Genomic DNA, 141,989 nt, shown 5'->3' with positions numbered 1-141,989 from the left:
TTCATTCACAAACATAATAACACTTATCAAACGAAAAGAACTACGTAAAATATTACTTACGTTAACGTATTGAGCTATTGTTTTCTTTTAATAAAAGTATGAAATGATACGGAAAAGGTATAAACTACCGGCTCGGCAACAGTCAGCGGCTATTCGCATCCGTAGCAGTAGCAGTTTCCAAGATTTTTGTTCTTCCCCGGTAAAGGAGAAAGGTTCTTAATTCGTTAAGAATGCACAGGAAATGTCTACCTAAGCAACGGTCTCTGTACCTTGCATACGCTTCTGTCCAGGCACCGCTACGTAGTGTGCCCCAGGTCCCAAAATGGCTAAGCTGCAATTACATGGGGGTTCTAAAGTACGATGGCACAGCATTACCAGTTGAACCTTTTCATCATATGGATTAATGTTATCGAATTTCCTTGTATGCTGAACGAATGTCAGACAACTCGCCCCCCAGACAACCAGCCCCTAGCCTGCGAGCAGGCTCGCCTTGGGGCACGCTTGAGAGTTACACGGGAGCGGCGAAGCCGCGAATTCGCCCCCCAATTTTGCCTTCGAGTCGTTTTGCTAACGAACAGTTTGCAAAAGTTTCTTTCTTTGCACACACTTAAAGAACGAGAAATATTAAGGTTTTCATTCGGACTGCTGTATTTTAAACTGATTGTAGTCTAGTAAGAAGATAAAGATTTCAGTTTTATTATTTTCAGCCAGAGAACGTTTTTTTTTTTACTATTGTGATTTATCCTGGCTGTTGCCCTTCCAAATTTTCATAATTTTATCAAAGCGAAACCGCCAAACGGCCTTTTGGAAACTCCATTACGAGAGTTAGCGACTACAATGTCAGCTTCAGCGCTTTTTTAATGGTGCACAAAAGAAATTAGACGGCATCTTAGAAAATACAAAAAGTACATTTCAGATATGTAAACGAATACAGCTGTTATTTATTTTACATCGGAAACACATTCTCCGATTGAATGCACATGTCCCTAGCTTCTTTACCTTGCTTTTGTATGTTGCCTTTAGACTAAGTAAAGTAATAACCACAATATAATGGGCCAAACCATTAATTGGTTACGATCGATGTCTGCACGAGATACGTTTGTCATTAAAACTAATGCCTAATAATTACAAGCCCTTTTCACAAGTAAGGAGTGGGAAAGTTTCCGTTTTTTAGATCATGCAAGTCTTGGTCATCAATGATCGCAACAATTTTCAATATTTTTGAACGGCAAAGCCAATTATTGCGTAGTCAGTACGACAACAGTCGACAAGTTTTTGTCTTAGCCAAAACAAATTCAACCTTGTCACATCGTCGAAAATGTCCGATATATTTTCAATTTTTGGAATGACACTAATTTTACCGTTCTCTCTCCGACAGTGTCAATGGTTTCCTTACTCCTAATAACAACAGTAATTTTTTACGGCACTTTAATATGAGAGTGACACAACAAATAACTGAGTAGCAATTAGATTTCCTTGGTAATCGCCAGCGACCAATCATCGTTGAACGCAGACTTGATGCATCATTAAAATTGTTCTCCACTTCAAGTCGGTAAAACAAATAGAGTGGCGTTGACTTCTAAAAGATCTAGGATCAGATGAAACTGAACTTGGAAGAATTACAAATAACTTGATAAAAACGCGACCCCCAAACGTAAGTACCAGAATGTCGACAAACACAACGATGAATGGAACACGGCCATCTAGCTGCTTCAATCCAAGGGCAGAAAAAATCGGAAAAACCTTCGCTTACTGCGCCCTTATAGTTGTTTCGCTAGCAGGGAACACCTTAATCGGAATAATTGTCTACAAGACGAAAACCATGAGGAGACCCACCAACTTTTTCATCGTAAACATGGCCATGTCCGATCTGTTGTTTCCGATTTTCCTGTTTCTGTGGATGTTAACAGGGTTGTACACTGACTTCTGGCCTAACAGTAATGGTCCGCTGGGCAATGCGTTGTGTAAACTGTATCCTTTATTACCAATAATCTCCTTTACTGTGTCTATTCAGAGCCTAGTTCTGATAGCAGTGGATCGATTTGGAGCTGTGGTTTTTCCCTTTCGTTCCCCACTCATCAGTTCAAAGCTTTGCCCGTTCTTTATTCTCGCCACTTGGATCGTCGCATTAGCTTTTTACACTCCATATTTCTTCGTTTTTAAACTTGTTGAATATCCACAAGGACTGGTATGTGCGCTGCAATGGAATAAAGTCTTTGGAAAGTCATCGTCTTTCAAAAATTACGTTTTAGCTATATTTGTTACATTCCTTTTTATCCCTGTGATGTTACTAGCCATTCTTTACATTACCATCATTTTAAAACTCAGGTCGCAGACGGTTCCAGGCGAGCAATCAGTCAAGAACGAACAGCAGCGTGTGAAAAGGGAACGTAATGTGCTGAAAATGACCATTGCCATTGTGTTATGGTTTGCAGTATGCTGGCTGCCCTACAGCGTTATTGACCTACTGCATTTCTTTGAATGGGATAACACCAAGCTGTCTTGTAGCATCAAACACCTTCGTTATATTACCAAGTTTCTGCCTTACGCAAATTGCACTATAAACCCTTGCATCTGCTTTATCTTTAGTGGAAATTACCGTCAGGGTCTCAAGAGTCTTCTTAGATGCCCTTTTGTGCACTCTAAGCGTAAGCAAGGCACCCCGAGACAAGTTCGTAACAACAATCAACAAGAACTTGTCCTTACTAAGTTTGTACAGCTGAACAAATGACTTCTCGAAATGGCAAAAAAACGTGTACTTGGTAACTTTTTTCCTTAGATACAGTAAAAACCCGCGCTTAAGAACCTGCATTTTCTCAAGTTAGCCTAAACAGGTTCTCGCCGAAGTGGTTTTTAGCACAAACTTAGGGTATTTAAGTTCTTATTTTCCGAAAAAAAATACATTGTTGCTGATAGAACTTTTAGTGATATTCAGCCTTTCTTGTTATATGAAATTTGCAAACCATTTTTTTTATATTTATGCAATGATGGAAATCTCCCTTTGCAGGATCCCCTATATAGATATAGGTATGGGCTTGTTTTCCCGGCCTCAAGATTCCTCATGGGTCCGATGAGGATAAGTAAGTAGTGAGTATTTTTTTTTTTCAGTTTTCTATTCTCGCTCGACTATCTTTCAGGGTATAAGGATTTCTTAGTATTAGACTACTTGAATTCTTACGAAAGGCATCCGAAAGCACTACATGGAAACGTCTTCATGTGCCCTAAACTGCCTCAAACAATAAACCTTGAGACAGAACCGCGAAACAACACTTTGGAAATTTCATGGCAAGATTTAACACCTGCCATGTCAACTACAGCGAAATGAGTTTTTTTTAAGGTGCACTATGCCATTAGCCGGCATCTTAGAACAGACAAAAAGTCCATTTCAGATATGTAAACGAATACAGCTGTTATTGATTCTACATCGGAGACACTTTTCCCGATTGAATGCACTTGTCCCTAGCTTCTTTATCTTGCTCTTGTATGTTGCCTTTAAGACTGTGTAAAGTTACCGCAATAAATTGGCCAAACCATTAATTGGATAGAATTGATAGCTGCAGGAGATGCGTGTGTCATCAAATTTAATGCCAAATATTAATAAGCCCCTATTTCACAAATAATAAGAAGAAAAATTGCTGTATATCAGATCATTCAAGTCCTGGTCGTCAATAATCGCAACAATTCTATTTTTTTTTTCAACGGCAAAGACATTTCTTGCATAGCCAGTACGACAACAGTTTGACTTACCCAATACAAATTTAACCTTGCTACATCGTCATAAATTTCCGACATATTTTTTACTTTTTGGAATGATGCTAATATCACCGTTCTCTTTTCGGCAGTGTCAATGGTTCCCGTACTCAAAATATCAACATTAGAATTTTTCGGTAGCGGGCCGTTTTATTTGTTGCACTTTTATAAGAGAGTGACACAACAAATAACTGACTTGCAATTAGATTTCCTTGTAATCACCAGCGACCAATCATCGGTGAACGCAGACTTAATACAACATTAAAATTGTTCTCCACTTCAAGTCGGTAAAACAAATAGAGTGGCGTTGACTTCTAAAAGATCTAGGATCAGATGAAACTGAACTTGGAAGACTTACAAATAACTTGATAAAAACGCGACCCCCAAACGTAAGTACCAGAATGTCGACAAACACAACGATGAATGGAACACAGCCGTCGAGCTGCTTCATCCATACAGCAGAAATAGTCGTAAGAAGCTTTGCTTACCGTCCTTATAGTTGTTTCGCTGGCAGGGAACACCTTCATCGGAATAGTTGTCTACAAAACGAAAAACACGAGGGAACCCACCAACTTTTTCATCGCAAACATGACCATGACCGATCTGCTGTTTCCGATTTTATTGTTTCCGTGGATGTTAACAGTGTTGTACATTGACTCCTGGCCTAACAATGGGCCGCTTATGAATGCGTTGTGTAAGCTGCAACCTTTTTTAAAAGATATCTCCCTTACCGTGTCTATTCAGAGCCTGGTTCTGATAGCAGTGGATCGATTTGGAGCTGTGGTGTTTCCCCTCCGTTCCCACCCATCAGTTCAAAGCTTTGCCCGTTCTTTATTCTCGCCACTTGGATCGTCGCATTGACTTTTGATACTCCATATTTCTTCGTTTTCAAACTTGTTGAATACCCTGAAGGGCTGGTTTGTGCGCTGCAGTGGAATGAAGTCTTTGGAAAATCCTCGTCCTTCAAAAATTACGTTTTAGCTATATTTGTTACATTCCTTTTTATCCCTTTGGTGCTGATAGCTATTCTTAACATTATCATCAATTTAAAACTCAGGTCGCAGACGATTCCAGCCGAGCAATCAGTTAACGCCGAACAGCAACGTGTAAAAAGGGAACGTAATGTGCTGAAAATGGCCATTGCTATTGTGTTATGGTTTGCAGTATGCTGGCTGCCATACAGTGTTTTTGACCTACTGTACATTTTTGTTTGGGACTACAACAGGTTGTCTTGCAGTACGAAGCACCTGTTTTATATTATTAAGTTTATGCCTTACACAAATTGTGCTTTAAACCCTTGCATCTGCTTTATTTTCAGTAGAAATTACCGTCAGGGCCTCAAGAGTCTTCTTAGATGCCCTTTTCTGCATTCTAGGGGTAAGCAAGGCACCCCGAGACAAGTTCGTAACATCAATCAACCAGAACTAGTCCTCACTAAGTTTGTTCAGCTGAACAAATGACTTCTCGAAATGGCAAAATGTGTACTTTGGAACTTTCGTCCGTAGATACAGTACAAACCCGCGAGTAAAAACCTGCATTTTCCCAAGTTAGCCTAAAAAGGGTCTTATATAAATGGTAATAAGCACAAATCTAGGCTAATTAGGTTCTTTTTTTCTGAAAATAGTTAAATTGTTGATTAAAGAATTTTAAGTGATATTCAACCTTTTCCTCGAATGAAATTTGCCTATCTTTTTATTTATATTTATGCAGAAATGGGAAACTCTCTTTGCAGGACCCCCTATACAGATATGTGATTGTACTAATAATAATATTTTAGGATTTTCAAAATTGGCATTTACATCTCCGCTTTTTATTTTTAGGATATTTTAAATTCGAAATTAAAATTTTTATAAGAACGCTATTACGTTTTTAAGCTTTTTAATTTTTTAAACAGTTTTGCGGTTTATTTTTAAAGTTGTTAGTTTTTTATAGATGTTTAGCACATCGAGGAGTCCGAGGAGTCCAAAACACGCTGTTTATTTTGATGAAGTTTGGCAATTTACTTGTAGGATATTTATTTGTTGTAATATTAGTCTTGTTATCCATGTAACTTTTAGTGTACTGTCGTAAAAAAGGGTTACTCCATCAGCTTTTACAATAAAAACTGTTATCAATAGAGGCCCTAGTAAAAAGTAAAAAGTCGCTAAAAGCCTTACAGTGTACCTAAAATGGAAGTTAAAAAGATTAAAATATATAAGAGTACTAAGGTTTAAGCTAAAATTATGTTACATTTGTATAAAATCGAAAGATTAAAAAATTACATAGTATTTTGATAAGAGTTATAAATTTGGCAACCGGAGTAATAAAAAGACTTTTTCGCGGCTTCTGTCCGTACTTTAGGCAGATGCAATAAGTCAGCCTGCCTTGTTTGTCTTAGTGCTACATCTCTACTAAAAGTAAAATAATTTTTAAAAAATTGGGTGACTTTAAAGAAATTTGAAAACGCCGAGTAAAATGTTTTTCGGCCATTTTAACCCGGGTAAAATTGAAAACGATACGCTTCATTGCACGCAGAGTAACAAGGAGCACGATCGAGACATCCGATACGCCCATACCTATGCCTCCGCCGTCCCAGAGCACCCCTGCAACACCGGACACCACCCGCCTTGGAATGAGGAGACAGTATTCTTGGTTTTCATGTTACGTCATAAATTTCTGAAATCAAAATTCACTAGGCCTGCTAAATTTTCGTTGTCATTAGGCGAAAGATATATTAAAGATATATATTTTTGCAAATTTCCAGATCGATAGTGTCATTCGTTTTTAAAACAGAGCATTTTGAATATTTGAGTTCTCCGTCGTATGTGACATCAAGCTGAGTGCCGTGACAAAGCTGTTTTGTTTGAAAAAAGGCCTTTCCTTTCCATTTTGTGCAGAATGAACATTTCAGATATAATAAGTGGTGTTTATGTGAAAGTGTACTAGCTCTTAAGCCAAGGATGGCCGCTGTTGTAAACAGAATTGAGTTCCAGATGGTTTCTCTGACATCACGGCGGCCATTACTGTGTCCCTCGGCAGGACACAGTTATGGCGGCTCCATACTAAGCTTTATAAATTTGCGTGGAAAGGTTAGGGAAATAACTCGCGAACGGTACACCGCACAGACCCGAAACTTGGAGAGAGTGTTTATCTATTTATCATCTATAATATTTGAAATTCATAGCTTCTGTAGTTGAATGGTTTCGAATTTATTTTTTGATTGCGTGACAGTGAAAACCAGCAATACTGATCTTGATCCTCACTGGGGCACATAAAAATTCATCTCAACAATTTCAACAGGAATAGTAGAATATCGATATTGATGCCAATATCGAGAAAGAACAAAACGAAAACTGTGCGACAGCGAACCGCCGACGAAACAATCATCCGTATCAGCGAGAATAGAAATGCACCAATCACGTCTGTTGAAAACCAACCAATCACAGCAGATCATTGTGCATAACCAGTCGATCAGAATAGCAGTATGAACTCGAAACGTCGCGATTCACATCACAAGTGACTATATCTTGAGACAGTTGATGATGCTTTATTACCGTTGCACTTTATCACAATGAACAGTAACCCTATTTAAATAAAGGCTTTCTCTTCTCTCTCAAATTTTCCCGGGTCAGTGTGGACGCGACCTAAAGCATTAATTGGATGCGATCGATGTCGGTACGAGAAACGTGCTGCACTGAAACTAATATCTACATCGAGCCCTCTTGACAAATAAAAAGTTCATTCATTGTGGTCATGAATGATCACATGAATTCCCAATTTTAGAGACGTTTGTGAGGTAAAATAATTTCTTGTATACCCAATATAACAATTTTTGTTACCGAATAAAAATAAAGGCGAGCTATATCAAATTAAAGCTAGCTATATCCTGGAGCCTGTCCGGTATATTTTTTCACTTTTGGAATGATACTAGCTTTAACAAGTCTTTCCAGCAGTGTCAAAGATTTTGATGTCAAATACCGATTTTGAAATTTAATGTTTCAGAGTACCGTTTTATTTGACAACATTTTAATAACTAGCTGAAAGAGCAAATAAATATCCATTAGATTTCAATGGACATCGTCTAATAACCGGAAAGAGCAGCCTCTTATAGAACTTTTAAATCATTCAGTCCTCTTCCGGGCGGCAAAATAAATACTGCAGCGTTTGTTGCGTTTGTTCAGATAGAAGAATAGCAAGCAAGACTTAGTAATAACTGGATAAAACGAAACGGAACAGAAGAGTGACAGAGCAAACAAATATCCATTCGATTTCCCCACTAATCGCCAGCGGCTTATAACCGGAAAGAGCAGCCTCTTATTGAGCATTTAAATCATTCAGTCCGCTTCCTGGCGTCAAAATAAATACTGCAGCGTTTGCTGCTAAAAAATCATTTAGAAAAATAACTCGCAAAACTTAGGAATAGCTGGATGAAACGTAACTACAAGAATGTCGACAAATTTAAACACAACAATGAATGGAACACAGAGATGGAGCTGCTTCAATCCTACAGCAGAAAAGATTGGAAAAACCTTTGCTTACTGCGTCCTTATAGTTGTTTCGCTCGTAGGAAACACCTTCATCGGAGTAATTGTTTACAAGACGAAGATCATGAGGAAACCCACCAACTTTTTAATCGTAAACATGGCCATGTCCGATCTACTGTTTCCGATTTTCCTGTTCCCACGAACGGTAACAACGATGTACGTCGACTCCTGGCCGCCGATCAATGGTCCTCTTGGCCGTGCATTGTGTAAGCTGCTTCCCTTCTTACAAGATATCTCCCTTACCGTGTCTATTCAGAGCCTGGTTCTGATAGCAGTGGATCGATTTGGAGCTGTAGTGTTTCCCTTTCGTTCCCCACTCATCAGTTCAAAGCGTTGCCCTTTCTTTATTCTCGCCACTTGGATCGTCGCATTGGCCGTCCACTCTCCAAACTTCTTCGTCTACAAACTCTCTGAATTTCCAGAACTTAGGTGCATTGTGCAGTGGGATGAAGTCTTTAGAAAGTCGTTGTCCTTAGAAAACTACATTTTAGCTTTATTTATTGTATTTCTTTTTATCCCTTTGGTGCTGATAGCCATACTCTACATTATCATCAATTTAAAACTCAGGTCTGAGACGATTCCAGGCGAGCAATCAGTCAACGCTGAACAACGTGTAAAACAGGAAAGGAAAGTGTTGAAGATGACCACTGCTATTGTGTCAGGGTTTGCAGTATGCTGGCTGCCCTACAGCATTATTGCCTTACTTTATTTTTTTGCATGGGACCACACCAGTTTGTCTTGTGGCATCAAACACCTCCGTTACATTACCCAGTTCATGTCTAACGCAAATTGTGCTATAAACCCTTGCATCTGCCTTATTTTTTGTGGAAATTATCGTCAAGGTCTGAAGAGTCTTCTTGGATGCCTTTCTGTGCACGCCAGAGGCAAGCAAATTACCCTGAGTCAAGGTCGTAACAACAATCAACCAAGTCTGGTCCTCACTAATTTTGTTCGGCTGAACCAATAACTTCCAGGCAGACATGGATGAAAAAAACTTGCTTCGTGGACCGATTTTTAAGATGCAAGAAACGGATGTAACTCAAAACATAATTAGGTAATTATATACTGTAAATATTCGAATTCGCACTTAATGGCACAAATTAAACTGAAACGAGGCGAAGATATTATCAGGTGCCTACTTTTCGTCTTTTCTCCACTTATTCTTTTAATAAAAATAATAATGTTAAAAGCTGCTTTAAACTGAAACAGGAAGATCAATTAAGATCTTTTTAAGCAAGGTTGTGCTGTTAATAGTAATGCATAAAGCTCATCATGTGGAACTACCTGTCATTATTTGGCGGTTTAATATGTAAGAAAGACTTCAGATACCCGTCAAGAATACTTCACTCGCTAAAATTTAAATTTGAACAAGGCCAGCTCTCTTGAGAAGCCAAAGTGAAATACAATTTTTTTTATAATGGTTTCCTTTTAGACACTTCTGTAAATATAGATGACATCGATTTTACAGCGTAAACCCTTTTTGTCCTGTTTTTAAGAGCCAAGCTGCAAAACGTGTGCACTGATAAATTATATTTGTACACTGAAAAAATGGGGGCACTTATAAGGAGGGTCACAACAGTTTCCAGCTCTTATATTTTGATGGGTGAGTACTATCTTTAACAGTTGCTGCTACAATAATTATATCAAACAAATGTTCAATTATTGCTGAACAAGTTGTGGTTATTTTCAAAACGTCACTGGTTACCGTAGCAATGTTAAAACCTGTTAAAACACCCTTAATTCCCCTTTTAAGCACTTTTACTCAAAAATGAGCCAGGTGAGACCCATTTTTTATTAATAAGTAATGTTAAGCACTAAGATATATACAACTTTTAGCTAAGTCAAGAAATTTCTCTGGAGCGGTTTCTTCTAGCACAAAACTAAAAACCTCAGCCTACCACAGCGGTTTTGCTGCCGTTTCTCGGAAATAAAATAACGGAATACACTAAAAACATCTTAATTAGTAATTAATTAATGATGCTTTATTCAAATACAAATAAAAAAATAAGTATTTGAAAAGAAGGGCCATGAGGTTAGCACCTATTATGGTCCCCTGACTGTAGCTAATTAAAATAGTTTACAATCTAAAATGTTAAAATCTCAAACGTTCAGTAATGGGAATTTACAGTGGCTTACCATTTCATTCAACTGCGTTATCTTATCATATCATTTGTGAATAATTATAAACCCTAGTGAGCTCACTAGATATGATAAGGCAACAATGTATCTAGTTGGTATAAGTTTTTATTCAACTGTTAAAACCGGCGGAGCAATAAAATTGGTTTCCTTTCACAAAAATCGAGCTTACACCAGTACTCTTCAGACACTTTAAATCAGCAGTGGAGCTCCTGAATGAGAGAAATGAGGAACAGAGGAAAAATGAAAAATTGCGAAAGCTTATCAGATAAAAAAAACTGTGTGCCGAAGTGACGAAGGCATACAAAGAGCTTAGCCAGATACTTAAAAGAAGGAAATGTAAATTTCATCGACAAAAAAGACTATAAAGCTGTACATTTCATTACAAAAGATATAGAATGTACCAAAAACATTAAGGAACATAAGTAACATTTTAAAGGGCCTTTTAACTTCCACGTGTAAATATTTCAATCATTTTTTGATGTACGATTTAAAAAACTCTATTGTTATGTAAAACCCTCGTTTGATTATATTTCCTAAGAAACTAAAAACTTGTAATGTTAGTTCCTGCCTGTACATTGTAAATAAGTTTCCAACAATTGTATATAATATTGTAAATAAGCTTGCAACAATTGTGAATTAGTTTGAAACTGCTGATTATGGTACTTTCTTAATTACTGCAGCCATAGTGATCCTTAATCATCCATAGCTGTGAACCACCGACCAGTGTACCAAAGTTAATGGCACCACTCATAGCAAACGTCATATCCAGAAATTAAGCCTTTTAAATGAAATACTTTGCGTCGCTTACTTTGAACGCGTAACTTCCATTTAAACCTTTTTCCAATTTAGCCTTTCTGTGTTTGTATTGTATGTAATAAAAGAAGATATATTAGTATTGTAGCGGTATTTTATTGTAATGTAACGTAACGTAAAGGAGATGTCTCAGTATTGTAATTATAAGTAGCGGAAGCAATTTTACTGTAAATGTTGTTAAAATCGTCTTGTAACATAAGTATTGTCAGTAGTTTAAGGGCCTCTTCACATGAGCCCGGTTAACGGGCTGTCTCGGTTACCAGGACAGATTTTGACGTCTGTTCATATGGAAAATTTTAACCCGGTTGACGGGGATAAAATTCAAGAAACGAAACCAAAATTGCGACAAATGAAGTTGCATCTTTTGCGACTATCGTAGCTTTATCGACCCTTGTAACTTTACTTATAAAGCTAATTCGCATATTTCTAAAGTGGAAATAGATACAAGGCAAAATTATGCCATTTTGACCGCCTAGTTACGAAAGGGAAGCTATTTTTTCAAAAAAAGTTGCGTCCCGGCGGCCGGGCTGGAGTGTTCATATAGGAAAATTTTCTTCCCGGTTGCCGATATCTCGTTTGCAGAAACCGAGATATCGGTAACCGGGCTGGCCTGCCTTCTCATATGAACACATCAAAAATTGTACAAAGAAAAAGGAGTGAGCCGATATCTCGGTAACTGGGCCAGCCCGGTCAACCGGGATCATATGAAGAGGCATTTTTCTGTGTTGCAATAAAAAAAAAAAAGAAAAAAATATATTAACTTATGATGTACCAAGCAGGCAAACCAAAAAATCCTATTTATCAAAATAAATTCAAATACTAATTTCCCGAAATTATTTCAGGAGCCGACGATAAAGTTTTATTTTCTCCGAATTTCACCACACAGTTTGTCCAACTGAACAAACGGCCGTCGCGTCACTGCTTTCACAGAGATTGAAATCGATTCTTGCAAACTTGCATGACAAATGTCATTCATTTGTACAGCATGTAGAACTACTCAAATTTTTAAATCGAGACGTCAACGCTAGCTAACGCTCTATTCAACATATGTAAAAGTAAATGGCTTCACGAGTGAACAAAATGAAATTTTACTGTTTTTTACTCGACTGACATTTTATTGTGTAAAGTGAAAAAATGTTGTCATCCTCGCTATATCTGGTACGTTGTGCAGTTTAGAATGTCTTCCTTTGCTGGGCTTACGTGCATTTATTTCCCAAATGGTACTACCAAAACTCCGGTTGATGCCGTAGAGGAAATTGTTTGAAATATTGTCCCGAGCGAACTCCGCCACGCACTTTTACGTCTGGAGACATATGGCACGGCCGTTGCTTTCCTTGTTTTTACACAGTTTCGAACTTCTCTTTCACTATCATCGCTGATATTTACTTTCCAATTTGTGCTGTCACAACTACTCAAGCTGAAAATGGATGCAATCGAAGTTAATTGAAAATCCAGCGCCATACAGTCAAAATTCAGCATTGATGTTTTCGTGGCGAACGAAACAAGTTGAAATTTCATTGTTCTGTACTCGACATTTCATTGGCTGAAGAAAAAAAAAAATGCTGAAATTTACTGCTTCCGTTCTGCCTTGTGATTGGTTAACTTAGTCTGGGTGACCCCGGTTACAGTAGCCGCACTGTAAAGAAGTAGCTCACACACATAGACTTGCTAGGTTGGTTGGAGGCAATCCTTACAATATGATTTTCAGAGCCGGAAAGGGAAGAAGCCTAAAAAAAACGGCAGTACGTGTCTGTCCATCTGTGGAAGAACTATTGAACAAGTGATGCTAGCAGTGATGTTTTGCCTAGTTATTTCCTATCTAGAAGACGCTTACAGAACAACAGTTGTTATTGCAATATCAATTATAAAGGCAAAGAACATTTCTTTGATGCCAAACCGTATGGCAACAGGAAATATTAATCAGGACCATTTATCACTTTGAAAATCTATGAGCAGCAGGCCTAGGTGATTCAAACATTTCTTTGATGCAATAAAAAAAGCAGAAATAAGGAAACATGATAACAGATATACATTTCGCCGATAAAAGGTTAAAAATAAAACTTAAGGTAAAAGCTGTTAAAAATTGATTCTAAACGTTTTCATCTGTTCGATCATCATCAGAGTGAAAAAATCTGCATACGCTCATCGTTCTTATAGTTCAGATAACACCAGTTATGTAATACCCGTTCCCATTGGGAACAAGGTGAGGTCCAGTGATTGCACTTGTTTGTTTAGTTCAGGGTGGTAGCGTGCAATGTAGAATGCTTCTTTTATTCTTCTTTTTAACCATGAGTGGGCAGTGGTTAAAACATTCCACGTGAACTTGTGATTAGGGTGTTTTCTGATGTGCTTGGCTGGCTCTGACTGCTTATTGACATCTGAATGTTCGTTAACACGAACCTCGAGGTTGCGTGCTGTTTCGCCAATGTATGTTACTCCACAATTACACTTGCCTTTGTAGATGACGTGTGACGGGTGTGTGATTTTGTCTTTTAACTTGAAATATTGATTCCGTCTTGCGTGTTTACCACATTATGAAGAAGTTAAACCTCCATTTGGTGTACATGTTAAGCTTCTTTAAGAATTTCCTACTTTCTATTTCATTTGTTCTGCAGAAAGGGATGCGAATTCCAAGTTTAGGTCTTTCATCGAACCAGTGGACAGGAATTATTGTTTCGTCGCTTTTTGGGTTTTCAAAATAGACAGATCGAAAACGTTTAGAATCAATTTTTAACAGCTTTTACCTTAAGTTTTATTTTTAATGATAACAGATAATCGGCGGAATGTCTATTAATTTGATATTAGATATATTCGTCTCACTTGGCTTAGCATGTCTGATTAGCACACTGGTGTAGGTATTAGGATAGGGAGCGAGATGAGGGGGCTCAACGTTCATTCATCACTCACACCCTAGCTAACCAACTGGGACTAGAAACCTCAGTAAAGGAAGATATTCATCCATCAGCCTTTGGAGGACAAACATCAGCTGTTAGACACCTTCCTCTGGCTACTGTAAATGTTGTGACAACTTATGGTGAAAAAAATCCCACTCCTTGTTTTAGTGGTAGAGAAGATAGCTACACTGCTTCAAACCCATATCCACCAATGTATGGAAGACCTCCCTCACCTTAAAGGACTAAAACTTGCACATCCAATTACATCTGATGAGAGCTTTGAAATGTCACTCCTTATTGGTGTGGATCACTACTGGGATTTGATTGAAGATCATGTTATCCGTGGACAGGGACCAACAGCCTTTGCAACAGCCTTTGGTTATCTCCTTTCAGGACCATAACAAGCATCGTCGAGTCTCCCTTCAACTACTGTTGTGAACTTACTTATCTACAAAGGAGGATGAACTTGACCCAGAAAAAGTTTGGTCTCTAGAAGCTATGGGCATCTCTCCACAAACAGAGAAGAATGATCATGAAGTTTTCCTGGAAAACTATTATGGTTTCTCGTCTTGCTGTCACACCTCAACTCTTGACTTTTATGGGGACTTCAAAACTGAACATAAAGCACGCGGATTCATTGAGAGAATTGATGATGTCCAGCCTACAGACAAAGTGCACTATATCCCTCACCACCCAGTAAAGAAAGACTCGGCTACAACACCAATCAGAATTGTTTATGATTGCAGCTTCCACTCTTTACTTGACGCCCCTAGCCTGAATGATTGCCTTCTTGTTGCCCCTCCATTCCTTAACAGCATGTGTTCGATTCTTCTGCGGTTCCGTACCTTCACTTATGGTTTGTCAACAGACATCGAAAAGGCATTCCTCTATTTTGGCCTGGATGAAAGTGACAGAGACTTTACCAGATTTTTCTGGTTATCTTACCCTCAGGATCCGGAAAGCGAGTTTTAAATCTACCGCTTCAAGACTGTTCTGTTTGGCTCTGCCAAGTCCCCATTCTTGTTGAATGCAACACTCCACTACAACACACCTGTGGCTGAAGACATGAAGGAGAATATCTATGTTGACAATGCCATCTCAAGTTGCAATCAAGAGCTAGAAGCCGTTGACTAATATAAGGAGGCACAGTCAATCACGAATGACGCCCACTTCAACCTAGGATCCTGGTCCTCAAATAGCTCATCACTCAGGGCACAAGCTGCAAAGGATGGTACTGCTGATACAAATGAAATCGTGAACATTCTTAGCTTGAAATGGGACCCTTCTACAGATACCCTTACTCTGACTTCAAGCAAAAACAAGCCCGCACAGCAGTTGGTCACCCAACGCAGTGCATTACAAGTCTCATTCAAGGTCTACGATCCTCTAGGGCTCTTGTCTCCAGTAATCATAAGGGCCAAATTACTGATCCAAGAATCCACAGAACCACTGGGACCAACAAGGAATCGATCAAGAAAGGAACAAAGTGTTGGTCCATAACGAGGGTCCCAGATCATCCTGGAAACAAGCCGTCATAGAGGAAGTGATAAGAGGAGGTGTTAGCCTTGTTCACTCAATCATTGTGTCAATAAATACCGTAAGCAAAATTTAGAGCTGGTATTTTAAAAGTGACTTAAGGTACAAGTAATAATTTAAAATGCAATAGATTAATTAATACATGTATTTTTATGGTAATCATTTTTGATCACTGTTTTGTGCTTTTCTTTTCCTTTACAGTTGGTAAATATTTTGAGTGTAGTGGGTGGGGGCACTCTTGCAAAGAGTGTACCTCACTTCAATTTGACAAGTGCTTTTGAAAGCAAGGATGTTGCGACTGTGCAGGCCATGGTAGTCATGGAGTACCCATGTCACTTTGCAATTTTTAAAGTTTTATTTTTCTTTTCATTTCTTTTATTAGTTTTAGTTTGCATAACATTTTACATTCCAACAAGAGTTGATTTAGTTGGAGATCAGTACTCAGAAATATCGATCAAGAACATAAAAGGGAAAGGGAAAGAAGAAGCGTTTCTGGTAAATTAGCCGTCGCCATTGCTAAATCCCAGCAATAATGTCCATGTCAATAACAAAGTACTTGTCATGCTGGAGCAACAGATTGTGTCTTTTGAAGTTCCATTCTGAGGAGCGGTTAAAGCAAGAATATGACTAAAGATCAGTTGTGTAATCTATGTTACCCATGGCAACAATTGCACCAAGCTAGTCGTCATGGATGACAAATCACAGCAACTGCATATCGACCAAGAGGAAGCTTATACACAGCTTTTTCTCTGTGTCACGCAAATCTTTACATGACCATCGAAGGGTCGCCATAGTCTCCTTGCATACAGATGTTGGAGCGTTGGCATGTCAACACCAATCAGCCATTCCTGCCTAACTTATCTTAATAAGTGGAACAAGAAGTAGATCATACTTGATAAGCATTCCCAACTGTGCAAGAAGCTGGGTCCCAGGATATGCCGACTGTGTTGCAATGTTCTAATTTGCAGGCTTGGACAAAAAAGGGCGTTTGAAAGTGTCCAAGTTTTTAGAGAGATCATTCCCTCAAGCGGGCAGAGCACAAACAAGTTGGACCTCCGTTGGAAGAAGTACCCTATTTTGCAGATTAAACAACGATAATCAATGCAAGCTGGTCAATGATCTCCATTACAAGATGTTTTGCAACAGCAAAACCCTGCAGTCTCACCAACTCCCGCCAACAAGTGCTGCCCGCCAATATAACCTTAAGCAAGCCAAGTACCAAGCTTTACTCTGGAAGAAAGGCTTACAGCTAGAGATTGGAATCATTCAGAGACACTAGCATGGAATTTCTACTCTATTAATCTGGATGTTAAAATAAAGATACTTAATTGTTTGATTGATTAAAGGTATACAAATTATCACATCAACACTGAACAAGTTGCAATGTTCTGATGCGTGCTGGCATAAAACATTCCTGATTTACTATACTCAGGCTTTTATATATAATTACCATTAAGCAAAGAAATAAAAAGTATCAAGTTTACAGTACGACAGGGAAAAGGAAGAAGAAAGTGATAATGATGATGACGATGAGAGAATTAAGTGAAGAAATAAGGAATTAATAAGTTTACTTTTTGACGAGGAGGAGGAGGATGAAAAAGAACATAAGCAAGAAAGTGATTGTGCTTATTACAAGGATGATGACATTGACAATGCGAAGGTGCTCCTGATGATGACAATGAGGAAAAGTGAACAAAAAGGGGCCTTAAAGCTCTATTTACATGTAATAAAACGGCACAGAGACGAACCAGATTACGCCGAAATATAAACATTGGCTGGTTATTCAGCAAAATCGTTAAAGCTTTTGTAAAACAAAAGTTCCGTTAGAAGGCGTTAGAGATTCGTTTTATTAAAATTAAATGTTATTAAGAGTATTTTTGTAAATTAAATTAATAAGTTTTGCATTTAAATGAAAAAAGTTTACAGGAATTCTAGCAACTGTTGTTAGAGTTCAAGTTTTAATAATCATTATTGTACTGTTGCTTTTGCCTGAAAAAGTGTTTGTTCCCTGGTAAGTAATTATGAACAAACTCAAAGGAACAATGAAACTGATTGAGTGAAACAGAATCCTTGATCAGACTCATTTTTAGTTTTTTCCCACATCATGCAATTTCGAACACATAAACACAAAAGGCAAAGCTTAGTTGTGAAGAAGGACTGGAAAAATGCTTTGAATAGAATTGCAAATTTCAAAAAGAAAGTAGGAAGCCATTGCAGTACAGTCAAGAATTTTTAATAAAAAATTAGCAGTCCGATGAAACTGACAAAAATATGAAAGCATCTCTGTCAACACAAATTAAAATAATCAAGTACCTTGTTTTCAGCCTGCCTGTGATATCTTTGCCAGGCTTAACTATCCTGTATTTGGTTATTCAAAAAGTACAAATGTTTTCTTAATTTCTTTACAACCTTTCAGATGATTGGTTAGAGAATACGTTATTGTCCCATTCATCTTTTATTTTTCTGCATATCATTACTTATACATATCGCCTGTTGTTTTTGGTAACATGGCTATTAACAGTTTTTGTTCTGCATTACTCTTGGAAAGTTTACATTCTTTAAGTGGTTCAAGTGCGCTATATTGGATAGGTGCGCTACATTAACTACATTTATTTGTTATTATTTTTTGTATAACTGCATTTTAAATAATAAATACACAACATAATTTTTGAACTGTTAATACTTATTTCAAAGGAACCATATCATTTGCAATGGAGATGAAAAAACTATCATTATTTTCTTTTCAATTTTTTTTATTAACTACATTTATTTGTTATTATTTTTTGTATAACTGCATTTTAAATAGAAAATACCTTTCAAGTAAAAGTGACTTGGTGCAGTACCCAATGCTGTCTAACATACTTGAGAACAATGAAGGCAGACAATGAGTTGGCTCGTGCTTTGTTACTTTTGTTGGTTAAGATGTGTAACCCATTTGGCAGTTGATGGACTTGGCCCAAGTGCTAAGCAAGTCAATTCTGCCAGGGACAAGGGACAAGACCGAGTTACTTGTCTTGAAGGCTCGTCATCGTCCACTCCCCCCACTGACGTCTATTTCAGTCTGTGATGAGGATATTGACCTATCATCTAAAGCCAGAAACATTGGTGTAATTTTCGACACATCTATGTCCATGGAAAACCACATTACTGCTATTTGCAAGTCAGCTTTCTATCATCTTCGGAATATCAGTCGCATTAGGAAATATTTAAGTTTTCATACTGCTGAAATGCTGGTACATGCATTTGTATCCTCCAGATTAGATTTCTGCAATTCACTTTTGTTTGGACTGCCTAAACAAACTTTAAAGAAGTTACAGCATGTTCAGAATGTAGCAGCCCGGATTGTGACACTTACGCGAAAATGTGAACATATTACACCGGTACTTTATAACCTTCACTGGCTACCTATAGAAGAGCGCATAATATTTGAGCTGCTTCTTATAACATTCAAGTGTTTGATGGGCTTAGCCCCAACTTATCTGTCTGATATGATCAAGAGATATGTTCCGAGACGTAATCTACGTTCCATGAATGGCCATCGCTTGGATGACGTCGCCTATAATTTGCGCAGCTACGGATTTCGAGCTTTTTCTGTAGCCTCGCCACAACTCTGGAATGCCTTACCTTTAGAAATTCGATCGTGCAATGGCATTTCAGAGTTTAAGCGCAAACTAAAGACACATCTTTTTAGGAAAGCTTTTAGTTAGATATTTTTATAATTTAGTGTATTTTTACAATTTACTTAGGTGAATTAGTTAGTCTTTTTATTCGTTTTAATTCTTTTATTGATCTTTTATTCTTTTTATTATATACAAATTGTAACTTTTTTTAATATAGATATGTAATTTTTAATTGTAAATAACTTGTAAAGCGCTATTGGTTAGAGATAGAAATAGCGCTATATAAATAAAGTATTATTATTATTATTATTATTATTATTATTATTATTATTATTATTATTATAAGGCAGTTGTTAGAGAAAAGCGATATAGTTGCAGTCGGGCTATTGGGTCAGAGACCTTAAAGCTATAACAAGGTCTGGCTTGCACAACAAGTGTTTTAAATGTGGACAACTTGACATTTTAGAAGACATCGCCCGTTCAAAATAACAAACAAAAATCAACCCCCACTCAACTTTTAATGTGAAGTCCACAACTAAATTTAACAACAGGGTGTGGTACCACCCCACCACAGCCTTACGTTACATGATTGGTTTGAATTACAAAAACATTACATATGTATTTCTCTTGCAGTTGATAATTTAGATCCTTAAACAACAAACTAGCAGTCAGTTCAATGGTTCAATTTTCGAAAAGGTGACATCAATGGGAGCAAAGCTCCTCTTGCTTTAGGGTGGTTTGGAAGCCCCAAAATGAAAACCTTTTGGGAAGACAAAGACAAGGGAAGGACCATAACTTCAGACACCGTCAAAACTCAACTGGTTATGAAATTGTGAACTATGGGGGAGAAAAGTACCATTGTAACATATATTTCCAAGTTCCTTTCCAAAACCTTAATCCTAATAGCAAGGTATGCGAGACTGGAGTTCATACAGTCAATGATGACAATGGAAATCTATTTTAAAACTCCTCTCCAGATGTATTAGTTCAAACAAATGATACAACTGCAAAAAAGAGGTAGGAGTTGTAGAAATTAAGGGAGGAAAACCAGTACCTTACAGAAATGTTTCCATCAAGCACATTCCACAAGTAATGCTAGAAATGCACTGCCCAAACACTAAATGGTGTCATTGTTGTATGGACTCCAGCTGGATATAGTATATACCTAAATAACTTAAATACTTAAAGCAGTTCTGGGATTCCTCATATGACAGAGATGGAACTGTACCCCTCGGGCAAACTGATGCATTTAACTTGAAAAAGAGAGCCGAAGAAATCTAAAAAAAGAAAATATTCATTAACACAAATATTTTATATGGATCTATTTTGAAATTTTCAAAAGGAAACAAAAAGTGACAGTAAAGAATTACCAAGAAAATGTTGAGGCTGATAAGTGGAAGAATGAAAATGTAGATTTAATCCCTGCGAACAAGACTAGAAAGGCTAAAGAACAAAAAAAAAAATTATTTGCCAAGCCTCAAATTTCATATCAGCCATACACTCATTTAGAAATACATACATCGATAAAACGATTATGAATTTTAATTAATGTCAATTAATTATTTAATTATTATTATTATAATTATTATTGTATTGTTATTATTATTATTATTATTTTAATTCGTACAAACTTGAATCTTCGGTGTATCTGGTTAAAAAGAAAATATACAAATTTTGTTTTTCCTTAAGTTTTTCCCATGAGATAATTATTATTATTATTATTTTTATTATTATTATTATTATTATTATTATTATTATTATTATTATTATTATTATTATGTCCTTAAGCTTAGCATTGATTCACCACTAACACTTAGGGCACATACAACAAAGAAAATGGAAAAGTGTATTTAGCTGAAGGGAATCACCGGCTTGCTGTTGCAATGATTGTAGAGTTTCCTTATTTCCCAGTACAGGTTACCTCAAAATGGCACGAACGCAATGAATCAGGAAATCATTTAGAGATGTCGAGAATAACTGAAGAATTACTTCCCGAACATCTTGGATTCAATGTTAAACAAAACAAGGCTGTGCAAAGAAATCCAGATTGCACTGTCAGTTTAATTTTGCTATTGACCATGAAAAGATGGTAGAACGTAATTTTTAATTCCATTTTGAGACTTTTAGAAACAGCCAACTAAAGTTATAGTCATCGCCACAGCTGCTACAGGAAAAAAAATTGAGATCAAAAAGTATTTCGTTTGGACTTTTTCTTTGACAACTTTGCTTACATGTGTTACAACATCTATGTCCAGAAATTTAAGATATGATTCAGTCTATGCATACTCAAAGTATGATTCAGTCTATGTATACTCAAAGTATTTAACCTTGCTGCTTTTGCATAAAGCTTAATCCTTGGTTTATGATTTAGTGTCAGTCTGATGAGTTTCAGTATATCAAAATCGCAACTCAAGTGTAACAACATGCTTGTACAACAAGTTACATGCTCGGCAAACACATTTTTGTTGCCAAAAATTTACAGCCAAGGTTTGAGGTTACTGTTAGACAACTGTCACTTCTGCTTAAATTGAAAAAAAAAAAAAAAACATTGGGAAGAAGAGAACCGACAATCCTTACTTGAGTCTTTCCAACAGCAAGGATAATCTGATAGAAAAAGTGCCGGAATCTGTTAACTCGGCTGATTTAGACGTTTTTGGTAAGGCAGAAGGTGAATGGTTAACTTCAAGTGAATATGACAAGCATTATACAACAACTGCTCAGAAAAATGGGGGGGGGGGGGCTCAGACTTTGTGTTAATGATGTCATCATTACAAAATTAGTAAAAGGACACCACAACCAAACATGGCCTAAAGGCATGGCGATATTTTTCGGTCAAGCAATGGAACTTACTACTCATTTTGCTGAAATTTTCAATGTTATGGAAAACAAATGGCGAGAGTAAAACACATATCAAGGCTCAGTTTGTCTGCCAAGGTTTTCGAGAATATAAAGGGTGGAAATTCTTACTTCATTCACATTACAGAATGCAAAGTAAAAGTAAACGCCATAGTTCTTATTTTGGTGAAATTTTTAATGTTAATAAGGAAACATATGGTGAAAGTGAAACACATATCAGGTGTTCAGTGTGTCTGCCAAAGTTTTCAAGAATATAAAGGGTGGAAATTCTCACTTTAAGAATTTTCCTGGCCTAGGGCAGCACAAAAACTGGGTGCAACAAGAAAAAAATATACAGTGCCTTTCCAACCATGGCTGGAAACAGTTAAGTGGTATGTGCCTGTCCACTGGGTTTTTCTTTTCTTTTAGGATAATGTGTTTCTGTTTAATGTGCTTTATTTAACAATTATTCGCCGAAGGCGAAGTGATTATTCAACAATAATCACTGAGCCTGAGGCAAATAATTGTTTTAGTATAATTTTTAGAGGTGATCATTAAGAACTTAAAAAAATAACGATAGCAAACAAGAAAACAGCAAACGTGTTCGCTTGCATACGGTGTAAACCAGAATTTATTTAGTTAAAGCAATAAAATGGAACAAAACAAACACAATGAGAAAGATAGATGTCCGTTACCTTTTTATGAGTGTGGATGACTTCTAAGCGAATGTGCGAATCCTCTCAAAATGAGTAGCTCCGGTGAGAAGAGAACTAAATAATGTTTGCTCAATCGATCTGACTGAGTTTCTCATCGATCGCCAAAACCGCCGTGTTTACGATCATTTCTAATGCCTTGAGAACCATCTCTTGAAAATATTTTTGGTCCAAAAGTCTTGGTAGCTAATTTGAAAAATTCCTAAAGTTTAAAATATCCAGGACTTGGACTGGTTTCTTTCAAATCAAAGAAATTTTCATTCAGCAAAAGCGGCCATGTTTACTTCCCTGGATGTCAAAGGTGGCGTGGCTAAGTAACCAAGCCTTCAAAGCTATAATCACCTCGCGCGGGGTGATTATAGCCTCATAAGCCGAGCTTCTCGACCAATCAGAATGCTTCAATTCTTATAATCACCTCTGAAATTATACTAAAGCAGCATGTACTGTTATGTTTATATTTTTCAATATGAAAAAAGTACTCACCAGCCGTAAAAAGATGATGAAAGGACAAAATTAATACTTCACGTTTTTACCTTCAAGTCTTTTTTTTTTTTCAATTTTAATGAATTTTACTAATGCACATACCTTTGACAGGACAGGAGACAATACACATTCACTCCGCTTGAGCAAAGCAGCCCTTACTGACCTTGTGTCCTAGGTTTCCTTTACTTTGTGAAGAGAGGGGCCTTCAATGTAAGTCCAATCAATGCCTCACAGGAGACGACGTCAACAACAGGGACAGGCCAGTGTAGAACAAGAAAAGTACAGGGTGTCCACCATTACTGGTGGCAACACTGGACAGGCTGTGGTAGAAAAAGAAAAGACCAAGGTGTCTACCACTACTGCAGGCAACACCGGACAGGCTGTGGTAGAACAAGAGACGAACAGGGTGTCCACCACTACTGGCTGCAACACTGGACAGGCCGGGACGAACAGTGCATCCACCACTACTGGCGCAAACACTAGACATGCCCTGGTACGACCCGGGACGAACAGTGCATCCACCACTACTGGCGGCGGCAACACTCAACAGGCTGTGGTAGAAAAAGAGAAGAGCAGGGCGTTCACTACTACTGGCTGCAACACTCGACAGGCCGTGGTAGGACACGGGACGAGCAGTGAGTCCAGCACTACTGGCACAATCACCGGACATGCCCTGTTAGGACACGGGACAAGCAGCGAGTCCACCACTACTGGCGCAAACACAGGACATGCCCTGGTAGGACACCAGACGAGCAGTGAGTTCACCACTACTGGCGCAAACACCGGGCATGCCCTGTTAGGACCCAGGACGAACGGTGCATCAACCACTTCTGGTGCAAACACCGGACATGCCCTGGTAGGACCCGCTACTGGCGCAAACACTAGACATGCCCTGGTAGGAGCCGGGACGAACAGTGCGTCCACCAATACTGGCTGCAACATTGGACAGGCCATGCCAGAAAAAAGGAAGGAACAGGGTGTCCACGGTGGCAACACCAGGCCCACTGTTGCCGATAATGACAAAATTCTTCTGTCAACCAAGCCAAGAGGTAAAGAGCAACCCTATGTAGTCAGCAGCCAGGACACCAAGAAGTTTGACTGTCATATCGAAGCTACCGATCAGCAGATATAACATTTATCCGAATGCTATAAAATGACATGAAATTCCCCACGTCATACATGTATCAAGAACTACCACCACCTTTCTTTGCAGGGATTTGCCACATGATTTGCCATTGTGAGTATAATTGAGAAAGGCTGTTGATACAAAAACCTGAGTACCAAATTATTGAAATTCTAGTGTTATTAGTGTTGTTTTCTACCCTTTTTACAAGCTTAAGATGTAATTGATTATTCTTGATAAAACCAACAGTCAAAAGACAGTTACCTTAAGGACGGTACTTCCTATTGTTACTGCGCACTTGTTCTGCGCATCACGCAATGCATTGAACACACTGGACGCGCGCGCTTTTGAATAATTTGCTCGCTCAAAATGACGAATTCAACTACGTGACCAAGCCCGTGACTAAAAATCAAGAAAGATTTCTGCTGCAACGAAATCCAGTTTATGGACATATACTAAGCCAGGTACAGCGGAAATGCAACATTTTAGTTCCCATTGACCTCTAAAAATGGATCACATTAACAGTCAAAAACAAATCGCTAAGCGCTCAAATGTAACTCGCAAACTGCTAACTATATATGGCGTGCGCGCGCGAGATGCAAATATTTTACTCGCTAGGGAGGGGAAAGGAAAAATGTAACAGACCCCAAAAACGATTCGATAAAGCTTGAAAAGAACTTGTATAACTTTTAAAAACGCGTGGTGACCCCTACTTTTTATTTTATAAAATGGAACTGGAAAGTCTATAGAGCGCTTGTTTAATTTGTGGTTAAGTAAAAAAAAGTTAGGCCAATTTTCTGGCCGTGCAAGTGAGAGCTGTTAGAGTCAAAAATTGCTCAAACACAATTATTTTGTTAATAAAATCGTGGATCACGCAGTTTCAAATACATTATTTGTTAGTTGTTTTAAAAATTGTTATATTTAATGTTGATTTTGTTCATGAAAAACCAATTTCAAATGGAATTTGCAAGAAAATTTTATTTTATTTTACGTTTTTTTAAAATGCCACGTCAGCATTTTTTCCAGTTTTCAAACTTAATTATCTCGAAAATTTGCGTGGCTACCCCCAATTTTCTTTAAGGATTTTAGTAGCCCTTGATAACATCTACATTTCTTGCATAGTCATCGGCCGGGCCAAAAAACCTCGTTATTGGTAGGCACCGTCCTTAAACTTAAAAGTTAACGTAACTTAAAAGTTGAACTTCGAAGCTTATTTTTACACCCGCTTTCAGTGTTACGTGCATAGCTATCTTTCTACAGCCATCTTTCGACATCATCTTTCGACATCGTCTTTCGACGTGCTGTTTGAAATGAGCCAATCAAAACCTATACATACCGTTGTTGGTTTCATGCAAATGTGCGAAAAGGTCAGAAGGTCATGCTAGTGGGCTGTGATTGGCGGATTTCGATCCGTGTTGTTTGTTTAGCACGTCGAAAGATGGATGTCGACAGAAAGCCGCTATGCACGTAACACTGAAAGCGGGTGTAATGTTTGGTGTTGTTAGAAATGATTTCATTTGATGAGATATTTGAAACAGCAACACAGAAACTTAAACAACGCACAGCTCAAAACCGAATTGCAAGCGACCAAAAACCGGGTCAAAGAACTGGAAGTCGAAAATGACGATCTTTATGAAAATATGGACGCGTTAGAACAGTACACAAGGAAAAATTCTTTAGAGATTGAAGGTATTCCAGAAAATATTTGTGACGACGAGGAAGCGGTTTTGAAACTCGCACAGGTCTTGAACGTCAACATGAGACGAGAAATTATCGACATCTGTCACAGGATTAAACGGAAAAAGTCGAATCCTATCATAGTGAGATTTATAAGCCATAAGATGAAGAGGGCATTCTTCAAGCAACGAGTAAAACTAAAGAATATCAGTGGTTCGCAGCTGTTCACAAGTGCTCCGGCAACGGCAAGACCATCCTCTGACGGCTCATCGCCGAAACCTGGTGTGAAGGGCTAACGATATGAAGCAAGATGGAATTTTGAAAGGAGTGTGGACTGTAGACGGGAAAATTTTTTTCAAGACTTCACCTGAGGGTAGGCCATTATGAAAATACAGAAGATGATTTAGATGAACTTTAAGTAAATAAATGTTGCTGGCAGGTTGTATTACATTTATTATATACATAGTCTAAACATGAGGGAAGTCTCTAAGAGGACTGAGAAGGCGAAGCGAAAGCTTAATTTCTTTATCTTTTCGTTAGTTTACTTTTTGTATTCATAAGTGTTTGTTTTGGTTTTATTTTTGCGTGTTTTTTTCTACAATTACATTCAAATGCAAAACACAGAAACTTAAGATGAAAATAATTTTGGAACGTAATTTGAAATATTGAAGCTCAACGTCCTGGCAGATTCCATCTTAAACACGACTCTTCATAAAGAAAATTGCATCATTGGTATATCATGTAATTTGTTTAGCCATGCAAAGGAGTCCTGGCACTATACAGGGATCGTACTCTTTTGAGCTTTTGAAATTCCATGACTTTCCATGACCTTTTCCATGACGTAAGTTTGATCATTTTTCTTGGGAAATATCTTGATTTCGGGTACATTTTTTTTTTTTTTTATCTTCACAAAAAATAACCTGCCTAATTTATTATGGACAATCAATGACCCACACTTAAATTCCATGACTTTCCAGGTCTGGAAAATCCAGTAAAATTAGCAACTCTGATAAAAGGAGTCAATGTTCTTCAGGCAAACCTGGCCATTACTCTTAAGATTCCAATTGGTCGTTCGCTGCAAGAAAGGGATGTTTGAATTAAAGCCATCCCTTCCCAAATATTGCGAAGTGTGGGACGTTAAAGTTGTGTTAGATTGTTTGAAAACTTTTGAAGCATTAAGTTTAGTACTGCTTAAGGATCTCACATTGAACCTAACTATGTTGCTGTGTCTCACCACTGGAGGTGTGACGAGCAATAATATTTCTTTTCATTTAAACATTAACTGCAAGTTAGTTGATCATTTTATTGATTGAGTAATCAAACACGTGATTTTTATTCAATGCTTAGTTGTATTCGTTCTCAAAATAGCTCAGACTTATCACACGCGGACAGCAAATAACCTTTCAGACAATGTTTTTACAGTCAGTGATCTCCCAGATCCCTACGGACAATTCAAGTTTTAGCCTTTTTTTATTCTGTTGTGTTTAAGTCGTTCTAGCCATTTTATTGTAATGAAATCACCTTTGTAATACGCCCCAAATATGATCGAAATGTAAGCTTATAAATCCTTTATTTGCACCTTGATAAGTCAGTGAAGTGGTGAAGGTGTTTTGGTGGTTGCTTGAGGAGTGATATTGTAAACTTGTATCAGATTGTAAAAATTTAAAAAAGAAAGAAAGAAAGAACAATGCTTTAATTGTTTGAGTTACGTTGCAAAAATATTTCAATATTTAAATTTAAAAAATAAAGTTCATCCAATGATTATAATTTGTTTTATTAGCGACATTTAGCACCAGGTTTTTTTGAGAGTACCGCAAACCGCAAACCTCAGGAAGTCACGTGACTTTGGCTTTGCCGTCACGTTTGTCGTCAGCGGTTCACGTTTCGACGGGAGAAACAGCTGCTTGCGGTGAGTGAAATACGGCAGAGTTTTTAGACTATTTTTATTTTACAATCCCACGTTTACGGATAAAAATAAGGTTTTTACATTCTTTTTCTCATTATGTGACAACTTGCTAGCATTCAACGACGAAATCTTTTCGAGTTTCAGTCATTTGAACTGAAGGCGTGAGAATGAATGAAAAACAAAATGGCGACTGTCTTTCACGTGTTTGTGGTTACGGCAACAACCATTAGTTTACTTGTCTATTGTCCATTTCATGCAGCTTTTGAGAAGAAATGCAATGAAAATTATACAGTGTTGTTGTTTTGACATAAATATGGCTCCATTTCACTGGCCTACTGTGGCAAATAATCTTCAGCTGGCAACAGAGGTGGCAGCAAGGCGACCGAATTCTCCTTCGGATTGGGAAGTGATCGCTGTAGTCCTCAGCCAAGCCTTCTCCACTGATGATAACCAAGTGGAATTGTCAGGAAGGGCTTGCCGAGAGCGAATGGACAGACTCCACACCAAATATAACGAAGAGGACAAAAAATCACTGAAAAAGTAAGCTTTGTATGACTTCGTATGGTTTGAGTGTTTGCATGTGTGCTTGTTGATTTCAAAATCCAACAAAATCGTGATTCCTTGCCTTGTCAGACAGCCATCATTTCACAGCTTCGTCACTGTACATAACTTACATAAATTATTTCCTATTTTGATACACATGCACACAAGTATGTGTGCAGTTAACTGAATTTAATTATTGCTTCTCAAATTATTTATGTTTGCTATAAACATCAGCCTCACTTTGCCCTCTTGCTATTCGCTGTGTTCGACGTAATATATTAGAGGGAAATGATTTTTTTTACTAAGGAAACATGCCATGACATGTATCCCCAAACAAATGGCCCACAAACCAAGTTTTTAATATAAAATGTGCCATTTTGTTGTTGTTTTTGGCTGAAGTTCGTCATTCAATTATAATTTTATTTTCTAATTTACCTGGTGATCAGATCTGGAACCGAAGAATACAGCAACCTCATGCAGCTTTTGGAGGACATCTCAACTTATACAAGAGACATGCAGGACCAAAAAAGAAAGAAAAAAGAAAACAAAAAAAGAAGGAAAAAGAGGAGAAGCAAAAAGCCATGGAAATGCGTGCAGCTGCCCTTAATGGAATAGCAAGTAGGCATTTTCTATTCTGTTCTTGGTTTGCCTGTAATATGAACCCATAACAAATCAGCTAAATTTACATTGCACAAGGAGCATTCGACATCTATTTTGTTGGGGGGAGGGGGGAAGGGTACGAAGGTTTGAAAAAATTGGGGGCATTCTTGAAAATAATGCAGGGTTTGAGAGGAGTCAAAAAAATTTGAAATTTATATAAATCAAGGAGAAATCTAAAAATTTACATTGATTTTATAAACAGAAAGAGAGTGTAACAAAACTTGTATTTTCAGTGTATAATATTGCCCTCCCCTGATGGTAGATAGTAAAACCCTCACTTATGTAACATATGTTGTAAATTGCTCTAGAGAGGAGGAACAGTGTCATGGAAAGTGAGGATGAAAGCAGTAGTAGCTCTGGAGAAGGTTCTGACACCACCATTGCTAGTGCCTGTCCTAGCAGCAGCAAAGGCAAAAAAGGTGAGAGAAACATTGGAGGTTACTCATGCAAACAGCTAAATAAATGCCTGTCTCAATGGCCATGTTTGTCAGGCATAACTTATGAAAATTATACACATTAATTTAGGGGAGCTGCATTATTTTGCAGGCTTTAAGAAATTTGGTATTATGATGTAAAAGTTATATTGAATAATAGTGATTAATAGTGAAAATGTTTGCAACAAACAGACTTTTCAGCTTTTCCATTGATTTTTTTTGCTGTATAGGGCCTAGAAAGAAAATTCAGCATAGAGCAACCAAGCAGTCAGCAATGGAAATGCTTGCAAACAAATACAACCAGAAAGCTGAGCTCAAAGAAAAAGAACTTGAGTTAAGGAAGATGGAACTAGAGTTTCAACAGAAGAAGTATGAGGCAGAGGCTGAAGAAAGGAAGGCTAAGATACATCTTGAGCTGGAGGAAAGGAAGGCCATGTTAGCACTTCTTAAGGACAGGCTTTAGCTTTCATATGTGTGATTTCTCATTGCTGAGTGCTGAGTTGTCCAGGTTTTCTTCATGCTTGCTAACATACAATCCTTTACAATAATCCAGCAAATGAGAACATACAAGTCTGCTCCATTTTTGTTTTGAGGAGAATTTAGGTCAAATGAAGTGCAGTTAATTTTGGCCCATTTTTAGTAGCATTTGTATTGATAAAAGAATCTCTATTTTTGAAGAAGTTTGTATTACTTTTACTTGGTATTTATTGATACCTTAAGGACTTACAGGTCTTGAAAAGTTGTGATAAATAAATTTGGCCTTAACTGGTAAATCCTGTACATGTATACTGACCACATTGCTATTGCATTTTCCACAATTATGTAATTAACAACTACCTAGACCTCAAGTACAGTACCACATGAAGTGGAAACATATATTGGCATGAATGAAATATCTTTAGTTTTCAAAAAAAAACTGCTCATTTAAAAAAGTTGCTTACAGCAATAAGTAATTCATTGTTTCCAGTGTATTGTTTGCTTGAAAAATGTATCCATTTGAAATGGTCTGGAAGCAACAAATCATTCACTGTCAAAAAGTAACTTTTTTAATCAGAGCACATCGAGGCATTATATTTTTACAGCCTGATTTAAACATTTACAATATTGAGCTGTAGTCTTTTCAAGAGTTATGAAACTTAAGTCAGTTGTGCAAATGAGTAACAAGAACCAGTTTTTAAGGTTATCCTTGGAGGTGATAAATAAAACCTTGGACTAACGATTCGAGAGATAAGTCTCCAATAAGGGGGGTTCCAAGTCAAAATAAGTGCTGGTTTGAGAGCCATACAAACAAGTGTGACAGTTAGTTAAAATAGTAGCAACCAAGTAGTATTTGGCAACAGGCTGAAGCAGGACTTTCAAATTTTTTTCGAAATCTAAACAGGCAAAATTTTGGCAAATTTTGCCAAAACCCCACTCAACACTCACTCTTAATTTACTCATCCGGGCATTAAATTCCTGCTGATCATCTGTTAAATTTGCCCCCCTAAATGGGGATAGAATATTGAGTGCAAGCCCATATGCAGGATCACCATAGATTACATATGGCTCTCCACTTGGCCTTTGAAATCTTCGCAGTTTGGTAGCCAGACCACTTGCACCCAGCATAAATGCGTCATGCCTCCTGCCTTCTATTGGCCCAAACATATGGGCTATTAGCCCATTGGGGGCTTGGACTGACTGTAAAAAAAAAAGAGTCACACTCATGTTTACTTGATTTTTTCGATTAAACAAATATGCTATATGTATTGATTGATTTAAATGAATTCATTCAATGATATGTTTGATTTCATCTACTATGACTCTGTTACAGTGTCCTTAAGTTTCAATTTTAAGCAACTGGGAGAAGGAGCAGGGTATAGGTGGAGTCATGATCATAAATCAATCTTTTAACAGGGATGAACATCAATGAAAATCTAGAACATAATTTTTCATGCACTTCCTTAAGCTTCATCAATATATTGATAAATGCATTATGATACCTGGAACTTTATACAGTGAGTTCTTTTATGGCCACTATACATGATATGCTGACTGCGGGTTGGGCGGGCAATAGGCCTCGGAGTGCCGTCAATAAATCCCCAGCACTGTTCCAGAGGAGCACCTTTTGTGTGTATAGTTTGGGAAAAAAGTTCTGGATCAAGCCATACAAGATCTAAAGTATCAAGCAGATTACTGAAGCGATCGTGAAGGTCATCAACAATCTAGAAAAGAATCGATCATATTATGATTATTTACAGTCGTTGTAAGTCATGCAACTATGATTAACAGTGTATTTTCTGATTGCAATAAATCACCTTGTTAAAAATAAGACTAAGTTCAGATTCGGTTCTTCCAAAAATTGTCACTAGGTCACACCATCTATTAGGATATGCAAGTCTTCCCAAGAGTATCATGAGTGCTTCCATCCCGGTTGCATTGGTTCTTTGGCTACAAATATAGTATTCTGGTATTTCCAGCGCATCGAGGAGGCGTGGCATATCCTCTTTTTGAAACCTAATGAACACGAGCAGAAACAACAACAACAAATAATGAATTTTTAAAGAAAACGTGCGCGAAAAACAAGTGGCATCAGCTCACATACCTAAACATCCGTTCACACTGGTCTTCGCTAACGTCCTTGAGGTTGAGTTTCGGGACGTTATCACCACCGGTTTTCAAAGGAAACAAAAAATCAAATAAAAGTAAATCGAGGTCATCTTCATCGCTGCTTGAACTGTCGTCTGAATCATCGTAAAACATAACGGTCATGATGTCATTTAAATTCCGCCTGTGGAAAAAAGTCGTAGTTAGTTTATACTGTTATTTTTGTTTTAAAAAACGTATATTTTAAGCATGAATCCTATAAAAACCTTCAGGCCAACGTACCCTGCTGCGGCCGCCATTTTCCTTCAGATTACCCAGAATTCCATTTTTGCCGTCACTTACGAAAACGCCAAGCTAAAAGCCCAAAACCAACTGTACCTCTAACGGCAAACGCCTAACCGCAAACTGCAGTTTGCGGTTCGCCGTTCTCGGAAAAAACCTGGTGCTAAATGTCTATATTATCTACAAACTAACTGAATATTAGCTATGGTGTAACCAAAGTTGATGATTCATTGTTTGTGACAGCAGCATAAACAAAAACCCATGCAAACTCAAAGTTGTTTGACTAATTTGCCGATCATTTCGTAGAAGTAGAAATTGCTTCATTTTTAGCATTAAGTAATATACGTATAACAGGGCTCTATTATACTGTGACAGAGCAATTTTTTCGGTTTTGCTTTGTGGTTGTTTGTTCCCAGGGTAAACCTTTCTTTTTCGATTGTTTTGTGGTCATATGTGTTACATCAAGCTTTGCCAAATTCCTCCCTTGTGATATTTATCAATACTTAAACAGGAAGACAAATAATTAAATCTATATTGATTTCTTTTCATGAAAAAGGAGCGGTAAAACGACATAAACAGTGTCAAATTGTTCTAAAAAAAAAACAAGTTCACGCAAATATGTGTCTTGTTCTTTCTCAGTTCTCTGACTGCCATTACATGTCAGTAAATCTTACTCATACAATGTACTTTGTGGTGTTTACCAGATTAAGCCTCCAACTTGAAACACAGACTTCCTTTTTAAATACTCTTAATTTGTAGACAGTTAGTCTGTTATGTGGCAATTTATAATGTAGATAACACGTAAACCTTTGTACATCAGTTATTCCAAAATTTGACAACTTTTCTTCTTCTAATAAATATTTATTTTTTGTTCACAGAAGAGAAGATAGGAAACCAAGTAAGCATTCAAGGGTTTGCCGTTGTCACTATCATGATGGCAAGAAAGGCAATGGCCTGGGAAACTACACCAGAAATCAGGATAAATTGTTCTCTGCTGTTCCGTCGACAAGGAGATTTACCAACAAAGAAAAAAAGAGAAAGAGCACTGAACCAAAGCAGTAGTCCTTGCAAGAAATAGTACAAAGTGCCAGGTCATAAAGTAAATCCGAGAACAACACAAGATTATCCTGTAAGCCAAAATGGAACTAGCCAACAGGGAGCTCCCTCCTCTACCTCCCAGAAGCTGTGTTATCGACACTTACAGTAACATGACAGCTTATCTGATTATTATGGATAACAACAATATTTCTTTGGTGTTTTAGAATGAAGTTATTTTTTTTAGTAAGTTTATTGTGTTATGTTTCTTGTCCTGGAGTATTTTCATGTATATTTAAATAAGAGTATTTTTGAACTTAGTCAAGAAAACCGGGTTAATTAATAAAGGATGTCTTGCATCCCACACACTGCCTGGCTTATTGTGTTTTGTAATTTACCATATTTTACTTGACAATTTGTTAAGAGCAACCTTTTTATTTAAGTACTGCAACATCAAAGGTGTCTTATTGTGTTGTTTTTGAATAATTTTTATGGGAAAAGGATTTGGATGGATCATCAATTGCCCCTGCAATTGGTCCAACCATTCAAAAACTACAGAAACAAAAAAGATGATGATGGTCCAAACCTTTCCAATGTCTTGTCAGCAGTCAAGGCCACTGACGACAATGAGCTCATGTACCAAGAAAACAAAATGAACAACTGTAGCAACGCTTTCAGATAAAATTTAAAAGAAAGTGTATGTAAAGGGCAAAGGGCTAAATGACAACATAAATATGAGGTTTTCAAAGACACAAAGAATGCCATTTGCTGGTTCTGATTATGACTGGGAAAAAGCTGTTATTGACAAGGAACAAACGAGTAAACCACCTAAAAAACCCTGTCAAAATTCAGCAATACCCAATAATTGTCCTCTCCATCTGGAGTTTAATAGGGAAGCACCATTCCCCATTCTAGTATTATTTGTGTTAGCAGAGATCTTGCTGCTGTTTTAAGAGGACTTGTTGAGTTGAATGGTTTAGTTGATGTTGATCTGTGATATTCACTTAAAATTTTTAAACTTTAAGGAAATTGGTCTCCTTAACTTGTCAGCGCCAGCAGGCAGTGCCTGCGGCATTAGTATTGTAGTATGCGCGCGCATGTTTTCGCGCCACATGTTCTGTATGTTTTATATGTCAGCCATCTTGGTTGCATTAAAAACTGCTGTTGAAGTTCTTTCGTTGTGACGTGCGTTCTTGTCTCTTAAACATTGGCGTGGTGGCAGCGACGATTAATCCACGTCCTCAAGAGCCTGAGTGTCGTCTCGCTGGTCCAAGCAACAACGAGTCTACCTATCCTATGGTCGAGTGAACTCTGAACAGCCGTCTCATCGTAAGGAAAGTATAACCTCACTGTTCCTTACTGTTACTGTGTTAAACATGCATTCAAATAGAGCCCCGAAACAGTGGTCCCTAACAAAGAATGAAAGTATCACATCATTTGAAGCCTGGCGCCAGAATCTTCAGTATTCCCTGTCTTTAGACGCTAATTTCGCCCCGTTTTTAGCAGACAATTTTACATGGCAGAAAAAGTCGTCCACTGCCCCCAATAGAGGGCTCACTACCGATGGGGAAGACGTCCCATCAACTCGCCGACGTACCGCCGCACAGAAGAACGTACACCTTGAACTCATGTTAGGTCAGATAGCAAATTTTTGCCCCGTTATTTCACGCAATACCATTGTGAAGAATACCACTTCAGTCAAGTCCATTTGGCAAGCAATAAGGTCCCACTTTGGCTTTCAGTCCACGGGTGCTCATTTTCTAGATTTCTCTAACATTAAACTCGAAGTTGATGAACGCCCTGAAGACTTGTTTCAACGGTTAATGTCCTTCACTGAAGATAATTTGCTTGTTGCAAATGGCAACATAACCCACCATGGGGAAGTCATTACTGTTGATGAGGAACTGTCACCCACACTTGAGAATTTCGTGGTTTTAACCTGGCTAAGACTCATTCATAACGATCTACCTGCCCTTGTCAAGCAGCGCTACGGAACTGAGTTAAGATCAAGAACACTTGCTTCCTTAAAACCTGAAATCTCGCAGGCGCTAGACTCTCTTCTCGATGAGATTCGCTCCAACGCCGACACCAAAGTTCTCCGAACCACTGCTTCACGGTTCAGGCAGCCACCTCCTCGCCCCTCCGTTAAGTCTTCTGCACAACCATGGCCTCCGAGGCGACCAAGGTCCTGTCCTTTATGTAAACAAGCTGGTCGCAACGACCAGCACTTCTTAAGTGCATGCTCATATTTACCTCCGGAGGACCGTACTTACCTTTCTCGTTCTCGCCTTACCTCTACCCTTGACGACGAGGAACCTGACTACTCAGACTATGTGCCCTCAGCCTTCCCCGACGAGGACGACCCCCCTCCACACACTACAGCTCGTACAGTTTCACGCCGTGTCAGCACTAAACAGTCACCCCACTTTAAGGCTTTTTACAAACAGCATCCACTCCGACTGACCCTAGACACAGGTGCAGAGACTAGTATGATCAAGTCATCCGTGGCCCGTTCAATTGGTGCAACCATTGTAAAGTCTTCCCAGCAAGCTTTACAAGCCGACGGCATGACTCCCTCAGCTGTAGCCGGGGAAACTCACCTCATCTTATCCCGAGCAGACAAACAACTCGGTCTTGACGCCCTCGTTGTTGACGACTTAGACGTAGACGTCCTGGCTGGCACACCCTTCCTTATTGCTAACGACATCACCGTCCGTCCCGCTTTGTGCCAAGTACGTATTCAGGACTCTGAGGTCATACATTATGACCCCGATAGTGATTCAACTGGCTCTCATGCTGTGCGACGTGCACAAAGTTACCTCCTACGCGCTTCCTCCTCCGCAACCGTTGTTTGGCCTGGTGAATACTTGGAACTGGACGTCCCTTCCGACCTAGGTGACGATTGCGTACTAGCACTTCAACCGCGCACAGACACCCCAATATCGAAACACACCAAACCCACCTGCATTTGGCCTGAACCTCAAGTTGTAGAAGCTGTCGGATCCAAAATCCGCTTAACCAACACTTCCAACGAGCCGAAAGCCATAGGTCGCCACGAGCACCTCAGCGAGATTCTACCCACAGCAGAAACACCGTCACCGACCCCCAACCCAGCATCCACCACTAAGTCAATTCCAGTGAAGCCACACAGTCTACCTCCCTTCTCGTCTTCCGTGTCCTTAGACCCGGACAAATTGCTGCCAGATGAAACCCGTCTCAAGTTTCAACAGCTGCTGCAGTCATACGACAGAGTCTTCAACCCCGACATAGCCGGTTACAATGGTGCTGCTGGTCCCATCCAAGCAACTGTGAATATAGGCCCCGTACAGCCTCCACAACGGAAAGGCCGCGTACCTCAGTACTCTCGCAACCAACTGGTAGAACTCCAAGCTAAGTTTGACGAGCTGGAACAGGCCCAGGTCTTCCGTCGCCCCAAGGATCTGGGCATAACCGTTGAGTATCTTAATCCTTCATTTCTTGTAAAAAAGCCTTCAGGTGGTCACCGACTCGTGACCGCATTTGCCGACGTAGCACGCTACAGTAAACCGCAGCCATCTCTAATGCCAGACGTCGACACAACCCTGCGCACTATCACACCATGGCGCTACATGATCCAAACTGATCTCACCCGAGCATTCTACCAGATACCTCTCTCCCAGTCTTCTCTAAAGTACTGTGGTGTAGCCACCCCCTTCCGTGGAATCCGTGTATACACAAGATCAGCAATGGGGATGCCTGGCTCCGAGACCGCACTCGAGGAAATGATGTGTCGTGTTCTGGGTGACTTAATTCAAGAAGGCTGCGTGGCTAAACTCGCAGACGACCTGTACTGTGGCGGCGATACACCCGAAACCCTCTTGACCAACTGGAGACGGGTACTGGAGGCGCTTGATCGTTGTAACCTCCGTTTGTCCCCTACGAAGACTGTCATCTGTCCAAAGTCTACCACCATCCTTGGCGGGATCTGGTCTCAAGGCCGTCTATCAGCCAGCCCTCATCGTATTGCCGTCTTGCAATCATGCCCTCCTCCCCAAAGTGTGAAAGGCCTACGTTCCTTCATTGGAGCCTATAAAGTCCTCAGTCGCGTACTCCCAAACTGCTCGGACATAGTGGACCCCCTCGAGAGCACCCTCACGGGCCTCCAGTCTAACGACAAGCTGCTTTGGGATGAGAACCTCACCTTCAGGTTCAAGCGTGCCCAGGAGTATCTGTCCAAACACAAATCCATAGTCCTACCACGTCCTTCTGACACTCTTTGGATAGTCACCGATGGCTCAGTCACCAAGAGAGGCCTTGGTGCTACATTGTATGTTACCCGTGAAAGTCATCTTTCCCTTGCTGGCTTCTACAGCGCCAAGTTGCGGAAACACCAAGTCACCTGGCTCCCCTGCGAGGTCGAAGCATTATCTATTGCTGCTGCTGTCAAACACTTCGCTCCATTCATCATTCAGTCGCAACAGCCTACGACTGTATTAACTGACAGCAAACCGTGCGTTCAAGCAATTGAAAAGTTATGTCGCGGTGAATTCTCGGCCAGCCCCCGAGTAACTTCCTTCCTCACGACTGTAAGCCGTTACCAAGTCAGTCTTCAACATTTGGCTGGTAAAGCCAACCTTCCGTCTGACTTCACCAGTCGCAATGCCCCCGACTGCAGTGAGCCTAAATGCCAAATTTGCACCTTCGTCAACGAAATGGAAGACTCAGTCGTGCGTAGCGTTTCGATTCAGGACATTCTCGACAAGAAGTCCAACCTCCCGTTCACCACAAGGTCAGCATGGCTACAGATCCAGAACGACTGCCCCGACCTCCGAAGGGTGCATGCCCACCTCAAACAAGGCACTCGCCCGTCAAAGAAGATCACCAATATTCGCGACGTTAAGCGGTATCTCAGCTGCACCTCCATTGCTCGTGACGGAGTCCTCGTAGTCAAACACTCCATGCCATTCGTTCCTGTTTCCGAAGCAATTGTTGTGCCCCGTTCTGTACTGGATGGTCTTCTAACTGCCCTCCACATCAAACTAAACCATCCTTCCCGCCATCAGCTCCAAATGGTGTTCCAACGACAGTTCTTTGCCCTCGACATGAGCGATGCCATTTCCTGCGTTACATCTGCCTGTCACACGTGCGCTTCACTCCAGTCGTTTCCGAGCACCTTGGTATCCCAATCCTCTGATGACCCTCCCGAAGTGATAGGAATCTCCTTTGCCGCTGACGTAATCAAGCGCCACCGTCAGTTCATCCTTGTTCTTAGAGAATGCTCCACGTCACTTACTGCATCTTGCTTGATACCGGACGAAAAGCATGACACTCTACGCGATGCCCTCACAAAACTAATCGTCGGTTTACACCCTCTTGATGGTCCTAGAGCTGTTATACGTGTTGATCCTGCTCCTGGTTTTTCATCCCTGAGCAACAACGACTCGCTCGAACATTTAAACGTCTCAATCGATGTCGGCCGTATTAAGAATAAGAACCACAACCCTGTCGCCGAGAAGGCAGTCCGCGAACTTGAAGAAGAGCTCCTCCGACAAGAACCAGGTGGAGGACCAGTAGGCGAAGTTGGCCTCGCTCTGGCTACCGCACGTCTTAACTCCCGCCTTCGTTTCTCGGGTCTTTCTTCTCTCGAGTTGTGGACCCAACGCAACCAATTCACCCATGAGCAGTTGCCGTTGTCTGATTACCAACTCATACTCGATAGGCACAAACATCGCTCTACTAACCACGCCTATAGCGAGAAGTCCAAGAACCCCCGCGGTCTTGTCGCAAACACGCCACCTCTACAAGTTGGAGATATTGTCTACCTCTTCTCTGATAAGGACAAGTCACGCGCTCGTGATCGCTATGTCGTTGTCTCCATCGACACCCCTTGGTGTTTTGTAAAGAAGTTTCGTGGCTCACAACTCAGAGCCACTTCTTACAAAGTCAAGCTGTCCGAGTGCTATTCCGTTCCCTCTTCCATCATTGTGCCCAGCCTCCCAGGTCCTTCAGCCCCTCCAGACATGGACGTCGAGCCTCCAGTAACTCCTGCGGTGTCCCCAGCCCCGGTACATCCTGTGTTACCTCCCCCTGCACCTCCAGAACTCATCACCATTCCGTCTGACGAGGAACAAGTCCCGTCCTTCACCAGTGATGACACACCACTTGATACCATCAGTCGCTCACCTTCCCCAGTCGCTGTTCAAGACGAGTCAAGCACAAGTGTTGCAGTCACAGATCAACCATTGTTGTCTCCTCCCAACTTTCCTGATCACCCAGCTTCAAGACCTCAAAGGCAGTGCAGACCTCCTTCACACTTGCAGGACTATGTTAGATTTTAACCTGCGTGTGGTACCTTTAGATCCACAGTTTAGTTTTAGGTTTACACTTTCACAAGGTACTACTAGAGACTGAGACATTTGGTTAGTCTGTCTTAATTGACATGCAGTTTTCGTCGTTTAAGTTCATATTTTTATTGCCCATGTATTTCAAGCCTGTGTACAACTACAGTTTGTCAGTTCGCTACCATTTAAAGGTGAGAAGAGGTTGCGCCAGCAGGCAGTGCCTGCGGCATTAGTATTGTAGTATGCGCGCGCATGTTTTCGCGCCACATGTTCTGTATGTGTTATATGTCAGCCATCTTGGTTGCATTAAAAACTGCTGTTGAAGTTCTTTCGTTGTGACGTGCGTTCTTGTCTCTTAAACATTGGCGCAGCTGTAACAGAAAGTTTTCATTTCTTTTTTTCCCACATAGAAAATAAACCAACGCATGAGATTATGGAAACTCTGATAAAGCGTGGATACCCATCGGTCAGGCGAAGAGCCACTCTGTGGATATACTGCCCGAAGTGCCATTATTATTATTATTATTATTATTATTATTATTATTATCTTCTCAGATATTAAGTCTGTACAGCAGAAGATTAATACACGTTACATAACCATTTGACGAGGCATTGATTTCTCACTGAAAAGGAATGCACAAAGAAGTTCAAATATCTTTTTGGGGGCCACTTTCTTGTGCCCCTCAAATTACAGAATATATTGGTAATGAATAATGGAAAACACTTTTTTTATTTGAATATTGTATGTTTTGAAAATCCCTAGGACAAGCCCATGAACACCGGAATGCTGGGGAAACATATGAAAACCAGCAATTTAAGAGCTGGTTTTGAAGCTGTCCAATTCTCGCATCGAAGTTATAGATCAGTGAGTGAAACAGTTATGCAAATGCTATAAAAAGATGAATTGGAAAGCTCAAGACATATGTATCAACCACCACCACCACAACAAAATATCATATCTCAAATGCTTTCTTTGCAGGGATTTGAAACAAGATTTGTGATTGCCAGGGCTATTGAGAATGGCGGTCGCTTTGATCAACAGCAGGTCGAACAACCTAAAAGATTAGGGGGTTGGTCAGAGAAATCGAGTGTGGTACACCTATATATCAAACGCATCATTGAAAAGTATGGTGACAGTTCTGGACTACTGTTACCAGGTATTTATGACTATTTTTTATCCCCTTTCATGTATATCAACAGGACTGATTGATTGAACAAATAACCGAGAACCTTTATTCCATAGGACTAAGAGACCAAGCAACACGATAGGCCCAGCTAAGGAGCATACCATCTACATACAATTACAGATTGGAACCACCACTGCAAAACATTAATTAATTAATAAAGGATGTCTTGCGTCCCACACACTGCCTGGCTTATTGTGTTTTGTAATTTACCATATTTTACTTGACAATTTGTTAAGAGCAACTTTTTATTTAAGTACTGCAACATCAAAGGTGTCTTATTCTGTTGCTTTTGTATAATTTTTACGGGAAAAGGATTTGGATGGATCATCAATTGCCCCTGCAATTGGGCCAACCATTCAAAAACTACAGAAACAAAAAGATGATGGTCCAAACCTTTCCAATGTCTTGTCAGCAGTCAAGGCCACTGACGACAATGAGCTCATGTACCAAGAAAACAAAATGAACAACTGTAGCAACGTTTTCAGATAAAATTTAAAAGAAAGTGTATGTAAAGGGCAAAGAGCTAATTGACAACATAAATAGGAGGTTTTCAAAGACACAAAGAATGCCAGGCATGCTTCGTGTTCAGTCTTTCCCTTAAGAGGGTTGTCATTTGCTGGTTCTGATTATGACTGGGAAAAAGCTGTTATTGACAAGGAACAAACGAGTAAACCACCTAAAAAAACCCTGTCAAAATTCAGCAATACCCAATAATTGTCCTCTCCATCTAAAGTTTAATACAGAAGCACCATTCCCCATTCTATTATCATTTGTGTTAGCAGAGATCTTGCTGCTGTTGCCATTTCAAACAGCAGATGTAGATCATGGTTTCAGTAACCAATAATTAATAAAAGCATCCCTGGGTAATACAGTTGTAGGTTGGGGGAGGATTCCTTGGACCACTTAATGACAACAATTTATTTCACAAGGGACCTCCTTTGTCCAAATTTGATTAATTTCATGGGCCCACCTTTCAGCTATGGCATAACAAGAAAAGCTGGAGTGGACAAGCCACACTCATGACTCATGGAGACTTCTTTTCCATGCCAGTTAAAGGGAGACCAGTCGCTATTCCCATACAAATTCCTCTTTAAAAAATCACTTTCCATGGCGCCATATTTTATTTAACTGTGTTACTATATCCATGTTTTGGCAATCAGGGCAAACATTTAAAGCTTGATGCATGAATGCCATTATAATAACTGTTTTAAGAGGACTTGTTGAGTTGAATGGTTTAGTTGATGTTGATCTGTGATATTCACTTAAAATTTTTAAACTTTAAGGAAATTGGTCTCCTGATCTTCTCAGATATTAAGTCTGTACGAGGCTGTACAGCAGAAGATTAACCATTTGACGAGGCATTGATTTCTCACTGAAAAGACTGCACAAAGAAGTTCAAATATCTTTTTGGGGGCCACTTTCTTGTGCCCCTCAAATTACAGAATATATTGGTAATGAATAATGGAAAACACTTTTTTTTATTTGAATATTGTATGTTTTGAAAATCCCTAGGACAAGCCCATGAACACCGGAATGCTGGGGAAACATATGAAAACCAGCATTTTAAGAGCTGGTTTTGAAGCTGTCCAACTCTCGCATCGAAGTTATAGATCAGTGAGTGAAACAGTTATGCAAATGCTATAAAAAGATGAATTGGAAAGCTCAAGACATATGTATCAACAACCACCACCACAACAAGATATCATATCTCAAATGCTTTCTTTGCAGGGATTTGAAACAAGATTTGTGATTGCCAGGGCTATTGAGAATGGCGGTCGCTTTGATCAACAGCATGTCGAACAACCTAAAAGATTAGGGGGTTGGTCAGAGAAATAGAGTGTGGTACACCTATATATCCAACGCATCGTTGAAAAGTATAGTGACAGTTCTGGACTACTGTTACCAGGTATTTATGACTATTTATGTCCCCTTACATGTATATCAACAGGACTGATTGATTGAACAAATAACCGAGAACCTTTATTCCATAGGACTAAGAGACCAAGCAACACGAGAGGCCCAGCTAAGGAGCATACCATCTACATACAATTACAGATTGGAACCACCACTGCAAAACATTACAACAGTACAGGAAGCGGAACAGCTCTATAAAGGGGAATATGAACAATTCCTCAGAAATCACAAACGTGTTTAAGATGCTGTTGGTATGAGCACTGACATTTCATGTTTAAAGGATAACATATGCCCACATAAGCAAAACATTCTTCAGCTGATTGGCTTATAAATAAGGAATCCATGCTGATAATAAAAATATTTGGACAAAAACCTGAGTAACAAGTTATTTAATTTCCATTAATTAATTTTGTACCCTTTTTACAAGCTTAGATGCTTTAAATTACTTGTGATAACACAGAAAACAGTTCATCATCAGAACCTGAAACAACGAATTTTAACATTTACAAAAACCAGTTAGGTTATTTTTTATGCTTGGTGTTGTTAGAAATGATTTCATTAGGTAAGATATTTGAAACAGCAATGCAAAAAATTGGCAATAACAGGAAAATAATTTTGGAACATAATTTGAACAATTAAAGCTCGATGACCTAAAATTACAGGAGCCGACTGGGCCCTCTTTCAGTGGCCAAGTTTTATAAAAAGCCAGCACCAGGTGTAATGAAATTGGTAAATCAACTGTAAATTATGATAATTAATCCTCATTGTGTATGTCTTTAATCAGAGTCCTGTAAGTCTCAAATTCTTGGAATAAACAGGAGATCACACACAGTTTAGTATAATCTATATCTTTGAAAGCTGGTGCCAAACCGTTAGAAACAATGTCCAAGGCAGAATTGAAACACTTCAAGGCAGTCAGGAGATCATACAAGGGACACTGAAATCAAGGTATCAAATGTCAAAGCCATCTCTGGCTAAGACTTAGGCTCCAGAGATCACAGAATGGAAAGCAATTGCGGAGCAACTCTCAAGACAATTAGATAAAATAAAGACTATGAATTCTGTGATCTTGAACGCCTTAGGAAAAGAGGAAGACATAAACAAAGAAACAGATCAAACTCTGACATTCCAAGACAACATCCATTATTGGAATCTGAGAATAGCAGAAGTTTAATATCTCAGACAAGTACTACCATCTGGTGAGTGCACTCCAAACCAGCAATTTTGTAGAAACCAAACCAACACCTAGAGTCCACATCAACATTCCAAAATTGCATATCCAACCCAGTGAAACCAGGTTCAACAAGCCTGCTGCTGTGAGACAGGGCCCACAGTGGTTGGTAACTGTTAATTACAGCACTGGTCTTTTTATTCTTTTATTGATCTTTTACTTTTTAATTATAATTATACAATATGTTAAATTATATCAAATTATACATTATTATAATTAAACTTTTATTTAGATATATCCTTTCAATATTGTGAAATAATTGTTTCCTGTTTATAATATGAAAAGCGCTATTTGATAGCAATAGAAATAGCACTATATAAATAAAATATTATTACTGTTGTTGTTGTTATTAATGATGAGAACAAGCTATGCACCCCTGACGGCAGTGTAACACCATAAATTTTAACATAGTGTGTAATTTGTTGTTATTGCAGCTGACAATAAGGCGTTCCCCAAATTAGATGGCCTGCACAATCATCTGAACTGTTGCCACTTGCCAAAGCGGTTCGAATGCAGTTTCTGCCCATACAAAACAAATTTGGGTGGGCATTTGCAGCACCACCAGAAGACGTGCCACGATAGTGCAAATCAACCAACTTTAAAGAAATGGCGTCATGAACAGTGAAACAGTACTAAAAGGGCTCCTTGAACATCATTGTTTTTTTTCTCAACAAGAACCTCCCTTGTCCAATTTTGATTTTCATGGGGCCACCTTTCAGGTATGGCACATGAAAACGAGCAGGAGAGTGGACAACCCAAAATCATTAGTCACAGAGTCTTATTTTCCATGCCAGAAGAAGTGAGACTAGTCACTATTCCCATACAAATTCCTCTTTAAACAATCAAAATTTTCATGGTGTCATATTTTTATAAATGTGTTATTTTATGTTTTGGCAATCAGGGCAAACATGTAACACTTGAAACATGAACGCCATTATAATATAAGATCTGTTTTAAGAGGACTTGTTGAGTTGATGAGTTGAGTTGATGTTGATCAGTGATGATTACTTGAAGTTTTTAAAGAACTTAAGGAAATTGGAACGTAACAAGCATATTTGTCTCGCGGATAAATATGGCTGGGATACTGTAGAATGTTATACGGCAGAGCCACTTGCTAGCGACTCCGGAGATGAGATACGCATAAAAAAGGCGATAAAGGAAAGTAAACTATTGAGAGAAGAGAAGCGTAAGTCGGTGGCCCAAACGAAGTGGAAGAACAAAAAGATTCCCCAGCGGGACGATCGGTCTAGGCGCGTGGTTCTTGAGAAATCCAGTGGCTATGTTTCGGCGGGAAAGTCCCTCAACAATACAGCACGTGATTCACAGCAAGTCTGTTTTCGTTGCTTCCGAAGTGGCCATTTCGCGCGCGAATGCCGAGCATCCGTTGTGGGAAAAACAACCGAGTGGTCCCGAAGTACGGCACAGTCTTCAGGAAATCAACAATAGGGAACTTGTTGCTACCGAGTGCGAAGAAGATAGTTATTGTTCTGGTGAGCTTGATTGTGTTGAATTTAATGTTGTTGAAATTGAATTAGCCTGTGCTATCCCTGTGAAAGGAAGGCTGAGGGAGAGACTTGATTTTTGGAAGAGTATTGGGGCCAGCAGGTGGGTGCTCGATGTGCTAAGTGATGGCTATAGTTTACCTTTTATTTCTCTGCCACAGAGGGCATTCTTTCAAAATCATCATAGTGTTGCTGAGAATGTAGATTTTGTCAGTCATGAAGTGTCCAAGTTACTTGTTTCTGGCGCTATAGATGAAGTCTCTAGAGAAGATTTGTTGTGGCGGTCGGCATGGCATGGCTACCAGTGGTGTGTGAGAACAGCATTTAAGAGCAGGATTTGATGTGATCCAACTTTTACATCGAAGTTATCAATATCGTTATCGATCAACTTCACACAATGTATCAACTACAACCACCACAACATAAGTTGACATCTCAAATGTTTTCTTTGCAGGGATTTGTGATCGCCAGGGCAGTCAAGAATGGTGGTAGATTTCATCAACAGCACATTGAACAACTGAAAAGATTAGGGGGTTGGTCGGAAAAATCAAGTGTTGTGCACCTGTACATAGAAGTACAGTGACAGTTCTGGGCTACTGTTACCAGCTACATAATTATTGCCAGGGAAAAAATAAAGTGTTATTTCATTTACAAAAGTGGGAGAAGCTTGTAAAGGATCTTAATTATTGTTGATGTAAAATCTGTTTGTGGTTAGAAATCTGCTTTGTACTTAGATGTATCTTTCCTTTTCATTGTTTTTGTTGTTATTGTAATCATTTTCCTTTTTTACACTAAATATTTAAATCGTAAATCTAATAGTAGTTATTGTTTGTAATTATTATTAATATTGATAACATTTCTAATATTTGTAACACATGTTTATCAATCAATAAAAACTATTAAAAAATGTAATTTTTGACTCTGTGTATCCACTTATATTAACACTGATTGATTATACAAAAAAAAAAAAAAAAAAACCTTTCTCAAATTCCATAGGACTAACTAAAGAGACCAAGAATCAAGGGAGCAACGGCTGAGGAACATTCCATCAGCATTCAATTACCAATTGGAACCATCACTTAAGAATATCACCACAGGGCAGGATGCAGAAGAGCTTTTCCAAGAAGAATATAAAGCATACATAACAAATCACAAACGTGTAAAAGATGCTGTTGGTATGAGCACAGACATTTTATTTTTAAAGGATAACAGATGCCCACATAAACAAAACTTCTTCAGCTGATTGGCATACTAAGAAGGAATCCAAATTGCTGAAATCGAGTGATAATAAATATAAAATTATTTGGACAAAAACCTGAGTAACAAATTATTTAAAATCCATTGTTATTTTTCACCCTTTTTACAAGCTTAAGATGCAATAAATTATTTGCGATAAAACCAACAACAGTTTCTCATCAGAACCTGACTTTCAACGTTTACAAGAACCACATACAGTAGCTCATGGCACTCAATCAATAATTTAAATAACTGTCTTTCAGACCATGTACCAGTTGAATTTCCCAAATTATTTTTGATGCTTGGTGTTGTTAGAAATGATTTCATTAGATCAGACATTTGAAACAGCAATTAATGCAAGAAATTGGCAATATTATATGGCATAAAAGAGTAAACCAAGGGACTGCCGTTAGCTTTCCGCTAACTGAAGTGGATATTGTAACATTCTGAGTGGCGTTATGTAGGGCAGGATTCTCTATGCAGTGAATTAGTGCAAACATCTACACAGGACTTCGTAAGAGGGTAGGTTGCATTTGTTCACATTATAACATTTGCTTATCACAGGAAAAAATGGTCAGTTCCCAACTTGGGTCTAACTGTGGTGTAACTTGGGTTATGAGAATTCCCAACTTCTGACATTGGGTTCTTTTAGGGGCAAAGTTGGGTATTTAATTTGTTAACAAAAGTCAGGTTCATATTTCCCAACAAGTATTTCCCAATATAGATCCAAAATCAGGTTTATAGTGGGAATAAATTGCATGGGGCTAACTTGGGTTGTTGTGAATAACAGTGGGACTACTTTACCCCAGTGTGGGTCAAACCTGGGAATCATCCACCCCAACCACTATTCATTTTGGGGTGTATTTGGGGGCACATTGTATTTAAATTTTTGAACAAAAACACATCAAAATTTAGAAAAGAGAATTTCCCAAAATAACCCCAATCCTGTGGAATAATTGGGATAGCTTTGTTTATACAAGTTGAATTGGAAATCCCAAACTTTGGATAGTTTTGAAGCAAAACAACTTTGAGATCACCAAGTGCAATTTATCTACAGTTACAAACAGCAAACTTATCAAATTGGTGCTTGGTTTTCAAAAACTGTCTGCTTGCCCACTGCTAAAAATCACAAAATTTTCATTGTTCACTATGGGTCATGCTTGCCTTCCTTTTAGTTTCTTAGGTATGATTAATTTAGTCCTTCTGACAATGCAAGGTGTTACCCATCAGGAAAGCCACTCCCAGCAGGTTCCAGAGTGCCACCTGCCATTTGCTACTTGAAGTATACTGTCCCAGTGCACAACTTCAGCTGAGATTCTTAGCCTGGGCTCTTTCATGTATAAGTTTCGGCCTGGCCATCGTGTACTGACTGTCAATGGCTGTACTTTAGCAAGTTTTTTTCCTTTCAGAGACGGATGTAACTTGCCCAAACCATTCTTCCCCTTCCCCAAGAACTTTGACCACATCATCTTTTTCAGGAAAGCATGGTACAATTGGGGTACAAGGAGTGGTGGGGCGAGAATAGTCCAACACAACAAAATGGTTTGGGTATAGCATAACTTTGCGCTTGATTTCGTCTAGTCTGAGAAAAATAGTTTCAGTCGGGTTTTGAACAAGATGAAAACCACTCCAAAACTTTGTCTGAACTTCACCATCCTCCATTACTTCATGAGAGACTTGACCCTTGAGCAGTGAAAAGTAATGGTCATTAGCCAAAACACTGAGAAAGCTTTTAACTTTTAACAACTTTTCTTCTGTTCCTTCCACTTGTGGTGCAGCCTCGATGTCATCAGAAGATACTACTCCATTACAAAAGTTCTCAGGGCATCTTGCCGGTAAGATCCACTGAGAATCTGGATTCCAGAACCAAGACAGCTCTGAAAAGCGATCTCCGTCCCAAATTTCTTTGTTTAAGAAATGTCTTTCATTGTCCACTGAATCCTGACAATGCTCTCTCTCCAACCTTTTCCTCCCAATGAGCCATCAATTTCTGGCACATTTCTACGTCATCACACCAAAGCTTTATTTTGGTCTCTAGTCCAAGATAGTAGTACTTGATTTTGCCTTTTCTTCCACAGTGTTTACAAGTTTGCTTTTTTCCCTCCATGATGTCCCATTTTCCACTGTAAACATGTTTCTGTCCACCAGATTTTCTGCCCTTTGCTTTCTTCCGACAAAAGCAAATATAGTACTCCCTGGGATCCTCATATCCCGCCCTTTTAAGTATGATCTGGGCCTCTTCCCACGAACTTGGCCAAACAGCATTGACAATGTCCATATCACATTCTTCCCCAAGGCCCTCGCAGAATAACTCTTTGCCAAAATTAAGTATATCTTCAAAACTGTGATGTGAAGATTTAGTATTTTCAGTTAGCTGCAACGCTTTAAGAACTGCTTTGACCACTGTCTTCTCCAATCGATTTGATGGAATTTCATCTTCATTTTCTGAAGAATTAATAGCGCTGTCTTCGGGTTCGAGAGTTTTGAAATCCTCAGCTCTTAGTTCTTCATCATTGGAATGGAAGATTGCATTGCTGTCTTCAGTAGCACCCACGGAATCAATTTCCATGTTGCTTTCGTGGAAGCTTGAGTTCTCACGTGAATTTGACCTCAAAAGCTGATTGCGCTTCCAGTGCTCGATTTCGACTTTTCTCGAGGTAGCCTTTCCACCACACTCTTCACAAGGACAGTGAACGTGTCGATAAGACTTTTCCGAGCAACTGCAAGCGAAAATATCTTGCCGATCCCAAACCACTAATTCAAATGCATCAGCGAAAGTTCTTTTTCTTCCACCTACTTCCGCCATCTTTGCCACCATTTTTCAACTTAGACCGAGAGGAGTCTGGTACCGAATTTAGTCAGCGCATGGTCACTAAGCTTTTAGAAGCACAACGCTTCGTGGAGAAAATGGCGGCAAAAGATCGAAGGGTGAGCCTTTCACCAAAAGTTACTGGACCTGCAGACCCTGCCGATGCAAAACCACTCGATTCGTGGGACGGCGAAGACGTGTATTGTTTTATTGGTCAGACCTTTACAGAGGCAATCGCTCTTAAATTCAAAGGTACTGTGTAATTCGGTTTTCCCGTGCCTTCAATTTCCCGCCTTTTTGTTTTGTTTGGACTGCTTGAACAAATTTCCTTTTGCAAAGAAAACTCTTCCTTTCTAAAACCTGATATCTTCCTCTTTTACAAGAGGGATGTTAATTTAAACATGCTGAACTTTTTGTCCGCCGTGGAAATCGCCTTAAAATTGATTTCCACTTATTTGTTTTGCAGACGAAGACATAGATGGTAAAAGTATGATACGGCTTAGCAAAAAAGATGATGAAGACGCAATTTTTTCAAAACTTGGATTAACAACTTTTGGAAAGATTGTAAAATTCAAAAACGAGGTGGAGATTCTTTTGCCAGCACATCTTAAGAGGTGCTACACTCCTTCATCCGTTCGTTCGGATAGTTCCGTTCGTTCCAAACCGTCCATGACAGACTTGGCTACATTTGGAAATGCACCAGTCAAAGTAAACCCCGACCCCCCCCACCCCGGGATATGTGGGGCTTTGGTGGGGATTTATTACCTTATTGGCAGCTCTTTGAGTCCCAAGTAGGTGGGGGATTCGCGCGTTTTGTGGTTCCTGTCCGCAGGAATGTGGGGCATTGGTAGGGGATTCGTTTGAATCGTGCACACGTAAATCCAAGATGGCGGCCATTCTTCCTGCAAAGATCTCTGGGCAATCCAAGATGGCGGCCATTGTTCTTGCAAAGATCTCTGGGTATATTACTGCATGTGCAATCCAAGATGGCTGCGGAAAGCACTCTGACGTGGTACGTATGTAAATCCTTTCTATTGTCATTCAAATGAATACATCCATTGATTTACAGTATGGCTTTAGAAATGTCAACACTTAGATATTCAGGTAGCGGATAAATGTTTGTTTTGCTGGTCCTTAAACACCAGTAAATTTGCTCGTTGATCGCCCGGTTTGTATTGTTCATAGGTGGAAAACCTTCCTCCGTGATGCAGGCATCAAAGAAGACTACGTGCGAGAGTATGCGGAGCTTTTTGACAAAAATCGGTATGTTTTGCTGTGGATGCTATTAAATATAAGATATTGAACAAAATATGTTAATACTGTGACATGTTAAAAAGGTGTGTATATTGAGTATTTTGTTGAAACACAGGATGTGTGCATGCTTTTGACCATTGCTAGTCAAATGCAATTCTATTTTGACATCTCATTTTCTGCAATCTTTTTTTTTTAGATTTCTTCGTCAAACACTGATAAAGAAAAGAAAAAGGTTGGTTATTTGTTTTTAAAAGCCTTTCAACTAATTAATGGCAAAGTATTATTAAAGCAATACTACAATATTATTGGTGCTGTAGAAAGGGCTATGGTCTTTTTTTTTTTGTTCTGAAATAGACCAGTTTATTACAGTATTAAGTGCATCATGTGTAACCAGGGCAACATGGCGGGAAACTCCAATGTTTGTTTGGAAATTCAAAGATATAAAAACTGTTCAGAATTTGCATTTCAGAGACTTCTGGGCAAACATCAAAACATCAATACAGCCTTCTATAATGAAAACCAAAAATCTAAAAAAAATCACTTTATTTTGCACTAAATATTTTTTTTAACCCTCCCTCAAATACATGTTTGCATCTTTTTTTGAAACAGGATGATTCCCAGTCAGTAATTGTTCATCGTTCAAAACAGCTGACCATTACAGCTGATGGCCACACAGGCCCAGAACTTGTTGTAAGTACATGAATTTTACATGTTTTCCCTTTTTTTGTTACTGTTCCTCTTGAATTATGATAATGTAAATCTTGATAATGTTGTTGTTGTTGTTGTTGTTGATGATGATGATGATGATGATGATGATGATGATGATGATGATGATGATGATGGAAATAAGCATATAAAGTTTCCTTATGACTGTTGAGTGACATTCAACTGCAGAAGAGATGTCCTCAGACAGTATATTAATCAGGTTCCAAAACTTGCACTGTTTCTTTTCGGTTTAGGTTGAATCTACAAGTAATGAACGAAAAACTGTTTCAGTGCAATTACCGAGGAATGAGGTACTTGAAAAGAGCAGAATCTACCATAAAGGGAATCAAGGTACACTGACAAATTACCAAGAAGCCATTAACAAGGCAGCGTATGAACTTTGTTTGGAAAATCCAAGGTTGATGAATAATAAGGGCGAGCTTCTAAACCTTTCAAGAGCTAAAGTTGATGAGAAAGGATACGCCTATAAGAAGAAAAGAAGTAGATCAAAGGCATTTGGTGCTGTAAAGGAGCAAGCTGGCGAAGATACTAAGAAAATCAAGCTTTCTGCTGAGTTTCGCCACAAGAGAATTCAAGACCTTTCAGAAGACATAAATAGCATGAATACGACTATGGCTCTTTTGGAAAAAGAGAGGTACAAACAGCATAACCTGAACAAGTATGCTCAAGCGGCCAGCTTGGAGGAACAGATTGCTTCTAAACGAAAAGAAAAACGCGCCCTTGAAGAGGAGCTAACAAAGCTGCAAGAAAAGGAAGCCAGGTCTAAACGGTACCACATGGGCAAGGACAGTAAGGACAAGAAAGAGACTCAAGGAAAAACTCACAATGTTCAAACTAAAAGTGGGATCCAGCTCAGTCTGTTTAAAAGTGGGATCAAGCCTGTTCACAGTAAGAGCAATGAAACCAAAGATTGCAGCAAATCTGGTGAGAAATGTGGTGCTGCAGAGAATACCGAATCTGAGAAAGACAATATGATCATCACTGCTGAGGTGGAGACGACCACAAGGAACAACAGTGCACCTGGTAATGATGAAACAAGAGAAAGAAGTGTTAGCGAAACTATGACATGTGACACAGAATCAGTGAGTGGGAACCATTTTTTATGACTTTGAGGACAAGTTTGCCAGACATGTGTTTACTGCAAAGGAACACTGGGAACTTGTCTTGCAATAGCAGTGAACCTGATGCATTGTTGTTAAAATGTAAACAGTTGTATGAGCGATATTTGTTTCATGTTAATGCCAATCTGAGCAAGGGAGTTTACAGCGGGTCTAAAGTTTACTTGTCCTCTGTCAATGACTTAACATTAAATGAGTTTGTTGTTGTTCGGAAGTTGTATTGCAAGTTGCACCACAGAGATACTACACCAGAGGAGTGCTCCCGGTGCCATCCTTTAATTTGTCTGTCTGAAAGAATTTGTAGTGAGGGTATTTGTGAACTGTCTTCGTTATACCGTGAAGTGTTCCCAACTCTTCAGTATCAGTCAGACAAGGCTGTTAGAAAGCTTATGCAACTGCCTGTGGCCATTTTTAAGCTTGAAATTAGTGGACCTGGGTCACAAAGACTGTATGTGTCCGAGATTCGTGCAATGGTCGATTACGATGCCTTCTATCAAGTGTGCCAAATGGTATTTTCGTCAGAAACCATGAAAAGAAAGGAAAAAGGCCTTACCAAAGAAGCATTGGACCTGTTGTGTCAGCTAGCAACAAGTGAGTCTGACCGATGTCTGATTAAATACTCTGTTTGCAAAAGTCAAGGCCTGTCAGCCAAGAAAGCCAAAACAGAATATGGTTTCAATGACCTTCACAGCAAGGAGAATATGATCATAAAAAGCTGTAGAGCAAACACAAGCCATTCGAGATGCTGTTATGAAGTTAGCTAGTGTAAAAAACAAAGCCACTGTCAAAAGTCTGGGTTATGAGTTACCTGATGATTCAGAGGATAGCGATAGTGACTCAGAGGACAGTGATTTTGACCAGTTGGTCTCTGAAAGTGACGTGTCTGCAGATGAAAGTTTAGAAGAGGGGGTTTCTGATAGTGATGTATGTGACACTGAAACAGAAGTTCATGACCCAAATGTTAATTTCGAAAGGAACAAAAATAGTGGGCAAGAAAGACCTGATTCTGATGCTTGCACTAGTGACAGCTCGATAGCTATATCGTCCTGCATTGATAGTGGTTGTGTGTTAGGAAATGGAAACCAGGTGACGAAAGGTACAGAGTGTTCAACCCAGAGGGATTTAAATGGTACGATTGACCCAGATGCTATGAGTAAACAGAAGGAAGATGGCATGATAGTCAACCCTACTCCATCAATGGAGCATATGTTGTTTATGTTGCGATCTAATGAACTAAACTGGTTCTCATTTGTTGAAGAACTTAGGATGCTGTTACGAGAATTCACACCAGAGGCCTTGAATGAGGTGTTACTTGATTTTGCAAATTATTTGGCTTCTAGTGACCTTGAAAGAAACGAGGAACGTTTGATTGAACAGTCAAGGCAGGCGTTTCTCAAGCGAGAGAGAAGGCGAGTTATGATTATAGAAGAAAACAGTGACATTGTAAGTGACTCTGAAAGTGATAATCCTGATGATTGGGTTGGTATAGATGACATAGCAAGCAAGCAAGCAAAAGAAATGGTGGCAAAGCAGTGGAAGATTCTTAAACGACGAGCGCGGATTAATGCCTCTAAAACCATTGCAAAAGCAGGCCTACTGAAGCGAAGAGTTACCAAGAGAGTATCCAAAGTCATACAAAAATATCCCAATATTGGGAAGGATATTGAAGATTACGTCAGGGAACAAAAAGTAGGAGCCGATGCGTGGCGCAGGACTGGCGTTTTGACTTTTTCCTATGGTAAAAATCAGGAAAACAGCGGTCTTAAAGTGACATACAAACGTATCAAGGAACACCTTGAGAAAAAGTATCAAACAAAATTTTCGCATGCCACTATTGTCCAGTTGTGCGTAGCAAGAAACAAGAGACGGATCAGTGCAAAAAGGTACCAAGGGGTTGCTAAGGTGACTTGCCGTCGTGCCAGGAAAGGCTTCTCAATAAAGCTAAATCCAGATGCCCATTACAGCACTGCAATGTATAGTAATCTGGATAAATTACAGAAGAAAGATGGCACAGCCTCCTCGATTCTTAATAGAGATGATGCTGCTGGATTTAGGTTAGATACCACCTACACACATCGCCAGCATTCTGCACTTTCACTTTCTGATGATGTGGAGGTGACCACTAGAGCCGATTACATGAACAAATATTCATCAACACTCCAAGTATCTTCTTATATGTTTCTGGAAACTGAGACAACACCTGAAGTATGTTGCGGATTTGTCAAAGCTCATCACTTGCATGAAAAATCCCCTGCACAGCACATGGCGGATTTGCGTACGCTGGAGGAAAGTTCTGACTTTAAAGATCTCTTTGGTAAACAGGTTGAATTTATTAGAGTGGATGGAGGTGCAGATGAAGGACCATCTCATATAGAAGTTCAATTCATGTGGACAGAAAGGCATCTTAGCAAAGCGACAGAATGTCTGGTGGTCACTACCCGACACTCTGGAGGATCATATTTGAACAAAGTTGAACTTCTAAATGGATGCTTAGCCAAGGGACATTCCAATCTTTTTATACCCTCTACTATTGGGGGTGCTTGCGACAGCAATGAACAGTTAGAGAAAAACCTAAATCTTGCTATCGACGTTTATATTAATAGGGTAAATGGAGCACCCTGTGGAAATGGAACAATACATTTATTTAAAGGATCTTCTGAAGAATTTGCAAAGCATGCCAAGGACAGGCGGCCGAATCTCTTAACCTTTCTAAGAGGCACAAAAAAGGAAAAAAAGTCCCTAAAAGAACGTGAGCCAACACTCTATGCCTACTTTGAAGAGTTATGGGATGTACGCAGTCGTCATATGGTGAAGAATCTTCGTGCGCAGTATGTGTTTATGTTACTTCCATGCTTTCAAAAGAGCTGTGCTCATGTGAAATGCCAGGCAGGTGAGGACAAGCTGGAGTTAAAGTTGTTTCCAAACGGCCCATCACTGGAGTACTTTCCTATCCCAATCCCAGATCCTAATCGCCCTTGGGGTGCGGACTGCAGTAAGTGTAAGGGGACATGTGCGGGCCATTTCCTGCCACCTGATGATCATCTGGCACATTACAGAAAGCATGGTAGAGAAGGGATGATGGTCAAGCCCGGCCCCCTCAAGAATTATTGCAGATGCCCACAAGATGCTTCTTGCAAAGAAGATGCAGCGAAACAAAGAGACAATAACTGACCTAGCAAAGAAAACATTGCTTCCAATGGATGATGTGCGAATGTGGCTGGAACATCTTGATCAGGTGCACAAGAATAGGGTGGAGGGAGCACAACGAGCAGCAGCAAAAAGAAAGTCAAAGTCAGGAAAGAAAGGTATTTTTGAATGTTCATATTTTGTCCTTCTTTTAGACATTAAACAGGACAACTTGTTGATTTCCTCGTAATTTTTTTCCCTCTGTCCTACAGCAGTCCAAGCGGATGCATATTGCCTCTGTGGCGAAGGTGAACATGGGTTGATGATATCCTGTGATGGAGAAAATTGTCCAATTTTTTGGTTCCATGTCAATTGTGTTGGTCTATCTGAAGAGAGTGTTCCCGGTGGTTCTTGGTACTGCCACCAATGCAAACATTAGGTATTGGTATAGCAGAAGAAAGCAGTTTTATACATTGTATGTGAAATGAACTGTGCCTGCCCTAGGCTATCATAACTGTAACAATATTATTGTGAATAGTGCTCTCAAGCTCACAGCAAACTGGCATATTAAATTGTGAATTCTGCTGCTTTGTGAAATTTTGCAAAGGAAAATTTATATAAAGCAACATCTTTAGTTGCCCCAGGGGGTGGGGCATTTACTGCTATTTTCCACAAAATGTTTCTCCACATGGTGGGGCATTTGTCACTTTTTGTACGCTATTCAGAACCAATCCCCACCTATATCCCGGGGTGGGGGGGGGGGGGGTCGGGGTTCACTTTGACTGGTGCAAAAGGAAATGGAAATGCTGTACAAGGCAAAGTATGTCACATTTATTCCTGGGATTACAAATATCATGTGTTTATTTCATTGTCATATTTATTTTGAAATAAAAGCTTAGTTAACAACTCACAATTTTGCTCAATGTCAAAAGTATTCTTCCATATGTAGAGTGAATTAATGCACATGCACGAGCATGTTGTATCTCCTTGTGAAGTTGTGTCACTTTCCTTTCTAAGAATAGGAAGGTAGCGCTTGCAGCTGTTTGTGTCTAAATAGATGTAAACAAATTTATTTCAATAGCATCATTATAAAATTTTGACTCGCCTTTACTTTCCAACCCGACAACAAGGTAAATAGACGTGGAATGTTGTCTAGTTTGTACTGAAATTTAAAGCGAAGAATAAAATTGCTTAAGAGTGATGAGCTTACGTTTTTCTTTTCTTTTTCTAAGGAGAAGTCAAATACAGAAAGCTGCCGTTAAAGTTTGGCCAGGGAATGAATTCCCTAACTTTAGAACTGCTGAAAATAAAAACAAGCTGGATGAGTTGGCTGAAAGCCTGAAAGAAGAATGTTCAATTCCTGAAATACAATTTGGTGTTGAGGGCATCAGAAAGCACATTCAAAGTGTGTTTAATGAAAGGAGAAGATTGAGAAAGCGCGAAAAGATTGATTATGACCTGGTGAGACTAATTTTATTACATAGTTAGAAAATTTTTATAAATGCAACTGCATGTGCTATTATTATTTCAATTTTGCTTTAGTCTGTCAGTGAAAACATGCAACTTTTTCAAAAAAAATGTTTTTTATATATAAATCAAAACTATAACAAAATTCTCGAACGTGATTGGTTATCAGCAGCCCGATTTGAGCACTAATAGGACAGTGTACGCGTCATGCTTGTAATTGGACAGTGTAATAGGACAGTTTACGCGTCATGCCTGTGTAATTGGACAGTACGCATCATTTTGCGCGCGCTGTTGTTGTGCATTTTGTTGTGTAGAATGTTTTTCAGTATTCATAAAGACGTTTAACTATTCAACCGAAGGTTAGTTTCTTTCTCAAATTTTGTTATAGTTTTGATTAATTGGTAACAGGACTTCGTGTCGTCCAATTCTGTCTGTAATCATACTCGTGATTAAACAAATCGGACTCCCGCTTCGCGGTCGTCCGATTTTGTTAATCACTCGTATGATTACAGACTGAATTGGACTCCACTCAGTCCTATTACCATTATTTATAATAGTTGCTTCAAAGAAATGTCTGCAGTAAATACTTTTGGTGTGTCTTCAATTTATTTGGAGAATTTGATGTAACTGCATTTCAGTTACTAAGATTCTGAACAGATAAATTCCATATTTTGCAGCCTGACAAAAGGATGTCACTCAAAGACGACAAAGGAAAGCCTCCACTGCCGACGATGTCAGTGTATGATAATGATGAGGTCAACAAAAATAAAGAAAGCAATGATAGTAATGAGGGTAGTGATGAAAGTGGGGACACTGAAATACTTAATTCACTCAGTGAAAACTCTGATCATGATGGACCTGACGAATCACAGCCAGCACTAAAAAAAGCCAAAAAGATAAAGAAAAAAAATGTCACAGGAAAAAAACAAAACAAAAATGATTCAAGTCAGTCTAGTAATTCAAATCTTAAGGCTGATCAGGAGGTGTCAGCAATTAACTTAAGTGCCAAAAGTGCTAAAGTATTGCTTTTGAGCTACTCTGGTGAAGCAGCTGTAGAAGATATAAGCAGAGAATATTTGTATCAGATAATTAAAGAGCTTGGAGGAAAAGTGTCTTTAGCAAAACAACTGCAAGGAGATGCCCTTTTTAAAGCAGTTGCGGTTAAGCTTGTTAATCATGGACTTGTCAGTATCAAGGCTGGGGCAACCTTGACAAATCTCAAGCGCTCTGATATTATCACAAAATAATGTAACTGATTGGGAACTTAATGTTTGCATTGTTAAGTTTTGATTTTGTCCTTCAGGAAAGATTCTTGAAGTGCTCTCTTTATATCAGAAAATAATACAAATGTTTGCCTACTGGGATTAATGAATGTCATACATAAGGTTTGAAAAAGATAGTCATGGATGTCTTTCACAGGGAACATGTTTGTATCATTGAGTTTTGACCTTCCCTTGTTCAGTTTACACATGAAATATATCACAATAACAAGTGTTTCTTTCCAAATGCTAATTTTATTCAGCTTTGCATGATGAGGTCAAAGAAGGCAATGATTGTATCAGTAATGATGGTAGTAATGAAAGTGGGGACACTGAAATACTTAATTCCAGCAGTGAAAAATCTGATGGACCTGATGAATCACAACCAGTGCTAAAAAAAAGCCAAAAAAAAAAAACAAAGGAAAAAAATGTCACAGGAAAAAAACAAAACAAAAATGATTCAAGTCAGTCTAGTTATTCAGATCTTAAGACTGATCAGGAGGTGTCAGCTATAAACTTAAGTACCAAAAGTGCCAAATTATTGCTTTTGACCTACTCTGGTGAAGCAGCTGTAGAAGATATAAGCAGAGAATATTTGTATCAGATAATTAAAGAGCTTGGAGGAAAAGTGTCTTTAGAAAAACAACTGCAAGGAGATGCCCTTTTTAAAGCAGTTGCAGTTAAGCTTGTTAATCATGGACTTGTCAATATAAAGGCTGGGGCAACCTTGTTAAATCTCAAGCGCTCTGATATTATCACAGAATAATGTAACTGTTTGGGAACTTGATGTTTGTATTGTTGAGTTTTGATTTTGTCCTTCAGGAAAGATTTTTCAAGTGCTCTCTATATATCAGAAAATAATACAAATGTTTGCCTACTGGGATTAATACACAAGGGTTTGAAAAAGATAGTCAGGGATGTCTTTCACAGGGAACATGTTTGTATCATTGAGTTTTGACCTTCCCTTGTTCAGTTTACACATGAAATATATCACAATAACAAGTGTTTCTTTCCAAATGCTAATTTTATTCAGCTTTGTAGATGGTCCTTTTATTTCCCTAATTTCAGCCTTCTATTAGGAATAGGAAGAAAAATGTACCTGCTTTTAGTTAATCGTTAGTAATAAATCAACAATAAGTTTGAAAGTATAAGGACAAGTAATTCTGTATCATTTAAGTAGCAAGCTGGCAATATCTTATATGGTAATTGGAATAGAATGGAATAGCTCAACAAATGGAAGTAATTAAAAGTTACATTTCTTGGAAAGTGTGTTTTTGACCTGTGTTAACCCAGTATATGACTTATAGTACTTTTGGGTTGACTTGGTGCTCATGTTGGAAAAAAGTTACCACAATTGAAACCCAATAAAGTGTGCTTACTTTGTGACAAGTTTGGGGTGAACTGAGGCCTACAAAAACCCAAGAATAACCCAATTTGTGGTTGACGTTGTGCCCATGTTGGACAAAGTTAAACCCAATATAGTGTACTTACCTTGGGACAAATTTGGGTAAACTAAGGACTACTAAAACCCAAGGTTAACCCAGTGTTTGGGTAAAATTGGGGTTTACATTGGGAAAATTAGAAATCCCTATTTCATCCCACTTTGGGTACATGTTGGGAAGTGGTTCCCATTACCCAAAGTGGATTTAAATTTGGGAATTGTTTAAACACCCAATGTGGACCCAAGTTGGACCCTAGTTAGTGCCAAAGTAAACCCAGCTTGGGAAAAAACAATTTTTTCCTGTGTATGTGGCCTGTCTGTTAACTTAACAACAACTCACCAAATATTTCAATCTTTATCAACACTGTAAAACATCGCACACTGAAAGTTCAATAATAATAATAATAATAATAATAATAAATAATTTACTTATATTGCGCAATTATCAATTTAAAAATTTTCAATTGCGCATTACAATATAGTTAAAAAAAACTAAGTACAACATCAGTCCCAAATTAAACAGACACTTTCACTTGACAAGAAGAGTTGAAACATCACAATAACCAGATGCAACTAAGAGGCTGATTGAAAATTTCGTGCTAAATTAATTCTGACGAAACTTAAACATGAGGCAATGTAGTCTTCAGATTCTTGAAAGTTATTACTCTTTACAGTTTCATGTTTAGATGTGTATTAAGTGCACACCAGTTTATTAATTCTTCTGTAAAAATACAATCAAAACTGTTTTACTCTGATTAAGCTTTTATGCAAAGTGATATGGGCATCTGTCTCTGGCATACAAGGTCAGTTTATGTGTGTCACGTGTTGTAATCTGTTTTCAAAGGGGGCCAAACATTTCTCTTTGTCATTTTAAGGTCTTTATTATGCCTCACCATTCGTTATTTGATGGCACGCTTTCCTCTCACCAGTTTCCTTTTGCTTACTTTTCAGCAAATGGGCAACCACCATCCTAGCCCTGGAAAAATGTTTCCAACTTTGGGTTCAACAATTTTAAAATTTCTGAGGAAGACGGTCCCGTTTTCCAGGCACCAAGGAGCGGTCATGTTCGCCCAAGATTTCAAGTTTATTCTGGATGTCATGGGCATCAAAACTGAGGCAGCTCTACAAGGTAAGCTGGCAAGCCGTAATTCATTTCCCATTTTGTGCATCACCAGACTGCATGCACAAGGGTTGTGACCATTATTTAAAGGTTTCAAATGCTTGCATGACTGATCACCTTGTGTTACCAGAAACACCAAGAAAAGGATTGTAGACAGACTTAAGGAATGTTGATACACTATACCAGCAGAACACATGGACCCATTAGGCCCCTATTTTGTATATTAGCCAGGAGTCCAACTTTTAGTATGTACTCTTTTTGTTATTTTAAAGTTTTTGTATATAATTTACATAAAGTAGGTTTATACACATTATAATCAAATTGAAGTAGACTTTTCTAATATTTTGGTATTGTCAAGTGGCACATTTCCACAAAATAACAAAAAAACAAGTAAATGTGGTAGGTCAATAACTTTGAAAGTATAAAGTTGCCTTCTTTTCTTGTTGTTAAAAATTAATATCATGATTTACCCCATGCCTTGAAGAATACAGCAGATCAGGAGCCTAGCTAGCCATTTTGTATTCTGCAGTACTAGACTTGTTACATGTCACGCGTCACGCGGGTTACATTTATCCATAACCCCTTGTGGGTCATTGCTCAATAACCATGTGCTCAACTCGGTTCAGCCATCTTGATGAACATTAAATAATTCATATACGTTTATGAAATGTCTGACGACTTCTTGAATCTTATTACATGGTGTCAGAAGTGAAGAACCGAAAGCTTCAACAATTCAGCCTGGTCTCTCGTGACTGATTGCATCCAGACTCGTTCTATCAGAACGCTTCGAACTCGCCGTCTCTCTCCCATCGATCGACTCATCGCGGTTTGGACTATTTTCCGAACTTACTTATCTTCTCTTCTCACCGCTCATCGATCGACTCATCGTTGTTTGGGACTCTTTTCCCCTCCGTCATCATGGGCAAAGATCGACCTGTGTTTGACGCCAGCTCAGAGGATCGTCGTTGAGCTTTCAAATTCTTCATTGCAAACTTTAGAGATTATTGTATCATGGAGGACTACATCAACCCTGCTAAGGCTGTGGAGAGCGACGACTACTGGATACCAGCGAAACGACCTAAAGTTATGGCGGCTCTTCGACGAGCTTTCCCTCAGGCCGAATGGGATGTACTTACCACAACCATCGACTTCCAAATCGCCGATGAAGATAAACAACATCCGGCCAAACGGTTAGCTAAACTATCCAACCACTATCTTGGCGAGGAACCCATCATCCAATGCACTCATCATTTTCTTCGCATTTTAAAGCAGGACCCCGGAATGAGCATTCAACAGTGGCATACTTTAGTGCGACTAGAGTACTACAAATGCAATTTCCCTTCAGCCGTCGACGACAGGCTGCAGAGAGACATTTTTGTGATTGGGCTAAATGACACCTTCAAGCAGTTTCGCAGCGACCTAATCTCACGAGAGAACCTGGCTTCTTTAACCTTCGAACAAGTAATCAATAAGGCTCTGGACTTTGAGGCTGGCCTCAAGCTTACGACAAACATGCAGGACAACCCCTTCCAGACTTTCCACCCAGAAGCTATGTCTATGCTAAACCTCCCCCAAGTACCATTGCCTCACCACATCAGACCAATACCGCTCCACTCTTTCCTGACAAGCTCCGACCCAACCCATTAAACCAACGTCCACCATATGTTCCATCCGCAGTTTTCACAGCATCACCGAATAACGCCAGTCTATGCCTTCAAATATATGCTGCCCTACGTGCCAGTGGGCACAATGGGCAGTGAGTGAGTGAGTGATGCCTTCAAATGCCCCTCCCTCGACCCCAACAGTTCTACCTGAGTCAAGTTCTGAAGTGCCTTCATTGCCCTGTCCCATCACCCCACCGCCTGCATCCCCCTCTCCAATCCCCTGTGCTTCTCCTGTGTCACCCAGTCCACCAGCACCTCAAACAGTTACTCGTAGTGGCCGAGTCGTTCGACGACCTGCCCGCTATTCTGACTGAACATTGACAAAGAATTCTCATTGCAGGTGAAGAACACTACCCGTTGTTGTAAGTGTGGGTGTTACTGCCAGTGACACTGGATGCTGCTGTCAAGTTGGAGAAGGCCTTGGACATTAATGAACCCTTATGATCAGACCATTTGGAACTGTCTTGGACATTAATGACATTTTAATTTTTGTTCGTTGTTTTATTTTTATTTCCTTGTTCCTGTTATCGTTACTTGTTTTATTATGTATTCTTGTGATCAGAAAGCAACATTGATTTTGTTTAAAAAAAAAAAAAAGAAAGCATGTTACATGTCACGCGGGTTACATTTACCAACCCTCCAAGTTAAGATCATTTTAGTCGCCATGGCGACTAAAATTTTGGAGCTGGCGACTACATTGAAACCGAACTCGCCAGCCTGGCGACTAAAATCGAGAAGAAGAATTGAAAGCGTGAGCTTAATTTAGCAACTAAAATGTTTCACTGGCAACCAAACTTGAGCAGTTGGTGGTCAAATGGCCACTAAGGAAAAAAATAAACTTGGAGCGTTGTTTACCCATAACCCCTTGTGGGTCATTGCTCAATAACCATGTGCTCCACTCGGTTTTGAATCTTATTACAGACTGGTTGCATTCCACTAAATTTTCCAAGTTTTCCTGCTGAATGCCAGCAGTGCACCCTATTTTCTGCTAGTTTAGGTATTGCAAGGAAATGTTCAAACATGGATGAAGAAACATGTTATTCTTTCGGATTCAACAAAGTACACCCTAAATCTTTGGAAAAACCTGATACTAGAGACAGAAAACTTTGTGCAGTTGTCAAGTAATTTTCCAAACAACAAAAGCCCAGGCACGGTCGAGTAAACAGCTTTGGATTGTGACCATTTTCACGTCCAAGCAAAACAAATATACTGAAACAAACTCTCAATGACTTATGACCTCCAGGACCACATAATTTTTTATGGTGTAAACTTAGTCGCAAAATTCACTGACAGCTGTGAAGGTCCCGGTAAAGTTCGAAAAACTAGCCATGCAGATCAGAATGTGTTGATAGAACCTTTGCCAGTTGTAAATCGACAACTTAACATCCGTCCATTCACCATAAACGACGCGATGAACACAGCCGTGAGATGGGCGAAATGGAAAAAAAGATATCGAGCGACAGTTCCGATTCTTAGGACTAACTGAAGGAAGGCTTGATCATTTACGGAGGTCCACAAATTGCCAATTTGGAAGAATCACTTCCAGAGTTACAACCACAAGAGGCCGAGGATGCCTATTCTCTACTCATTTGGAAGTTGGACAAGAACTTTCTCCTTGAAAAACAAAGATTATGCTAGATTCAAGTTTGGAAACCTTTCCCAGGAGGCAGGAGAAAGCATGGCAAAATGTTACACAAGACTTCGCGAAATCGCCACAATCGCCTTTTTCTACCCCACTACATTCAAAGTGGAAGAAAATTCAAGGACATTTCAAGGACTTACACACAAATTAAAGGACTTTTCAAGGAAAAATGAAATTCAAGGACTTTTCAAGGACTCCCCTTAAAATTCAAGGACTTTTCAAGACTGTGCGAACCCTGGCCCATAGATGAAAAATTAGATTATTTCCGGGATTCCCAGTGTCGTTAACAACAGGGATGGCATTATGGTTGGGGGAACCGACTGGAACGACCATAATGAAAACCTAGCTGCTTTATTACAGCGGTTGGAGAGCCAATACTTAACCCTACACAAGGAGAAATGCAAATTTGTCAAGTCCACATTTGAATTCCACGGAGATCTGTTCACGGTCGAAGGACTGAAACCAAGTCAAAAGAGAGGTACTGTGAGGCTTGTAACTGTCGGAAAACCGTCTTCTATTCTTTGCTTAGGATCAAGTGAGGCAGCTTCGAGAGCAAGTACATGTAGATGGGGTTTCACAGGCAGCCCAGACATCTATGGTTGACAAGGCTCTCTTGATGGTCTGCCAGGCTGTGCCAGCTGGCATCCTGTCCACTTAATGTATTTGATCCTTATGCATTAATTGGGGCACTCAAACATTTAAAGGATGTTGGCCGTTGTGCCGGACACACAGACGTAAGAAAGTTTACTGCAGTCCTTACAAGTTGCAAAAAGCTCCCTCCCAGCCCAAGATTGGGGTATCTGGTGACTCATATCCTTGGTATTAAATAACATTGAAAAAAAAAAGAAAGTTGCCAAGACAGTTGCAAAGATGTATAGGCCTTCAGCGTCCTTGGCGCTGACACCCGGAAATGGTAAAATTAGTCACCAAATTCACTGACCGCTGTGAAGGTCGAAAAGTTCGAAAAACCCGCCACGCTGCCAGATCAAAATATTTGGATCATGTGTACTTACGGCACCCCCGATCGAGTGTCGATCGACACTAGCGATCGACACCTCGATCGACCCGCGATCGACATGTCGATCGCCACTCGATCTCCATGTCGACCGATACTAGATCGACACTCGACCAACAACGGGCGATAGTCGGTCGAGTGTCGACCGACTCATGTGTCGGCCGATAGTATCCTCCTAGTCGGTCGACACTCGGCCGATACTCGGTCGATACTCTATCGACGCTCTGCTGACACACGGTCGAGTGTTGATCGATATCCATACATCGTCATAGCGGTCGCCACGCAGTCGAAAAGCTCATACCGTAAAATTCCGGTTATAAGCCCTGCGCTTATACAAGGAGTTTTGGGTGGGCTTATAAGCGGGGGGGGGGGGGGAGGGTTATATCCGGGAGGGCTTATAAACATAACCAGACAAGAAACCCACTAAATGCATTAAATTGGTTTTTTTCGTCTGTAGACAAACCTGACCTAACCTGCGATCAGGCGTTCTTTTTTCGTTTTCGAATCAGTAGTAGGGAGGGAGGGCACGATTTCAGGTTATCTGCAGACACTCTAGGCCGATAAGCGAAGCTTCGAGGGATAATATTCTAGTTTTAAGAACATCAAATTTCCAAGGGGCAACTATCAGACCGATAGTTCCGAGACAGAAACACTCTATTGTCTTTATTGTTCTCCACTAAATTTTTTTCCGCGCGCACATACAAAAACCTAGAAAACACTCGCAAAAACATAGAAACAATCGCGCTCGCGTTGCTCTTTTAAGGGTGAATTTTTTGGGCTCGTAGTCTAATTGTTAAATAGAATAACTGATGAACAACGTTGAAATGAAAATTGCTGCTGTTAAAAAAAAAAAATACTTTCAACGTGCAAGACATAGAGTACCCCCCGCGTAATCAATCGAACCAAACATAACGAAAAACTAATCAAACTCAATCGAAGTCTAGTCGATGTTATTCTGGCGATCACAATTAATCATTTTATTAAAACAATTTGAAACTCAGGCTGATTTTAAAAAAAAATCTGACGAAAGCAACAGAGACTTTTCGAAAATTTAACTTCTTATAAGTTTTTACAACATCATTTTAACTTTTAGATTTTTTCGATCAGTTTCAAATCGTTTTTAGTAACACGAATTATAGTCGCACATGTAATCGAACTCCAACATCGCCTGGGTACTCTCGTTTATAATGCCAAGACCACACATAACTTTAGAAACCTGTTGAAACCGGTTTCAATGTCCCGCTTAGTCAATCGAACGTATAAATGTTTCGATCAAATGAGGTTTGATTAACGTGTGTTTGTAACTATTAAAGGCATTTTTAAATCTTCTTTTCAGCGCTAGTAAATTTTCGTCCACACAATTGTCTGTTTCTGGTGCAAAATTGTTCAAGGTCCCATTTCCAGGCCTTAGGAATAGTACTCATTAGTATATACTCAAACAGTGGATAGCGTTTTTAGCGTGCTGATTGGCTACCCAAACTCCGGATATCCTTTCGTATTCACCTCCGAGCAACTCGCACGCGAAAACTGTACTCGTTAACAGAATAAAGTACAGTGGAACCCCGCTTTACGGCACCCGCTTAATACGGACATCCCGGTATGACGGACAGTTTCGTTGGTCCCGACGAAAACCTTACACATTCGCGTAGTTCAAAATTACATAACCCACCCCTTTTCGAGGACTCAAAAACTGCACCCCCCTTCTGCTCCCCCCCCCCTGTACTTTTTGACCAGTCCCTAACATTGCCCCCGCTTTTGACTGAGCATTATTTGAATTTGATTCAGCAAATGTTAACTTTTTCGCAGCTGAATTTTCCTGAGAACCCTTTAGTAACCGGAAGTATGAAGCAGAGGATTCGTCTCGACAACTGACGCAATCTATCGATGAAAACGTCTCGGTGTCTCACTGTTTAATAATTCTTTCAAAATGCAGTAGGAAATTGCGGACATTAAAATTAAAGCCAAACAGGCGTTCGTGAACGCCCTCACACGCTTCCACAAACGACGGCTTGAAACCGCAAGAAAAAAGATAAGGCTAGACCTACCGTGGCTCGTACGAGCACAAATGTAAATACCGTGAAATTCCGGTTATAAGCCCAGGGCTTATACAACTTCGTAAGACGATACGGCCAAAAGCTGCGTCTGTTCGAAATATTTAACTTATATTTAACAGATTTCCCTACCCTTTCATATACCTAAACTTGTGAAATCCCTACCCTTTCATATACCTGAAGCCTGAAAAAGGTACCCCTTTCGGGCGGAGGCTCCCCGTAAAGGCCATTATAGGGAGAACCCCCCCCCCCCCCCCGCCCGGGTTATACGTCTTTTAGTAGCGTAAGTAGAATATCAAACTGTAATACCTTAGAATATAACTTTGTAAATAAGACATAATAACGTAAATTTGTATTGTAATTAGTGCAGGCAGAGCCCTTTAGTTGTGTAAGTGTTGTAATAATTGTATCGTTGTACGTAAAAATTGTGTGTTTGCAATAAAAAAAAAGAATCAGATCTGCCACGCGATGAACTCAAGGCGATCGCAGAACTGAAAACCAACCCTGCGGTTAACCTTGAAAAGATACAAAACACCAAGTGGATGAGATAATCACTCAAACACGTAGGTGACATCCAAAAAATGGTTTTTATAAACTCCCTTTCCACCTAAAATACAAATAATCTACATATACATTATATGTAGTATTCTACATTATATCGATCGATTATATCCGGGTGTGAGGGCCCAACTGAAAAAAAAATCTCATTTTTCGTTGATAAATTACTACAAGCAATTGCTAAACTACGTACATCGAGGATAATACCAACTTTATCAACTTTGCAGGTAAAAAAATATACAGCAGATTAGAATTCTAGTATCTATGGATGTAACCAGCTGGTATAATATACCACATGAAGAGGGATGGAAATAGTATACCAAGCATACGAAACGTTCCACAATAACAACCCTCCTATCCAAACTCACTTCATAACGGAAATGCTTGGCTTTATCTTAAAGGAAAATTCTCTCCAATTTAATGGCAAGAACTATCTACAAACTCATGGAACTACCATGGGTACAAAAATGGCATTTCCCAGCATCTTTATAGCAGACATTATAACAAGACTTATTCGCCAAAGCAATATCAATACAAGAAAATGGAATCGATACATTGATGACGTGTTCTCCATTTGGGGTCATGAACGACAAGACATTTGTAAATTTATTAAACAAGCCAACAAACTCCATCCCACAATTAAATTTATTGCTGAAATATTATAGAACGAATTAACTTATTTTTAACTTTCCTGGACACAGTAGTTTATAAAGGAGATAGATTTAACACAGAATATATCCTTGACATCAAGACACACTATAAGCCGACAGAAAAATTCCAATACATTCACTTTACCACGTGTCATCCACTGGGTGTTAAAAGAGGATTTTTTTTATTAAAGGCGAAGCAACAAACTCTTCAAAAAAAAAAGATTTGAAGATAACTTCTTTAACTTCAAATTGCGCCTAAAGCGCGCGACTACCCAAACAACTTTATAAAGAGGTCTCTAACAGGAATCAATTTCGCCAATAGACAGTCGATCGGCGCTCCAGCAAACAATTAAAAAAAAAAACAGAAAGAAAATACTGCCTTTTGTAACTACCACCTACAAACCAGAAGTACGCGACCTTAATTAAATATTAATTGATAACTAGTATTTAATACAAAATCAGCCGTTGTGAAAAATATATTCACAAGGCCTCTGATGATATTTTATAAGAGAGGAAAATCTCTCAAGGACATGCTGGTTAGACCAAAAATTTAAATTGTTATACTGCGTCGCAAACAAAACCCATGGGGGAGTCCGGGTCCATTTTCATGCAAATCAAACTCATTTTCATTTTAATGGTTTCGCACCTAGACTCGTTTTGAAACAGTGGCAAAGGGTAACTCGGAAATGGCCTATTATCCTTTCAACCAAAATTTTAAGGCTGTCAGGGATATGAAGTTCAAAAGGAAGGGAGAATAAAAGGGACGAGAAAAAAGAAAGGAAAAAGACAAGAAGAAAAAAATTAAAATCAAAAACAAAAAGTCCAAAATGGGGCTTATACGCATGCGTCAAAGTAATGGTGTACATGTTGTACTTTAACGTTGAGAAAGTCTAGCTCCTCAGTAAACCGGTTTTACAGCAAATGTAAGAACATGTAAGAGCATGGTAACCAAAAAACTGATTTAACCCATTGGCGCCTGTGCCGGCCATAGCCGGCCGCGCGAAAACCACCCCCAAAATGCCTGTGCCGGCCTCAGCCGGCCTTGAAAACCACGTGTTGGCAAATGCCCTTTCCCTCCCTCCCTTGAGTTTTTTTGGTTCTCCTATTGTTCTATAGATAATAAGGGCAAATAAACCAATCAGAATCTGTTTTCTGCGCATATATTTAGGGAACTCTAGGGGTCCTAGAAAGAAGGTTTTTCGTCTTATTCCGTGCGTTGAAAATGTACATGGAAATCATGGAGCCGCGCGGCACGTATTTACAAACTTCCAAGGCCTTGTTTTTGATTCTGAACAAGAAAAATACCATCTTTGGGACTTAAAACGGAAAGGAGAAACACTATAGAATTTTAAAGTGGCCCTAAAACGGAAAACCATGGAGTACAGAGTGCTAAAACCTTGTTGATGAAGGATTTATCTTTCCTTCCACCGCCGTGAAGACATGGTGTAATGGCGCTTACAAATGTGTTTTGAATTCAAATCACGGACTTGAAAACGGACTAAATGCGGCTTCTCAAGTCTTCTGAGAACGAAATGGTAATGTACTGTTATTGCTTCGAACTTGGATGTAATTTTTTGAACGATCGGTAAATCCATTTAGTGTACAATTGACTCCAAAAGCTGCCTGCTAAAATTAAAACTTCGCTTTCAACATGAACATGTGAATAATTAATTCTGCCGTGCAGTACAGCACGGCTCGAAAAATTTCGATATTGTAACGCTTGTTAACACATTTCTTGACTTCATCCGAACTAAAAATAAATTATAAACAAAGTTTCTTTCAAGGTTCTCTCATTAATCCATTTTGAGTCCGGAATTTTAGGCTTTTAAAGGAGAACAGATTTGTTGCGCACGTGTTGTTATCTGAGATCTATATCTTTCGGGAGACTTGCTTCTTCATTGTCTAGCTTAGCTTTGTTTTGAATTATGTCTATCGCTTTTGAAAATTACAACAGTGCTTCAAAATACACAAAGGAGTATGTCTATTAACATTAATAGTAAAGGAACGCGTGGAAAGCGGTCCTAGTGTTCATTTAGTAGTCTGAATTCTGTAATTTTGTAAGCGTTTTTTATGCTTTTCCACGCCGCTGTGATTTGAAGATAATTTTATCATCTTGAATAACCGGTTTTCTGCACCAAGAAAAAAGCTAAGTGTTATTGAATTAATGACAGAGTCAGTTGTACAGATTGTAAACCTATCTTTTACCAGACTATTTTACGATTTTTCTTAAGGATTTGTACAAAATCTCCGTGTTTTGCGAGCTCCAAAATGACGCGCGGAGGTGAATAAAATTTTATCGCTGTCTTTAGTTTGGTTTGAGATCAATTAATCAAGGCTGATGATCTCTTTAAGTCATAAATTGGTCTTTCAACATGTCTAGTTTTAATAAAAGTTTACTTCAGAAACTACTTGTTTGTCTGAATTTACTGCGCATATGGTTTATTTTTTCCACTTGTGCGTTTGCATTCAAAGCCGTAAAAGAGCCAGGTATTTAGGGGTGGGTGCGTGCGTAAAACCTTCAGGCGTCAATGGGTTAACGGTTAAAAAACGGCATTTTTGAGAAAATTTGCCAGTTAAAGGGTTAAAATGTAATTAGCAATGAAATTTGAATAGTATATATTAAATTTTAAGTTGTACACGGCCCCACAAGCTTACAAGCAATAAACCTTTTACTGTGTTTAATCAACATTCCACAAACTATTTATCGAAACAGATAAAAAATAATAAGTTGCTGTTGTTCATGTACTATAAAATGTTTTTTCTTAAAAAGTGCTCAAATGTTGTCTCGTTTTACTAGTCGCAAAGTTCGAATTTTATATTAATCGAAACACACAGTTTGACTCTCCTGTATAAATTTAAGCAGTATTTTAAAAGATAAGTGACATCGGGAAGGTTTGAACTCTCGAGAATGTTCGGCGGTCAAGTATTTTTTTTTTTTTTTGATTAACTAAAACGGGTGCATGTTTATTTAAGAAAGAAAGAAAGATGTAATGAAATGTAAGACGACGTGTTACATTTCCTCGATTGATGGAAAATACATGCTCACGACTTTTAGAAAGTCTAGTATTACAGGAACGTAGTGAACTAGTAACATTAGCCTTTCGAAAGCTCTGAAATGACAAAGCCATTTTCCGAGTTTAAAATTCGATCGATACTTGCGATCGACACCTCCATCGACTGTCGATCGGCCCACGATCGACAATCGATCGACATACCGCCTTTTGAGGAGGAATACTGAGATCACCGACATACCAACGATATATCACTGACAGACGACCGACTCGCTACCGACAGACGACCGACACGCTACCGACAGCCGACCGTAAGGTACCGATCGACACGTCGACCGACATCGAACGTGTAGTCATCGCTAGTATCGATCGCCACTCGATAGAGTGTCAAAGAAAATTGAAAGTCTGTCAACCGTGTGTCGATCGCGGGTCGACCGATATGTTGATCGAGTGTCGATCGAGTGTCGATCGTGGGTCGATCGAGTGTCGATCGATAGTGTCGATCGATGGTCGATCGCTAGTGTCGATCGACACTCGATCGGGGGTGCCGTAAGTACACATGATCCAAATATTTTGATAGAAGTCATAGAACCTTTACCATACTTTGAAACCTCGCGGTTTTGAACAACTTAATTTAAATTAAAATAATAACAGCTATGCAAATTCAAATAAATAACAATAATTGTTTAAATACAGATAAAAATTCAAAATAGCAAGTGTTTTGTTTAGTTTTTCCGTCGGAATGCTTCAAACAAGTTTCGCGCCAAACCGCGCGCTGTGCAAGATTTGATGCGCGAGCGTGCAGGAAAGGCGTTAGACATTTGTTTGGCGAATAAATTTCCTCATTTGCATACGTACAAAAGAAAAAAGTTAAACTATTTACCTGTTACAAGCGAGGAATGTAGCTGATAACTGCATTTTCAGCTCCAAAACGCACTTTTCTCGACACCTTCCAGCAAGACAACCGCAAACTCATTCATTGAACATGCTGACGCCATAATACCCAGAATGCATCAGGCACGAATCATGGAAGCGAGGTCAGCGGGAAAGATCTGGGGAAAACAATCGAACGTTTGATCGATCGACAGGTTCTAGCGGGTAATTTATGGTGTTTATCTTCATTATACCTGCTAAAATGACATCCAAAATGATAATGCTAAAAGCCAAACTATTATTTGCGACTCAAAATGGAAGCATTGGTTCACAGGTACTCCGTGGTACGAAAAATAAACAAACGTTTTGTTTATGAATTAAAATTGTCGCTAGAAGTTGCTATTGTGTCCTTGTGGCCTAATGGATAAGGCGTCGCCCTCCGGACTCGAAAACAGAGGATGAAAGGCGAAGATTGAGGGTTCGAGTCCCTTCAAGGACGATTTTTTTTTCTCCTTTTTTTCCAAAAAAATATTCGATAATTATTTTGAAGTACGAACTACAGGTAAAAACTGAAAAGATAGGTAAGATTTTTACTGTGTAACTTTTTTTAATTTAGTTTAATAATAATTTTTGTAATGCGCTTTTGGATATTTTTATAGAAAAAGCGCTATTAAATATTATTATTATTATTATTATTATAATTAATGTGTAAGTTAAAACATAGTCAGTCACTGCAAAATTAGTTCTTGATCTTAAACTGAATTGCACCAATTTCACCCATTGCCGTAGCAAGGGTAAAATAAGTGGGGGGGGGGCACGCGAGCGCCGGGGGGGGGCACGCGAGCGCCGGAGGCGCGAGCCGCTAGGGGGGTCTGGGGGCATATCCCCTAGAAAATTTTGAAATCTAAAAGCTTGGAAATGCTATTTTCAGCATTCTCCAAGAGCTATTTGTGATTTACGCATATCGCAAATTTGAGACATTTTTGACAAATTTTGACATTTTTGAGACAATTTTGAGACATTTTTTCACATTTTGGTCACGATTTCTGGTTTGTTTTAGTTTTTGGCTGCTTAATATTTTTGTGCATCACCCTACCTACGTTAAAAATTGAAAAGAAGCACAAATGTTATTGTTTCAAACCCTCTCGGGAGAGAAAATTTTCTTTTTAACATTTTATACAGGTCTGTTTTTACTTTTTGGGAAAAAAACTGGGGGGGCACGGGCCCCCCCGGCCCCTCCCCTTGCTACGGCACTGTCACCCAAGCTGAGGGGTATAAAACTAAATTGGAAGATGCCCAAGGGAATACAATGCATGGGATGCCCAGGAAGAGATACCCTTGACCCACAAGTGAACACCCTCGACCAGAAATAGTTCACTTACCCACTTAGTAAAAGTGTTTGCTAGTAGGGATTTAAAATTGCAGTTGTTGTCTGTGGCTTGGCCCACCACTAAATCTTTGATCATGAGAGATGTCCACATATGAAGGGGGGTATAAATCCCATTTCCCAGCCCAAATTTGTCCCAATTTCCATGTCCCATTTTTTGCCCAAATCCCAGTCCCATTTTATGTTTGTGATTCCAGTCCAAGTGACCCAAAATCCCGATCCCAAAACCCACTTCCCCAGTAAAATATAAACATTTTACACCCTACTGGAAGCGTCTGTTTTCTACCCGTGAACCGTGCCAGAGACCCCCCCCTGTACGACCCTCTTTAATAGAAGTAATTCAACTGTACTAAGTGGGATCAAATGCATATTTTTCTGGTGCCAAGTTCAACAAGGAATGTCCCAGTCTTGGTTCAGGTTTTTATAGTATGTGTATGGAAATAGATGTGGGCATTTGTAAGAATAGAACACAGCTATATTACTGATATTACCAAAATTGGGAAGATACAGGAAGAATGCTTTGGAAAAGTTACCAGAGATCCTTTATCCAATGGAGAGAATCACCCAGTTCAAAATAAAGTAGAAAGAAAAAAGAAATGCTCTATTACAGGATGAATTTAACATATGCTGTGCAAAATAAGAAACGTACAGGTAACTAAGAGTGGCTGGAAGCAGCCTTACATTTGAAGCCTTATACACAAGTAGCAATGCTGCACTGAAGAATGAGTTAGGCTCCCAAACATGACATTGTAAATGTGTTGTTCCTAAAAATATCCATACCCCTCCCATGTAAGGTTTTTTGTTTGAATCCCCCACCCCCTGGAAATTCCAGTTAAGCCCCAAACTTTGAGACCCCCACACACTTGGAATTTCCAAATTATAACCTTCCAAGGGGAGGATATGAATATTTTCAGGAACTCCATATTTGGATTGTTATGGAACAATCTTTCTCCTCAAACCAACATTTCATTGCCATTGAGTTAAAATAGCAACATTTATTTATTATTGGCATACTTTTTCATTGCACTTTATCAAATTTCATCATAATTTTCATAACAAAATATTTATAACGCAAATACGACTTATTTTATTTAAAAATGTAGCTTTAAAGCCTAAAAATCAAGTCATTAAAGCAATAAATTATCCAAGATAATACTTTCATAACAACTTATCAGCAAATACTTGAACCTACCATTAATCCTGCTTTACATTCATGATTTTTTTGGGATAATTTGTACTCTCAATTATTTTTCTGTTTTGGGCAGGTAGCACAAAATAAAGTGAACTGATATACTGGTGGTTAGCATGACCTGAAATCATGGCACAGATCATTAAATCATAAAATAGTCTTATCAGTCACAACTGTGTTTGATATTGACAACTAATTCTATTCAAACTGTGAATAAAAATATACTGATAGAAATGTTGTGTTTTTTGGTTTGAAATCTTTAGTTTCCAAATTTAGTTTGAAACAAATTTTTCAAAATATTTGATTGCATCACTTATTTCATAGCAACATTTATTTTATTGCGCATGAGTATTTTTAAACAGCCAAGGAAAACTCCAACCTACCAAAATATGATTGCACAATTACAAGTGTGCATGCAATAGAAGGTTAACATGTACTGTATCTTTACATGTATTTCTCTCCTCCCCCAACCCCCATTATCACTCCCTGCACCCTCCCCTCTGAGCACCACTCCAGTGACTTCTAGCTAATATAGTAGTCAAACCTCCACTGAGTGGAGACCCTGTGGGTGCAGAGAAAGTTTCTGCTTGCCATATGTGAGGTGTTTGTCTGTGGCTGGGACCATAAATAAGTGTCCACTTATGGGAATTTTCTGCCTAGTGGAGGTGTTCGTAAGGGGAGGTTTGGCTTTATTTATATAATAACAAAACTCCAAGTCTACTTGGATTTCTCCTGGAATCATAAGCCAACTACACAACTTAGATTTATTACCTTTACATTACCTGTCAGCAATCCTAGGATGAGCTTGTACTCTAATAATTCAAAGTCTCTATAAGAGTACCACGAGGGCTTTGAGTTGTCTTTCTTAATATATTAATATTTTGTTTAAGGGACATTCATTACTTTTAGTGCTCTGCACATAGCTTACAGTACATAGCTTACTGTATTTTGAAGGTAAGATGAAAATAACCCTTACATTATTAAATCCCTAACTCCAAAGCTGTCCCTAACCAAACCCTAATACTGCATCCAACCCTTATTCCCTTGACGAAATAAGCTTGTAACAACAAATTATTGACACCACAACTCTGCAAGGACACTAGGAGCAAAGAAAGCTATACATGTATTAAGGAAAACCGGTTTAAAATACTAGAAATGGATCAGATCAATGATGTTTGGTTCAAACTTTGTACCAATGTGCCGTGCACCAGTGAATTTTACATGCCCAGTCTTTATGAGCTGCGCAAAACTGGAACAACTAGACCCAAACATGAATCCACCACTGCCAACCGGAACACCGCCCAGACTATTGAATGCATTTGGTCCACTCTGAACACAGCGACACTGTCTGAAATCTGCACCTGAGATGTCGGCATCCGTGAAATCAACGACCACATGACTAGCAAACTCGCAACCATAGAAACAAGTGTTTACCAAACAAGTTTCCACAAATGAGACGTTATGTGCAAAAGTAGTATGGGCAAATGACAGGCCAGATAGATTCTTCCCGCTGAAATCAAGATTGCCCTTGGTCATGTTGTGGAAAACAAAATCTGCAGTTCTAATTCTGGAGCTCCCACTGCTCGGATCTACAGTGGGCGGTGTGCTACTGACAGTTGTTTGCCGTGTCAGCGTTGCCAACATGTCATTGATTTCATCCTGGGTGAAGTCAGGTGCTGGGGGAGGGGGGTCCAGGACGTTCTCGACCCCAGCTACCAAATCACTGAGTTGGTAATAGTGAGCCTCGTTCACTATTTCCCTCAGGGAAACCTCGTCTTGGGGAAGCATGTCGGCTCGAAAACCGTCACGCAGATAGTTTAAAATGTGCCTGAAGTGAGTGCCATCCCTGTCCACGAAATAACTTCCATCCGATTCTTGTACAAGTTTGTGTCTTCCAGAAAACATGGTCGCTAGCATGGAATCCTTATCTCGCCTAAGAGTCTGAAGAGAAGTCGTGAACCGATGTCCTCCTATATTGAGATGAACTGGAGACGATTGAAACTGGTGGACTTCCTGCATTCGTTTCTTTTCCTTTTCTATCCGTATTCTGGTCTCGTCGAGGTCATTGTACTGCTCTTGCATTGCCTTTTCGTGTTCTTCTCGTCTGATTTTCATCTCTTGTTCAAAAGCCGAGCGATCCTTTTCAAGTTGCTCGCTCAATTTCGTCAGCTCGTTTTCGCGTTTTTCAAACGACGCCAGTAGATCGCTTAATTTTTCGTGCATTTCCTGACTCCAAGCTTCTTTGTCAGCCATGGTGCTTGATTTTGAATTTAACGCAAAAACTGTTTCAAAATCGGTGCACAAGAACCGTTCTGGGAGAAAAACAACAAAGGAAACGTTTGTCCACTGGTGGGTACTGCGGGCTCATGAACGACATGATGAGATCGTGCTTATTTGTGATTGGATGAACAAGATCGGTAGCTGTTCGGAAATCTTCGACGGAGTACGAAGATGCGTTCGGAAGAAAGCATATGAATAGCAAGCAGACTTCTAGTCGATAAGGATTTCCTCGCATTTTCTTTGATTTTGAATGACCGGTTTCTGGTGCAATCCAACGAGACATTTCTTCCTGGAGCGCTTTCCCCCTTCTGTTGGGGGGGGGGGGGGGGGGAGGGGGGTGGGGGATGGAAAGCGGGGGAGGTTGGGGTGGGGACAAGGGCGTCGTTTACTTCTTCGTACCGGGGATCGTGCAGCATTCTAGGAGCGTTGCGTGACGATCAAAATAGGAGTTTACTCAGTGCAGATAGTCTAAGTGCTGTTTTTTTCTCTCCCAAAACTAAATTGGCACTTGGTGGCTTTTCCGCTTTTAACTTTCTTTGGTTGGAAAAAAAAAAAAAACAGCCTCCCCAGTAGGTGTATCACAGTCTTTATAGGTGTATCACAGTCTATTGTGTGGAATCCGCGGCCCTTGTCCCTTAAATTAAAACATTTAACCACTGATTCATTTTTATCCCAATCCAATACAAAGGCAAAGAATCAATGTGAAGGAGAACTGTGCTTTTGATCAGTGACACAAAAAAGACAAATAGTCCTTTGGCCAGGGGCGGGAGGAAGCGGGTTCGTCACGCAATCGTTCCCTTATAATCGCATTTCTAATGAGTTGCTCCGTTTTGAATAGTGTTTATAAAGCAAGTAAAACTGCATTGTATAAAACGACACCGGGAGAAGTTCATTAAAAATAATTGGTAATCTTTATTATAATAAAGATACTACATTAATCTCCTTTCTTTTTCCTATTTTCATGATTTATTCTTTGAATAGATTTTCACCTCTCAGGTTTTTTTACAATTCATATTTTATTTCACGTGCTTAATTTCCACTTCAGTGAAACGTAGGTTAATAAATTATTGCACTGTATTAAAGATAACCAAACAATAGCTACGACAGAGAAGGCTGCAGATTCGAGATCATTTAACAGTTGTTGCTGAGAAGTTGAGGGACTTCATAGAACCGTAGGCGTCCATCAAAACCTGAGGAAAAAGTCACCGAGTCTATTTCTTTTTGTAAAATACTTGTGTCTAGTTTATTTATGTTTTTCCCTCCAAGCACAAGCAGAGGATAAGAGGAGGGGGGGGGGGGGGGGAATCAATCTGTATGTCCCGAGCACAGAGTCCCTTGTGTGATTATTTCTCTTCTTCTTGTATCGTCTGCCAACACGATACCCATGTTCTTCAATTTTACATCTTTGAGCGTGTGAGCCAGAAAAACTCCTGCAGACAAAGGACAAAACAAGGCTATTAACCTTCTAAACCTCAAGGGTTATACACGTCAGATTTCCCCTAACAGTATCTATACACTGACAAACAAAAAGGCACTGCATGAAAATCATCAAGTAGGTGTACTGTTCAGAAAGACGAACAAACATCATAAAATTCTGATAAGAAGACCTGGGCTAAAAAAGGCATTTTTTCGTGGGCTTATTTTCGGAGGGGCTTATTATCGCGAGGAATTAAGCGTAGCAAAAATGATCGGCTTACATTTGAACGAGACGTTGGCGCCTGAAAAACTATAGCTACATATAAGAATATTGCAGTGTCAAAACTCTCTAAACATAATGATGTGAGACACAAAACAAATATTAAATCTTCTGAGGAATGTCCCAACTCTCTGGGATATCGTAATGACATAAAACACAAAACAACGCCATCTTTCTTTAACAACTAACACCAAATATAAACCAGTGGGCTTATATTCGGGAGGGCTTACTTTTGGAAGGACTTTTTGTGTCTAAAAGTTGGGGGGCTATTTTCGTTAGTATTTGTCCTTATTCACCATATGTTGGTGGCAATGCATCCAAAAGATAAGAGAATTACCTGTGGTTTACGATCAGCGTAAGGACTGATCATGACGTTAATCAATACTGGCTTCTTATTTTTTCTTGTCCCGTCAAATGCGCTCTTTAACGCTGTTCTCAGTTCATCTGGTGTTTCTGCAAAGAAACCTTTTCCTCCAAATGCTTCAATGATTCGCTCATAACGAGTCTTTGGCATGAGAGCAGTAGGCGGAGCCCTTAAGAGAAAATTGAAAAAAGACATACTTACTTTGTTGTCGTCCAACACCTTATTTCGCCGGAGGAGTTAAAAAATATGAAAAGCCCCCCCCCCCCCCTCCCAAACCACCCCTTCACAGGGTGGGTCCTCGTCAAGTACACTTGTTATGACCACTTTCCTTACTTCTCACACCAGTTGTACCTTACCATCCTAGGCGTGGGTTGGGGTGGGGGGGGGGCATTCTGGCTTACCATTTGGCTTCCAACCAAAACTGTCAGTTTAATGTAAAGCATCTTAAAAACGTTCAGAAAGAGACCCACCAGCTTTCCTGATATTTTCATTGCCATCTCATTGAGTGTTTCTAAGAAGACTTAACACGTTCCGCCGACAGATCTTTTGATATCACGTAATCTTACCTTGTTGCGGGGTCTACCCCGAACTCGCCCCAGCTCTCTGCGTCCACGCCGTTGTATATACCATTGTTGTTGACGATCATGAAAACGATTGGCAGATTGTACCTGTAGATAAAACGGACACAGTATGTATAAACAAAGGACTTACATTTGTTGAAGTTCCTCTTCTAGTTAACCGTCAATTCCGGTTATAAGCCCGGGGCTTATACAACTACGTAAGGGGTTTTGGGTGAGGTTATAAACGGAGCCTGGGCTTATATCCGGGAGGGCTTATAAGCGGAATAAAAAAAACATTTCGAAACGAGCCACGGTAGTGTTGATCGAAATACGTTTTTGAGTAAAAAAAGTCATAATAAAGCAACATTTAGCCCTGTTCAGTACTGTTATCCAGCAGAGAGGGGCTTATATCCGGGGGCCTTATAACCAGATGTATTTTTTTTTTTGCTTCCAGGAAGATGGGCTTTAACCGAGTTTTACGGTAGTCCATTCTAGTTGTTTTACACTGTCAATCCTGAAGAAATCATTGTATTAAATCTCTTTTATTATTGGTTTTCGTATGTTTGTTTAAATGTAAGTTCTAAGAATTTAGTGGTTAATCAACACAATTCCCTACAGTTGATGAATTTCTTTATTCTCATCACCTGTCTGCATGACCATGTATAAATGTTAAAAGGAGAAATTACGCATTGATCAGACTTGTTAATACTTTACCTGCACGCAGTTTCCAGCTCCATTCCTGAAAACCCAAAAGCGCTGTCACCTTGTACGCACACCACCCTCCTGGGGGGATTTGACCCATCAGCTTGGCATTCAGCTAACAGGGCAGCAGCGATGGCAAAACCAGTTCCAACTCCCATTGTACCAAATGTACCTGCGTCTAGCCTGAGAGGAATAATAAGATGGAAATGATTTGCATGTGCTTTGCATTAACACATGTTTTGCTGCACTGCACAATTTGATTGGTTGCTTAGCCCTGAGAAGTTCCTTAACTCTAATGTGACTGGATGAAACTAACTTGAGACGTGTTTAAAGTTATCCATTGGGTGGCTACATTGTGGGAGGCGCGGTGGCCTAATGGTTAGCGCACTCGGCTCCGAGTCGAACGGCCCGGGTTCGAGACCTGGCCGGGGCGCTGCGTTGTGTTCTTGGGCAAGACACTTTACTCCCACAGTGCCTCTCTCCACCCAGGTGTATAAATGGGTACCGGCGAATTTACTGCTGGGGGGTAACCCTGCGATGGACTAGCATCCCATTCAGGGGGGAGTAGCAATACTCCTAGTCGCTTAATACTACGGAAACCGGGATAAGCTCCGGCTGTATGGGCCGCTTATGCTCAGACACAGACTTTTTATTGGGTGGCTACATTAAACCTGTGTTCCTCAGGCTGGCTGGCAGACTTTTCCTTCTGCTAACCTGGTGTTCGATGACCATTAATTTTGTATAAATTATACTCTGCAAAGTTTGAATCCTCATAAAAGTAGATCAACTAAGAAGAGAGCAATTTAATGACTTTCATCCGTATGGTCTTAATAAAAAAGCAACCTTTATAGTGTACCTAAAGACATAAAAAATGCTTTTTATCTATATAACATTAAAAGATACCATGCAGAAATGAGGTACAGCCAAGTGAATGGAACACTTCTCACTTGGGTGTTAGTTTTTGTGCCTATTTATGAAAAAATAGGTAAGTCCCTACCTGTTCCTTGGAAGTTGATTTGTGATCATGGTTCGACCAATGTCCATTGTGTTTGCTCCTTCATTAACTATGATACAGTCATGTGGCAAATGCTTTTTAAGCTAAACAAGTTGATAAATAAAATGTTAATATGAAGCATTTGATAAATAAAGCACAGACCACAGGCTAATGTAATGTGTTGTGTGTGGTGCTATGGCCTTATTCCAGTCTACTCACTCAGAAAAGTCAATACCTGGAAATATTCTTAAAGATACTGAAGCCACATCACACAGGATCATTCTCACGCACAGAAATTAGACCATAATCTGACATAATCTAACCTGTCCATAGACTTGGTAGTAATTCATTGGCACTGTTGTCTCCTTAGAAAGTTCCTGATAAAAAGAAAAGAAATAACAATGTTACAATCACAACCACACACACTACTGAGCAAAATGGGCTACCAGTAAATTTGTTTTAGAAAGCAAGCAAAGCAGATTCTGAAAGAAATCTGATTACTCTTGGGGCTTCAAGAGTTAATCCAGTTACACCTTTTGATCAATGTTCAGCTTTCTGGGAAGTCAACTGCTCGCCTACCCACGCCCCAAACCTAACATTTTGCCCAATAGCGATAAGTAAGGGTTAATGTTAGGTTTGGGGAGGGATGTCAGGTGAAACAGTTTCCTTAGAAACCTAAAATTTGATCCTAATACGAGTGTCCACAATAGGGAATTCCCAAGCAAGTTTACTGTGTATATCATAAATTTTACCTTACTCAATTTTGCTGAACGTTATATTATACCTCATTCCTTTGCTTGTTTGCTTCTGATTTTTCTTTTAATTCTTTTCCCCAGGAGGGTGAACCACAAAGATTTGTTGGTCGTTTCTCCAAACATCCTAATCACTCCTGCCCCCAGCTAAAAATAAATAACACTTATTTTATGTAAGTTAATGGGTAATGTAATATAGGTAAGCCCTGCCCTCCCCCAGCCCCTTTGAAATGCAGGTAAATCTTGGAGATCCCCCATAATATTACATGGTCCCAGTTGAAGGGCAAGTTGGAAAAAACTGAAACAAAATAATCCCTATTTCTGGCCATCCTACCCAGTATACATATGTACACATCTAAAAGGACCAACTATATGAAAGTAAGGGGAATAAACATCTTTTGTGTTTCATAAATGAACTGACACATATGAATCACTGTTGACTTGTAATGCAGTGACATTGCATGTACCTGTTCTGCAACACTCTTCAAATCTCCTAACAGTGCAACCTCTGCAGGAACATTGTTTTCCAGTTCTTCTGCATGAAGGTCAATCTATAGGAAACACAGAAGGGTAGTACTTAATTTATTATATGGCTAGCTCAGCAAGTAGGCAAAATGATGTTAGCCCTGTACATGTGATTGGCTACCTGAGCGGGCAAGATGGGCCCACTCATGGTTGCCCATGATTTTCCCACAAATTTGTTGTTGTTGTTGCTGCCGGCTTTTGCACTGAAATTTTGCGTAAAGAAAAATGTTTTCATCCTTCAAAATTGTCAATCAATTGCAATTCATTGTTAATTATCATTAAATCCAATCGTGACAAAGAAGTTTGTACTGCTGTTCATTACCGGTACTTGAACTGGCTTTTTTCGGGTCACTATAAGAAGAGTTATTTTAACTCATAATTCATGACTTTATATTGCCCATATAATAAAATCATCTGTTGACCAAACTTGTTCGAAGTCAACATATTTCCAATAAAAAAGTTTAAGAAATACAAAAAATTTCTGTGATTCTATCGAGTTGTAAAAAATCAAGTACAACTTTTGGAAGAATGTGAAAACATGAGCCATGGGCAAGTGTTTCCCCAGTTTTGGGGGTTTCTCCCAAACTTTAACAAGTATTTCAATCTGTTATTTGATAGAAACACACAAAAGAAAAATACTGAGCAGAAATAAAGGAAATATTCTCTCCTATTATCATGTAATATATTTAAAAATAAAACCTGTCTTCTTTAAATAATCTAGTTTGTGTTGTTTACCTGAATTATTTTAACATCAGCTCTGAATCTTGGAGGTTTCCCAAAATGAAGAATCCAGTTCAATCTTGCTCCAAACAGAAAAATTACATCAGCTTGCGACAAGGCTCTGATGATGACAAAGATGAACAGTTTACTAAGTATATTGCAAACAAATTTTTGGATTTGATTGAATCATTGATTTTCTATTCCATGCCATTATATTTGCCCTTTTTTCTGTATGTATCTTGCTTGCTCAATTAGGGCTTCAAGAACCTAGAAACTGCACTGAACTGAACACTTTGTTACCCTGAGATTTGTAGAGTGGCTTAATTAGCTAATGTCTCCAAACATGTCAACCCAAACATTGACAGTACAGAATATCAGGCAAAGACCGGACCACAACACCGGGAACTTTGTGCCCAACTACTCTTTGCAATAACTGTGTGGGTTCCGGGGTGGGTTCTTAAACATCCCCTGCTGACCATAACACTTAGGTTCATCGTCCTTATCCAAGAAGACTAGAACATCCCTAGTAATAAACCATCTGCAGATGTCATTGCAAACGCAACACGTTCTCCTCATTTATTTTAAGACCCTGAGTGTTGGTCCAGTCTGGGAGTCGAACCCTAGATCTAACCCACGATAGTCCTGCACTCTACCAACTGAGCTAACTGGTCAGCAGTAACCTAGGGCTGATATTTGCCCAGTGTAGCTTATGCTTGGTTACAGGCTTTTAGCCAGGTGGGAGTCCACAAGTCCTATGGACGGCCACTTTTCAGAGAAAATTAATATGAACTGTATACAGAGGTTTTTGTTTAGCAAATTTGGAAATCTTTAGACACCTTTGCACCCATACCTGCAGAAAAACACCTTGCATGCCCCTCAGGCCCTCCTATGGGGACAAAGTAAGGCCTTATAAAAATTTTGGACTCCCATTTTTTAAATCCTGGCTAAAAGCCTGCTTGGTTAATAAGATTCGTGAAGTCAATGGAATGCAAATCACCTTGATCTGGCAGCAGCAACACACAGAGGATGTTCATCAGAAATCACTCCCTTCCCCATAGGTGTGGGGAGAAATGGTACCTTGCATCTCTCTACAAACTCCTGAAGAGGTTTCTCAGCATGAGCATAAGCTGCACCTTCAGAAAGGAATTAAAATAACTGTAAATAAACTTAACATGACAACTTTTGAGGACCTGTCACAGCAAAATCATACTTGTCGAGTTTCAGAAAATATCCATACCCACCCCCATGGAAGATCATTGGAAATTCCATGGGGGCGGGGGGTCACAAAAGCCAAAATATTTAAAGGAAAGTATGGGGATTACATGGACCTTCCAGAGGGGTGGAGGATTCAAACCAAAAAAAACCTTCAGCGGAAGGGGTATGGATATTTTATGGAACAACACCTTGTGAGCATAAAAGCATCTTTTCCACCATGCCTCTAACAATAGCATAAAGAACAAATTATCATTTTGTACCTTTGCCGATTATTACAAGAGGTTTTCTTGCTTGACTAAGAACCTTGACTGCTCTGTCTACAGAAGCCGGATCAGCTAGACACTTTGGTGGAGCTGGAGAGCAACGAATTGACCTGTGGAGAAAACAACCCTCTCACTTAAACTTAAATTTATATATACATTCTTGCTGATTTTCATATTATTCCTTTCAGTACTTCCGGTAGGTGTGATGATTGTCAATATTCTCCTCACCCATGTGCTTGACAATGTATTGATATTATAAGGAGAAAAAGATGTTGATCTAAACATTAAATACAGCCACATGTAGTCACCTTGCCTTACAGGCTGCCACTTGCCCCATGATCATATTTCCTGGCAAGTCCAGATAACAAGCTCCTGGTCTGCCATATATACTTGTTCGCACAGCCTAAAAAGTACCAAAAATTAGTTAGATCTTAAAACCAACCTAATGTAAATCTTTTATCAATGGAATAGTTCTATAACAACTGACTCTCATAAGCACCTATCTTTAAAAAATATATAAACATTCTCATAAACTATATAAGTAAAAAATTAAGAAATTAATTAATCATTGTTTCAATTCACACTGAGTGATTGTTCAGGATTATTTTATTTTCTTCATTTTCTATGAAAGTTTTTTTTTTGTAAAGCGACCAGAAATTTACTTCACCAGAAGTTATAAGGCCTGTGTGCAGGTTGATTGACATCTTAATAGCAAGAGTTTCAAATAAAAGTCCCTGGACTTAGGGGAGGATGCTTATGCCATAGAAAAAATCTTGTGTAGTTGTTTTGTCGTAGTTTTTTTTTTCAAGAACTTTGGTCAACTGGAACTTGGGACATTTTGGGAATTTTGAACGGGAAAATTTAGAGACCTAAGGAGAAACAGTGATCACCTTTTCAACAAAAAATGGTATCTGTCCTACACTGCTTGGTCGTGCAGAATACTTGGCATAAGGTCTTGCTGCTTCAACCTGGGGAAAATACAAGGAAATGTGGAGAATGAATAACTTAAAAAGTGAAAAGTAACCTTTAGTTATTTTCTTGTTCATAAGCCATGCTTTACCATCTGGGGAAGCAGGGGCTTATCATAAAAATTGAACTTCCAGAGAGGGGATTGTCAGAGAGGGAGACTAAAAAGAGATGGGGGGGGGGGGGTGCCTTAAGGGCTTTTATGGTATTTTTATTAAATGTTTCAAAATGAATTGCTTGAAGTTTCCTACATATGACTGTCAAGCTACATACAGGTATGTACCTGTGGAAATTCCTGAAAGGCTCCCATACTTTCTTGATCAACGTCACTTGAACCACCAATCACTAACACTGGCCTGAAAAACATCAGTAAAGAAGGTAAAGGACAAGGGCTAACAATTAGCATTATGATTTAAAACACATCCAAAAGAATCTAAATATAAGATAAAAAATCTCATCAATTATTTATAAGCAACTTAGAAATATGAAAAATAGTTACCGGTACTACCAATATAGGAAGAAGAAATGGTCAAACATCAACTCTCAAATTTTTGAACAAACAGAAATGGCCAACAGATCAGGCACTTGGTAAGCAATTTTTATTTTGAGCATAAATATTGAGGGCAAGTCCCTCCCTTGAGGAGAAGTCTCCAGTTGACATCCATACAGTCATAATTTTATAGCTCACAGAATAAAAGTGGCCCGGGGGGGCTACTTGAAAAGGTTTGATACGGGGAGGCTCCGCCCCGAGGTCCAACCCCTTACCCTTTTATATACCATTTTGACAGAAAAAGTACCCCTTTTGTATACCTTTTATTGAAAAAAGGTACCCCTTTCACATACCTAAATGACATGACATATACCTTAAACAGGAAGTCTTATTCTCATTTCTATGTAGCGTTTAATAAATCAAAATGATACAGCCATAAGATGCGTCTGTTCGAAATATTTTTATTAAAGACCCCTTTAAATACCTAAATGACAGATTTCCCTACCCTTTCACATACCTTAACTTGTTAAATTCCTACCCTTTTATATATCTGAAGCGTGAAAAGGTACCCCTTTTAGGCGGAGCCTCCCCGTATAAGTGCCCCCCCCCCCCGGAAAAGTGGTAAACAATATCTGCAGCACTACTAACCAGCAGTTACTCATAGCATTTGCCATTCCTCCCAGAGCATGTATTAATCCTGGTCCAGAAACCACAAGGCAAACACCAGGTCTGCAACCAAATATTCACAATTATAATGACTATCAAAAGTTTGTTTGGCACCATTCAGAGGATAGTTTACAGGTTTATCATTCTGTATAAATGTATCAATCCAGAGGCAGTGAAGCATTTTGAAACGTGAGAGCCTTGTCATACACCAGGCCAAGCACCCCTCTGGAGGGGGGGGGGCATATCCTTATTTATATTTCTCAAAATGTCTTTTACGTAGTTGACCTCTTTGCAATCTTATCAGTGTCTGGTGTGTCCATAATTGATTTGTGACAAGGAAGTTTTTTAGTCATCAGAAGACAGAAAATGTACGCTCTGAAGTCGCCGATGCCACAGGCAAATGATGATACTTTCGGTGCTGAAATGGGGGGGGGGGGAAGCTGAGCCTCTCAAAATTTTTGTTTGAGGGTTACAGCCCCCCTTCCCCTCCCCCCTGCTCCACCACCTATGCAATCAAACCAAATGCTTGACAAACAAATACTAAAAATAGTAGTATGTTAACATCTTACCGTCCAGTTAGATATCCAATAGCTGATGCTGCATAGCAAGCCTATATACAGACAGAGAAATACCAGCCTTGAAATACTGATGATAATATTTAATTTTTCCCCGAACCACGTTAATTTGCGGAAAAAAATATAGACAAATGTATGGGCAATAATTATTAAAAACGTAACTGAACCCTTTCTAGCCCAGCTACATCCTTCAAACTTTACAATTCATAAGTTGTCCAGAATTCCATATTTTGTAAAATATATTTCCTGTCGGATTCCCATACAAACACTATAATTTCTACAAGCTTTGCGTACTCGTCAAGATAGCGTCGAAAACCGTGATAAGGCCTATTGTAGTCGGCACCTTTGAACTGGCGTGCAGATGACTTATTTAGGTAAGAATAATAGAGGACCTTGGCATCAACATATAAAAAAATTTGGCGTATCTTTGGCGTGTTGAATTCATGGAATGCACCCTGGATGGAGTGGGGATCTGACCTAATTGTCCAGTTTACATTTAAGATGGAGAAAAGTGAATACGTTGAGTGCTTGAAATAAAGTCAAATTGAATTGGAAGATGTTCTGTAAGAACTTCAAGTAAACAAAAGACTTAATGGTGCAAGGAGGACGATCCATTTCCATCACACCCACTTCACTTCCCTTACCATTCCCCCCCCCCCCCCACCCCCCCTTCCCCAAACAAGGATGTGGTATCCCGACTAATTTGGGTTATTCCATTTCCGGAAGTGAAAGAAAAGGTTTGAAAGTAGAAAATAGATGACTTAAGGTATTTTTGAAAAGCTGTTATTTTCGGTTAAACGTATAACGATTTATCTGTCTATAAAGAATAAAGAAAATCGAGATGGACAAGTTTATATATCGGGGGACGCGCCCCAGCTCACCGCTTGCTCGTTTCTCATGCCGATGTATTTAATCCCTTCCACCTGTGCAGCGCCCGCAACCTCAACAACTGGAATGCCCACAACTCCAAACATGTATTCCACACCTTGAGACTTCAGGGCAGACGCAAGCAGCGAGGCACCATTGACAAACTCTCCTTCAACTCCTTCTTGGTCCGCCATTTTGGCTCGACACCACCATATGTGGTGTAACAGTCAGATTCCTTCCCTCTTATTCCCAGATCTCTTTTTGACTTAATCGTCGGGGATTCCCTTCGACCCTTCTAAATCTAGGCTGCGTGGCAGGCGTAGCCTATTCTAAATCCAAAGATTTCCAATTTACGAAAAAATGATTTGCATGCGCCAATGGAAGGGCAATACGTATATACATTACCAAGAATAAAACAGGCCCTGGGAAGGAGGGTTAATAACAACCTGCAAGGCACCTTCACCCATTTATGGGCAAAAAACAGCACAAACAACCATTAGGCGACCGGTCTCCCAAACTACTGGGGGCCTATACAAATACAGAAACATGAAGTTTGTGGGAAATCAAATTGGCTATAAAAACACTGCAAGCCGTATACGTCAGTTATGCCAAAAAATTTAAGAAACGGGTATTTTTACCATTTTTTGCGGCGGAGGGGAGTATTCTACTTCCCGTCGATGTTGTCTCAAGGTATCTAAAGGTCTAACTTTCAACGCAAAAGTTCTTTGGGCTCGTCGCGCGTTTCTCGTGAATGACAAAAGACTGCGTGACAAGACAAAGAGGAGAACACGAGTTCTCTTTATACAAGATTTTATAACTAGTCGTCAAATTGATCTCGTAATAAAATGATTTGATTGGTCTTTTTAAAATGGTGTAAAAATTACTGGGCATAAGTGAAAGGGCTATCTGTAACGCAACGAAATATTTTGTCAAGCAGCAGATTACGTGAGGTTACACCTGACTCGTCCCCAGTCGTCTCTTATGCGAAAATTGCAAGACGCGCGGGATGACCTCCGTGTTGAGCAGTCGACTCAAGACCGACTCAAAAGACGACTGGGGACGAGTCAGAGGTTACACGTGGCGATATCAAGCAAGTTTCTTTGGAGGTCACTCAAAATAAATCATTTGGGTCACGCAATTCACATACAAGCTAATGTATTGGGCTAGCACGCGTTCACACGGCTCAAAAGGGCGTCATTACCAGGTTAGCCTTAAAGGGACTATGTCACGGCTAAGTTAATCTTATGTTATTAAATTTTGCCAAATATTCGCTATGAAACTAAATGTTTGCAAAGAAATTAATTCTTTGATACTAAATGACAAAACCATAGCTTCCTTACAGCTAAATGTGTCTCCCGGGCGTCATAAATTAAAGTTACAAGCAGACAAGATTAACTTTGAAAACTGTTCCGCCGGACCATATTTCAAAAGCCCACATCGCAATCCGTTTCAATCTTCGACACTTTTGGCCATCCGTACCTTCTTTTGCATTTGGTGTGTTATTTAAGTATTCCTTCACTGTTTTAAGAGGTTATTTTATACATTTAAACGAATTTGATGGTCATTTCCTATGCCTAAGTTTGGCTAAAATCCGTGACACAGTCCCTTTAATTTGCACTCTGGAAACCTGATTAGCACCCCGGTTAGCTTTCATTTGTAGGTAAGGGTAACACGTATTTTGTCCTTTTGGGCCGTGTGAGTACTAACAGAAGCATATCAACTGATGATATGCTTCTGGTACTAACCAAGACAGTATTTGGTGTTGAACAGAAAAGACCGCATATCAGATGGTTTAGTTTTCTAATTACTTCATTTAATTTTATACCATTTCTTACAACTAGAACAATATTTGAACACAGCTAAAGCACATTATGACAAGATACCTATACTCGTAATTTCCGCCGCATAATTCATATAAAAATCAAATACAAAATAAAAATAACGTCTTCAGGGTAAAGCGGAACGTAAAAACGTCTACGACGAGGACGAAATAGGAGCGTTCGAATCCGCATGAGCAAACGCGCTCGTGTTTTGGTGAAGGCGAAGTTTAAACTTGGAGCTTGGCATTGAATTCAGGGCATAATCAGCCGCGACTGAAGAAGAAAATATTGCGAGGACCGGTGTCTCTTGTGAGGCGCTCGCAGAACTGTGCATTCATTTGATCCGGGCACCAGCCTTTATCAGATCTTCAAATAATTCATCCGTTTCATTATTTTTGATTCCCTTGGGCAAGTCATACACTTCCAGAATATGGTTGACTCCTGCAAGACAAGAAATTTCAAAGAAACATGGTATCAATATTTCACTGAAGCAATTTTTTCGTTTGATCACGTGGTTATTTACAGAAGCGCTAAAGGCAAGAAGAATTATTAGCAAAGGCGAACGATAAAAAGAATCACGGCACTCGAGCGGTTATGGGGTTAAGTTACCTCCCTCTCCCATTCCCTCCCCCAGTGGTCACGAATGTGAGAGAGGGAGTGTCTGGAGCCTTTCAGCCCCAAACTCTAAATACCAATTCTCTTAACAAAGTTTCTCTTATTTCGCTTTATACGTAGAATTCCGGTTATAAGCCCTAGGCTTATACAACTTCGCAAGGGGTTTTGAGTGGGCTTATAAGCGGAGGGGCTTATATCCGGGAGGGCTTATAAGCGGAATGAAAAAAACGTTTCGAAACGAGCCACGGGAGTGTTGATGGAAATACGTTTTTTAGTTAAAAACGCATAATAAAGCAACATTAAGCTCTATTCAGTACTGTCGTCCGGTAGAGGGAGGGTTATATCCGGGGGGGGGCTTATAATCGGATGTATTTTTTTGTTTCCAGGATGATGGGCCTATAACCGGGGGGGCTTATAACCGGAATTGGTTCTAAGAATTTAGCCATATCACAACACATTCTCCTAGTTGGTAGTTTGTTTATACAATCCCGCAGAATTCTCAAAACATTGATTTCTCGACTCTCCCGATAGCTTGAACGAAAACTCGTTTCCCTTTGACATATATGCCTATTTTGCCATCTCCCGATCTCTCGTAAATTCCTTTTTCCTTGGAGCTTCGAGAAATCGGAATTCCACTGCATTCTGTATTGATGGCCTATCCGCTTGACATTATAAAGATGCTGTAAGGAGAAGAATAGATGTTTCTAATGTTTGGGAATAAAAGAAATGTGCAGGCGAAGGAGAATGGACCTTTTGCAACAAACGGCCACATCTGGAACAATATCCGCCGTGACTGACTCTCCTAAAATCAAATTCAACCAGACAAGTTAGCTCTTTTTGTTTTCTTGTTTGTTTGTTTTTTGTTCCATGTAGCCTTTGGTTGCTAAAGATCAGACTATTGCAGAGTACAAAGAAAGATCACTAATCAAGAACAGAGCACGTAAAATTATTTCTTTTAAAAAAATTACATACACATTAAAACGCAGGGCCGTAAAAATCCACTGTTTCTCACTGTTCACCTGTCGTCCTCTCGGACTCGGGAGTTTTCCGACCGTGTTTTTTGCCCGTATCTTGGTGTTGTCCCCGGGGGCTACCCCTCCGGTCTTTGTACGGTTTATTTTTCTGTTTGTTATACGGCTGGTACTGACTCCCTGGCGCGTTTCCAGACTGACCAGAGGAGCCGCCATACCTGAAAGAACAAATCACGAGTTCGTAACGTGAGCATATTATTCTGACCAATCACAAACAAGGTGAACATTCCAAGGGACCAATCCGAACTTAAACCACGTCATGCAACCGGCGCAAAGCGCGGGACAATGCACGCGCAAACAATTCAAGGAACCAATCAGAACTCGAACCACGTCGTGCAGCCGGCGTCAAGCAAGCGTCAAGCGCAGCAAAAGCGCGCGCAAGTCGAGTAACGACTGGACTTAGGTTTGCTTCTGATTGGATTAAAAACTATTTGCTTCCATAAGTCTTCACCGGGCACGACTTTTTTAACCAATCACAGAGCTCTGCAAATGTAAAACCAAAGCCCAGAACTAATAACTGATCATCTCAAAATTCTCCCAAGGGTAACTTAGACTCTTAGTTCAGCGCTACTGAACGTACCTTTGATACTGATACTGGTTGAACTGGCCCCTGTCTCCTTGAACCTCGTATCCAGTGGGAATGGAGCCATCGCCGTAAGACACTAAAGAATGGGAGCCTTGCATGACAGCATCTGAGCTGTACATCTCCCCTGCCTTAGGCACGCGTCTTTCAATATTATACATTCTCCTCTGGTTCGAAGGATACTGCGTCTGTACGTGTACCGGAGCTTGTTGGTATTGCGAAGGGACTGGACCCTGTTGACCAACGGCAGTTGCCATAGCAACTCCTCGACCTCCTTGAATGACTACGGGAACCATAGGTCGCAAAAGCTGCTGTGGGGTGTGGGGTGAGGTCGCTTGTTGCTGATATGGAGATGTGTGCGTCTGTTGTGGAGACTGTTGGGGAATTTGTGACGAAAATGTCAGCTGTGCCTGGGCATGTTGTTGCTGCTGTTGCATGTACTGGTTCGTAAGGGCAGGCGACGCTGTCTGGGGAGGGGTGGGTGGTGTTTGAGAGCGGGCGTGTTGTTGAATGACTGAGGCAGTGGCGTCTTTGGGTATGGTTCCGTAAGGGAATTGTTGATAAGGTGTTTGAGTTGGCGATACAACGTAACCCTGGTATTGCTGTGGTGAGGCGGTCTGAGCAACCGCTCCTCCACCATAAGCTTGGCCTTGTATCAATGGCCTCACTTGAGACTGCATGCCGGAATGCGGTAACACAACGTACTGCATTTGACCTGCCACGCCAGCTTGCGTGACACTGTTCACGTACATTGGCGAGGTGGTACGAGTTGAACTAGGCACGCCAGACTCGGCGTATTGTTGTTGGGGGTGATAGGAAGTTGGGTCAAGAGTGGCCTGTTGTCCCGACAGAGAAAGCCCGCCAAACTGGGCAGCCATTTCTTGGTATCCCGGATTGGCTGGCGTAACCGTCTGCCCAGATCCTGGCCACTGACTTCCCGGCGTGCCCTCCGATCCCTAAAGCCAGAACTTTGAATTAACACTCGAAAAGATAAAAGGCTCTGTTTACATCAGCATGGGCCCAAATTCTCGCCAAGCTTTGCGAGGATTTTAACAACTTATCTTAAAACTCCGTCTTATTTTCATAATCTCCTTCCTCATCTTCCTAAATACTAGGGTTCGTGAGTGAAGTCTCTAAAATTGATGTCATTTTTTCCGCATTATTAGATAAACGTAAATTGTTTGTTGTAGTTGTAACAAAGATGTTCATTACTCGGTTTAAATCCAATCCTGTCCATTTTCTGCTGGCTGCCTAAGCTGGCTAACTAAGCTGGCTGCCTAACAATATAGACACACTGGGGACACTTGCCCGTAATCGAGGATAAAAAAATGGGTATAGACATTGAGTTTTCTGCTGTAAGAAATGCTTTCCCACACAGTTTCTGCCGAAATGATAGCCGCAACAGTTTGCCTGTCTCCAAATCTATACTAAGGCACGACTTGAACTTATCAAAATATTCAAATGATTCGCATAAGTGGCTGAGGAACGACAAAATGAGAAACGCGTTTCTTACTTGCAACTGAATGCTGGGTTATAGGGTGAAGAGCCCTGGTTGTTTAAAATCCCGATTACTCTAATCCAGTATAAAATGCAAAGATAATTTTTAACCCTGGCGAAAAAAAAGGATTCTTCGTAGACAGTTCGAGATTGATGCTAACCCTGCTTTGAACAACCCAGCCCATGGATTTAGGTCACGTGGTTCTGTCCTAAGAGTCAGGTTTTTTGCCACCATCTGCCGCTGCCCGTCCTCGCGTTTATATCTTTGTTTTTGTTCGTTCAGTGGGAATACTGCGCCATTTCAATCTACCCATGCCTAATGCAAGTTCTTGTTCGTACATTTGACTATTATTTCAAATGGCAACGTAACAGACGTGAAACATCCATTTTATTGACACACTTTCTATTACAACAATTAAAATTGGTCCTCCTAAATAAACCATCCTTGCTGCTTATTTGCGCACTGTTTCTCTTGAAACCTATTCTAAAACGTAAGACTTTGTTGAGAGTAAAAGCTTTGGAGGCGATAAAATAACTGGTGACATCCGAAATATACTAAAAAATACGTCAAAAAACTCAAAGCCAACTTGCAACACGAAAAGGCTAACTACCTACTCATTCTGCTTTCTGACTCGACTATTTACACAATCTACTGCCTATTGCCTTCTACAACAAAAGAAACTGAACTTGTACTACGGCAAAGAAACTAGAGCTTTTTAAACGAAAGTGAACTGAAATCTCTAGACAGAGAGAAAACTTGTGGAGAGCTCGGGAACGGATTAGGGAAACTTACGGCCTGTTGCTGTGCATAAGGAGGCCGTCCATTGGCGGGCATCACATACATTGGCTGCGGCATACCCACATACTGCGGCATGACAATTTGCCCAGAATTCACAGCAGACTGCTGTTGTTGTTGCTGCTGCTGCTGCTGTTGCTGGGCTAGTGCGGAAGGCTGCTGTGCACCTTGTACCGCGGCGCGGACTGAGGATGGTTGAGTGTAGCCTGGTGCTGAACCTGGTTTGACCATGACTTGTTGGTATGTCGGTTGCATTACCAGAGGATTTCCGTCAGGTCCTAGTAAGGGCGTGCCTGGGAACAGAAAAACAAGGGCACTTTTCAATACACCCTTCAAGGTTTTTTTTTTCTCTTTTTTTTTCACTTTTTGAACGGGATTTTTCTTGTCACTTTTCACCGTGAGCGAATCAAGGCACAGAATCGAAAATTACCGATTGGGAAAGAGTAATAATTTCAATTTAGCCATACCTGTATTGGGGTTTATTAGCAACACTCCTTGCTGTACCGGCTCTTGAGGCATTGACCACATCACTCCACCTGCTGAGTAAAAAAATAGTTGATACCGCAAAACGCAAGAAAAAATGTATTAAAAACGTAGAAAGAGATTAAATAAAATTTATTAACTAAGAAATATTTCTTGATGTACCAATGTATGACAGACAGTAAGTGAACAATTTCTGTAAAACGATGCACTGAATTGAGCCCAACATTGGGCTTCCAATCAAATAAATAAATCAACTTTGTTAAATGAGTACTGTAACTCACAAGCTTGTGGCCCTGGGATTCTTGATCATAAATGGAATTTAGAAATGGTGGTTTTTGTGGAGGGAGGAAAACGTCAAACCGGATATAAACTTTGCTCCGACAAATGCCTGATGCTCGAAACGCCAGCTTTTCAAAATTCGCAGAACTTGAAGAAAACCAAAAGAATCTAACATGTACATGTACAGTAGAGCAGTTTTCAATTGAGTGTCGTAAAACCAAAACCAAAGTAATTACTCTGGCCAATCACAAAGGACACAGACAATCCAGTGAACCAATCAAAACTTGAAGCAAATACATGTAGCTGGCACGAAGCGCGGGAAAACGTGCGCGAGCGAGTCACGATTGGTTTTGGTTTTAGTTCTGATTGGCTGAGAAAGTGGCGCGAGATTTTTAAGCCAATCACTAAGCGTAGTAATGCGAAACCAAAGCAAACGCAATTAACTTTCGGCACTCAAGTGAAAATCGCTCTAACAGGGTTATTACGGCAACCAGTTACCTGTCAAAATGAAACAGTGGCCAATACGAGTTGATGTAAGATTTAAAATACACAGTAAATAATTACCAGTCTGTTGTGATGCAGCAGCACCCGGTGTAGCCATAACCGGCACCATCCCTTGCATTCCAGGTGCTGCTGCTGCTGCTGCTTGGACCGGCATCATTTGGACTTCTCCGGAAGGTAGGTTATGGGCAACAAAAGGGACCCCCTCTGCTGCCCAGTACGGCAGTGGAGCTGCCATGACAGTCTGCGAGCTGGGCACATGACGCTGGCTCACCCTCTGACTTCCATCTGACCCTCGGCGAGTAGGATTGGAGATGCGCTCAAAGGCAGGGGAACTGCTAAGATTGCTAATACCGGGACTGCTGCTGGACCTTATGAATGGCTTGTTGGTCATAATTCGAATCCCTGGAATAAAATGGTTTAAGGTATTAAATCTATATTTATTGTAGACAGTGCCCTGTACATACACTGTAGCCCTCCTCATTACATTTTTTTTCGCTTGTACTCTCTGACTAAAGTGAAGAAAATTTGACCTGCACTGCGCAAGGATGTTGTTGAGTTACTGAAGCTATTTATCGGTGGTGTCGATGTTTTAATCATTGTTTATAGTGCCGCCTTCCCACAAAAGCAATGTTCATGGCCAGTGTAATACAAAACATCTGTGTTCAGTCTCCCCATATAAAATTTATAACCACCCTATACAGCATAATGAACAGCATTCTCGTCCCCATAGCCCTTCTCATATCTCTTAGCCAGCGAGGCCTTGGGACAAGAAACAAAGGGTTTTGGGGACACAGGATTTCCAGTCCTAGATTCTAGGACTTCCAATCTTCATGTATGCAAACATGAAGTTTAAAAAAAATGTACGAGAGAGTCATTGCGTTTTTGTCTTTCGTTCAAGAATTCTTTGTTTCAAACAGCCAATCAAAAAATTCGAAATAAATCAAAAATCTTATGTCCCCAGAGCCCTTTGTTTTTCGTGCCAAGGCTTTGTCAGCTAAGAGAAGCCGGAAGGGCTATGGGGCCGAAAATGAATGAACAGTACAACAGAAAACAACTACTCAGGAGCTTTCATTTGAATGGTCACACACTTAAAACAGTGTCACATTCTCACCAGATGTTCCTGTTGTGGCCCTGTCTCCTGGCGTATCTACATGTACTTCCTCTGATTTTGATTTCCCTATTTTACTGATTGGAAGTCTCTCAGGTGTCTCCTCAGCTGCAACGACATCATCAACATCCTCCATGTCTTCCCTGGAGATAACGTTCAATGTATTATAATAATTATTTAAAACAAACAAGGTAAATGTAAAGTCTGCATAAGCGCCTAGTGGTCCATCAGGCCTTTGCTTATCTGAGCATGAAGCGACTTGGAGAATTTTCACTCCCCCACCCCTAACCGGATGGGATGCTAGTCCATCACAGAGTTACCCCCAGCATTAAATTTACCAGTAACCATTTTAATACATGCCTACATGTAGGTGAACAAAGGCACTATAAGAGAAAATGTCTTGCCCAAGAACTCAAGGCAGTGCCATGGCCAGGACTTGAACCCAAACCACTCGACCGAAGTCCAGGGCAATAACCACCACACCTCTTTGATACAAATAAATTTCCCCCTAAAATTGTATTTTAAATCTTTTAAGGGAACACTCTTATTATTTTATCCTATTTTTTTTTTTGCAGGGGGTGGGGGAAGGGTGGGGGAGATAGCTCTTATTTATTGAAAGTGAAACAAATTTTGCCACCTGATATCTACATCAAACATAACTGGATTCAGAGGCACAACTACAATATTTTATTCTAGGTATTTTATTACCTTTGTAGGAGTTGAGGCACCATAAGATCTGCATCACCTTTTGATGACTGTGAAGACTGTGACGAAATTGACTAAGATAAAATAAAAAGCTTACATTAATCCACAAAATATTTGCAAGGAACGTATCATATTCTTCTTATGTCATTTTGGCTTTTTGTTTTCTATCTTGGAAAGTGATACTTTGCCCCAACTCTAAATACACTGATCTTGGGTTTTTGCAGCAGGGATAACCATAAATGACTATGAAGATCGACAATTATTTTCTAACTAAGATTTAATTTCTCATTGCCATTTATTATTTATCCTATAATATACCGGGTATTGTACAGTAATTTGCAAATTACTTTCCAGGCATAACTAATCGATGATCAATGACATCAATTGGTAATCAATGAGTAATCGATGGGTAATCAGTTGATTAGTCATTGATTATTGGCGATGATCAATGAGTAATCGATGAGTAATCGAAGCCCAAAAATTTTGTGGCCTATCGATTACTCATCGATGACATCGATTACTCATTGATGTAATTGATTACCTATTGATGTTATTGATTACTCATCGATGACCCATCGATTACTCATCAACTATCATACTGCAAACAAAAGACACATTCCTCGCTTTCTTGTACCATTTTTTGTGATTTTTTTTCCTCTATGTTAGTCATATTTTGCTTTATAACTGACATTCTTGTTGACGAAATTACGCCCTCACAAAAGGTCAAATAACCTTCCGGCATATCAAGACGTGAAGGGCTAAGCACAAATACAGATGATATTTCAATATTTCACTTTACCCAACTCTTTATTTAATAACAAAACAATTGAACAGGAAAACCAATCAGTCTGGAAATGAAACTAACAAGTACAAAGACAAGAATCGACTACGTGGTTATAGATTATGGTCGGTGGATGTTTGTCAGCAAAGTAAAACTGCTTCGGCTTAGGGAGACAGCCATCATAAGCACTTACATTACGCACCGGAACAGCTGCAAGCACTTTTACTTTCTGTACTTTTTTCACGTGTTACCATGATATTGTTTGATTGTTATAGCGTGTTTAATACTTTTACAAGTTCCGGTTATCAACCACGAGACTATATCGATGAGTAATCAATGCAATCAATGACTAATCGATGCAATCGATGACTGATCAATGCAATCGATGACTAATCGATGACCAAAAATTTTGTGGCCTATCGATTAGTCATCGATTACTCATTGATCATCGGCAATAATCAATGACTAATCAACTGATTACCCATCGATTGCTCATTGATTACTCATTGATTTCATTGATGTCATTGATGCCATCGATTAGTTATGCCTGGTACTTTCTACTCCTGGAACATTAAAATTATGTGTAAAGAGTTACAGTACATTCTGTGCTTCAAATTCTTGAATAATTTTCATGACTTTTGCCCAAGTAAGATAACCATAGTTGAGCAAATATATTGTATTCATTTATTATTTAGTATTGGTGTACTCATATAGTTGTACCAGCAATCACATTGAGTCGATTTTACTACCCTGGAGGAGACCCCCCAGCAGTAAGATAAACTTACATCCTGATTAAATATTCTTTCCCTGGCTTTATGATACTCTTCCTCCCTTTCTTCAATTGATTTTGAGCGTTTATCCTCCATGGAGTGTATAAGAACAGGACTATCAATCTACAAGTAATAAAACTTATCAGCATGTGACAGGCTGACAGAATTACACATACAAATCGGGTCAGATTCTGCAACATTTGAGTACATTTTATTTCTTTTAGCCCCAAGAGTAACCAAAATCAAATTTTTACTTTTATAGTCAACTCTCTCTTAATGGACACCCCTATAAGACAGTCACCTGGTGTTGCCCCCCCCCCCTTGCCATTTTACAGTCACTTTACAGTAACAAAACTCCCTCTAAGACGGACACCTCTCTAAGATGGACAGTTGAAGCTAGTCCTGACGGTGTACATTTCAAAGGTAGTTGATAGTAATAGCGATTCATGTGCATACTCCATCACACAATTCACAAGAATTTACTTAATAATCAGCATTGAAAAATTGCTTTTATAGTTGAAGCAATTCTCCTAGCTAGTACTGTAAGAAATGTGTGGAGACCATTTAGAAGAATTTAAATGTTGACCATGTGGATGAAAGTATTAAGAAATATTTTACCTTTGGAGGAGTACTATCATCTGAAGGAGTATTTTGTCTTCTAAGAATTAATCGTGGAATGGCACCCTCCGAGTCTTCTGATTCCTCTCTGGGTATCAATTCTAAAAATCTGCTCTCAGGTCTGCAAATTATAAAAATTAAACATGGTTTTTTGGAAATTAGAACACAAAATTGTTTAAAGCTAGAATTTTTTTCCCAACAGTGCGCGCTCTTATTGCTAATTGGAGGTCAAATGACATTTAACAATAAAAATGTTACCCGCCAAAAGTCTCTGAGCAGGCAACATTGCAAAATCTATGACGTCAGTGGGTAAAATTGCAATGTTCCCTGCCAATATTGACCGACGAGCAGCATTTTGTAAGTCTTCATTCTGCTATATAACAAAAGTGATACCTCCGGGAACCAGTTAATTTTGTTTCCCTCGAGTCTCAATGTTTCCCTTGGCAATTGAGATTATCAGGAAACAAAATAAACTGTTTCCCTTGGAATAGTCATTAAGTGTATACTGTTTGATGCATTGTACTTACATTCTTGTATTAATTGTCTTGTTTATGATCACTGACTTTCCAGTTTGTTGATCAACATTGTGATCCATACCAAAATACGCAGCAACCCTGTGCACAATCATGCGATGGTATGACGTCATTGGAGGGTAGTGAAGAAAGAGACTGCTGACAAAGGAAAATAAAGACATTTAACATGTCTCTTGTTAACCGTGCGAAGCCGGTTCATAATCTGGTCGGCGTTTTTTTGTCGGTAATCGTTCCAGACCCCGCGGCCCAGCCGGCCCTTGGTCACAGTCACGCGTTTGATGTTTACTGCCCACTCGTTTGCGGAAATGTATGTTTTTGTGTTCGTGTTTTACAGGGGGACTGTATCACGTAGTGCAGACACTGGATTGTCCAGCTAACTAGCACTAATAGCCTTCCCCGCTCGCCTGCAGCATTCACTTTTTATTGTTCTCTGTGTGTGTTTTCGGGGGTTTTGTTAGTGTAACGCAGCTTAGCGCGTAGCTTTGTGCAGGGTCCCTTGCAGTCTCCGCAGTCGTGGGACTGTCTTTGCTCTTTTCTCTGTGTTCGGCGTGGCGAGGCCCCCTGGTATGCCCTTTCCTCTGGGAGAATAGGGCCTGATAATTTACCTGAGAATAATTGAGGCGGAGCGGGGTTCTTTCTTTTAAAATTCTACTAGGTCCTACAAATACCCCAACCTTAGGGTCGGGGTAGGTTCATAGGGACAGACTAGCCTAACGCACCTACCAAACTAACCAGGAGGTCACCTCACCTTAGTGCACCTTCGTCTTTGTTAGTTTTCTTTCTCTGTTGCTGTTGCCGAGGTGAAGTGATGACTATGTTGTTGTACGGCTCGTGTTCACTATGGGCCTCTCTTCCTCCCTCTCCTTACATCCCCAAAAATAGGTAATGATTGATGAAATAGAGAAAGAAAAATTTCGAAGGGAAGGTGCCCTGGGGAACATATAAAGAATTTTTTTAAGTCTAAAACAGGTCACTTCTCGGCAACTTCGCGGCAGCACCCAACGGATCCTCAACTCGCGTGCAGTTCCCGCAAGAAACCTCTTTTTTAACTCTCTATCCGCCAGGCTCAAAACTACCTCGGTTTGTGCAACGTTTTTCCGAAGCGCTAAACAGCGCTGTTGACAACGCAGAAACATCACTCATTCTTCGAGCGTGCTGTAAACTTACGGGTATTCAGACTTATGATGTCCTTCAACCACCTGGCAGCACACTACGCTAAAACTAACCAAAGGCTTCAAATGATTTTCAGGAACAAACGGCCATTTTTTTTTTCTCTTTCCTCTCACGTGACACCCATCAGGTGACATCGCGTCACAATGTGTTCAGTCCAGTCCTTTTCTTAAAGCGAATCCTCCAAATGGTGGCTACGAACTAAAATCATGGCTCTGACACGTTTTTTAACCTCCCCGGACAGTTGAATGACGCTAGAAGGAAAGATTTACACGCGATGTGTCGAAAAACTCATGCTGCTGGTTGACTGTGGAGAACGTAAGCTTTGCAAAACGCCTTTGTTCTTTGCATACGTAATTTCTAAAAACGAAGCTAGATTCAGCGAATTGAATACAGATCAATGTTAAGCACACGTAAACGAACTTGTGTGCGAAATTTGAAGTTGTTTGTGACAATTTTCAATTTGGCCGAAACACAAATGCCTCTTGCGCTCAGGCCTTCACCCTGATCAATTAGGAATATAATCTACTTACGCTGGTTCTGGAATAAAATTGAGGAAGTCCTGCTCAAGTCTCATAAGAAATTTTCTATCCCTAAAAATTGAGAATGATAACAATTGTTAGTAGAGTGAATTTTGCTCTAACAGGACTTATTGCTACATGTAGCAAACCCAACAATCAAATCAGACACGACCGGCAGCTGAAAATTGCAACTATGAATGTCAGAATTTTCCATCCTTTTGATTCATAATTTAATGTTTCTTGACCTGTTTTAAAGACAAGTGTATTGCAGACAAACATATTGCTTATTACTGAATTTGATCACAAGATTTTGCAGAGAACAAAACTGGAATGTACGTAAAGAACATTTATATTATGCCAAGGATATAGAGTGTACTCACCTTGGATTCTTTAAAGTCTTTATAATAAAATCATGGAGGTCTGTTCCTGTGGAATCTGTGTATTCAAATGAGCCATCTACAAAAACAATAGAAAACATTCAATGATAAAATTCATCAAATTAACATGAACCTTTTCTTTCTACAGTGCAAATTAACTTATTTCCAAATGCAGTATGCTATATAATTAATTTTTGCTAATGAATTATTTCTAATCAACCAAATGGCTTCTTAGGAAAGTCATGTGGGAGATTGTAACTGTGCAACAGCTGAACAATGGCGACAATGACACTTTATAACATGTACTTTATCCAGGGCCATAGCTAGCAAGAGGCAAGACAAGGCACTCCCTGGTCAAGATTTTAACCCAAAATTAAAAACAAATTAGTTTAGTTGATAAAATAAGTTGAACAAGATTGATTTTTCTGAAGAAATGCCTTATGAAAATTGATAAAAATAGCATTTCAGAGCTTCTGAACTTCAAACCTCTCTGGGTGCATGCCCCAAGACCGAGATCTGCAATATCGCAGATCTTGCCTCATCTACTGCCAATAGTCTGGCTACAGCCCTGTTATTAGAAAAATAATATTGTTTTATTTGCCTCTAGAAAGCGAACTCTGTTTAGAAGCTCTTGCCAGTGCCTCCAGTCTGGGTGGTAACTCTCCAGCTATCCCACTGTCACTGGAATCAAAACTGGTATTCTTGTAAGGTGGTGTACCCTGAAAAGGTGAAATGATACACTAAGTTAAAACATGGGAACAGGTTGGCATCATTTCAATGAAGTTGCATGAACAAGCAATAAAATTTCTTTTGTTTTCTGGATATAATTTTGTTGGGATTCGTTAAAAGGTTCTAACTCTTTACAGTGATCTGCATTGGGAGGAGTTCACTTAAATTTTTCATAGCAGGGGGGGGGGGAAGAATTGGTAATAAGAACTAAGCAATTGAACACTATAGAGTGGTTTTCACTTGATGTGAAAGTAATTTCACAAATATTGAGAAATAGCACTTTTAAACTACAACTTGTTTCTGCTGTTTGTTGAATCATCTCCATTTGTGTGGCATAAAAAACCCTGGTATTTCTGCACTGTTTTGGCTGCAATTTTTATGAATAGATCGCTTCTTAATGCTCTTGAAAGATGTGATAGTGACAAGTCAGTCAAAAAGTTGTTAGAATTTAGTTAACACAATCAAGTTTGTTATTTATTTTTCTGTGTGTGGCCAGTCAACAAGACCGGCAAACCAAAACTTTGTCCGATCAAACTGTCATCTTAACTGGACATTGTCTCTTGACCAGCCCGTAATTTGAACTTTGCATTGTAAAGAAATTTTTAGAACTTCAAATTCAATGGTAAACAATTCATACCTCTGTGACCTCATCTGGGTACTGTGAGGGGGGAGGTGAAGGCACACTTGTAACAGCAGCACTTCGCACAAGAGTTTTCCTCGCAGGATGGTATGATGGCTATAGATTGAAAGAAAAAAATCCTGATTATACAGTAGTAAACTAAAGGAAAGAAAGAAAGAAAGAAAGAAAGAAAGAAAGAAAGAGTTTGTTTACCTCAGAAGCTGAATGAGTAAGCACTGGGATTGATGAACGGATTCCATGGAAGCTCTGCTGCACATGAACAGTACTTAACGAAGCCTTGGGCTGTGTTGTCATGGTGATAGCTTGAGGCTGTTCTGGGGATTCTGCCTTGGTGCTCTCGTCACTGGATACTTCAGCAGTGGTTACAACAGGAGTTTTAGATTTCTGATCAGAGGAATGGAACACATGTAAATGCTAAGAAAAAACACACAAGTTTTTGATATACATTGGCCCTTTAGACAAGCAGCTATTAAATTTTACATCGTCAGAGCAGTTTCATATATATTACTTCTTGAACGATTTAGACGGCAGATGACTTGCACATTGAGCAAGTGAGAAAAGTTACTTGCCTAGCAAGAAAATCTACTTGTACCAACGAAACAGCAGTGGGTTCTTTTTTCAATTCTTGACAAGGGGACACACTATGCAACAAGTTGCTGCAACATGTCGCAGGGATAAGTTGCAGCAACATGTTGCCTCGTGTGATATGGTACATTTTTGCAACAATCTTTGTCACTGCAACAGAATTTTGTTGCTGCAGTCAGTCACAGGAATTCAAACCAGTTTGAATTCCAGTGACTGATTGCAGCGACAAAATTTTTGCTTCTGCAACAAGTCACTGGGACAAAATATAAATAAACCAATGAGGGAGCGTCATGTATTTTTGCCATATTGAATTGGAAAACCAGTTCACAATCCCACTCTTCCAAATTTTCTGTGTGTACACTGAACAAACGCCTTGCCGCAGTACACACAGAGGCACTTTCTCGCAGAGACCTGTTACTGCGACATGTCGCCTAGTGTGTCTCGACCATAAAGCTAAAACCACATTGTGCAGAATGTTCAATATTTTTGCATGAAAAGTACTGTTTAGTGGCTTTGTTTGAATGGCAACACACTAGGGTTTTATCCATATGGCTTCAGATATGACTATAGGGAGGAAGCATCAAGTCAGCTGCCTTGACTAGCTGGCTAGCTAGGCACTGTTAGCTTACGACACAAAGCATCAATCAGAGTCCAGCAACTAACCTCAGCAGGAGTACGAGTGCAGTTTTCCTGATGATTTGTCATATCCGGACCATTATCTAAAGGAAATCTCTCGTCCATCATCTGAAAAAACAATGCTGAGGAGAAAAAAAAAATGAAAGAAATTAAAATATGGAATCAACTTCATCAAAGTGTACAGTGTTAGATTGGATGATTATTTAAACTTTCTACAACTGTTCCAGAGTGGTACAAAAAGAAAAAGAAAGAAAGAAAAATAAAATCCCCTCATAATTCCAGTTTTGTTGAGTTGACTAGTCTCTTTCGCAGTCATTGCTTGGGCTCTTCAAGGAATGCTTCCTCCCACATTGTGTGACGAGCGAACAAACAATGGCTGCATGGGAGACTACGAGTTAACAGATCCTGTGTAAAGCTTTCCTGTCCCAGGGTGAGTATAGTCAAGTTGTTAGAGCTTGTTTGTGCAATGGGCTACAGAAGTTCAATTCCATAAAGACAAAATAAAGTACTCTCAGATTTTTGGTTTCCTTTCTCTGTTAAGAGACTACACTGCAAAGTAAAACTACTATCTCCAGCCTGAAACTGTTGCAATCTTACTAACCTTTTTTTCAGACAATTATCATTTATTATACAATCAATCATTATTAATTTTCTAGTATCATTTCTCAGTAAAGAGACAATTTCATTAGAATGTACCAGATATAATGTTCAACATTAATTTATTTGAGGCTAGGATTAGCAGTCAACTGGGTGATCACTTTTCTAAATTGCTGAGGCTGTTTCAGTTCACTTAACTCAGATGCAAGCTGAGGCATCACAACAAAAAGACATTTGTACAGAACCTAAACACCAGCCATATGGTAGCTCTTTGATTCTTGAACAAGAGTATACAGGACAGCTGATGAAAATTAAAAATCTGGCACCTTGGTATGGCAATAATTTATTCATACTTAGAATTCATATATTTTTTTTTTACACAGCACAACTATGCACAGCTGTAATTGCATGTTCACTATTGTCTCAGAAGTCCACTGAGTTAGAATTTCACTCTAGTCTTTACTACATGTGGTAATATACAAGAGATTATATCTTCACCGCGGTCAAACGTCTCAGGCAGATTTTCTTTCCATTTCGGCGTTTTTTGTTCGTATTGATCAGAAGTGTTAGTACGAGCAAGGATAGATAAAATAGTTGCAGAGTGAAAGCATAATCCCATTACCTCAGGTAAACGAGTGTTTTTACTTTTTAAATGTTTCGCATCCGAACCAAAGGTGCTCTGACAAATGGCGCTGACAAGTAGCTACAAGTCCGCATACCGCTATTTTCAAACACGTAGAACTTTTTTATAGTAAAGCTCCAAAAAACTTAGTAAACCCTTAGGATACCGGTTATGTATCGAACTTTGAACTGTGAAAATTAAAACCTTATCTTTGCAGTACTTTTCTTATTTTTTGCATATTTCTGTCGTTTGACCGTGGTGGAGATTATATCATAGGTTTTTGAAATCACTATAGACTCTTATCTTGCATATTTTCCCTTGCGGCAATATAAACAACAAAGCTCTCACCCTACACTCACTGAAAAGCCCAATAACTCAGCATACCATAACACGCTTATCAGATGTAGGAATGAACATGTTGAACTGCTAGGTGTATAAATAAATGTTGCGTTTGGAATGCATTATTAATTATCACCATAGTTATTCAAGGTGTGATGTTAAAAATATCACAAGCCCGTCAACCATGAAGATAACTGTTACATTATCAAGTCAAATATCGATAACTATCACAGATAAGAGTGCACATAAATTATGATTAGCACCAGTGGAATACACAATCATGTATTGTTTCTTTGTAAATTAGTCTAATTCACAACAGAAGAAATACTCATCGTCCTTTGACGCAATGATTAAATGGCTAATTAAAAAGAGACAAGTCTATAATATTCAGTATAAAAAATAATATTATAATAATTTTGAACAAATAAAAAACAGCAGATCAGCTTGTTGCATGCACAAGCTGGGTATTGTAGTCAGAATTCAAAACCTTCAGCAAAATGTAAACAAAAACTACAACATTACTAAAGTTTGAATGAATGTATGTATACAAGTACAATTTACGCTCAAGTGCTCTCACAAGACTAATAAATAATATTGTGACACCAAAGTTGCGCAACAATATTAACTAGTTATACATATGAAACAATCGAAACTACGTCATGAGAAAGCATTCAGGTAGAAAGAATCATTTTGTTTTGCCCTTTTTCCAATGCAGAGAATATTTAACCAAAAGAGTTTCACAAATGAAAAAGCAAAACCTCTCACCCAAAGTTTGTTTGCTTTGAATCAATATCACAGGTGATATATCCCACAAGCACCATACATGTATAATTTCAAGGGTTATAATTATATAAAAAATTGTATTGACAATCTTTGTCTAGACGCATTCACAACAATCAGTTTGTATAAACAATGTCTCAATGTTGGGTTATTGTGGTTTGAGATGCATAAATCTTTCTTTTTGAAACTGCCAGTTAAATAAAGAACAGAATTTAATTTTCATAAATCTGTTAGCCCTGTTTGTTTTGTATTTTTTAATCAATTTAATTCAAAACTGCGTAAAATGACCTGCTACTAAAATCTGGGATACACAAAGACTTGCAAATTGTTAATTGAGGGAAACTCCTACTCATATCTCATGCAAAGTTCAAGTTTGCAAAAATTATGCAATTTGAAAAAAAATTACAATCCTCATTACTCTGTAAAAAATTGTGCAAAAATTAAAATCCAAATCAATTCAAATACATGTACACGGTTGCAATCTTAAGTACAGACACTGACCAGCAAACTAGCAAGATTCTTGTTCAAAATTTTGACATCTAAGAGCCAGCCACTTGTAACAATTCTTGTTGGGTTATTTACCTTTGCAGCAAAATGCACGCAGATTAAATATGCAACAAGACCACCACAGAGGGACAATCTTGGGGACCTTTGAAGTTTTAAAATCCTAACTTGCATCAAGTCAGAAATCAAACACAACAAACCCTCCAAGCTTGACAGATTTTGGAAACCTCTACAGCCTGTGTGCACTAGCACAACAATCATCTCTCAGCAGCAAGCAGGTCTGGGCTGAACTGGGGGTGAGCTTATATCAAAACATTTTAAATAAATAATAACGACAAGTCTTGTCTTTGAGTCTTGTGGAATTTTCTAGACTGCAGTTGGCTTGGTTTACAAATTACTGTGGTCAGCCAAAATGAAAAGTGGCCCTCTTAGCAGGCAGGATTTCTAATTAAAATTTTGCAAATGACTGGAACAAACCATTATCTTGATGCCCCTAGTAGTTAGAAGATTCTAGCAGAATGGCTGTTGTCATAATAAATCACTTCCCGCCATAAAGGAATGCTGGAAATTGATTATTATGCACCAAAGAAAAGAATGAAACCCAGACAAGTTACAAGGAGCAACAGTACACCACTGTTTCATGCTAACATGATTTACTTATTGATTTCACGACGATCATAACAATGTGAAGGAGGGAGCAAAATGAGCTAATAAACTGCAACTGATTTTATTAAGGTGTTTTGAAGTGGTTGTACATTTATAATAACTCTTGGAGTTGAAGCTTCAATATAAATTATAGTTTTTACAATCTAGTGGTTCATCAAGACACTAGGTACCCCCTGTACTGATGAACCTCTAAACTCTCAACACCTAAATGCTTGACAACATATTGATATGGTAATGAGAAATTAGTTGTTGACCACTGTTGGTACAATGAAGTGTTAACAAAGGTTGGGGAGTTTGAGAGTTTTCACATGCTGTGGAGCACTTTGGCATTCAAAACTTTTTTTTGGGTCAGTGAATGTTTTGAAATTCTCTTTAGTTAGTGGTTTTTAATCAATTGGAAGGTCTTGTGGTGACAATATGGCTTATCACTGTCCCATCGCGCATGACAATTTCTCTAAAAGAAAACTGTCAGATAGAACTTTAGTCAATCAACCATTTGTTAAATCACATACCAACACTACCATATGGTTTATTTTAACTGGTCAAAGCCAACAAAGATTTCACTGACTGCCAAATGGTTGTTTGCCTTTGCACCAATACAAAGAACCATTGCTTTGTAGTTATAAAAATATTTTCACATTCATTTTGCACATGTTGAACACAGAGCAGAATGATAAGTCTATCTTCCCAAAGAAATGATCGAGCTGTTTCTGTAAATTGATGACTACAGCTAAGTCAATACTTAAGACCAAAATACCAAATGAACTACTAATAGTAAGAAAGCACCTTTTTCAAGGCATTGAAAGCGCCAACAAATGCATGACTCACAAAGAGCTGTAGTGTGGATGGAATTTTCCAATAAATTACATAATGTAGCCTGCCTTGTCATGAAGTGTTCATTTTATGGCAGTTAATTTTTTGTCTTATTCTTATAATATATAACAAAAAATACAATTTAATTCTCTTCCCAACTGCATAAATAGTATAAGTCACAATCTGACAACAGGCTTCAAGTTTCCAAAGAATAAAGCCACTAGGAGTATTGCTAATTCCCTTCTACATGGTCTGCTAGTCAATTGCAGGTAAGCTCCTAGTAGTTTGTTAGATTTCCCAAAAATAACAACGGTACCCATTTATACCACCGGGTGGATCTAGTGGCGCTGTGAGTACACAGTGTCTCGCCTAACAACACAACACAGTGACCCTGTGAGCACTGGGCTGCTCAATCTGGAGTACATTCTGCTAACAATTAAGCCACCGCTTTGCCCACAGCCCACAAATAGAGTGTACATGATTACCCAAAAGAATGGCTTTAGATCTCCTCACCAGCCCAGCACATCAAGCTTGTAGAAGTATATAAACTAAGGAACTCTCTAACTGAATTTCTGAAGGAGTTCCAAGATCTCTGTTTGTCTTTTGAAACACTTCAGAACAACAAGGTTTATAAATCCTCTTTTGCAAACAATTATGTTTAAATGTACTCAATCCTAACTGAACCTGAAATAGCTCTGGATCCATGTTTATGTCTAAAGATGGAAGCAAAAATGGGAAAGTGAGGAAATTTCTTACCATAAAATGCTTAAGCGTGAACACTTTTACTTGTAGATGTGGCCTAATTTCCTTCCAATCTCTTAAGATGAGGACATCTCATCAACCCAAGATAAAAAACAACTGAACATGGAAAGATTACGTAGGTGACTACGCAAATATTGGGAGTGAAACCTGTGACAGGATACCATTTCAAAAATTTACTATGCTATAAATAGTAGGTCAATAACCTTCATGTGTGTGTATGAAAGTATTTAGCACTGAGCTTCAAGGTTTCATTTACCTTTATTTCCCCAGTAAGACATTGACGTAAGTTCTTCTTAGTTTTAATTTTGTGGAGGAGACTCTAGTTCATGACCATTCAAATGAAAGCTATTGAGCAGCTCTTTTACATGGTTCATTGTACTGTTTGTTTATCGATAATATTTATTTAAAGTGCACAAATTCAACAAAAAGGTTTTGAACAGTTAAACAGTTTGTTAACCCAAAAATTGGCATTGTGATTTAATTTACTAAAATTACAGTTTAGTTCTGTACATTGTACTTTCACGTTAAGAAACACCATGAAAAAAAGGAAATACCTATCAATCAAGATGACTCCACTGGAATAAAAAGTACAACTGAAAACTGTGATACGTGATACCTCAGAAATGATTGCTTACATTTCCTGGGAGCAAATTCTAGTTGATGTCCAGTTGATGCCAAAAAAATCCATAAACTTTGGTTTGGACTGGTGCAAAAGATGCACAATGGTAAATAGAACAAAAATTTCTCTTTGGAATGTCCCAGCAGGAAAACAGGGGTACCTTAACAGAAGTTCTGTTTCTAGGGGAATGAACCAAAAAGTTGTGTTCCATTAACATCCCAGTCAGAATTTCCAGAAATTTTTTGAAAATGGCAAACCACCACATTCTAGAAATCCCCACTCCACATTTTATGTGGTATACACGAGTATAATGAAACATGTTGCTGGAAAATAAAAAATTAAATTACTGACAAGTTTTAACACTACTTCAATCAGTGTTAAACCAAATACTGGCTACAAACTTGAATTTGGGTTTTGAATTACCTGGGTGTCTTGCGCAACGATCGATTTGCCACGTTTGCTCGCCTAAGATATGCAAATGCGTGAACTGTTAGATAAAGCTGTTACGGCTCTTAAGAATTTAAAACCAATGAATACCAAAGATGTTCGGTCAAAACCTTTTATTTTAGTTTTTTTGAACGTTGTTATTTAACATCCAGCATTTCAGTCAGTGACAGACAAGCTTTAAAACTTTGTGGATGCCACCATTTTGGTTTGATGTCACAAACATGGTTGCTCTTTTGTGGCAGACCAACAAAGCTATTGTGTTCTGATAATAGCGGCAACTATGTGACATCAAAGTTCCAATAGTTTCAATATTTCCAACCTTTTTTTAAGGCAATAGGCCATTTCCGAGTTACACTTTGTCTCTGTTTCAAACCCACTCTATGTGCGAAACCATTCAAATGAAAACGAGTTTGATTTGTATGAAAATGGACCTGTAGGTGAAACTCACTTTCATATGAATGGTTTCACACATACACTTGTTTTGAAACAGAGGCAAAAGGTAACTCGGAAATGGTCTTTTTGTTTCAACAGTGGAGGTTTCCCATAAGCAATAAAAGATCATCTTACTACAACTAAATGCTTTTTGCTGAAACCTACCAAGGAAGTAGAAGGCTTTGGATTTCCACTTGTAAAAGGGTGTTAATTAAAGTGTGATTACAAAATCCAATTGTCACCTTATTCTTACATGCAAGAACCTTAACTGACCATACCAACCTTCCTCTCAAAATAATTGTCAAATAATTAACTATGTGTACAAATATTTCTAATCACTTAATACTGTTCTGCTATGCACAGGGGAAAAAAATTCACATTAGGCAGGTTTCTGGCAGTGCAATTCTGACAACAACAGCAACATGCAAGGCTAGTTTTCCAAATTGAAATCAAATCCATGCATACATAAGAGCTTCAACCACAAGATGATACAATCAGTGCTGTTTAAAAGCATGATGAGTTATGATCAAGCTTTTCGGAAATCAAATGTCTCAATGAGAAGCCTGATTAACTTTCCAAAGCCTCTTGTCAAGTTCATCCCTGGGCCATGAATAAAGAGGATTACATAATATGATGCTTTATTCTATGCAATCAAGAATCTAAGAAATGCAAAATTAATATCTATGAATATTGAATTAGTAGCAAATATTCAAGGTGAAGGTTAGCTTTCAGGAAATATTCAAATAGTCACAAAAGAAACCAGCAGAGAGATCAGAGATTAGAAATGACAATAGGAACGACAGATTTGTGTGAGTATTGCAATAGTCCAGGTTTAGTTTACATTGTGATTACATGAAAATTTCTGATCAAACATTACTTTTGCTCAGCTCTGCAGTAAACAGACAAATGTATGAAAATTACTTGAATCACACCAGCGTTACAAAAATGAATTAATTAACACACATATACACTTGCTAATAAATTTGATGCAACAGTTTTGAATTTGACTACAAGCGTTACCACAAATTGCAGTTTTCTCGTTGAAAGGTTCAAATTGCAAAAAACTTGAGATGAGTAAAACGCGATAATCGCTAATTATTTTCACCTCACAAGTTTCTGCATAAAAGAGTGTAAAATTTCGGTGGCAACAAGAAAATTCATTAATATTTCCAAGATGAGTCCAGAACTGCCGTTCAAGAAAGCATAATTTCTTTTATTCAGGGCAAGTAGCTTTTGGTTAACCAAAAATCCGTACTGAAAGCTTGTCATATACGGAGACACTTAAGCCTTAGTTAAGCTTTACATATAAGTCAATTCTCAACCAGACATTAAAACAGTTTGAATTTCTCCACGAAATTAATCTCTTTCACAAAGTCGTATCAAAGTTCTTTAGAAAAACCACGGACAGATTTTTTTAACGGCCGAGATTATTAACAGATCAAAGACCACAAGAAGATACAATCAGTTCCGTATGCACTGGATAATAATACAAATTTCGCGCAAGTATAAGCTTACACATTTATACTCCTGCCTGTATTTTATGCCATCTATTGTTTGCAGTTGCTCGCCCTTTAACAAATTTTAATCCATAGCAAACAAGAAAGTCTCTGCAGAGATCTTACCTCAGAAAGTAGCCAGTTTAAGTCCATTTTCAATCATCGCTGCAGTGGAAGTAAGGATCTTGCAAACTATGGATCATACCGTTTGAAAAAAGTCTTGTGTTGTGAAAACGTAATAAAATTTGCCCAAAATTGCAGAATCAGCCCCGGCGTATTTTACGGCCTTAAATCTGAAACGGGAAGTAAAAACAGCCGGAATAAGTATTCTTGAATTAAACCAATGTAAAGCTGAAAAAAATAGTATACAATAACATGTGTTGAAAATAAACCTGAGACCTTGCAAAACAAGAGAGAAACTTGTACATTTTCAGATTAACGAGAGGAGAACCACTTTTATAAAATAAGTTATATCTGCTAAATAAAATGGTGGTTCCCAATAAAATTGTCAAAAAATGTGCCTCTAGCAATAGACGAATCCCCTGTATTCCCTCCTAAAATATATTGCAATAAAATAAAATTAGCAAAAGCACAAAGGCTAGACGCTCGAGACTGCAGAAAGATTTTGCTTGAAATCGACAACTTATAAAAACCTTAATTAATAATTCACTCCACTCGACTACACTCCCTCCAAACATCGACCTAAACAAGATAAACCCAAAAAATTCTACATTAGTTGAACAACGCCCATTGTAAGAGAAAGCCAGATCCAAACCTTACAAAAGGCCGTCTCAATGTGATGCAAACCTCTCACAATCGGCGAGACTTTGCACATGAAATCGACAACAGATTTCCCGACACCGTGGGGAAAGTTTTGCTCATCCACGCCGATATTTTCGTAACACATTTTTGAGCGTGGGCGAGCTTAATTTAACTCCAACTAACAAATCCCGGGAATCTCTCTCGCCGGCCACTTTACCTCACCTGGAAATTTGCTAGACATGTTTTTCTTTTCATCTGTATCCAGCGATGGCAGTACAAGCAGCCGAATAAATGCGCGCACCAAACTGCAGCAGGTTTTGAAAATGTCGAGAATTTCTCAGCAAAGAACGGACGCGGCTTTTGGACGTAAAATTGCAACTAGAACTTCAAATAAGCTGCAACGTCTCCCGTATGTTACAACGAGAAGACCTCGTTAATTCAGCAGTTAAAACAGATAATTTTTCCCTTAAAACAGTCGAATTGTCATGGCATGAACACAGAGAGAATGTAACACCGGCCACACGAGCATCATCAATCGCACGCTCCCAAGGCTTCTGGGTAACTGACGTCACAGGAAACGGAGAAATTGCCGGAAGTAAAAATCCATTCACAGAGGACTTCCGCTCTGAACGCAAGGCAAGGCAGAAAATTGACCCAATCAAGCAATTTTTGATGCAATATAGCTATATATTGCCATTTTAAACGTATCCTCAGAGAAACGTACATCGGTTGGGTTATTAAAGTACATGAAAATATTTTTAACCCCATAGTATTTTATGGCCTTTTTAGGAAACGAATGTCGACCGCCAAATAGATTATTCCTCCCGAGAAAAACATAAAGAAATTTCTGTTTTGATTTCATGGCAAACACAAAACACAACAAAATTTGTGCACAGGTTTGTGAGAAGTACATAGATGTATTACATGTAAAATATGACACTACTTTATTTGCTGAAATAACAAAACAATGCGTAAGCTTTGAAATCGTGCTTAAGAATTGACAGGCAACAAGAAAAAAATATCAAGCACGTCTAAACAAGTAACTATGGTTATAGGCAGCCAAGTTCAATGGCGCTTACTTTGCTAAATTAAAACTGATCCAGAACTGCAACGCAACAATCCACAATCCAAGTCTTCGAAACCGTTACTATCTAAACCATTGCATATAGTTTTGTTGAGTTAAAAATAATATTAACGCAAAATATATTTTCATGTTATTGCTATTTATGATCAGCATATTTACAGCTAATAAGTCTGTGTGAATATAAGCAAGATAAAACTGTCAACTAGCTAGTCTGGTGAGCCACCACGCCCGAGCACGAATAAAATCAAATCTTACAAGAAGTCAAATTAACTTCCATCAAATAAATCCTACAGTTGTAGCCAAATTTACTCACCTCTCTGGAGAGATTTTAAGCGCTAAATGTACGGGTGGGTTGTCACTGAACTGCGAACTCTGAAGGCGGTCGGCGTGAGAAAAAAAAATACAAACGCGTTCGTTCGCGTTACCCCTTTCGAATCAAAATATGAAATGAATCCTCCGTGTGAAGAAAGTCTACTAAGACTTGGCAAAACGTCTTGACGTCATCGTTTCTAAACAAAACGCAAATGAACGCCCACCAGCGGAAGAATCGAATAGAAATGCATACGTCTTCACGTGAACCAGAAAACTAAAATTAATTGGACTCGTAAATTATATTCACTGAACAGAAGTGAGCCGTTGGAAGCTTTGTGCGCCGTGCTAGATAAGTCCCCTCTCTGACGTCACCCTGACGTCATTTGAAGTCTGTGTGTATAAATACACAATAAGGCTGTCTAAAACGAGATGAAAGAAAAACATTGTTTTTGCCAAGAAAGTGCATGCAAATGTTTAAAAATAATCGTATTGAATAATTTCTCTCCCCTCCAGGGGATGTGCTATTTTTTCTTCGAGCGAGCGCAGCGGCGCGGATCTAAGATTAACTTTTCCAGGGTAAAGATCCAAAATTTTTCCATGTCATTTTCGTGTCAGAAATTTGTGAAACAAAATACTTTCAAAGATGGGCCCGTTGATTGATCGCAAACGAAATTTCAAAAGAAATCAGTCGGTAGGCGATCATAAATTATTCAATAAGGTGTGATATTTCTGCATTAATTTGAAGGGTAGAAAATCCATTTTAAATCCTACGCACAGAATAGCTCGCGATGTTTCTATTTTAGCCCCTTTTGGCGGTGCGTGGGTGGAATAATTTGGATGAAAGACTCAAGTGTGACCGGCAATCGATTTTTCCGGGAAGTTTGAACGCTGGTAAGCGATTGCAAAAAGTGTAGATAATTTTTTTCTTGCGTTTCAGCGAGATTCATGAACGCGAAGCAGGTGAAAAATATTGCTTTAGATTGCAAAAGATGAAACCGCATCCACCTTTTCAATTTAAAAGCAGAAAAATAAATATTCTCTTCAGTGGTTCTCGAATTTTTGGACAATATCACTGCAACTTTGTTGCTTATGTTTCTTGAAGAGAAATTTATTTTTATAAGCTAAAGATTTTTATTTGCAATATATTTTTTTCCGAGCGGCATGGTAAAATATTGGCACTGACAAAATTAATGTTTCCACTTAGAATATTCAACGATGTTTTTTTCCGAATGACAGAACTAGAGATCGCATCTCGAATCTCTCATGTTGAATCTAATGGGAAATTCGTACAATACAAACATTAGCCGCCAAAATTCCGTTTAGCGTTTCAGTCCTTTTTTTCTGGTGTAAATGCAAACAAAATCTTCATGATGACTAAAAATTCGCTTTTCAAACGACACGCACTTTAAGTGCGATGCAAAAACAGCGTGCAATTCCAGTTGGTGAGTTGACATGCGAAAACGCTATGCATATGTCGGAAAACAATCATCTTCGAAGGTTGCAGTGATGATAAGAGAATCGAGAAAGAAGAAAAAAGCTTAAGTATATTTTTTGCTGTGATGATTTTGTAGCTAGGGGTGTTTTTTTGTTCGCAATTGGCGATCGACATTCAAAACAAAGTGCTATTTGTAATTTGCATGTAAAGCGTGCTCGCCGACGTTTTAACTTGCATGCAAAAGCTACTTGAGCTTTTTATTTACTTCTTTTTCACTACATTATGCATTGTCGTATTAAATACACGAAAAATAGCTTGGCTAATCTAATACTACACCCTTTCGGTTGTTTGCAATGTTACTTCTCGAGCTAGCCTTTTTAGTTTATTTTTCTCTCCTTTTGTGACCTTTTTTCCTTAGCAATATTCCAAACTCCATTTTTACCAACGTTTGAAGCCACATTGCTTGTGCTTGTAGTCATGAATAAAAAATTGAAATCAGAGAACACGAATTTCATCTTACAAACTTTCACAATTAGAAGGAAAGACTTTTCACTTTATCATCGAATATTGTAGAATAAACAAAGTTTTTCTCTTTGCAAAAGTGCTTGTCTCAAGAACTCATGATTTGTGGAAAAATCGAGACAGCCTGTTTTTTTGCAATCATTTCAGCAGACGTAGTCTTATTATTGCGGTAAAAACAGTAGCTAATATTCAGTATGTTGGGTATTTGTTTGACATGGTTATTCTTTGTATGTTTTTGCCAAACTAGAGAAAGCTTGGCTTGATTTTTGTGATCTTGTAAATGCTTGTTCAGAAATATGCAAAATTATACGCAAGAAGACAATCCTAAACTGTGCGAATTGAAGACATTGCTATACGTTAAGCATTTAAAAATGTTTAGACAAGACGATAATGCAACCGTTTAAGGCTTACGCATTTGAAAAAGACATTCATTGTCAAATGTTTTTCAGTTATATTTCATAGAATGAATTGTATGCCTTTTATATTCTGAGTAGATACACAAACACCATCGTCTGTTCAAAATAGACACTTGCATTGCAACTTGCCATCTGAACCATCTGAGTGAATTAGTTCTGATAGAAGAGATGTTTTTGAGGGATAGAACAGTCTTTATTTATTTTGTCTAGTTTCATGAACTTGACAATGGCTTTCGGTTACACAAATTGCAAGAGCTGAGTGAAATGTTTTTTTCACGCTGGGTTAATTTCTGTCTGCTCATCGAAGTTGAAGTTCTTCATCGCACAATGCCCATTCACTGGGCACCGCTATTGAGAATCCCTCTCGTTTTCTTCTCCAGCTCCGAGCAGAAATGCTAATAAAAGTCCTTAATTTAGTTAAGCCATGTTTCACAAGCTCGGGGAATATATAAAAAAACTAAATCATGGCTGTAGTTGTTGAATAACTGAATATGAAATGTCCATATATATGGCACACCACTGCCGAGCTAGATAGTGAAGTCTCAATAGAAGGGCATCAAATGTTTTCGGGTGTCAAGCTCGAGAATTGTTGCCGCAAAATGAGCGAAATAGGTAAACATAAGCATATAGGGTGGGTCCATACACGGCAAAGCACTAAAGCAAGGTTTCTTGCGACATTTGGGCTCTGGTCACGAAAACAGACTTGTCTTTTGTATGGAAGAGGAAGACATGGCGGATGAAGGGTAGCCTCCAGCACTTTGTTAGTGAAAAGCTTTCTTCAGACAATTGTTACCTTGTTTATTCTTTTGTTTTATTTTCTAAACGTGGCCTTGACTGGGCTGAATAAAGGTCAGTTTGGCGAAAGGTTTGTGAGAATAAAATGCGAGTTCTTGTGGGTTTGGCTTGGCCGAACTAGACCAATATTGGCGTATGTAAAAAAAAATGGCGGATCCTATCGACGACAACACGATTCCTTCCCGAGGGCTTTTTACGCGGTTAAATGTCTTTTCACTTCCCTTTCTCGTTCTCATCCTCAAACAAAAAAATGCTAGCTAAATGAATATAAGCGGTATAATGTAAAAAATAGATAAAGGAAAGGACTATTGTCAGTTTTGTTCTCGGCAGCAAGTCAATCAGTCAATTTTTCCGGGTCGCGATGTACTCGGAAGTTTCAGCAGTCGACAATGAGTTCACCATTGTTTTGTGGGTCGCAGAGCAAGGAAATGCTATTCATGTCGAAGGTTTTTTCTTCGTCTGATAGCTAAGCGTTGTAATGACGTAAAGAGAACCTCTAAGGCTCGAGAGAAAACGAAAGAATTAGGGCACTTTACGTTTAGCTTAGGCAAGCTATTGTGACATCATCTCAGCAAATAAGGGGCAATCCTTCCGTTATAAATGTGTTTAGATAGTAGTTAACTCTAGCCAGAAAACTTAGAATGTTGTGAGAAAAATTAAGTCGAAGGTTTATAGTATAATAAAACTTTTTAGCCAAAGAAAGCAACAAGCAGAAATAAGATGGGAACTAAAAGGTCTCTTCTTCACAAACGTCGCTGAAGGCCAAGTCCGTCTTCATTGTCTTCTATTTCCGGTATTTCGAGGAAAGGAAAATCTAACACTTCTGTCTTTTTACTATAGCTTTTAGGTTACAATGTTTAGAATATTTTACATATCAAACGTTTATGGCAATTGTGCTTAAACTGAACGCTTTCCTATAGCCAAAACCTTAGAATTTGTTGCATAAATGTTTGTTCGGGGGCGTGAGTTTGTTGGCCAAAACGAATTTATATTGAAAATGAGGATTTTGCTCAGAAATTTTCAGAGTCCAACGGTGAACTGCTATGTCTATTCAACGTCAGTTTCGAAGCATTTTCAAGAATTTAGTTTTCCTTGTCTCGACCTAAAGGACTCATTTGTGATAAATATGATTTTTATCCTAACTGATCTTCAGACGGTGGGTACAAACAAACAACCTACGTATTTTTTCTTCAATGGTTTTTACTGTCGACTTTCAAGAGAAGGTCAGGTGTGATGGCTATTTAGCACTGTTCTTGTTCACCAGTGATGGTCAGTAAATGCTAACTCACAAGGAGAAATGTTTTTTAAAAAAGATTTTTTCCTAAAGGTACGCGCTGCCCTTAACTGCAACATACCTGAAATTGAAAATGGAGGAGTAACCAGGGTGAAACATATTCAGTAAAAATTTAAAAACGTTCTCTGGTTAAAAATATTTTGAAAAGCTTTCGGATTCCAGTCTATAGCCTTTGACGGTGTTCGTCAAAGGCTACAGACTGGTAGCCAAAAGCCTATCTTTTCAAAATCGCTTTAACCAGAGAACGTTTTCAAATTTTTAATGCGTGAATTCCAGTGTTACGACTTCTACATGTCCGCGGACGAGAAGCTAACATGAACAGTTGATAACCCTAGGACGTTTTTATGATGCAACAAATGCCTTTGAAGTTAGAAAATGGATATGAGCGGGCAGTAATAAATAGATGTTATATTTTCTTCTAATTTTCCTAGCAGTTGGAGAAACGAACTCGATGTATAAACAAGAATTGCATGATATTACATCATTCTAGGACGTCTTACATTTAACAGGCTCCGGATCGACTCAAGCCTGGTATTAAGTTTTCAGGGCCAGACAGTTCCATTGACGTGCACCTTTGAGTTAACAAGTTGTTTTTGGTGATATATGTCCTCAATCTGATATAATAATTTACTTTTTTTTTCAGATTCTCCAAGACTAATGCGGTTGTGGACGCTTCTTCCAAGGGACATGATTGTCTGTTGCTATTCACGATGGTACCAGTGTTTATTACGACACTTCATGTCTCAGTGAATTGTCAGTGTTTTTTGATTTTTTGTTAGTTTGTTTGCTTCTGTGCCGTGAATTCACTTAGTCTTAGCTAACCTTAGAAAATCATTTTTTAAATAACATTTAACTAGAACCAGCACAGAGTCTCTCGTTGCTCGGTTGGTTAGAGTGCCCAACCGGTATCTGGGAGGCCATGGGTTCGATTCCAGTCGGGGACACAGATTTTTCTTTGTTCCATGCTCGTGTCATTGTTGAACAAGTCATTTTCATTATTTATCACCGAGCTTAAGATTTACTATCTTTATTATTTACTACATTCGTTGATTTTAGTAAAATCCTTAAACAAACTAAAGTAAGTTAAAGAAAATTTACTGACTCCCACAAGCAGTTTTACTCAGTTAATCTATCTGTAGGTTAACTATCATTGATTCTCTTATAAATTTTCTTTGTGTATTAAGAGTAAATTTGAAAGCACAACTCTAAATGAGCTACAATAAAGAACGATTTAAACATATACATTGTTGGTATGATTCTGGTCGGACTTTGGGTCAACCTACCAATTAACTTCGTCTTCTTAGTTGAAGTCTCCGGGAGCTATAGAGCTTTGCAGTACCCAATGTTTCTCTTGATGTTGTTTATTAGACAATGATCACATCAGTGTACGAGGAAAACATATACCCCGAAATGACTAATTCTAATATTATTAGAAACAGCAAAACATTACAATGCCCGCCAACGTAGTCCTTAGCAAACTCGACGTTGCAGCGGAACTTTTCTCCAAGTACATGTTGCAATTTCTTCCGTTTACTTCAGAGACAAAGTTCCTGTTTGTGCATGGGCATCTGTTATAACTCACAGGTAATTTTAGGCTGTGCAATATATCGCCATATTAAATTTTTCCTTAAGTTTTCTTTCATTAGAACTATTCCTTCAATTAGTAATCGTTTTTTTGCTCTGCGAAATTGTCTGATGGTTTTTGTATCGATGTTATTCAACGCCTTTTGATGCCTTAGAAATCGAGTTTGTTCTGTAAAGGATGGGACACTTCCTTACTTCTCAGGGCAATTTCAGAGTATTATTTTGCAGAAATGCTGTTTCCTTTGTAATTAAATTAGACTATGTTTTACGGGAAAAATAAAACTCTTCCGCATCATAAAGAAACTGAAAAGTTTTTAATGACGAAACTCAAACATCCAAGCCACATGTTTATTGCATGTTTTCCTTACGGAATGTTGAGCTCAGCATTGCATGTACCAATTAAGAAAAACTGCCTTTTTTGTCTGATACGGTTTAGGCAAGTGTTTCACTGAATTCTGAGATCACCTGTTATTTTTTTTTTTAAAAAAATCTCTCCGGAGTTCTATGGCTTATTGGGTTTGGTTTCGAGTGAATACCTCAACCTGAGTACCTTCGTCGTTTGATGCTCGTGGGCCTTAGCAAAACAACATTTCAGTTAGAAACTGGCTGAAATGGCGAATAACCAGCAAAAGCACCTATAATTTAAAATGCCACCACAATCTTACGCTTGTTAAACAACGAAACATTGTAATTACACAAATTTACTCAGATAGCACCGAGGCAAAAGTCCCTAAGCGCCATCTTTGGGCGAGCCAGTCAGAAGTACAACTTTAATTTGAGAGTTCGAGACTGTTCTATTTTATCAGTTACCGCAGTGCGTATCTGAACATCCCCCTGAACCATACAATATCTTGAATATAAAGCGCTGTAATAATCAGTCTTTAGTACCCGTGCTAAAACGTTTTTTGATGGAATATAGTGTTTGGGGTTTTGAAACCCTTAAGTCATACACGCTACATGCGTGGTATGGTATGTCAATTTTTCAATATGTCGATCAGACACTGGAAAATGTTTTTGTCTTATTTTATGGCATAAAAATTAGCGCATTTCTTTATGTTCTACGTTTTGACTTGGAAAAAGTTGCGCGTTTTCTTACCTTTGTCGTAAAAGTAGGTATTCTCTCGCGATAGTAGCACACAGATGAATAAAAGATGTTTGCCGGAAGTTGTAAATGCATTTCATGTGTGGGTGGGTGCATTAAATGGTTTTCTTCCTTCTTCCCGCTTTGGAAAACCACAACAGCCTGCACGTTCCCCGGAAGAAAATATTACGAAATTCAAAAACATTTTAAAAGTAAGCCAAATGTCTTTAGCGTTTTCTTTCTGTCCGAACGATCTCAATAAATGAGACAATAGAATTTAATAAATGCCGAGTGTTTTAAGCAATATTTTAATACTCTAACAAAATGAAAATTACAAAGGTGCATGATAGTGTCGAGAAGATAATTAGAAACAGTTTTAATTATTTCTTGACTATTACAAAAGTAAGAAAATCTGCATTCAGGTAGTTTTCTCTCCGTTTGTCAACCTTAAATGTTTACATCCCTTATGATTACTGCTTCGAAATTTTCCGTCTCTAAACGAAACCATCAAGACAGCATTACTGAAATTTCTGAACGAAAAAAGCAAAAAAAGGGAATATAATTTTTATGCGTGTAGGAAAAATTATGATGTTGTAATTTGCAGTTTGGAAACGTTTCTATCCAGCAAACTGAAACACACAAAAACTAAACCACTTTCAGTAAACAAATGCTGCAAATCCTCAGACATAACTCTTGTTGTCATAACAACGGATGAGCTCCTGAGGTCGTGACAACTGACGTAGGCCCTCACGGTAAGTTTGTATTCTCGGTATTGGACTGGAACTAGCTTGTCATGGAGGCTCATGTGGGGGAATATCATTAAAAATATAAAGTCGAAACATCTTCGGATCTTCCTCGGCAATCTTCGGAAAAGTTCGGAAACATTCGTACGACCTTTGGACAACATTCATTCAGAAATCTTCGGAAAATCGTCAAAAACCTCGTTATTGATAGGTTTATAAATTAAACAAAATATTATATGGTTGCTTGGAGATACGAAATTTTTATTCTTGTGTTCAAATTGATCTCATTCGTTCGCTGTGCGCACTCAAGAGATATCGATTTGAACATTCGAAGATTAATTTCATATCTTCGTGCAACCATGTATATTTTTCTTCTATGTATTTTATAAATAAAGGCGTCTACTACTACAAACATCTCACCTGTTGTCGTTTTCTCTGTTTTTATCGCTTCTGAAAGGCTTCTGGAGGCCGTTTTGAGCGAGTTTCTTCTCAACGGTCAAACTTGCAACGTACGCTGCGCTTACAAACTGCTTATATCATACTATTGCATGCATACTCAAATCGGAAACATGATGTCAAAGCTGCAGATTTTCGCCGGGTCCTGTATCCTTTAGCCTGAGCACGCAGTCTTGTTCCGGTCCTCATTACCTGGCTGGATTTCTGTTATTATACAACGGACGCACAGAATCCCGCAAGTTATTGCTTTCGACGTAAATGTCTCGATTATCACGGTGAAGAAAATCATGTACTCTAGGACAGTGACGTATCTGTTTTATTACTGCAGCATTTTGAAGAATTTTCTAGAAACTACTCGTTATTAACCATAATTTTTAAGAGAGTCGTTTCATGGGTTTTACACAGAGCCGTTTTCCATTTCTTCAGTGACAAAAAACCCGCAGGCTTGAATGCCGAAGAGAATGGTGAAATTTATTTCTTCGCGTTACGAAAACCCTACATCGCTTTCCAGTTACAGTGAATTCTTTCACTTGTATCTCGAATGAAACTAGAAAATTAGAGGCTGCATTTCCGATGCATTGCCGAACACAGTAACCAGTTTACTGATAACATTTAAGAGGGACACCGCCCCCCCCCCCCCCCCCCCCTTCAGAGAGCACAAAGTTGCTTTTTTCCAATTCATATATTTATATTTTTCACGCAGGCTATTACACGGTTTTACAGATATAAATATATGGAAGAACTTCAAAACGCGACTTCATGCTACCTAACACAGTTACATGCTTCAAACATTATTGTCAGTAAGATCTTCTGCCTGTTATTAAAGTTCTGGATTATTATTCACTATTCAAACTTTATGGAAATTCTCCAACATCGAATTTCACTGAACGCCATGTTTAATTTACTCCCCCAGGCGGGAAAATCTTGAACATGTTGAGAGGGTATAATAACCGAACAATAAACAGGCAAATCAAATTGATTTTGTTTTGACGGATTTAAATATACTTTATAGCTTGCAGTGCTTGCAGTTGACTGGAAGACGGTTAGCCATTATCGAATTCTTAAAAGATTCTTAAAAGCTTTAACATTTTGTTTAGCTTCGATATGTCGCTGGATAATTCGTTCACAAGAGATTCACGAGAAATGGCTAGGTCGCTTGTCTTAGTATTAAAAATTTCAAAGAAAAAAATAGGATAATTGTTGAACGACATGCATTTTCAAACGAAACCTCAACATGGAAAACAAATAATTAGATAGAATGTTCTGGATTCATGTAGTCAAAAACAACATACAGCCATTTTATAGAATTACGTTTCAATGTTGAGCTTGACGAAAACTGCGAGGAAATCAGACAATTTTCACTATTAGCATTAAAATATTTTAATATTTCTGTCGAAGTACGTCATATTACTCTTCTCGATGCCGTTATATATAATGTCGTATTATATTTTAATGGTAAAGTAAAAAATAACTAACAATACAAGACTATTTTAAGCCCTCCGAGTCCGTAAATATGTTTTTGCAAAGAGCTATATTTAGGATAACCTTGACGTTACAAAATAACCGAAGGGTGCTGCGCTTTTTCCGGTTTATTGTTTTAAACGCATTATCCATCGATTAAAAAGTATTTTCGTCCGAAGCTTACGAATATATCAGTTTTAGACAAAAATAACCTTGTTTCTTTTAGTAATCAGTTGGGCTTACCTTATTTTCAACGTTTTTCCAGTCTTCAAACTAACATCGAAACTCGCTGACACACTTTCGTAAATATGAAATACAAAACAACTTCTACAGGAGGGAAAAGATGACAATTTGAAAAAAGTGCAAAGTTTTTCTATAGCCAAGCCCGTGTTTTTTTAATATTATTATTATTTTAGGGCTAGGAGAAGGGGGGAAATATATGTGTGTGGAATTAGTTTTTTAGGGGGGGGGGGGGGTATTTTCTTGTGGGGTAACGAATATTACTATTATGGAATGTTACTTGAAAATGCATATGGATTTCTGTCGATTTCTCACGCGTTTCGTCCCCAAATTTGGTGAGCCAATTGTTTTCCTTTCATTTTCTTTAGCCGCTTCTCCCTCGACGAACAAAGGAAAAGTAGTTTTGTAGTAGTTTTGCATTTATGTAATAGACATATTAACCCTGAAATGTGTTGATAAATAAGAGGATCAACCCTATAGTTGAAGACTGTTTTTTTTTTCTCTTATTTTTAATTTAGTCGTGTGTAGTTCTTCTAAATATTGGACTTTTTGCTGGTCGCAATTTTACAAGCTTTTGAAAATAATCTGTTCATGTTTAATTCTATGAACCCTAAGCTGTAAACTTGAGTTTTATGTTAAGAGAAAAACACTGAAATGTATAAAAAGAATTGAATGGAAAATTGTTACGGAATATTCCAGATCGCTGTGAATCTAATTTTGTCAGTTAGAGCATCAACCGAATTACATCTCACACGGATTATTGTCGTGGTACAAAATAATTAATAAAGTTAAAATATTTCCTTTTTTAACCTCAAAGGTTGTTCTTATTGAAGTAAATAATCTGCTCGACGAAACTGTGTCGTTTCTGGGTGTTTTCATTAACTTGACCGCAACTGTTGCCTTAGGGCTCTTTTCGAGACAGATTACATCCGTCTTGCTATTTATTACTGTCGTTTTTGCTCTAAATTTATCCCCTACAAGCCAAGCATTTATTTAACAACAAAAAAGGCAATCGTAACTTCTGTTAGAAAATAAAGAAAAGCTAGTGGGATTTATTTACATTCTCAGAATAATTTGGGATTGATTCCTGATTCCAAAAGCTTACTTTAGAAGGGCCTGGAACGAGAGTGGGCGCGCGATTGGTGATGGGTAGTCTCCCAATTTGCATTTGATTTTTCAAACATTTGTTTTGAATGATTGACAATTTTTTAAGACTTACATGTAAACTATTGTTTAATTTTCTTGTCTCTCCTAAACAATCGATTTGTCAATGGCAATTTACAAATATAACATATTTATGTTATTAAACAGTTGGTGTGCATCGCTGAATGTCTTTTGGTCACAAAAACACACTGAACCCAACTGTTTAGTAATTTTATCACCAAACTGATTTAGATCATCAAAAAAACAAACACACGAGAAACGTGAGCGCTTTCGATAGCACTTGATAAAATAGCAAACTATTAATTTGCTTAATTATAGCTTAACTTAATTTATACACTTCTAAGAAGCTTTTATTTTTCTATTTTGTATTTTTATTTCGTGGCGCACCTGTAAGCTAGCTTTTTAGCTGAGCGTGCTGACCACGTTAATAAGGATTGTTTTGTATTATGTAAATATCACGTATTGTTAACTCCAAACTGAGTACAGTTGAAATACAACCATTTTTTGGTATAGCCAATGTGCATTATTTTGTAAGACAAAATGAAAATATACAATATAATAGAAATAGCAACCAGCGGAAAATTTTAGCAACAACCTATTTTATTTTAGAAGGCGAAACTGAACATTAAGCTGATATTGATATTTGAATGGGAAACAAAGGCAATTATCACTTTAAATTTTCGTCGTATGAAATTAAAGCATCTAAAAATATGTTGCACCAAGAAAGACATTAAGATAAAAATTTGTTTTATTTTAACGAAGTTAATGCTGGAGTTACGTTTATGTGCGTCAAACATCGGATTTGATGCATTTATGTCTCACCCGCTAGCTCCGGGAGATTTCCACGGTTTTCTGGGTTTTGGGGGTTAAAGCCTGGTTTTCACTAGCGACGCAAGCACAAGCGCAAAGATAACAGCTCTTTGATGTACGGCTCAGCTGGCTATGTTATTTTTTGTGTTACAGGTAAATTTTCAATTGCAACAAAGCCCATTAAGTTCTTCGCATAATTTCCCCAATCACTTCTGTAAAAAAGTTGTTGTCGCAGCTGTTTTGGTTATTTTTAACAATTTTTATATAAAAAAGCTTATAATGTGTGATATATGTCTTTAAAATTCCACAAAATAATTTTTGGTGATGTATCACCTGTGTTTGTCAATAATTTATTCATGACAAATAAATTTACACTTTTGACAAATAAATTTACACTTTCGCGCGCCAGCTCAGGTAGGAGCAAATAAAAGTGTCAATTTTTTCAATCCCGAGTTAGTTTGATAACGATTTTTTTATTTGGTTTATTTCTCTCATTTTGCCCAATGCAGAAAATCAGGTAGCGTGACAAAGCAGGTTTTCGCCAACGATCAAACGGGTTGCAATGGCAACACCACCACCACTATTAGCGTTTTCTTACGTCACACCCGAGAGAGCATAACTCTCAATTCGCACGTATTTTTAATGCGGTAGTTAATTGACTAAACCTACACATTCCGGCGACTCACGTCTGCTTCCACGCTTAGTTTCCCTACAGGAACTCTGTTGAATTTCGCAATATTTCGTCACGTATCTGTAATGCGACTGCGGGGGAAACATAATTTTATTCGTGATGTAAATCCAGTTTTTAAACATTGCGAAATATCCTTGAAACAGGTTGACATGATTTTTGAGAAGTCAAGTCACGTTTGTTTTTGGCGCTTGGAATTCAAATTAGAAATGCGTAGAACGCAATGACAAAAAATGGAAGACTGTCATTAAAAGAAAAGGGGATGTCGCTAAGAACTTTATTTTACGAGGGTGGCACTTTACAGTTAAAACTGATGAACCTGTGGCCCTCCCCTAGATTAAAAGTTACTTATACTACAACTATATTATTAAAAAAAGGAGTAAGATAAAATAGAAAAACTGTTATATTTTATTCTAAAAACCATTTGTATTTCATCGAATGGTATAGCAATAGGGTAAGGGAGGGAGGGGGATTTTTTGTTCAGTTATCATTTGTTTCAGGAGGGCTGATTACTCAAGGGAGGCGGGTGAAAGTTGTTTCCAGTATTTCTTTTAAATGGTGCGATTATTCGACGGAGGGCGATTATTCAAAGAAGCATGATGCGCAAACTGAACTATCACACCTGCGCCGAACTGAAAATTAACCAAATTGACTGCAAATTGAAAGACACTGCAGTATTAAGAATAATTTTCTCATGGTAGTATTTGTTAGTCGGCCCTATCCCCCACCCGGGGGCAAGGAACTAAGAGGGAGTATTTGTTAGTATGCTTATAAATACTACTTATCCCTTTTGTCATAATGTCAGCCTTGCAATCAGTTTGGTTTGGTTTACACTACAAGTGATGCCTGGTCAGAGTTTGAAAGGGACTTAGGACCCCGGGCTCTGTAACAAACGTTTTTAGACTTTTAGAGCACCCCTCTCCGCATTAAATAATATTAGGGCTCCATGGCGCAAAACGATTGGGGCTTTAAGTGCAGGGCAAAAATTTTAGGGCTTCCGAGCTCCGGCCACCCCTGTAGGACCCTTTATGGTAGGTACATTTCTAATAAACACAAGATCCGGCAACAGACAACTCAAGTGGTTTTATTATCCGTTGTGTGGTCCTCTGCATCTTAACTTTTTTTGTATACTTGCTTTGGATTACATATGCTTTGAGTTACTAAGGCCCAGTTCAGACGCCGTACTTTTCATGAGCCGAACTCAATTCGAATTTGGGCCGACCCAAGTTGACAAAAGTACGCCTCTTGATTCAGACGCCGTACTTTTTGGCCGTTCCGAGACCGTTCCTAATACAGTTCCAATAAAACCAGTCAAAATACATTACAATAATTTATGCATTAGGATCGGCACATGAAAAGTACGGCGTCTGAATCAAAGTCGTTCCAAAGGCGTTCCACAGGCGAAATTCTCGGCCAAGCCAGGCGGGAAGAACGGGTGAGCCGTTCCAAATTGAAATAGCCGTTCTAATTTGATTCAGACGCCGATCTTTTCATGTACTTAATTCAAGGAATTAGGTTCGGCTCATGAAAAGATCGGCGTCTGAACCGGGCCTAACTTGATGTAACTATTTTCTATGTGGAAAGCTGGAAAAGTTCGCATAAACCATTCAAATCCGATCATAATATAGAAATTTGTTGGGAAAACTTAGAACCAGCCGGGAGAGAAATGGAAACCGCAAAGCTAATAGTGAGGAACAGTGAATTAGCCGGAACGGAACTAACTTGGATGCTTAACTGAAAAACCATTCGTTATTAACGGTCATTTGTGAAGCAACTTTTTGGGTTAGGTCCCAAAATTTCAAACAAAGAAGAATTGGATTAATAAGCCCACATGAGATAATACAACGAAGTAAATGAAAAAGAATTGTAGATCAAATGTGTCAGGTTGTTCACAATAATTTTGGAGTTCCTTGAGAGTCTCGAGATTAAATAAAATTTAGAACATAGAACATTTTTCTGCCTCGGATTTTCTAGAAACCAGTGTCAAAAAACAAACAAGAAATCCAAGAAAACGACGAAATTCGGCGAACTCTGATCTGCGCGCACAAATGCCCACTTCTTTGCAATCAAAGACCACTGTTTAATTGCTCACATTTCGTGACTCATACCACTTAGACAAAGGTAATATCTTCCGAGTGGCGTTATTACCTTTTTCTCGCCTTAAACGGGTGGTCTTTAACCTGAATGGATTTTTATTATTTCTGATTTTGCCATTGTTGAATTAGGAATGAATTGCGACTACCACGACCAAAAAATTGTATTATTTCCGAATTTCAAAAATCAATTTCCGCAAGGCCGAAAAAAATCGCAAAATCGTAAAGTGAAACTCCAACAATTTCAAACAGGACAGAGATCTATTAACTTTATCATCGTATAATAACAATAATAACAACTTTATTTTACGAGTATAATTGCCATTTTACAGTTAGAACTTTTAGATTAAAAGTTGCTAGTACCAATTTGTAACAATTGTAACAATTTTCTAGCAATACATTAGGTAGCTCATTTTTTACATTGTAAATTTTATACAATAATATAAAATAAAAAAAATAGTAAAAATAAAAAAGGACCAAATGGGATTGTGCGAACGGGAAAAGTATCCCATGCGAGGCGCAACCCTAAAATCTAATTAAAAAATGCGATAAAAAATATAAAATTAGATAAAATAACAATAAATCTAATTATACACATAAAGCGCGAAACTCACAGAAATCTAATTTTTCAAAGAAGGAAACAATTAGCCTGCGAGTTCGGAGATTCTGCAGTTTGATAGTTGGCGATAAGCGAAGCTTCGAGTCGACTGTTTCAAAGCCAAAAGAAACCAAAAGCAAGCTATCTAACCCACTTGCTGCTCTGTTAAACAAAGAGTATCAATTAAGATAATTTATTGACAGTTTTGTTTATACTTTCGACCATAATGCACACCCCAAACTCTTTCTATCTATCGTAAGTAAATGCACGTGCACGCGCACCCCCCGGGGTCCAATCAGAATACGAGTTGCCAATGGAAGCCACTGGATCATTCTAATAATACGCTTTTCGCGTATGTTCTTTGGTCTCTGCGCTTCATTTCACGAGCCAAGTAAATTACAGTGTTTTTTTTTTTTTATCCTTTAAACGTTTCCTGACACTTACATTGGAATGTTTCAGAGGCACGTCCAGAACTTTTCTAAAGTCAAGGTTCATTGCACTGGTTTTGCGGTCCTCTTAAGTTTGCAGAACACTGATTTGATTTCATGAATACTTTTATTTTTAATAAAAAGGCCATGTCACGAAATTTTAGTCAATATATATCGGCATTGACCAACTGGACATAGAATTAACTGAAACATCACAATAACAGCTTAAAACTGTAGAGTAACTCAAAAGAAACACAGAAAAGCCAAAAAGGGGCTAGAATGGGTAAAATTCGAGAAGATTAAAACGGATTGCGCTCGGGTCATTACAATACTCGAAAAAATCATCCTTGTTTGTTATGTGCCAATAAATGACTTTTGCTCTGCCAATTTTAAGTTTAGAACTCTTAATTAACGAAAATAAATAGAATTACCTAAAATACCATGCCAAAGATATCAATAAGGAAGTGAGTCTTTACTCTGTCTAGCCTCTTTAAGGCCTTTGCAGCCCCCTTCTTAATTTCTCTGGCTTCCCGATTCTACATAATAAGACTAGTTGTTTGTTAGACGACTGCACGCCGGCTTTATTAGCCAACTGAAACATATCGAGATTATTTCACAGGGAACCCAGACTCTCAATAGGGATTATTCGAACACAATGGGGATTTTGGACTCATTCGAATTACTGAGGGCTTGTATTAAGAGCTTATTGGAAACAATACATATTAAACAGTTTACCTACCGCTTCAGACATGTCAAAGAATGTAAATCTCTTGTAAGCTTCAGTTTCTGTTTTAGAGCGCCTGAACATCATTTCAGCGTGTTTTAGATTTTCAGTTCCATCAGACTAAATAAGTGGTGAACCAAATGTTTTGCGGTGGTTTTTCTAATCAACACTCCTGGCGCCTTTGTCCGACTGATGATAGTCTCGTTAAGACCAAGGAACAATGCTAGAATTAATGATTCCGGCATTGAACCTTTTAATCCTCTCATAGCAATTAATTCCTAATTTATCTTGCCCATTTTATAACGAATTCAAACAGGCAGGAGGGTCCCAAAGGGAAGGGCAGACATGGCTGGAGCCCAAGAGCCCTAAAATGTTCCCCTTGGAGACTGGAGACCCATCATTTTGCTACTGGGAGCCCTTTTAGTTTTTAGTGCCTGAAAACTGGGCCCTGTTTTTCAGTGGTCCTGGAGCCCTAAGACTCTAACTCTGAGACAGCGATGTTTGCTTTGCACAGAGACATTAATCACTTCCTGTTCTGATATTCTATTTAGTGGATATCATATCCATATTGCGTGAGAGGTCATTATATTGATACACAGGGAAATACGGTTTTTAATTGTCTAAACACGACTCTTGAATATAAGATATCCACAAAATGACCTTTAGTCTACTGTGCATATTTCACAGACGAGTAAGTCTAATTGGCTACGTGGAGGTGAATAAATTCATTTGGCAAAAGCTTACTGCACGTGTGGCAAAGAAATACCGGCAAAATTGTGATAGGCCTCACAACTTATCAGCAATCAGTATTGTACTGGAATTCTGACTTGTTGAACTCAGTGGTAAGTTAACTGATATCAATTTGCTTATGTAAAATGAATAATGAAGACGGCGATAGCCGGAAGGTAGTTCAGTTCTTAAATGGCGTGAATGTATATAAACAGGTTGTGTAACATTATCGAGTAACATCTTGCATTTTTTTGCATTTAATCATAGCTTAACAGTCGCACAGTTTAAAATTAACATTTTAGGTCTGTAACAGGATGGTTTCGTGTCCTTTTGAAAATTATAAAAATATAGATTGCTAATTAAGGTACGAATTTTTCGCATTTAGTTTGATAAAGCCGGCAATGTTATTCCAACATAATTTTCTTTTCTAATAGAGTAGAAAATTCAGCATTATTTTATTTGAATTTTGGATTTCGCGGAAACCGCCCAGTCCAGAATTCCTGAACGTACCCTTCAAGGCCGCCGACACGATCACAAAGCTAAACTTGTTCAAGAAATTGTAAAGAAATTAATCAAACAATGGAAATTATAGTCGTATACCTGCAGGGGATCGTTTGTCACAGAAATGAGCTGATGAAAGCAGGTGAAAAGAAAGCTACTTTAATGACAATGGAATGGTTCATGGAAAAGAGATCATTGCGGAGTGGAATTACAACTTTTGCTTTGGATTTGCACCCCGGAGGGGGGGTGGGGCGGGGGGTACTCCCTTACAAAAGCTATATTGGTATGTGCGGTGCCAAAGCGTATAGTCGTCCCGGGAGGGAGGGAGAGGGTTCTCCCACAAAATAATACCTATACGGGTATTTGCCGCCCAACCGGGTCGTGATTTTGGGCTCTCGATCTAGAACGGGGTTTCCATTTTGAAGATAATTTCTAGAACAGGGGTATGACATTTTGAACGCACGGGAGTTTCAAATTATCAGCAGCCAAAACGGGGTTTTAAAAAATTGAACTGTTTCTAGAACGGGGTATCATTTTGGATGCAAATTCTTTCCAAAACGGAGTTGCTACTTTGGAGACCCGTGTGGCACATGCCCACCCAAAACATACCTGAGTACCCCCCGCCCCGGCATCTTGACATAAACTCAGTGAGAAAAAGGTATTATTCCTTTAAGTTTAGAAAATTTTCTGTGCGTCATCTTTCCCTTAACTTTTACAACGTTAACAATTTGATGAGAGTGGGGCGCATTGATCATCTATACAAAAAACAGTCGTTTTAAAACTGACACCAAATGCCCCTTTCTTTGTAATGACTGCGTTTATGATGTTTTTTTTTTCTGCTGCTTTCGAATGCATTTTACTCGAGCAGAGCTTTCGAATCACTCTCAAAGAAGCTCTCGAACCGAACATACAGAACATGGTGACTGTCCGCCGCTGTCCTCAGAGCGCGGGCTCCCTTCTCCCGGCACGGCTGGTGGTCAGGTCTGGTATTTACCGGTACATGCGATTTTGCACGACTGATCGTGGAACAAGAACATTTCTAGTCAAATCTTTAGCATGCAGGTCATGACAATAAAGGATCTTACCACAAAGGGGAAATAGTTTTGTGGATAACATCAAATTTCCCTAGGTAGTATTTAACAAATAGATTTCATTTTGCCGTGCGTCTGTTCAGTAATAGATCACAGATGACGTCAAAATGTGGTATGAACAGAGAAGTGGCCCACGAGGCGCTAGCCGAGTGGGTCACTGATGTTCATACCACATTTTGACGTCTTCTGTGATCTATTACTGAACAGACCCACGGCAAAATGAAATCTATTTGTTTTATATAATAACACAAGACTTCAGCACACTTCTGTGCGAGCAATGCTGCCGTGCCGATGAGCTAAGTTGTTTCGATTTCACTATTAAGTTTTCGTTAACACGAAGCATTGTTAATCCGATTGAATAAACAGAAAAATGATCAATTGAAAGTCAATGAAAAAACTAACCTTTATTCCGATTTGGAAAGTTGTTCAAATCTGTAAACATAACCCGAAGCGTTCAACCGCAATTTGATTGTTTTCCGTGGCGTTGTCCAATTGCACAACATCGGTCAAACTTTCATACAGATTTCGGATAATTTCTCGAATAATTCACTCTCTTCTTCAAGCTTGTTTCGCCCAGTTAAATGCTTCGAAAGGTGAACGATGCTTGGCGTATTGTTTCTCACTGGACATTTGTAATTAATATCAGCTGAACTTTTTTGCTTTGTTGTGGCCCCGCAAGTTTGAAAAACTTTGCCGACAACTCTGATTTGGACTATGAACTCTGATCACGCGCGCGAGTCACACCACCGCGTGACGTCAACCATGTGTCTGTACTCTGATAGATCATAAGTAAGAACCAATCAAAATGCGCGTAGAATTCAGGTTATTATATCAATTGACAACGCGAATAGAGCGCTTTTTATAAACCAACAAATGTGTTCTTCACGTGATTGATGTTATATGCCCGGTATATGCGAAGAAGAGGCCCTAGAAGAAACCATTCGGGCTTGTAAGCAGAGCCCTACATTGCTGAAGTGTCTTAAATGCTTTATTTGCACTCAATTTACACATAAACCGCTTATATAAGTCAGTAGTATCGAAGCCGTAATCAATACAAGTGCAATCCAAACGCTATTCCCAGGCGGTGGCTGAGAGCTGCAAATCAAGTGACTTCGACAAGTATCAGTCACGTTTCCTTTGAAGTTTAACTAATCGAGGTATGTAAAATTGATAGGACCTGATAGCAGAGATCATTACTGTCTTCAGTAGCAAGAGTTAAAGACTAAAATTTAAACAATTTTACTGATGATCAATGAATCACAAAATCGAGAACGCGGATAAACTGACCATATCATAGGGAAAAACAACATCGGTGAGAGTACGGTCAAGTTTCTCCATCGAGGTTTTGTAATAGATTATTTTCATAGCCATCCACCAGGAGTTTAATAGTGTTAGCTCCAAACAAAGGAGAAATCCTCTATCACTTTTTTAAAATAGGCAACTTGTCTTCTCTATAGTGTATCTATTGCGAAATCAGATGCCGGCGTTAAGTTCCGTGAGTATAAAACGACCCTCTGAAAGTAACGGTGAAGTTTGGTGGTTTGTCGATATATCCTGAAATAGGGGAGAGCGATTTCTTAAAAGAAATGAATATTTCATATTAACGAAGTCAAGCTTGATAAAGCTTATGATACTTTTTAGAGAAGTGTACAGCGAAAACTGTATGGAAAAACAAGTGTTTCAGTAAGAATTTCCGCGTCACAGGCATTTTTGTGACAGTTTATGAGAGGTACACGTTTTACTTCCGAAAATAGCTACATTCTAAAAAAGGGAGATCTCAAGCAATATCAGTGTTTCTAATGGTTTCTAGTGCGCTGTACTTCAGATCGAGCGGTCCGGGTTCAAGCTCTGGCCGGGGCACTGCGCTGTGTTCTTGGGCAAGACACTTCACTCTCATAGTGCCGGCTCTCTTCACCCAGGTATATGAAATGGAAACCGCCGAATTTAATGCTGGGGGAAACCCTGCAATGACTAGCATCACATCCAGGGAGGAGTAAAAACACTCCTAGTCGCTTCATGCTAAGGAAACCGGGATAAGCTCCGGCCTGATGGGCCACCAGGCTCGTATGCAGACTTTGAACCCTACAACAATCAGTTTTTAAAAATTGAAGTCTTGAGTAACATTACAATATATTCCTCCTAGGTTTTTAACCTTAACAGATTGATACTTAAGGTCGCTAGTTTAAATCAATGTAAGATGCAGCTTCTTATATGAACCTTGTTATCTCCCGATATTGGTTTGAAATAACCAAAATAAAAATTGTTCTTCTAAACTTTCTCTTGTTATAAACTTAAATATTGCGTTAAACAAGATGTTCCTTGGAGTGTTTTTTTTTCTCTTTCACACCTGTCGGAAGAAAACGGATCACAGCTGCAAAAGTGCGTTTCTTTCTACTGCGAAGGGTTGTGCTAATAATTTTAATAATGACCTGTTTTTGTTGGGTCGTTTTCAAAACTCTGCTATGGGCAGACAGCTTCAGTCAACTTGCCCGTTTAAATATCCTTGGAATTTCTCTGCGCTGTCGATCAGTGACAATTGAATTGCACTTAAGACAGTTGAACAAGCGATCAACGCGTTAAAATGACACGCAATAGAGGTAATTTAGATCTCTCTTAAAATGTGGTGAACCGAATACTTCACTTGTTTTCAGACACTTAACTAAAGATGCCACCTCCCCCAAGTCGGTAAATGGAAAAGTGTCGACTTTGTTAAATTAATCCTGACTTAAGACAAAATATTCCGCAATTCTAGAAGAACAGTAAATTGGGGAGCAGCGATAAGTGAAATTGAAACGCGAGAGAGGAAACGTCTGCTCGGAAAAGAGACTATTGATTGTTAAAAGATGAAAAGCTGTCCGTGAAGTTAACAAGGTGAAAAGCACAAACCGTTTCACATATTTTTTGTAGTCGAAGTTACACACAATTTTTCCTCTTCCTTTTAACTTCGTTTCTTTTGCTACTTGCATTTATGTTTCAGCTCAGCATTCACGCATTTTTCTGACTAGGCAGAGACAAACCAGATCAGTGATTGAACTGTAAACGCTCCTCGCTCCAAAATTCCGGATTAAAGGTGTACTAATGTAGTTCAGAAATAAAATTTCACAGAACTTATTTGACATCTAAGTCTCATCTCACAAACGTTGTATTTTTTCTAATGGTTGTTCCTTTTTTTAAAATGGCCAAATTTTCTGGGAACTAACTTAGACAGGGAAAAGAGCAAAGGATCCAATAACGACATTTGAAAGACAGGGGAGGAAGAAAGATTGCAAGATTAAACGGTTAGTGTTCCAAACCAATGCTGACATTGCTTGAAGCTGAAAAATATTGCATCTTCTGTGAAAAATATTTTAACAGCTTAACCGAAAAAATCTGGGGCAAAGTTCAATCATTCGCCTTTGAAATTCTTGTTTCAAACGAAAGCGATAAAATGCAATGATTACTTTTAAGATTAGATCCTTTTCCAGAGAAAGAGATTATGATTTAATCCCAGCTCGCAATTAGTCAATTTCTCATGTATTCACGTGGCAAGAGCATGCAGCTAACCGATTGTTTCGGGGAAATATCTGTTCTGAATGCCTAGTTCACCTTGGCTATTTGGATTCAATTGTGATGAACAATTGTATGAATGATACCTTGACTTTTCGTAACACGGAAAAATTGATGCCTTTTGTTTTCGGAGGGGTAAAAATGTTGTTTTAGGTAAGAAAAAAAAGTCAGCTAGGATTTCGGAAAGATTATAACAATTAAAAATTCGGGTAATAAAATTCCGCTGCCTAAAATCTTCTTCAACATAAATTCATCAAAAAAACCCGATCAGTTCAATATGTGCTAGCTTACACAAATATTACTTTCAAAGCACCAAAACTTTTTTAGGAAACAGAACTTGGTGTCACATTTCAGTTGTCTTTGCTTAACTTTCCTCATTGGGTGCCTAGTGCCTCAGTGTTTCCGCGCGCGGGAAGCAAAGGAGAGGCTAAGATGGGTGTTGTAAGAGTCAGGGGCAGGCTCACTTTTCCTTCTCATATTATGGGTCTCTCATGAATCAGCCCCTGTAGAATTGCACCTTCTGAGCGGGTTGCAAGACGGCCAATCTGTTATCTGTACGCGGCACTATCAAAGTGTAGAATCCCTTAATGGTCCGTGATCGCGAGAATTGATAACACAGATTGAATCAATCTTCTCTTGAAAATGACCTTTAACTAGAGAAATAATCTGTTTCCCTTCACTCCCACGAAGGGGGCAAGACATTGGGAATTCCTGCGACTTATTCTCTGGTTTCAGTCCAAATAATGGCAATAATATTTAATTTCAGATCAATGAACAGATATAGATCAACTTTTACTGTGTAGACATAAACAGAAACAACACGCAAACAAAAACTGATAAGAAACTGATCACCTATGTGGGGAATATGATCCCCTGAACTTGTTCTATATAAAACGCATCAGGACTCTTAAGGATCCGTAGAATTTGTATGCTGTCGTCAGGGTTTAGTTGGTCTAGCTACAATCTCAGCTGCTCCCAAACCTTTAAAGGTTTGATCCTTTATATGATTTAATTGATTATTTATCCTTTATATGATCCTTTAAAGGTTTGATCCTTTATATGATCCCCTGAACTTGTTCTATATAAAACGCATCAGGACTCTTAAGGATCCGTAGAATTTGTATGCTGTCGTCAGGGTTTAGTTGGTCTAGATACAATCTCAGCTGCTCCCAAACCTTTAAAGGATCCTACTAGTCAGCCATGCCTTTGGTTTTGTTTACATACGAGAATTTCGGTATTATTTTTGCGGAGCATGTGAAACTGCTAAAAGTAATGAAAAAGACCTTAAGTGCAATAAGATTTCGCTTCGCCGTACAGTTTTCATAATTTCGATGGCATCGAAAAAGGCGGAGGCTGACTAAGATCCTTTAAGTTCAACTGAAAATTTTTTACTCAAAACAAACAAAAGAATGAGAGAATAACTAGTTAAAAATAAGCACCAATAATTTTAATAAGCAATTGTGGCAGTTTAAGACCTCAGTAAAGAAAATGCACAAGGATGAACGAGGATTTCTTTTTCAACATGCAAAATGTCCGAATTTAGATGGCAGAGAAAACGGTGGAGGCTGACTAGGATCCTTTAAGTTCAACTGAAAAAATTTACCCAAAACAAACAAAAGAATGAGAGAATAACTAGTTAAAAATAAGCACCAATAATTTTAATAAGCAATTGTGGCAGTTTAAGACCTCAGTAAAGAAAATGCACAAGGATGAACGAGGATTTCTTTTTCAACATGCAAAATGTCCGAATTTAGATGGCAGAGAAAACGGTGGAGGCTGACTAAGATCCTTTAAGTTCAACTGAAAATTTTTTACTCAAAACAAACAAAAGAATTAGAGAATAACTAGTTAAAAATAAGCACCAATAATTTTAATAAGCAATTGTGGCAGTTAAAGACCTTAGTAAAGAAAATGCACAAGGATGAACGAGGATTCCTTTTTCAACATGCAAAATGTCCGAATTTATATGGCAGAGAAAACGGTGGAGGCTGACTAGGATCCTTTAAGGCGGGAGTAAACGTGAATTTGAATAAAATTTTACGAAGTCTTAAGAAGGGGTAGAAAAAAGAAATTATTTTTGGAACAACACCAGACAGTTGAGCATCCCAGGTTGTAAGGGAGCTGTTTTGGTGTCCAAATACTAATTTTAACTTCAAATTCTAATTTGAAAACTATATTAAATCTTCAATATTTCTTATTTCTCTAAATTCGCTGTTTTCACCGTTCCCATAATACATCTTGTTTACCCCCCAAAATTTTTGCATAAGCATTGTTTTCAATTTCTCTTGGGATTTACAGTGACGTGCGATCGTCCCCAGAGAAATTGAAAACAATGCTTATGCAAAAATTTTGGGGGGTTATTTAAATAAAACAAGATGTATTATGGGATCGTGAAAAAGGCGAATATTATAAATCCTTTGGGAAAAACTATTTCCTGCCAAACGTCTCCCAAAGTCACCCAAAAATTTACAAAGCACCCAAAAACATAGATTTATGAGATGTTAGAGAGATTTTGGATTGCTTTAAACTTTGAACGAGACCAGAAGCCCATGACAAGACATTGCCCGGCAGTAAGCCCATGTTAAGTGGCGCAAAAATAGCATTCATGTTTTTTTCCAAATGTTGTCCACGGGTTCCCTGTTCAAATCATGCACTGATTTTAAGTTAGTCAAAAACCCTTTAATGGTCAGTTTTCTTAAAACGAATTTTCACGATATTTTGTTTCGTGCTCGCAAAATTAGGCTTTTGCTCGGAATGTTCCCAAAATTTTAATGGATCAGACTGTTTGCTCATGCTCGCATATTTTTACAAGTGCTCCATGCTCGGTTTTTAGTGGAACAAGCTTTTTGAAAAGTGCTCGTTGCTCGCAAGGCTAACTTTGTTTGTCAATGCGCGTGCTCGCAAAGAAAAACGCTCTGCTCGCCTGCTCGCAAAGACCATTCGAGTGATCAGATTGGTATTGGTCAGTTTACAGAACGTTTTATCTCTCAGATGAGAAACAATCCTGTCTTAGTCTTGTCCTGCATTCAAGAATTTCGAATGAGATTAAATTTAGATTAACATTCAAGAATTTCAGTTGCAAAGCAAAGAAGTTCAGAAAGAAAACTGAGACTGATTTTGACAGGATTCCGAAGCCATGACCTTCGCGAACGCGGTATTGGTACGAACCTTTCAATAAGCTCCAATGGGTGGTCGTTATTCGCAGTACATATATATAAAAGATAGGAAAGAATATCTCACCACTACCACAAGAAGCTCAGTATATTCGAAAAGGCCATTTCCGAGTTATTCTTCGCCTCTGTTTCAAAAAAAGAGTATACGTGCGAAACCATTCATATGAAAATGAATTTCACCTACAGGTCCATTTTCATGGAAATCAAACTCATTTCCCTTTGAAGACCCCCTCCTTTGAATGGTTTCGCACGTAGACTCGTTTTAAAACTGAGGCAAATGGTAGCTCGGAAATGGCCTTTTCAGAGTGACTCCCCAGGGTTCCTGAGAGCTATTTTTCTGAGCGTTCCTTTCGGAAGACTTTTCAGCTCAGCAAATTGATTCATTATTGTGAGACAGTCCACAATTTTCAAACGTATTTTTTTGGCTGTTTGAAATTTTTCTTCTTCAGGAAGTCATATTTACTTTG

At 38.8% G+C, this 141,989-nt stretch overlaps 12 protein-coding genes, 1 non-coding gene and 3 pseudogenes across 26 annotated transcripts in view; 12 read left to right on the top strand and 4 right to left on the bottom strand.

Moving 5' to 3' along the window:
* The first annotated feature begins 1,666 nt into the window (after positions 1 to 1,666).
* LOC144660877 (QRFP-like peptide receptor) lies at positions 1,667 to 2,731 on the top strand. The gene has a single exon (XM_078521605.1). It carries the CDS (start codon positions 1,667 to 1,669, stop codon positions 2,729 to 2,731), a length of 1,065 nt encoding a protein of 354 aa, XP_078377731.1.
* Positions 2,732 to 4,299: 1,568 nt separating this feature from the next.
* On the top strand, positions 4,300 to 5,210 carry LOC144660876 (QRFP-like peptide receptor; annotated as a pseudogene).
* A 2,684-nt stretch (positions 5,211 to 7,894) lies between these two features.
* On the top strand, positions 7,895 to 9,240 carry LOC144661151 (QRFP-like peptide receptor). Its single transcript, XM_078521855.1, has one exon. The coding sequence runs from the start codon at positions 8,176 to 8,178 to the stop codon at positions 9,238 to 9,240; it is 1,065 nt and encodes a 354-aa protein (XP_078377981.1). The 5' UTR covers positions 7,895 to 8,175.
* Positions 9,241 to 14,617: 5,377 nt separating this feature from the next.
* LOC144661149 (uncharacterized) lies at positions 14,618 to 15,253 on the top strand (annotated as a pseudogene).
* A 10,696-nt stretch (positions 15,254 to 25,949) lies between these two features.
* On the top strand, positions 25,950 to 26,524 carry LOC144661148 (uncharacterized; annotated as a pseudogene).
* A 1,801-nt stretch (positions 26,525 to 28,325) lies between these two features.
* LOC144661147 (uncharacterized) lies at positions 28,326 to 30,277 on the top strand. Its single transcript, XM_078521854.1, has 4 exons — positions 28,326 to 28,466; positions 29,002 to 29,173; positions 29,524 to 29,634; positions 29,880 to 30,277. The coding sequence occupies exons 1-4, from the start codon at positions 28,326 to 28,328 to the stop codon at positions 30,110 to 30,112; spliced, it is 657 nt and encodes a 218-aa protein (XP_078377980.1). The 3' UTR covers positions 30,113 to 30,277.
* Positions 30,278 to 30,391: 114 nt separating this feature from the next.
* On the bottom strand, positions 30,392 to 73,102 carry LOC144661419 (uncharacterized). Of its 3 annotated transcripts, none has more exons than XM_078522175.1 (4): positions 72,734 to 73,102; positions 32,231 to 32,416; positions 31,629 to 31,850; positions 30,392 to 31,326 (listed from the first exon to the last, which is right to left on the bottom strand). In XM_078522175.1, exons 1-3 carry the CDS (start codon positions 72,766 to 72,768, stop codon positions 31,802 to 31,804), a joined length of 270 nt encoding a protein of 89 aa, XP_078378301.1. In that variant the 5' UTR covers positions 72,769 to 73,102; the 3' UTR covers positions 30,392 to 31,326; positions 31,629 to 31,801. The 3 variants fall into 3 exon arrangements, with proteins under 3 accessions (XP_078378301.1, XP_078378302.1, XP_078378299.1); XM_078522176.1 differs by lacking the exon at positions 72,734 to 73,102 and adding an exon at positions 32,515 to 32,681; XM_078522173.1 differs by lacking the exons at positions 32,231 to 32,416; positions 72,734 to 73,102 and adding an exon at positions 31,944 to 32,131.
* Positions 34,916 to 40,256, top strand: LOC144660093 (uncharacterized). The gene is made up of 2 exons (XM_078520650.1): positions 34,916 to 36,085; positions 36,365 to 40,256. The coding sequence occupies exons 1-2, from the start codon at positions 34,926 to 34,928 to the stop codon at positions 39,864 to 39,866; spliced, it is 4,662 nt and encodes a 1,553-aa protein (XP_078376776.1). The 5' UTR covers positions 34,916 to 34,925; the 3' UTR covers positions 39,867 to 40,256.
* LOC144659985 (uncharacterized) lies at positions 40,453 to 45,089 on the top strand. 5 transcript variants are annotated; one of them, XR_013572005.1, is made up of 6 exons: positions 40,453 to 40,734; positions 40,849 to 41,026; positions 42,569 to 42,670; positions 42,785 to 42,962; positions 43,048 to 43,221; positions 44,053 to 45,089. XR_013572005.1 is itself a non-coding variant. In XM_078520529.1 (4 exons), exons 2-4 carry the CDS (start codon positions 40,997 to 40,999, stop codon positions 42,890 to 42,892), a joined length of 240 nt encoding a protein of 79 aa, XP_078376655.1. In that variant the 5' UTR covers positions 40,453 to 40,734; positions 40,849 to 40,996; the 3' UTR covers positions 42,893 to 43,041. The 5 variants fall into 5 exon arrangements, 2 of the variants coding, with proteins under 2 accessions (XP_078376655.1, XP_078376654.1); XR_013572004.1 differs by having other exon boundaries at positions 43,048 to 44,169; positions 44,636 to 45,089; XR_013572006.1 differs by having other exon boundaries at positions 43,048 to 45,089.
* Positions 55,855 to 56,733, top strand: LOC144661430 (uncharacterized). 2 transcript variants are annotated; one of them, XR_013572270.1, is made up of 2 exons: positions 55,855 to 56,137; positions 56,245 to 56,733. XR_013572270.1 is itself a non-coding variant. In XM_078522194.1 (2 exons), the coding sequence occupies exons 1-2, from the start codon at positions 55,971 to 55,973 to the stop codon at positions 56,409 to 56,411; spliced, it is 348 nt and encodes a 115-aa protein (XP_078378320.1). In that variant the 5' UTR covers positions 55,855 to 55,970; the 3' UTR covers positions 56,412 to 56,733. The 2 variants fall into 2 exon arrangements, 1 of the variants encoding a protein (XP_078378320.1); XM_078522194.1 differs by having other exon boundaries at positions 55,855 to 56,151.
* On the top strand, positions 56,770 to 58,686 carry LOC144660874 (uncharacterized). Its single transcript, XM_078521603.1, has 3 exons — positions 56,770 to 56,792; positions 57,205 to 57,433; positions 58,117 to 58,686. The coding sequence occupies exons 1-3, from the start codon at positions 56,770 to 56,772 to the stop codon at positions 58,684 to 58,686; spliced, it is 822 nt and encodes a 273-aa protein (XP_078377729.1).
* A 27-nt stretch (positions 73,103 to 73,129) lies between the features above and the next one.
* On the top strand, positions 73,130 to 73,222 carry Trnar-ccg (transfer RNA arginine (anticodon CCG)). Its single transcript has 2 exons — positions 73,130 to 73,166; positions 73,187 to 73,222. It is a non-coding gene; the product is annotated as a tRNA-Arg (tRNA).
* A 1,451-nt stretch (positions 73,223 to 74,673) lies between these two features.
* Positions 74,674 to 77,628, bottom strand: LOC144660827 (uncharacterized). The gene has a single exon (XM_078521552.1). It carries the CDS (start codon positions 77,550 to 77,552, stop codon positions 76,449 to 76,451), a length of 1,104 nt encoding a protein of 367 aa, XP_078377678.1. The 5' UTR covers positions 77,553 to 77,628; the 3' UTR covers positions 74,674 to 76,448.
* A 1,235-nt stretch (positions 77,629 to 78,863) lies between these two features.
* Positions 78,864 to 89,134, bottom strand: LOC144661398 (2-hydroxyacyl-CoA lyase 1-like). The gene is given in 18 exon segments (XM_078522144.1): positions 78,864 to 79,009; positions 79,613 to 79,808; positions 80,206 to 80,307; positions 80,914 to 81,084; positions 81,899 to 81,999; positions 82,219 to 82,272; positions 82,680 to 82,760; positions 82,762 to 82,794; positions 83,115 to 83,198; positions 83,908 to 84,013; positions 84,890 to 85,025; positions 85,368 to 85,480; positions 85,679 to 85,773; positions 86,261 to 86,338; positions 86,620 to 86,692; positions 87,475 to 87,555; positions 88,062 to 88,102; positions 88,949 to 89,134. Coding segments are annotated over 18 exon segments (1,758 nt in total). The 5' UTR covers positions 89,129 to 89,134; the 3' UTR covers positions 78,864 to 78,976.
* A 1,588-nt stretch (positions 89,135 to 90,722) lies between these two features.
* On the bottom strand, positions 90,723 to 115,088 carry LOC144661304 (uncharacterized). Of its 6 annotated transcripts, XM_078522008.1 has the most exons (19): positions 114,777 to 115,088; positions 113,919 to 114,085; positions 105,743 to 105,837; positions 104,687 to 104,878; positions 104,492 to 104,590; positions 103,727 to 103,844; positions 103,129 to 103,204; positions 102,761 to 102,820; positions 101,052 to 101,195; positions 100,525 to 100,645; positions 99,922 to 100,029; positions 98,359 to 98,429; positions 97,654 to 97,793; positions 96,603 to 96,944; positions 95,744 to 95,815; positions 95,274 to 95,569; positions 92,981 to 93,939; positions 92,389 to 92,558; positions 90,723 to 91,195 (listed from the first exon to the last, which is right to left on the bottom strand). In XM_078522008.1, the coding sequence occupies exons 3-19, from the start codon at positions 105,821 to 105,823 to the stop codon at positions 91,089 to 91,091; spliced, it is 3,156 nt and encodes a 1,051-aa protein (XP_078378134.1). In that variant the 5' UTR covers positions 105,824 to 105,837; positions 113,919 to 114,085; positions 114,777 to 115,088; the 3' UTR covers positions 90,723 to 91,088. The 6 variants fall into 6 exon arrangements, with proteins under 6 accessions (XP_078378134.1, XP_078378132.1, XP_078378131.1 ...); XM_078522006.1 differs by lacking the exons at positions 103,727 to 103,844; positions 104,492 to 104,590; positions 104,687 to 104,878; ... (1 more) ...; positions 113,919 to 114,085; positions 114,777 to 115,088 and having other exon boundaries at positions 90,723 to 91,192; positions 92,338 to 92,558; positions 103,129 to 103,249; XM_078522005.1 differs by lacking the exons at positions 103,727 to 103,844; positions 104,492 to 104,590; positions 104,687 to 104,878; ... (1 more) ...; positions 113,919 to 114,085; positions 114,777 to 115,088 and having other exon boundaries at positions 92,342 to 92,558; positions 103,129 to 103,249.
* Positions 115,089 to 133,206: 18,118 nt separating this feature from the next.
* LOC144659439 (cyclin-dependent kinase 6-like) overlaps positions 133,207 to 141,989 on the top strand; it is a 24,818-nt gene continuing 16,035 nt past the window's right edge. The window contains exon 1 of one of the 2 annotated variants that reach the window (XM_078519884.1): positions 133,207 to 133,324. The gene's annotated coding sequence lies outside the window, so the exon portion shown is untranslated. Of the gene's footprint in view, positions 133,325 to 135,760; positions 135,961 to 141,989 lie in introns of those variants that run through there. The other variant, XM_078519882.1, reaches the window with a different exon arrangement.

The sequence above is a fragment of the Oculina patagonica genome, chromosome 7 (assembly GCF_052425735.1).
Source record: "Oculina patagonica isolate OP01 chromosome 7, crgOcupat, whole genome shotgun sequence".
Taxonomy (NCBI): domain Eukaryota; kingdom Metazoa; phylum Cnidaria; class Anthozoa; order Scleractinia; family Oculinidae; genus Oculina; species Oculina patagonica.
The sequence above is the reverse complement of the archived record's forward strand: the minus strand, read 5'-3'. Positions and strand labels throughout refer to the sequence as shown.

Excerpts from the sequence above, each read along its gene's own strand:
- LOC144661151 (XM_078521855.1), top strand. The coding sequence starts at position 8,176 with ATGTCGACAAATTTAAACACAACAATGAATGGAACACAGAGATGGAGC.
- LOC144660827 (XM_078521552.1), bottom strand. The coding sequence starts at position 77,552 with ATGGCTGACAAAGAAGCTTGGAGTCAGGAAATGCACGAAAAATTAAGC.
- LOC144661304 (XM_078522008.1), bottom strand. The coding sequence starts at position 105,823 with ATGATGGACGAGAGATTTCCTTTAGATAATGGTCCGGATATGACAAAT. Across the intron at positions 96,945-97,653 it reads GGCCACAACAGGAACATCTG|GGATTCGAATTATGACCAAC; the intron begins GTGAGAATGTGA and ends ATTTTATTCCAG. Across the intron at positions 92,559-92,980 it reads AACCAGTATCAGTATCAAAG|GTATGGCGGCTCCTCTGGTC; the intron begins GTACGTTCAGTA and ends TTGTTCTTTCAG.
- LOC144660877 (XM_078521605.1), top strand. The coding sequence starts at position 1,667 with ATGTCGACAAACACAACGATGAATGGAACACGGCCATCTAGCTGCTTC.
- LOC144659985 (XM_078520528.1), top strand. The coding sequence starts at position 40,642 with ATGAACACCGGAATGCTGGGGAAACATATGAAAACCAGCAATTTAAGA. Across the intron at positions 40,735-40,848 it reads CGCATCGAAGTTATAGATCA|GGATTTGAAACAAGATTTGT; the intron begins GTGAGTGAAACA and ends CTTTCTTTGCAG. Across the intron at positions 41,027-41,112 it reads TTCTGGACTACTGTTACCAG|GACTAAGAGACCAAGCAACA; the intron begins GTATTTATGACT and ends TTTATTCCATAG.
- LOC144660093 (XM_078520650.1), top strand. The coding sequence starts at position 34,926 with ATGCATTCAAATAGAGCCCCGAAACAGTGGTCCCTAACAAAGAATGAA. Across the intron at positions 36,086-36,364 it reads ATTGGTGCAACCATTGTAAA|TTACCTCCTACGCGCTTCCT; the intron begins GTCTTCCCAGCA and ends ACGTGCACAAAG.
- LOC144660874 (XM_078521603.1), top strand. The coding sequence starts at position 56,770 with ATGGAAATGCTGTACAAGGCAAA. Across the intron at positions 56,793-57,204 it reads GAAATGCTGTACAAGGCAAA|GAGAAGTCAAATACAGAAAG; the intron begins GTATGTCACATT and ends TCTTTTTCTAAG. Across the intron at positions 57,434-58,116 it reads AAAAGATTGATTATGACCTG|CCTGACAAAAGGATGTCACT; the intron begins GTGAGACTAATT and ends CATATTTTGCAG.
- LOC144661419 (XM_078522173.1), bottom strand. The coding sequence starts at position 32,126 with ATGCCACGCCTCCTCGATGCGCTGGAAATACCAGAATACTATATTTGT. Across the intron at positions 31,851-31,943 it reads TTAGTCTTATTTTTAACAAG|ATTGTTGATGACCTTCACGA; the intron begins GTGATTTATTGC and ends ATTCTTTTCTAG. Across the intron at positions 31,327-31,628 it reads CTCACTGTATAAAGTTCCAG|TCAGTCCAAGCCCCCAATGG; the intron begins GTATCATAATGC and ends TTTTTTTTACAG.
- LOC144661147 (XM_078521854.1), top strand. The coding sequence starts at position 28,326 with ATGGCTCCATTTCACTGGCCTACTGTGGCAAATAATCTTCAGCTGGCA. Across the intron at positions 29,174-29,523 it reads TGCCCTTAATGGAATAGCAA|AGAGGAGGAACAGTGTCATG; the intron begins GTAGGCATTTTC and ends AAATTGCTCTAG. Across the intron at positions 29,635-29,879 it reads CAGCAGCAAAGGCAAAAAAG|GGCCTAGAAAGAAAATTCAG; the intron begins GTGAGAGAAACA and ends TTTGCTGTATAG.
- LOC144661430 (XM_078522194.1), top strand. The coding sequence starts at position 55,971 with ATGCTTCTTGCAAAGAAGATGCAGCGAAACAAAGAGACAATAACTGAC. Across the intron at positions 56,152-56,244 it reads GTCAAAGTCAGGAAAGAAAG|CAGTCCAAGCGGATGCATAT; the intron begins GTATTTTTGAAT and ends TCTGTCCTACAG.